Below are 102,007 nucleotides of genomic sequence, written 5' to 3'. Positions count from 1 at the left end.
GCTACATTCTATATACCATACATAATAGCATATGCTATTATACATATAGTAAATGTAGAAAATTAAGTGGATACCCTCAGTGAAAGATATACAAATACCACTCCTGCAACATTTCTACAGGTCTGAAATTTTCCAAACTAAGTTTTCTAAAATGTGACAACACATTTCTGAAAAGCATTTAATATAGGGTACTATATCCCATATGACTGAGCATCTATTCTGCCAGATACAACTACAAACATCCTCAACGATTCCTAGAGGAATTGAGGGCATGTTATTAAATATTATTTATGGGCTGCCTGGGTGGCTCAGTCGGTTATGTGTCCAACTTTGGCTCAGGTCATGATCTCGCGGTCCGTGAGTTTGAGCCCCACATCGGGCCCCGTGCTGACAGCTCAGAGCCTGGAGCCTGCTTTGGGATTCTGTGTCTCCCTCCCTCCCTCCCTCCCTCTCTCTCTCTCTCTCTCTCTCTCTCTCTCTCTGCCCCTCCCCTGCTCACTCTCACTCACTCTCTCAAAAATAAGCAAACATTAAAAAAATAAAATTAAAATAAAATAAAATAAAAAATAAGGAAATAGGGGCACCTGGGTGGCTCAGTCGGTTAAGAATCCAACTCTTGATTTCAGCTCTGGTCATGATCCCACGGTTCATGGGATTGAGCCCCACGTCAGGCTCTGCACTGATAGCAAGGAGCCTGCTTGGGATTCTCTCTCTGCCCCTCCCCCTGCCTGTACACTCACTCTCTCTCTCTCTCTCTCGCTCTCTCTCAAATAAGCATTTAAAAAAAGGGGGGGGGGGTGCGGAATGAAGGCTAACCAGGTAAATATGTTGCCCTAAAAGCTTATTATCTCACCTACAGAGAAAAACATCTTGGGGGAAAAGGAAAATACACAGAGGTGTCAAATAAGGGTCAGCTCTAAGTGACAATACACTGTTTTCTAGATTTTTCAGATTTATACCGTAAAAAATGAAATTTGTGCTCAAAAAATACCAGTTAAACAAATTTTTAATAAAGCAATTAATTTTACAGTAAGGCACAAATGAAATCTTCCTAGGATTTAATAAACAGCCATTTCAAGTTATTACTGATATTTAGATTTCCAGGTTTCATGATTGCAAAAGGCAGAGCTGGGTGCAAATAGCCAGGCGGTAACTGGCTCTTGGTTTATTTTCCTTTGATTGGTTTACAATGGAATATTTGCATGTTTCCTCCAAGGGCGCTGTACCTTCTTGCTGGCTAAGACATCCAGGTCAGAGCAGATTCGGGCTCGTGTGGAGGAAGGCTGGATGATATCATCCACAAATCCTGGTGAAGCATAGAAAAGGAAGTAGATCATCTGCATCCCCAAATAAGGCCACCCCCCAATCTGTGCTCAGCCTGGGCACCATCTCTGGGGTGTGAGCAGGACCCAACTTGATATGAGAGGGCACGGGCCCTGTGAACCCTCCCCCACATCCCAGGAGCATCCCCGTTCCTCTGGCAGGGCCTCAACTTCTGGCCTAGGACTACTTGGCAAAAAAAATGCAATCTGACCCCCTTGCTGCCAAGATGAAGTCAACAGGAAATAAAATTAAGAAAATATGTCTGTATTTTCAACAATCGGTACACCTTCCTCCTACCCCTGTAACACAAGTCCCTTTGTAATGTGATTTCATCACCCCTCATACCAAGAACTGGATTCAATTTTACTTGTCCTTGTGATTTGCTTTGGCCAACAGAATGCGGCAAAAATGACACTATGCAATTTCCAAATCTAGGTCTCAAGGTGCTCAGGACACCAGCAAGCATGGTGTGGCCAGGTTCAGAAAGAGAAACCATGGAGCACCTGGGTGGCTCAGTCAGTTAAGCATCTCACTTCGGCTCAGGTTTGAGAGTTTGAGCCCCACCTCAGTTGAGCACTGCTTCTCTGTCTCTGTCCCTTGCTCACTTGTACCCTCTGTCTCAAAATAAAAAAAATAAAAATAAAAATAAAAATAAAAATAAAAATAAAAATAAAAATAAAAATAAGCAACCTGTGCAGAAAATGCCTACTGCCATTACCAACCATGTAAGTGAAGCCATCTTGGACTATCCGGCCCCGAATTACCAACTGACTATCTGTGAATGACTGCCGACCCTCAGAAACATGAGCAAAAAACAAAAAAAGAAAAAAAAAAAGTTGGCTGTGTCAGCCACTTTGTTTAGGAGTGGACTTTTACACAATATTAGGTAACTGAACACCACTAGCCATTTCAGCAATATTGTTTCAGTCCTTGGTGACCAAAGCAGTGTATACAATGTCCAGAGACAACCCCCAACCCTCACCAGTCTCCAGATTCCACAGTGAGGGCAAAGGGCAGTGATGTGAGACTTTCTGGAGCAAAAGGATGAGCAAGTGACCCAACAAATGCCCAACACCGCCCTCCCCACCACAGTCCCTACCTCTCACTGCGGCAGGAAAGGGGTTGGCAAACTTCTCAATATACTCTGCCTGAGCTGCTTCCACATTCTCATGCCCTTTGAAGATGATCTCCACGGCCCCCTGTCATAGGAGAAGTTAATGAACTTAACTGGCAGTCCCAACCCAGGCGACCTCCCTCAAACCACTATCACAGTGTGTGGCTGTGAACTTCGAGGCCACAGTGCCCTGGCGAGAAATGCCGGCTCCAGGCACCAGGGCACAGAGGTGAGCACTGCTGGAGTCAACCAGCACGATCCCACGGGCTGTGATCCAATGTTCAGTGTTGCCCCAACAACAGGCAGCCCAGGCAAAGCCAGTCACTTGTCTCCCCAAATTCCATCCTATTCCATCCAATTGCATCTATCCTTCTTTCAGGCCAAGATGTTTTGCCCATTTTCCATAGTTAGATCCATGGTCCCCTGAATCAGGTGAAGTAAAATGCTATTTTCCTTCTTCCTTATCCTCAGTACACAATTCAGTGGCTCCGGGGCCCTCCCTGGGAGAGGAGATGGGAATGGGATCACAGGGAATGTCCAATCCTCCCAAAGGCTAGTTCAGTTGACTCAACCCTTTCTGCTTTACTGACAATCTCAAAACCCACTCAGCATCCCCCCCTCCCCACCCCCACCCCCACCCCCTGAGCATGAAGACACCAGCATGTGCCTAAAGTGACAGTGCAGGACAGGAGCCAGAGCTGACCCAGGGGTCAAGGTGGGGACTCGGCAAGGTCTAGGTCCCAACTCCCTGGAATCCTGGCCCATCCAAGGGGTCCGGGCCTCTCTCCACATTTCGTAACTACAAGCTCCTGCTGGGAAACGACCGGTACCTGGATCCAGGAAAAGGGAAAGCTAGAGGTCCTCACCTTTGCTCCCATGACTGCAATCTCCGCTGTAGGCCAGGCATAGTTGGTGTCACCACAAAGGTGCTTGGAGCTCATGACATCATAGGCACCACCATAGGCCTAGAACAAACCCAAATGCTGAATGTTAGAGCCTGAATCAGATCATATCCCTGAAAGACTCTAGGAAGCCAAGTGAAATGAGGACAAAAGGAAAAGCCCTCCTGAGCTACTGAAGGCCCAGTGTCTCTGAGGCTGGGAAGCCAGCGCAGAGAAAACACAGGCACAGTCCAGAGGCCTTTCACAACTAATGTTCACTGTCATTCCTGGCTCTTTCCCACTGATCCTCTCATTTCCCAGATGTGACCACCAACATATCTGCAGGGTGTGTCCACAGGGCTATAAATGTTGCCTGAGCTCCAAAGATCTTTTTAAGGGTCAGCAAGGTGTACTCCTCTTCCCAGCCCCCCTGAAACTCTTGGCCAGACCTCCAACCATGGCCATGCTGCTAGAAGTGTGTGGGCTCACAGCCTCTGATACCAGCTCTTCTTACCTTCCTGGTGATGACTGTGACTTTGGGCACAGTTGCTTCAGCAAATGCGTAGAGAAGCTTGGCTCCATGCCGGATGATGCCCCCGTATTCCTGTGCTGTGCCTATGTCATGAGGAAGAGTTGCGAGACACAGAAGTCCTTACAAGGTATGCCTGTCACTCTCAGCTATGAGGTCTTCCCCTGCTCCCCAGAGGGCCAGGAGAGAGCCGCTCACCCCCCACAGCCCCATCTTCCAGACACCTAGAATATGGAGAAGTCACAAATCCTTAGAGAATTTTACAAAACCTCCAAATTAAGTGGGTGCCTTACTGGGCAAAACTACCTCTCCTCGCCCCCCTCCTATCAATGACTTACCAGGCAGAAAGCCAGGAACATCAACAAAAGTGATGAGTGGAATATTGAATGAATCACAGAATCGGACAAAACGAGCCCCTTTCACAGATGAATTAATATCCAAACATCCTAGAATGAGAGAGATTATCCATGCTGAGCTTCTGGGCAATTCCCAGCTCTACCCCCAAAGGGAATGTGCCCTCAGCAACCATTCAGAGCTGATTTCTATGGAGGCACCAAAGTCTCCTCACCAGGGAATGTAAAGGGAAATCCTTACACTCCAGGAAAGACAGGAGAACCCACCGGGCAGTGGCCAAAGAGGGTCCAAGAGTGGACCCTCAGGCTCTCTTGCCGGGAGCACAGTCTATTGCAGGCAGCTAGACTCTGCCTCATTAACTGAGGTTTATGTACCCACCTGGGGTACAGCCTGACTTGTCCCCCATGGAACCAGTAGTGAGAGGTATCATTCAAGAGCTGCTGTTAGAGACTCCCGATAGCCTGGAATCAGATTCACCAGTTTAGCTATGTGCCCTTGGGAAATGACTTTACCTTTCTGAGCCTGAGGTTCATCACCTGCAAAGTTGGGGTGTTACTACCTCCTACCATGGTTTCAAGGATTTAAGGAGGTGGTATCTGTAATGTGTGCAGAGTAAGAGTTCAGTTACTAATATGTCTCCTCTCCTAGAATAGTTCCCAACATACTGTATGAGGCCAACATTCCCCTAATACCACAACAAGATTAGGACATCGTAAAAGAAGAATGAAGACCAAACAAAATCCCTCACGAACACAGATGCAAAAATCCCTAAGATATTATGAAATCAAACACTGATGCATTCTAAGTGGGGTTTATCCCAAGAAGTCAAGGCTGATCTAATATGTGAAAAAACCAACAAAATTACTAAATAGAGGAGAAAAACCCTATAGGCTTTTCTTTCTCAACAGACAAAACACATCTGACAATTCAATACTCAATCCTAATTCAAAACAAGCAGTAAACTAGGAATACAATGGAACTTTCATAATCTGACAGAGTATCTACAAAAAAGCTTATACACTCATTGATAAGAATAAATAAATTCCTAAATGATCTATACCAGTGCTGGCCAAAAGAATTTTCTATAATTATGGAAATGTTCTCTGGTTGTGCTATTTGACATGGTAGCCACTTAAAGCTATTAAGCACTTGAAAAACAGCTAGCACAAATGAGAAACTAAGTCTCTAATTGCATTCAATTTTAATTGTCTATACTATTTAATTATCTTGAAGTTTACTAAGCTATCATACTGAACAGATCTAGATTTTCAAGCAATTACTACCAAAATCGTAGGCATTCTCTTACAGAAACTGATAGGCAGATTCTAAAATTCATATGGTAATACAAAGGAAACAGAATAAACAGTTTTGTTTTTTTTTTTTAATTGGAAAACTTATACTAGTTGACTTCAAGACTTTCTTACAAAGCAGGATTTCTGAACCTCAGGGCCATCTGTATTTTGGGCTGGGTAATTCTTTGTTGTGGGGGGTTGTCTTGTGTGCAGAAGATGTTTAGCATCATCTCTGGCCTCCACCCACTAGATGCCAGTAGCACTCACTCCCCTACAACCCACACCTGTGACAAACAAAACGGTTTCCAACATTGTCAAGTGTCCCCAGGATCCTGAAACTGCCCCAAGCTGATAACTATAAAGCTACAGTAATCAAGACAGTATGGCACAGGCATCAAGGTAGACAAAATGGTAATGGATACATTGTGAAGAAATGGACCCACACAACTGATTTCAGACCAGGTATCAAACCAATTCGCTGTGGAAAGAAAGTCTTTTTAACAAATGGTGATGGAACACTTAACTGTCTATATGGGGGGGAGGGGGAACATGAAAGTAGACTATTTCACTCTATAAACTATATACAAAAATTAATTCAAAATAGATCATAGGTCTTTTTTTTGTATTTTTTTAATTTTTATTTTATATATATGAAATTTATTGAACAAATTGGTTTCCATACAACACCCAGTGCTCATCCCAAAAGGTGCCCTCCTCAATACCCATCACCCACCCTCCCTTCCCTCCCACCCCCCCATCAACCCTCAGTTTGTTCTCAGTTTTTAACAGTCTCTTATGCTTTGGCTCTCTCCCACTCTAACCTTTTTTTTTTTTTTCCTTCCCCTCCCCCATGGGTTTCTGTTAAGTTTCTCAGGATCCACATAAGAGTGAAACCATATGGTATCTGTCTTTCTCTGTATGGCTTATTTCACTTAGCATCACACTCTCCAGTTCCATCCACGTTGGCTACAAAAGGCCATATTTCATTCTTTCTCATTGCCACGTAGTATTCCATTGTGTATATAAACCACAATTTCTTTATCCATTCATCAGTTGATGGACATTTAGGCTCTTTCCATACTTTGGCTATTGTTGAGAGTGCTGCTGTAAACATTGGGGTACAAGTGCCCCTATGCATCAGTACTCCTGTATCCCTTGGGTAAATTCCTAGCAATGCTATTGCTGGGTCATAGGGTAGGTCTATTTTTAATTTTCTGAGGAACCTCCACACTGCTTTCCAGAGCGGCTGCACCAATTTGCATTCCCACCAACAGTGCAAGAGGGTTCCCGTTTCTCCACATCCTCTCCAGCATCTATAGTCTCCTGATTTGTTCATTTTGGCCACTCTGACTGGCGTGAGGTGATACCTGAGTGTGGTTTTGATTTGTATTTCCCTGATAAGGAGCGACGCTGAACATCTTTTCATGTGCCTGTTGGCCATCCGGATGTCTTCTTTAGAGAAGTGTCTATTCATGTTTTCTGCCCATTTCTTCACTGGGTTATTTGTTTTTCGGGTGTGGAGTTTGGTGAGCTCCTTATAGATTTTGGATACTAGCCCTTTGTCCGATATGTCATTTGCAAATATCTTTTCCCATTCCGTTGGTTGCCTTTTAGTTTTGTTGGTTGTTTCCTTTGCTGTGCAGAAGCTTTTTATCTTCATAAGGTCCCAGTAATTCACTTTTGCTTTTAATTCCCTTGCCTTTGGGGATGTGTCGAGTAAGAGATTGCTACGGCTGAGGTCAGAGAGGTCTTTTCCTGCTTTCTCCTCTAAGGTTCTGATGGTTTCCTGTCTCACATTTAGGTCCTTTATCCATTTTGAGTTTATTTTTGTAAATGGTGTGAGAAAGTGGTCTAGTTTCAACCTTCTGCATGTTGCTGTCCAGTTCTCCCAGCACCATTTGTTAAAGAGGCTGTCTTTTTTCCATTGGATGTTCTTTCCTGCTTTGTCAAAGATGAGTTGGCCATACGTTTGTGGGTCTAGTTCTGGAGTTTCTATTCTATTCCATTGGTCTGTGTGTCTGTTTTTGTGCCAGATCATAGGTCTTAACATAAAACCCAGAACTACAAAGCTAGCCAATGATATCGGACTATCTTTGTTTGCAACATTGTCATAGGCAAAGATTGTTTGGAAAGGACACAAAAAGTTCTAATCATAAATAAAAAACACTGATAAATGGGACTTCATCACATGTTTAAAAATATGTGAGTCAAAAGACACAATTTATTGAAGAAGTCACAAATCAGGAAAAAAATATATTTGCAATATGCGTATCTGACAGGACTCCCATCCAAAATATATAAAGAATGCTAGAAACAAAAAGAACTCAAAAAGAAAAATTGGCAAAACTTCCCTCTTACTAAATGCATTTTTTGAGAGGACAGAAATGTTCCGTATCTTGTTTTGGATGGTGATAACAAGGTTGTATACTACTGTCAAATTATCAAAACCTATTAAAATGAGCATTTGAAACCTGTGCATTTTATTGTGTGTAAATTGTAACTCAATAAAAATGTTTTAAATCTCCCCTCTTTCCTCTCTCCTCAAAATCTATGTTAATGACCTGAAATAAAAAATCTGAGTGATAAGTCCCAGAATAAAAACAATTCTAAATTAAGAAACTGCAAAAAGTATCCAGAAGCTATACTTAAACTGAAAAGCAAGATGGGCACCGACAACCAGAACATGATGGAATCATTGGGGAAATCAACACAGGAATGGAAAACCTGCAGCCCGAGTGGCCATGGGACGGGCTCCAGGACCAGAGGCCAGGTCTTAGCATCTGAGGCCTCGTCCCAGAACTAGACTGAGCGCCTGGTACCCAGAGAGAGCCCAGTGAGCACTGGCTAATTCCTGTAAGAAAAAATGAGACCTAGAACAGAAGCCCCCTATGTAAGCCTCTGAAGCTGTCTTTTACTAACAGGGAATGATTAAGTCCATAAAATGCATGAAGCTTTTTTTCAAAAAAGCAGTAATCTACTGAACTTCCACAACTTGCCACTCCATAAACATAACAAAGAATTTCTAAGAAAAGGGGAAGTCAAGGAACCACCATGGAATCAAGCGTTCAGGCTCCAGCCAGGTTGGGCAGTGGGACGAACATCCTAGATATCTATAGATACACTTTCCAGGACAAGCCAAGCAGTTTCTTAAAAAGTGGGCTTGTCAAAGTCAACCTGTGCTGCAGGCCATCAGGACCCACAGAGGTAGTCATGGGATGAGAAAGATCTTGAAGCAGACACAAGAAATCATGTGAAGTCCATGCCAGTGACTGACACAGCTCAAAGGAGAAACTAAAAGGATGTATCAACAGTTAAGAATTTACTGGAGGAACAAAATGCATTTTCAGTGTGTGTGAATTCCTGACTTTTAAACACTTTTTCTCAACAACAAAATGGGGGGGAAGTCACCTCCAAACTCCTACCCTCCAACAAAAACATCACAAAAGAATCAGAAACCCTGGAACAAGTGAAGGTTTACCAACCACCAAGAGAAAGTCAAATCAAGAAACAGGCAACTTAAAAATAGTAGGAAAGCTTTGTGACATTCTTTTTTTTTTAAATTTATTTTTTTTTTCAACGTTTATTTATTTTTGGGACAGAGAGAGACAGAGCATGAACAGGGGAGGGGCAGAGAGAGAGGGAGACACAGAACCGGAAACAGGCTCCAGGCTCTGAGCCATCAGCCCAGAGCCCGACGCGGGGCTCGAACTCACGGACCACGAGATCGCAACCTGGCTGAAGTCGGACGCTTAACCGACTGCGCCACCCAGGCGCCCCATGTGACATTCTTAATTACACCTGCCCCACTCTCTCCCTAGTTCCAGAGGGAATAAAGAGTCAGTCACAAATTATCAGGTGTGTTCTAATTTGTCTATCTTGTCAGATACGCATATTGCAGGGATTTTCATCCCTGCTTTACCTAACATGGAGCTCACCAGGCCAGAAAGTGGCAGACACTGCTCAAAAACAAAGACCAACCTGCAGATGCTTGAGACTGCCTAAGGCCTAGGAGGAAAGAACCAGGGAGAGAGATTCTTTAGAAAATTAGGGCATTCAAGAACACCTGTGTACACAGGGCATTTCAGAAAGACACAGATATGCCTAGGACCAGATGCATGCTCAGAAAAGACCCAGGAAAAGGGAATTAGAAAATATCTTGAGAGGAATGAAAATGAAAATACTTTACAAAACAAATAACCTAAGAAGACCTTAAGTTTTAACAGTGGGCTGACCCCTAAGTTCAGTTTAAGTCTGGCCAAGTGTTGAAGAGGAGCCCCAGCACAGGGCCAATTCTCAAAGACTAGATGAGGTACTTTCTTGTTTGCCTGTTTTAGTAGCTGGTATTCAAGGATATCTCTGTCAAAACACTAGCTGGACACAAGCTAAGGCAAAGAAACTTCCATGACCACCTACAGCAAGGAATATAGTCTGCAAAAATAATTGGAAAATGGCACTAGACAATGGCTATTACAGCATTCAGTGATCAACAACAAAACCTAGAAAAGGGAGAGAATATGATTTCCAGGATCAATACCTCATAATATTCAAATGTCCAGTTTTCAACAAAAAAATAACAAGGCTTACAAAGAAACAGGAAAAAAGCCACTCAAGTGAAGAAAATTAACTGACAGAATCTGTCCCTAAGGAAGCCCAGACACTGAACTTATTAGACAAAGACTTTAAAATAATGGTCTTGGGGGCAACTTGGTGCTTCAGTTGGTTAAGCGCCAACTTTGGCTCAGGTCATGATCTCATAGTCTGTGGGTTCGAGCCCTGAATCGGGCTGTGTGCTGACAGCTCAGAGCCTGGAGCCTGCTTTGGACTCTGTGTCTCCCTCTCTCTCTGCCTCCCCCCTCAAAAATAAACATTATAGAGATTTTTATAGGGGTGCCTGGATGAATCAGTTGATTAAACATCCAACTCTTGATCTCGGCTCAGGTCATGATCTTATGGTTTGTGAGTTCAAGCCCCACGTCAGGCTCTGTGCTGACAGCTCAGCGCCTGGAGCCTGCTTCGGATTCTGTGTCTCCGTCTCTGCCTCTACCCCATTTGTGCTCTCTCTCAAAAATGAACATTAAAAAAGTTTTTTTTTAAATTTATAAGTAAACAAATGAAAAAATACCCAAAGATTTGAAATGAACTTCTATGTACAGCCTGGTACACAGAAATACCATCAGAGTCAAAGTGCACATGAGCTGGTAATAATAACTTCAGATATAAGGCCAATGTCCATTTTTTTAGAATAGGAGAGTCACACTAGAGCTTCCCTGAACTATTCCTGACAGTGTAGTGTGCATTAAATCAAATAGCTTTGGGGCGCCTGGGTGGCTCAGTTGGTTGAGCACCTGACTTCGGCTCAGGTCATGATCTCACAGTCCATGAGTTCGAGCCCCGCGTCGGGCTCTGTGCTGACAGCTCAGAGCCTGGAGCCTGCTTCAGATCCCATGTCTCCCTCTCTCTCTGCTCCTCCCCTGCTCAAATGCTGTCTCTCTCTCAAAAAGAAATAAAGATTAAAAAAAAAATTTAAATCAAATAGCTTAACAGTTTTGTCTAAAAGCATCAATAATGTCAGTTATAAGCTAAGAAGTCACATCTCAAAGCCATCGTCATCCTCTGTCTTCAGAATTATTCTAATCGTTTATACATCAGGTCTGTTCCATCTTAAACCAACAGACAGATAAACAAAACCAATGAAAGGAACCAGTGATTGAGTCCAACAGCAAAACCATTTAACCTCAGTTTTCCCTCTAGGTTAGTCACCCACTGTCTCTTTGTTTAGAGTGAAATATCTGATAACAGTGCTCTCTAAAGTAAAATGTTAAGAATCAGAGAAAACTAGGTGTGGAGTGCATGGAAACTCTGTGCTATCTAGAAATTTTGTTATAAATCTAAAACAACTCTAAAATAAAAAGTTTATTTAAAAAAAATTTAAATAACTATCTTAACGATGGTCATAGAAAAAAGAAAAACATGAACAAAGAACTTTAAAAATCATGAAAACAATGTATGAACAAAATGAGAATACCAATAAAGAGAAAGAAATTATAAAAAGGAACCAAACAAATTCTGTGGCTGAAAACTACCATAAATGAAATAAAAAATTCACTACAGGGGTTCAAGAGTAGATTTGAGAAAATAGAAGACACGATTGGGAAACTTGAAGATAATTTATATTATTACCCAGTCTTAACAAAAAGAAAAGAAAAAATGAAGTGAACAGAAACTACAGATCTACGAAATACCATCACTTGAACCAATATTTGCAGCAAGGCAATACCACAGGGAGGAGAAAAAAGGGACAGAGATTATCTGAATACATCCAAAAACTTCCCAAATTTAAGACATGAAGCAACAAATCAAAGAAACTAAGTAGAATAAACACAAACAGACCCCACTGAAACAGATTATCATCGAATTATTAAAAGATAAAGACAGGGGCGCCTGGGTGGCGCAGTCGGTTAGGCGTCCGACTTCAGCCAGGTCACGATCTCGCGGTCCAGGAGTTCGAGCCCCGCGTCAGGCTCTGGGCTGATGGCTCAGAGCCTGGAGCCTGTTTCCGATTCTGTGTCTCCCTCTCTCTCTGCCCCTCCCCCGTTCATGCTCTGTCTCTCTCTGTCCCAAAAATAAATAAACGTTGAAAAAAAAAAATTAAAAAAAAAAAAAAAAAAAAAAGATAAAGACAGAATCTGGGGGCACCTGGGTGGCCCAGTCAAACTGTGTCCAACTCTTGATTTCAGCTCAGGTCATGATCTCACGGTTCAGGTTTGAGCTCCATGTGGGCCTCCATACTGTCAGTGGGAAGCCTGTTGGAGATTCTCTCCCTCTGCCCCTCTTGCACTCATGCTCTTTCTCGCTCAAAATAAATAAACTTAAAAAAAAAAAAAAGGTAAAGACAGAATCTTGAAAGCAGCAAGAGAGAAGTGACTCACCATATACAAGAGATCCTCAATAAGATTATCAGTTGATTTCTGAGTAGAAAAACCACGGAGGCAGAAGACAATGGAATGATGTAAACCACTGAAAGAATAAAACTGTCAACCAAGGACTCTGTTTGGCAACCTGTCCTTGAAAAGTGAGGGACAAATTAAGACATTCCCAGATAAACAAAAGCTGCAGAGTTCATTACCACTAGGCTTACCCTACGAGAAATATTAAAGAGAATCCTTCAGGTTGAAATGAAAAAAAAAAAAATACTAGACAGTACCACACAAATTATGAAGAAATAAAGATTTCTTGTAAAGGTAACTACACAAGGAAACGTAAAACACAGGATATTTTTGATTTGTAAAACCATTTTTTATTTCTTATGTGATTAAAAAAACAAATGCAGTCCAGAAAGTTTCACTGATGAATTCTACAAATTACAGCAATTCTCTACCATCTCTTTCAGAAAAACCAGAGGGAATACTTCCTAACTCATTCTATGAGGCCAGCATTATGCTATTACCAACACCAGACAAACACATTACTAGAAAACTACAGACCAATGACTCTCATGAACACAGATGCAAGAATCCCTAACAAAATAAAAGCAAATCAAACCCAGCAACATTACTGTATCAACAGGCTAAAGAAGAAAAGTTACATGAACACATCAGTAGATACAGAAAAGGGATTCACAAAATCCAACACTCAGTCATGATTAAAAACCCTCTGCAAACTAGGAATACAGGGCTGCTTTCTCAACTTGATAAAGAACATCTAACAAAAAATCTACAGCTAACATCACACATAATGATGAAAAACTAGAAGCTTTCCCACTAAGATCAGGCATAAGACAAAAATGTCCCCTCTCACCACTTTTCAAAACTGTACTGGGAGTCATACCTAATCCAATAAAGCAAGAAAATATACAAAAGGTACACAGACTGGGAAGGAAGAAATCAAACTGTCTTTGTTCACAGATGACATAATAATCTATGTAGAAAATCCTAAAGAATTGACAAAAACACTGCTGAAACTAATACGCAATTATAGCAAGGTTGCAGAATACAAAGTTAATATACAAAAGTTAATAACTTTCCTATATACCAGCAATGAATTTGAAACAAAGAACACAATACCATTTACATTAGCACCCGCCACTCAAAAAAAGAAATACACAGGCATAAAATAACAAAACACATTATAAAATCTATATGAGGAATGCTACACAACTCTGATGAACAAAATGGAAGAATTAAATAAATGGCGACATATTCCATGTTTATGGATAGGCAGACTCAATACTGTCAAGAGTGCAGGTATTTCCAACTTGATTTCTTAATTTAACACAATTCCAATCAAAATCCCAACAAGTTATTTTGTGGATGTTGACAAACTGATTCTAAAGTGTATATGGAGATGCAAAAAAAAACCCCAAAAAACAAAAAAACAAAAACAAACCTAGAACAGCCAACACAGTATTGAAGGACAAAATAAAGTTGAAGGACTGACAACACCTAGCCACGAGACTTGCTATAAAGCTACAGTAATCAAGACATGTGGTACTGATGAAAAAAAACAAATAGACCAATGGAACAGAACAGCGAACCCAGAAATAGACCCCAAGAAATACCAACTGATCTTTGACAAAAAAACAAAGGCAATACAATGGAAGAGAGATTGTCTTTTCAACAAGTAGTGCTGGAACAACTGGACATCCACAAGCAAAAAATTAGACACAGACCTTACACATTTCATAAAACTAACTCAAAATGGATCCAGAGACCTAAATGTAAACCACAAAAGTGATAAACTTCTAGAAGATAACACAGGAGAAAACAAATAACCTTGGATTTGGTGGTAACTTTTTAGATACACTACCAAAGGTATGATCTATGAAAAAGAAATAATTGATAAGCTGACCTCATAATTAAAAACTTCTGTTCTGCAAAAGGCACTGTCTAGAGAAAGAGAAGACAACCACAGACTGGGAGAAAACATTTGCAAAATACACATCTGATAAAGGAACTGCTATCTAACATACACAAAGAACTCTTAAAACTCAACAATAAGAAAACAAACAGGAGCACCTGGGTGGCTCAGCTGGCTGAGTGTCCAACTTCAGCTCAGGTCATGATCTCACAGTTTGTGAGCTCAAGCCCCATGTCAGGCTGTCTGCTGTCAGCACGGAGCCCATTTCGGATCCTCTGTCCCCCAGTCTCTCTGCACCTCCCCCACTCACATTCTCTCTCTCTCTCTCTCTCTCTCTCTCTCTAACAATAAACATTATAAGAAAAAAAATCTGATTAAAAAATAGACTAAAGGGGGGGCACTAAAGATCTGAGCAGACACCTCACCAAAGAAAACATACAGATGGCAAATAAACACATGGAAAGATACCCCATGTCATATGGCATCAGGGAAATGCAAATTAAAGAAGGTACCAGGTGTTTTGTCTGGACTGCTGACATGCCATCCAGACTGAGGAAGACCTGGAAACTTGGGGGTCATGTAAGCCACGGCCACAGCAGCATCAGCAAGCACCGGAAGCACCCAGGAGGCTGGGGTAATGCTGGTGGCATGCATCATCACAGGATCAACTTTGACAAATATCATCCAGGTTACTTTGGAAAAGCGGGTATGAGGCATTACTACTTAAAAAGGAACCAGATATTCTACCCAACTGTCAACCTTGATTAAACTGTGGACCCTGGTCAGTCAGCAGACACGGGTAATGCTGCCAAAAACAAGACTGGACTTGTTCCTATCATTGATGTGGTGCGTTCATGCTACTACAAAGTTTTGGGAAAGGGAAAGCTCCCCAAACAGCCTGTCATCGTGAGGGCCAAATTCTTCAGTAGAATTGCTGAGGAGAAGGTTAAGGGTGTGGGGGGGGGGGGGGGAGGGCACCTGTGTCCTGGTAGCTTGAAGCCACATGGAGGGAGATTCATTAAATACTTACAAGTGAAGTGAAAAACAAAAAAAAAAAAAAAAAGATCCCACTACACACCTAATCAGAATGGCCAAAATCCAGAACACTGACAACACCAAATCCAGACAAGGATGTGGAGCAGCAGGAACTGTAACTCCTTGCTGGCAGGAATGCAAAATGGTACAGCAACTCTGGAAGACAGTTTGGCAGTTTCTTACAAACTACACATACTCATACTATGCAAGCCAGCAAGCATACTCCATGGCATTTACCCAAATGAGCTGAAAACTTATGTCCACACAAAAACCTGCACACAGACATTTATAGCAGCTTTACTCATAATTGCCAAAACTTAGAAGCGACCACAATGTCCTTCAGGAGGTGAACAGATAAGTGAACTGTGTGGTATACCCAGGCAATGGAATATTACTCAACACTAAAAAGAAATGAGCTATCAGGCCATGAGAAAACATGTAGGAAGCTTAAATGCATATTACTAAGTGCAAGAAGCTGATCTGGAAGGGCTACATACTCTAACTCCAACTATATGATATTCTAGAAAAAGTAAAACTATGGGAGGGGTACAAGGATCAGTAGTTGCCAGGGGTTACTAGGTTATCAGGGTTGGGAGAAAGGAATGATGAACAAGTGGAACGCTTAGGACTTTTAAGGCAGTGAAACCATTTTTTTATGATGCTGCAATGGTGGTTTACATACTATACACTTATCATACCCAGAGAATATATAACACCAAGAGTGAACCCTAATGTGAATACAGACCTAAGGTAATTATGGTGTGTCCATGTACATTCATCAATTGTAACAAATATACTACTCTGCTTCAGGATATTGACAGTGAAGTAAGCTGTGTATGTGTGATAGAGTATTATGGGAACTCTGCAGTTTTCACTTAATTTTGCTCTGAAACTTAAAGAGCTCCAAAAAATAAAATTTATTTTACCAAAGGGATTATATACCATGACCAACTCAGATATACTCCAATAAAGCAAAAGTGGCTCAATGTAGAAAAAAATCAAACAATACATCACATTAATAGAATGAAGGACAAAAACTACATGATCATTTCAAATGTTGCAGAAAAGGTATACAAATCTATCAACCTTTCATAAAAATAAAAAAAAGTACTCAGAAAACTAGGAATGGAAGGAAATTTTCTCACCATGATGAAGGCATTTACGAAAAACCCACAGCTAACATCATATTCAGTGGTCAAAGACAAAGTTCTTCCCCTAAGATCAGGAACAAAATAAGGATGCCTGCTTTCACCAATGCTATTCAATAATGTGCTAGATGTTCTAGCCAAAGCAACTAGACAAGAAAAAAATAATAAAAAGTATCCAAATTGGAGATGAAGAAGTAAAAACTATTTGCAAAAAACATGATCCACAAGAAAGCTCATAAAGCTAATAAGCTCAGCAAAGTTGCAGGTTGCATGATCAACAAACAAAAATCAGTTGTGTTGTCATCTTTCCATATACTAATAATGAACATTCCAAAAAGAAAATTGAGAAAGCAATTCCATTTGCAATAATATCTAAAAGAATAAAATACATAAAAGTAAATTTAACCAAGAGGTGAAAGACTTACACACTAAAAACTATAAAACACTGCCAAAAGAATTAAAAGACCAAAATAAATGGAAAGATACCTAAAGTGATCTGCAGATTCTATGCAATCTCTATCAAAACCTCAACATCCTTTTTTGCAGAAATGGAAACACCAATCCTCAAATTCATTTGGAATTGCAAGGAGCCCCAAAAGTCAAAAGAATCTTTACAAGGAACATGAGAGGACACACATTTACCGATATTAAAACTTACTACACAAAGCTGCAGTAATCAAAACCAGCATGTGAATAAACATAAACAAACCACTTAAATAGTATTAAGAGTCCAGAAAAAAACCCATACATCTACAGCCCCTTGATTTTTGAGAAGGACGCCAAGTCTATTCAATAGGGAAAGAACAATCTATTCAACAAATGGTGTTGGGATAACTAGATTTCTACACGCAAAAGAATCAAAAGTTGAGCCCTTAATGCACACCATATATAAAAATTTACTCAAAATTGGTCAAACCTAAATGTAAAAACTAAAAGCATAAAATTCCTAAAAGAAAACACAGGGAGGGGCTTCATGATGTTGGATTTGTCAACAGGTACTCCGCCAAACACAAACAAATTGTATATTGGACTTCATCAAATTTTAAAACTTCTGTGCATCAAATGACATTATCAAGAAAGTGAAAAGACAACCTACAGAATGGGAAAAAATACATGCAAATCACATAGATGATAAAGGCCTAATAAATATCCAGAATATAAAGCACTCATACAACTCAACAAAAAACAATTAAAAATGCACAAAGGAATTGAATAGATATTTCTCCAAAGAAGATATACAAATGGCCAATAAGCACATGAAAAGATGCTCAACATCACTAATTATTAGGGAAATTTAAATGAAAACCATAATGAGAAAATATTCCACACCCCATTACGATAGCTATTATCAAAACATACCTGAAAATAACAAGTTCAAGCGACAGTGTAAAGTAAGTGGAACCCTCATGCATTGCTACTGAGAAAACAGTGCAGCCACTGTGAAAAACAGTATGATGTTTCTTAAAAAAAACAAACAAAAACAAAAACATAAAATTACCATATGACTCAACAATTCCACTGCTAGGTGTATACCCAAAAGAACTAAACGGGGATTCAAACAGATACTTGTATACCAATGTTTACTGCAGTATTATTCACAATAGCCAAAAGGTGGAAACAACCCAAGTGTCCATCAGAGATGAATGAGTAAACAAAATGTGGTATATACATACAATGGAATATTACTTAGCCATGAAAGTTAAAATAAAGTTCTTTTTTATTTTTTTTTTTATTTATTTTTTTCAACGTTTATTTATTTTTGGGACAGAGAGAGACAGAGCATGAACGGGGGAGGGACAGAGAGAGAGGGAGACACAGAATCAGAAACAGGCTCCAGGCTCTGAGCCATCAGCCCAGAGCCTGATGCGGGGCTCGAACCCACAGACCGCGAGATCGTGACCCGGCTGAAGTCGGACGCTTAACCAACTGCGCCACCCAGGCGCCCCTAAAATAAAGTTCTGATACATGCTACAACATAGATGAACCTTGAAAACATATGCTAAGTAAAAGGAACCAGACACTAAAGGACAATTACTGTATTATTCCACTTACATGGAATATCTATAATAGGTAAATTCATAGAGAGGAGACTTAGATTACCAAGGACTCAGGGGTAGGGTGGAAAGGGAGTCATTTCTACTTGAAAAATTTTTGGAAGATAGTGGTAATGGCAGCACACGGTATGAATGTAATTAAGGCCACTACATTATACACTTAAAAATAGTTAAAATGACAAACTTTGTTATACACGTTTTACCATGATAAAAAATTAAAAAAAAAAAAACAACTTTTTTTCTAAAGAAAAGGAAAAATTGCCATGACAGACATAAAAGATAAGTCTGGGTCAGTAAGGGAGTGCATATTTCTCCTATACAGTATTCAAAACAAACCTACACAGGAAATAGGAGGAAAGCAGTGTCTATAGTCCCCATCCCACACCTCCAGCCACACCCAGGGCACAACCACAGAAGAGTGCCCCTGACCTGGCTGTAGCTCAGCTCTGGCCATGTCACTGGAAGACACAGGAAGATGCTGTACCTGATACCACTGAAGACAATGGATTTAAAACTACGAATAAGACACCAACACCCCCACCCTCACTGAACTCATAGTTTAGGGGCAAGACATGAATCTAACTAGGGGAGACAGAAAGCAGACCTCTGAAAATGTAAAAACCATCTTAAGCTGAAGAAAGTTGTCTATAAACCCTTAAAAAATAAAATTATGAGAGAAGCATTGTGAGTTATGAACAATTAAAAAAGAGCTTTTTTTTTTTTTTTTTTTGAGAGAGAGAGAAGTGCTCACAAGAGTGCATGGGTAGGGGCAGAGAGAGAGGAAGAGAGAGGAGCTCAAAGCAGGGCTCAATCCCACAAACAGTTGAGATCATGACCTGAGCAGAAATTAAGAGTCAGATGCTTAATCAACTGAGCCATCCAGGCGCCCCAAGAAGAGAGCTTTTACAACAACATTTCCCTGAGTTTTTTCTCTGGCCATGGAGACTCATCTGAGGAAAAGGCAGAAGGCAGACACCACACCCCGCAGCCATGGCCCCCAACTGCCACCTGAGGTTTGTGAGAGCCTCTTGTACCTACCTGAAGCCACCTTAGGTTGGTTGCCAACAATTCCAACAGTCCTCCCGTTCATTCTTGCAAAACCAACAATGATGTTCTTGGCATAATTGGGCATGATCTCAAAAAATTCTCGCTCGTCAACAACCTGCAGGGATAAATTTACACCTGAGCTCAAAATGATAAAGAGCCAGATACAACATTACCGAATGACAGACAGTACAGAACGACCGAGCTGGATAGCCCTGACCCCACCACAGTTTCTCCAAGTACAAAGGACTGGGGGCAGTGGCAGCACCCATTCCCTGCTGGAGGGGAAACCCTCTTGCACACTGCTGGGGAAGATATACCAGCACAGCCTTTTTTAAGGGTTCTATTTGAATTTGGCATTATTTTACTCTTTCACCTTATTTAGAAATCATTTCAAACTTAACATAAAAATTTCCAGAATAGTAAAAAAATAAAATAAAAAGTATATATCCAGATTCTCCATTTCTTAACATTTTACCACATATGCTTTGTCATTCCCTATCCCTCCCACCTACCTCCCCTTTCTCTATGTATTTATATATACACACCTCTCTCTACATATGTACATATATATGAATTTTCTCAACTATTTGACAATAAGTTATAGACATGATGCCTCTTTACCTCTAGATACCTCAGTATGCATCTCCCAAGAACAAGAACATTCTCATAACTACAATCAGATTGCCAAAATCAGGAAACTAGTAACACCACTACTATCTATTACAAAACCTTATTCAAATTTTGCCAGTTATTGCAATAATACCCTTTACAGCAACAACAGTCTGGTTCTAGAGCCTAACCTGAGAGCACGATGTGCTTGCAATGGTCTGTCTCTGTCTTCGGCCAGCATCATGATCCCAGGGCCGTGGGATCAAGCCCCAAGTGGGGCTCCATGCTGAGCCAGAAGGCTGCTTGGGATTCTCTTTCTCCCTCTGTCCCTCTTCCCCACTCCCTTCCTCCCTCCCTTCCCCTTCCCTCTCTCTCTCAAAACAAAAACAAGAAGCTGTCCCAGAGGACAGAGCTAGGAAATCCACAAATACACACACACACACATACACACACACACATTTCTAAAAGTAGTAAGAAAATGCTCGGTTCATACTAATGACCACAATTCTAGATTCCCCCTTACAGTAGACATCAGACTCCCATTATCTTCCAAATGGACTTATTGATTCCTCAAATATTGAGAAACTGGTGTCAGAACTGCTACCCCATATGACTGCCAAAAAAAACACACTAAAATTCAGTACTTTACAACTATTTGTTACTGGACTAAAGATATATAGTCAAAATACCATGTTCAAAAGTTATTCATTTGAAATATGGGTTAATTTGTTTTTATCTTAAAGGTTTTCCCTCGGTCTTGATTTTAACATGTAAACATTAATATAATTTAATGTCACTCCCCATCCTTTCTACCCTAATTCCATCCATCCTGCCATTATTTTCTGATTTATCTCTCATGTGTGCAATATAGAAATGAGCAAATACATGTATTTGTTTCGTTTTGTGTTTGTTTTGGAAAACAAATCATTTTAATTTCCAATTCTATCATAAATGGAAAGTGACCTACTACACACAGATACTGTTTAGCACTTCAGGTTTCCTCACTTAACAATATATCCCGAGAATCACTCCCTATCAGTTCACAGAGATCATGCTCACTTTTTCCTGCCTACTACTCGACTGTGTGGATGTACCAAGTTTACTCAACCAATCTCCTTTGTGTTGTTCACAGCAACTTAAAAGTTAAATCCAGGATGCCTAGAATATTTTGCAATTGCAAATAACACAACAGTAGTAACCTTGTACATCTATAATTTTGGATGATGAGAATCAGTATATGTTTAGTGTAAACACCTGAAAGGGGAACTGCGGGGTTCACATGTAAATATGCCCATTTAGTCTTAGCAATTACATTCCCTTCCCAGTAATTTATGACAGGGTGCTTTGCCAGACTTACCAATGGAAAACGTTTTTAAGTTTTTTATTTTTTGCCAATCTGACAGATGAGAGAAATGATGACTCAATGTAATTTTAGCTTTCATTTCAAACATAATGAGTCAAGTTGAAAATCTTTCCATATGTTTAAGGTCTATTTTATATACATTTTTGTGAGCTATCCATGTTTCTTGCCTTTTTTTCTATCAATTTTGGTCTTTATTTCCTCAATTTTTAAGAGGTTTTTAAAAACATATTAGGGATATTATCTTTTATTTGTGATGTACACTGCAAATATTTCCTCCTACTTGGTTGTCTTTTAACTTTCTTTATAGATTTTTAAATTCTTTACACAGTCACACTTACCACTTTTTTTTAAACAAAACTGAAACTGGATTTTGAGTCATATTCAAAATCCTTTCGTTACCTTCCCCTGAAGTTAAGGAAATCCATCTACACATTCTTTTAATGCTTACATGAATTTCACTTATTATATTTAGTTCTCTGATCTATCTGTAGTTCATTTTTGTGTATGATATAAAGTACAAATCTAATTTTATATTTTTCTAACCAGCTAGCTACCTAGTTGTTCACCACCATTTATTAAAAAACTAATCTTTGGGGTTCCCGGGTGGCTCAGTTGGTTGAGTGTCCTACTCTTGATCTCTTCTCAGGTCATCATCTCCTGGTTTGTGACTTTGAGCCCCGCATTGGGCTCTGCTCTGATGGCATGGAGCCTGCCTGGGATTCTGTCTCTCCTCCTCTGCCCCTCCCTGGCTCTTTTTTTTTTTTTTTTCCCCTCTCTTCCTCTAACTTAAAAAAAAAAAAAGTTTAAAAAGCTAATCTTTGCTCCTAGAATTTGAGATAATCTTACCGTATTACCTATATTCTATATGTACTTGGATGTACTTCTAGATTTTCTATTCTGTCCCACTGGTTTATGGAACAGCACCACACTGTTTTAATTACAGTATGCTTTAATATGGGATATGGCCATAGTCTTTCTTTTGTAGTATATTCCTAGTTATTCTTATTCATATGAACATCTTTTTCTTAAACTAAGGGAAACTTTAGGGTTTTTTTTGTTAATTAAAAAAAAATTTAATGTTTATTTATTTTTGAGAGAGAGCATGCACGCAAGCACGAGCAGGTGAGGGAAGAAAGAGAGGGAAACAGAATCTGAAGCAGGATCCAGGCTCTGAGCTATCTGCACAGAGCCTGACAAGGGGCTCAAACCCATAAACTGCAAGATCATGACTTGAGCCTAAGTCAGATGCTCAACCAACTGAGCCACCCAGGCACCCTTTTAGTCTTCTTTTTAAATCAGTCTAATTTAAAAACAAGTTGAAGTGAATCCCTATGAACTTTTCTATGAACTTGTCTAGATGTATTTTAAAATTTTTGGTTCAGGGGCACCTGGGTGGCTCAGTCTGATTAAGCACCTGACTTCAGCTCGGGTCATGATTTCACGGTTCATGAGTTTCAAGGCCTGCATCGGGCTCTGTGCTGACAGCTGGGAGCCTGAAGCCCCTTCAGATTCTGGGTCTCTGTCTCTAGCCCTTCCAATTGCACTCACATGCGTGCTCACTCTCTCTCTCTCAAAAATAAACATTAAGAAAACTTTTTAAAGATTGCTTTAAATTTACAAACTACCTCAGGAAGAACTGTTTTTATGATGTTAACTCAACAACCAGAACAAGGAATGTCTCTTCATTTGTTCGTCTACTTTTATATCTTTCAGAATTTTAAAAATTTCTCCCATAGGGTTACTACTAAATACTTAAACTTCTTTCTTTGTATGCTACCATGATTGGTTATTGTGTTGATGACAATATGTATATGTCAATTTTATATCTTTTTCCCTGGTTATTGTTTCCGTTTCATCATACATTCCATAGCATTTTTTAGTATACCAGATCAACTACAAATGTAGCTTAGCTTCTTTTCCAAGGCTTTTGCCTTTAGGTGATCCACTTCTTGTCTCATTGCATTGGCTAATATCTCTAGTAAAACGTTAATAGTGGAAATAGTAGGATTCCAACTTTGTAGACAGAAGGGAGCAGTATGTGCACTTGAAAAAAATGTGTATTCTGTTTTTGGATGAAATGTTCTATATATGTCTATTTTTATATCATTTAAGGCAATATTCACATTTGCTTACTGATTTTCTGCCTAGATGATGTATTCCACTGGTGTAAGTGGGGTATTAAATTTCCTTGCTATTACCATAACTGTCAATTTCTTTATGTCTGTTAACATTTGCTTTTATGTATTTAGGTGCTCCAGGGTTGGGTGCATAGATATTTAAAATTGTTACATTTTCTTGTTGGATTGGTCTCTTTAACATTATGTAAGGGCCTTTTTGTCTCTTTTCTTTTTCTTTCATGACTCTGGCTAAGGTTTACCTATTTTGTCGATCTATTCAAAGAATCAGCTATTGTTTTCAGTGATCTTTTCTGTTTTAAGTCTCCAATTATTTCTATCTGATCTTTATCATTTTTTTCCTTCTACTAACTTTGGTCTTTGTTCATTTTTTTTTTTTTTTTTAGCTCCTTTATGCCTAGGGTTATAGTGTTTATTTGAGATTTTTCTGATTCCTGAGGTAGGACTATATCCCTATAAATTTCCCTCTTAGAACTGCTTTTGCTATGTCACAAAGACTTTGGACCATTGTATTTTCAGTTTTCTTAGGTATTTTTTTATTTTATCTTTGGTTTTCTTGTTGACTTACTGATTTTTTTAATAGCATGTTGTTTAGCCTCCATTTGTTTATAGTTTTTGTTCCTCCCACCTCACCCCAGTAATTGATTTCTGGTTTCATACTGTGGTGGTTGGAAAAGATGAATGACATTTCAGTCTTGTTAAATTTATTGAGATTTATTTGGTGACCTAACATATGATCTCTCCTTAAGAATGTTTCATGGGCACTTGAGGGGGCACCTGGGTGGCTCAGTCAGTTAAGCATCCGACTTTGGCTCAGGTCATGATTTCACAGTTTGTGAGATCGAACCCCACATCAGGCTCCATGCTGACAATGCAGAGCCTGCTTGGGACTCTCTCACCCCTCCCTCACTTGCGCTCTCTCTCAAAATAAACAAACGTAAAAAAAAAAAAAAAAAAGAATTTAAGGTAAGAATGTTTCATGTGCACGTGAAAAGCATGTGTATTCTGTATTTGGATGAAATATACTGTATATGTGTATTATTATGTATCATTTAAGGCTACTGTTTCCTTATTGATTTTCTGTCTGATCTATTCCAGTGGTGTAAGTGAAAGAAAAAAATTATAAAAGATCGGACAGAAAGAAATGGAGACTTAAAAAAAAAAATAGAAAAGATCACTGAAACCAAAAACTGGTTCTTTGAAAATATAAAAGAGGTTAATTGGGGCGTCTGGGTGGCGCAGTCGGTTGAGCGTCCGACTTCAGCCAGGTCACGATCTCACGGTCTGTGAGTTCGAGCCCCGCGTCAGGCTCTGGGCTGATGGCTCAGAGCCTGGAGCCTGTTTCCAATTCTGTGTCTCCCTCTCTCTCTGCCCCTCCCCCGTTCATGCTCTGTCTCTGTCTGTCCCAAAAATAAATAAAAACGTTGAAAAAAAAATTAAAAAAATAAATAAATAAAAAAATAAAAGAGGTTAACCTTAGCCAGAGTCATGAAGGAAAAAGAAAAAAAGAGGACCCAAAGAAATAAAATCAAAAATAAGTAACAACCCATGCCATGGAAATACAAAGTATTTTAAGAGACTACTAGGAAAAATTATACACCAACAAATTGGATAACGTAGAAAACATGGGTAAATTCCTAGAAACATACAACCTTTCAAAACTGGATCAGGAAGAAATTGAGAATCTGAACAGATCAATTACTAGTATCAAAACAATTCATAATAAAAAAACCCCTAACACAAGCCCAGTACCAAATGGATTGACAAGTGAATTCTACCAAACATTTAAAGAATTAATACTGGGGCACCTGGGTGGCTCAGTCAGTTAAGCATCTGACTTTAGCTCAGTTCATGATCTTGCAGTTCATGAGTTCAAGCCCTGCATCAGGCTCACTGCTATCAGCATGGAGCCTGCTTTGAATCTTCTGTCCCCCTTTTCTCTCTGCCCCTTCCCCATGTGCTCGCTCGCTCTCTCTCTCTCTCTCCAAAATAAAGATTAAAAAAAATTTGTTTTAATTAATACCTATTTTCCACAAAGTACAAAAAAAAAAAAAAAAGAGGAAAGCTTCCAAATGACATTTTATGCAGCCAGTATTACCATACTGATCCATACCATACCATACTGTCATACCAAAGCCAGACAAACACTTCACAAAAAAAGAAAACCACAGGCCAATACCCCTGATCAACATCAATGCAAAAATCCTCAACAAAATAATAGGAAACTTCATTAAACAATACATTATTTTAACTAGATCACTCACCACGATCAAGTGAGATTTATTCTGGGGAAACAAGAATGGTTCAATATTCACAAAATCAATAACATGATACATCATATTAACAAAATGAAGGACAAAATTATATGATCATCTCAATAGATGCAGAAAAACTATTTGACAAAATTAGACATCTGTTCATGATGAAAACTCAAAAACTAAAAGGCAGCCTATGGAATGGGAGAAGATATTTGCAAACAACATATCTGATAAAGCGTTAGTATCCAAAATCTATAAAGAACTTATCAAACTCAACACCCAAGAAAACAAATAACCCACTTAAGAAATGGGCAAAAGACATGAATAGACACTTCTCCAAAGAAGACATCCAGATGGCTAATGGACACATGAAAAGATACTCAACATCATTCATAATCCAGGAAATACAAATCAAAACCATAATGAGATCAATCTCACACCTGTCAGAATGGTTAAAATTAACACAAGAAACAGGTGTTGGCAACGATGTGGAGAAACAAGAACCCTCTTGCACTGTTAGTGGGAATGCAAACTGGTGCAGCCACTGTGGAAAACAGTATGGAAGTTCATCAGAAAGTTATAAATAGACCTACCCTAAGATCCAGCAGTTGTACTGCTAGGTATTTACCCAAAAGGTATAAAAATATGGATTCAAAGGAGTAATAACATGCACCCCAATGTTTATAGCTGCATTATCAACTGCCAAACTATGGAGAGAGCCCAAATGTCCACAGACTGATGAAGGATAAAGAAGGTAAGGTATACATACACAATAGAATATTACTCAGCCATCACAAAGGGTGAAATCTTGCCATCTGCAACAACATGGATGGAGCTAGAGTATATTATGCTAAGCAAAATAAGTCAGAGAAAGATAAATACCATATGATTTCACTCATATGTGGAATTTAAGAAACCAAAGAGATGAACACATGGGAGTGGGGAGAAAAGAGAGAGGGGAAACAAACCAAAAAAGACTCTTAACAATACAGACAAACCGAGGGTTGATGGAGGGAGGTGAATGGGGGATGGGCTAGATGGGTGATGGGTATTAAGGAGGGTACTTGTTATGATGAGCACTGGATGTTGTATATATTTGATGGATCACTGAATTCTACCCATGAAACCATATTGCACTGTATGTCAACTAACTAGAAATTAAACATTAGAAAAAAAATTTTTAACTCCAGAAAATTAGTTTAAAAAAATTTTAACGTTTATTTATTTTTGAGAGAGGGGGCAAAGGAGGGAGGGAGGGCAAGTGAGCATGAGCCAGGCAGGGGCAGAAAGAGGGGGGACAGAGAATCCAAAGCGGGCTTCACACTGTGAGCACAAAGCCCACTGAAGGGCTTGAACTCACGCCTGTGGTATCATGACCTGAGCCAAAATCAAGAGTCAGCCTCCCAACCAACTGAGCCACCCAGGCACCCAAGAAAATGAGTTTAGAGGGAACATACCTCAACATAATAAAACCCATACAAGAAAAACCCACAGCTAACATCATACTCAATGGTGAAAAACTGAGAGTTTTTTAAGATTAGGTACAAGTTGGAAATCTACACTCTCATTTTTATTCAACATAGTATTGAAAGTACTAGCCACAGCAATCAGACAAGAAATAAAAGGCATCAAAATTATAAGAAGTGAAATGTCATTATTTGCAGCTGAAATGATATTACACATAGAATATCCTAAAGACTCCATTGAAATACTATTAGAATAAATGAATTCAGCAGTCACAGGATGCAAAATACAAAGAAATCTCTTGTATCTCCATATACTAGTAACAAGGTAGCAGAGAAATTAAAAAAATTCCATTTATAACTGCACCAAAAAGAATAAAATACACAAGAATGAACTTAGCAAGGAGGTGAAAGACCAGTACCCTGCAAACTAAAACACTGATAAAAGATGATGGGGCACCTGGGTGGCTCAGTCAGTTAAGCATCCAACTAGGTTCTGGTAATGTTCTCATGGCTTGTAGGTTTGACCCCCGCGTCCAGCTCTGTGCTAACAACTCAGAGTCTGGAGCCTGCTTTGGATTCTGTGTCGCCTTCTCTCACTCTCTCTGTCCCTCCCCCACCTGTGCTCTGTTCCCCAAAAATAAACAAACATTAAAAATAAACAAATAAATAAACCACGGATGAAAGAAACTAAAGATGACACAAACAAATAGAAATGTATTCTATGCTCATGGACTGGAAAAATTACTATCGTTACAATACCCACATTACCCAAAGCAATCTACAGTTTCAATTCAATCCCTATCAAAGATACCAATTGTATGTTTCACAATACTAGAATAAATTATCCTGAAATTCATATTAAACATAGCCAAAACAATCTTGAGAAAAAAAGAACAAAGTTGGGAGTAACACAATCCCAGATTTCAAACTGTATCACATAACTGTAATAAGCAAAGCAGGATGGTACTGGCACAAAAACAGATCAATGGAAGAATAGAAAGTCCAGAAATAAACTCTCACTTATGCAATAAATGGGGAAAAGACAGTCTCTTCAATAAATGGCACTGGGAAAACTGAACGGTTACATCCAAAAGAATGAAACTCAACCACTTTTTTACATCATAGACAAAAATAAACTTAAATAAAGAACTAAATATGAGACCTGAAAATAAGGAACTACTAGAAGAAAACATAGCCAGTAATTTCTTTGACATCAGCCTTAGCAACATTTGTCTAGATGTGTCTCCTCAGGTAAGGAAAACAAAAATAAACTATTGGGACTATACCAAAATAAAAAAGCTTTTGCACAGCAAGAGAAACCATCAACAAAAATAAAAGGCAACCTACTGAATGGGAAAAGACATTTGCAAATGATATATCCAACAAGGGGTTAATATCCAAACTGTAGAAAGAACTTCTTTGACTCCACACCAAGAAACCTATCAATCCAATTAAAAAAGAGATCTGAATAGACATTTTTCCAGGAAGACATACAGACTTAACAGACACATGAAAAGATGCTCAACTTCACTCATCAGGGAAATGTAAATCATTTCCACAATGAGATATCACTTCACATCTGTTAGAATGGATAGTAGCAAGAAGACAAGAAATAACAAGTGTTGGCAAGGATACAGAGAAAAAGGAACACTTTTGCACTGTTGATGAAAAAGTAAACTGGTGCAGCCACTGTGGAAAACTGTATAGAGGTTCCTCAAAAAATTAAAAATAGAAATACCATATGTTCCAGGGACACCTGGGTGACTCAGTCAGTTAAGCATCTGACTCTTGATTTCAGCTCAGGTCATGATCTCATGGTTCATGAGACTGAGCCCCACATCAGACTCTTCACTGACAGCATAAAGCCTGCTAAAGATTCTCTCTCTCTCTCTCTCTCTCTCTCTCTCTCTCTCTCTCTCTCTCTCTCTCTGCCTCTCTTCTCCCCCACCCTCGTCTCTCTCTCTCTCTCAAAATATTAAAAAAAAGAATGAGAGATCTTGCTATTTGTGATAATATAGGTGGACCTAGAAAGTGACTTAAGTCAGACAAAGTCAAATACCATAGGATTTCATTTATATGTGGAATCTAAAAAGCAAAACAAACAAAAATCAGAAACAGACCTATAAATACAAAGAACTGGTAGTTGCCAGAGGGGAGGGGTGTAAGTAATGGGCCAAATGGGTGAAGGCAAATGGGAGGTATAGGTTTCCAGTTGTGGAATGAATAATTCATGAGGATGAAAGGTACAGCACAGGAAATACAGTCAAAGGTATTGGAACAGCATTCTATAGTGACAGATGGCAGCTACACATGTGGTTATTAGCACAACATAGTGTACAGAGTTGTCAACTCATTATGTTCTACACCTGAAATTAATGTAACTTTGTGTTAACCATACCCCACTTAAAAAAAAAAAGCTAAAACAAGAAATATCAGAGAAAACCACTGTAATAGATTTCATTAAACTTGTGAGACTACAGTGCAAAACCCTATGCAGATAAAATGGAATACCTAGAAGAAATAATTTTTTTTTTTTTTTTACAAATTTACCTCATCTGATCCCAAAGATAAAGTTTAAAGAGCCATCAACATTAAAGACTAGAGGAAGTTATCAAAAAGCCACTCCTCCCTTACACAAAAGACACTAGGTCCTGACAATTTCACAAGAGAACCTCTACCGTATCTTTTAAGAGCAGATAATCCCAATGCCATTTAAATTATTAGAACATAGAAAATCTGCAAATTCTTTTAGGACACTTAATGAACTTAATTGTGTTCTCACCATTCCAAATTCATAGGTTGAAGCCTAACCCCCAATGTGACTGTATTTGGTAAGAGAGCCTTTAAGGAGATAAAGTTATTTAAATGAGGTCATAAGGGTGGTGCCCTAATATGACAGAACTGGTGTCTTTATAAGAGAAAGAGACACCAGAGAGTTCTTTCCTCGCACACACAGAAGAAAGGCTACAACAGGAAACAGCAAGAAGAAAGCCATCTACACCCCCAGGAAGACAAGCCTCGCCAGAAATTAAGCCTGTTGTTAATTTGGTCTTGGATTTCTAGCCTCCAGAAATATGAGAAAATTAATTTCTGTTGTTTAAGCAATCCAGTCTCTGGTATTTTGTTATGGCAGCGCTAACAGACTAATACATGAAATAAGCACACCATGGATACCAAAAAACCTAAGTTTAATATACATCAAAAAATGGGGCGCCTGGGTGGCTCAGTCAGTTGAGCATCCGACTTTGGCTCAGGTCATGATCTCGCGGTTTGTGAGTTTGAGCCCCACGTCGGGCTCTGGTGCTGACAGCTCAGGGCCTGGAGCCTGCTTCAGATTCTGCATCCCCCTTTCTCTCCACCCCACCCCTGCTTGTGCTCTGTCTCTCTCTTTCAAAAATGAATAAACATAAAAAGAATTTTTAAATACCTCAAAAAAAAATCAGCAAATCAGCTCATATCACATGACATTGATGCAAATATCCAAAATAAGATATTAACAAAATATCAAATTCCTTTTACTCAGGAATGTAAGAAGAGTTTAATATTAGTAAATCTATTAAGATAAATTTATAAATAGATCTAGGGGGAAAAAAGATCATTTCCATAAATGCTGAAAGCATTTAAAAGATAATCAATACTTCCTTGATTTAAGAAAAAACAGGTAAACAAGAACAAAAATTAAAATAGAAACCAGTCATAGCTTTGTTAACATGAAAAAAAGATAAAATCAGAAAACACTAATGGCAGTCTCTCTGAAGTTAGGAACAAGACAAATATGCCCACTATCACAACCATTACTCGTCACTGTGATAAAATCTGGAGCTACAGGGGCACTAGGTGGCTCAGTCAGTTAAGCGCCTGACTCTTGATTTCAGTTCAGGTCATGATCTCATGATTCATGAGTTTGAAACCATTGATGGGCTCTGTACGGACAGCGTGGAGCCTGCTTGGGATTCTCTCCCCCGCTCTGCCCCTCCCCTGCTCATGCTCTATCTCTCTCTCAGAATAAATAAACATGAAAAAAATTTTGGAGCTATAGACAACTCAACTGGACAAGACAAAGAAAGGGCATGGGGGTGCACATCTGGCCTATTCACTAGAATGTGACTTGTGCTCTTGGTCTTGGGTTCGTGAGTTCAAGCCCTAAGATGGGCATGGAGCCTACATTAAAAAATAATCAAAAATTGGGGTGCCTGGGTGGCTCAGTCGGTTGAGCATCTGACATCAGCTCAGGTCATGATCTCACAGTTGGTGGGTTCAAGCCCTGTGTCAGGCTCTGGGCTGACAGCTCACAGCCTGGAGCCTGCTTCAGATTCTGTGTCTCCATCTCTCTCCCTGCCCCTCCCTCACTCATGCTCTGTCTCGGAAAAATAAATAAAAATGTTAAGAAAAAAATTTCTTAATAAAAAATAAAGGGCAAAAATAATTGCCAAGGAAAAGATAGAACTATTTTCATGTAATTACCATTTGGAGAAGATGGCAAAGTAGAAGGACCCTAAGCTCACCTCGTCCCATACATATACAACACAGTAACATTCATACTAGCATAAATAATCCAGAAAACAACCTGAAGACTGGCCAAAACTCCACAACTAAAGGTAGAAAAGAAGACACATCAAAGAAGGTAGGAAGGGTAAAGACACTGTCAGAAGGGAAACGGACTGTGGCCATCCATGGTGGTGAGAAAGCCAGTGGCTGGACAAGGGTGAAAAACACTTTCACACTGAGGAGCCCACACAGGGAAGATGAATCCCCATAATATTTGGCTTTGTAAGTGAGAAGGGCTGGAGTCCACAGGTGAACACCCAACTCTTGATTTTGGCTCAGGTCATCATCTCAGGGTCATGGGACTGAGCCCCATGTCAGGCTCTACACTGAATATAAAGCATGCTTAAGATTCTCTTTCTCTCTACTCCTCTTCCCCTCTCCCGTACTCCTGCTTTCTCTCTAAACTAAAACAAAATTTTTTAAATGAAAAGGGCTGAATTTTGTGAGTTCTTAAAACCAGTAAGACTTGAAGCATGGAATTCTTATTTTATTATTTTTTAATACTTATCTATTTTTGAGACACACAGAGAGAGAGAGGGCACACAAGCAAGCAGGGGAGGGGCAGAGAGAGAGGGAGAGACAGGATCTGAAGTAGGCTCCATGCTAACAGCAGAGAGCCCCATGCGGGGCTCCAACTCATGAACCATGAGATCATGACCTGAGCCTAAGTCAGACACTTAACTGACTGAGCCACCCAGGTGCTCCAAAGCCTGGAATTTTTAAAATTGGAGGGCTGGGCTCTGGGAGAGCCAGGAGGGCTTAGGAATTAGATTTCCCCACCCTTAACAATACAGCACAACAGCCCTCAGATATACAGCCTGGAAAAAGCAGTTTGAAAACTGCTGGGGCAGACAGGAGGGAGAGTGATTTACTCATCTCAGAGCAAGGCCCAGAGACAGAGGGATCAAAGGGAGACCCCTCCAAGAACAAAGGAGCTATTATGTGCCATTTCTCTCCCCCACACTCCCCAGCACAAACACAGGGCAACCTACAGGGATCACTGCAGTGAGGACACAAACTTACTTACACCAAGCCCCACCCTCTCTGTGCTTCAGTGGATCTGCCCATCCCAGTCAGTCTTGCTTCAGTCCCCCAGAAGACTGGCACAAACCACACCAACTCGTCTCCCAAATGGTACATTTTGCAGGACCTCAGTTCTGGCAGCAGTGGCAGGTCTCATTTTATAAGCAGACCAGCACACACCTGGTTAAAATACATCCCAGCCCTGCTGGGGATGAAACAGTGCCCACAATAGGCAAAGTCAGTCTCTGCAAACAACTAGACTGAAGGAAAAAGAGACCAAGACTCAATAGAAGAGCATACGCAACACAAACAGGAGACACCCCTAAAACACCAGGCTCTGGCGAACAGGGACACTACACTGCAGGGCACTACAGGATCTCTTCTTCATAGGGCTATTACCTTTAAGAACATGAGACGTAGCTGATTCTCCTAACACACAGAAAAAGACACAGAGTTAGATAAAATGAAGAGACAGAGGAATATGTCCCAAATGACAGAATAGGCCAAAACCATACCAAGAGACTTAAGTGAAATGGATATAACTAATATGCCTGATAGAGAATATAAAGTCATGATAAAGATACTCACTGAGCTTGAGAAAAGAGTAGAGGACATTAGTCAGACCCTTAACAAAGAGATAAGGACTAGGGGCATCTGGGTGGCTTAGTCAGTTAAGTGTCTGACTCTTGATTGTGGTCAGGTTATTAACTCATGGTTTGGGAGTCTGAGCCCCTCGTTGGGTTCTAAGCTGACAGTGCAGAGCCTGCTTGGGATTTTCTCTCTCTCCCCATTGCTCTCTGCCCCTCCCCCACTCATGCTTGTGCTCTCTCAACATAAATTTTTTAAAAACTTTAAAAACACAAAGATATAAAGACTGAATCAGAGATTATGAACACAATAAGTGAAATTAAAAATAAACTTGATGGAATAAATAGACTGGATGAAGGAACGAATTAATGATGTGGGAGACAGAGTAATGGAAAGTAACCATGCTGAATAAATGAAAGGAAAAAATTATGCAAATTGAAAACAGTCTGAGATCTCAGTGACTCAATCAAGCATAATCATATCTGCATTATAGATCCACAAGAAGAGACAAAGCAGGCAGAAAATTTATTTGAAGAAGTAATAGCTAAAAACATCACTAATCTTGGGAAAGAAACAGATATCCAGATGCAAAAGGTACAGAGAGCACCCCCTGCCCCCAAAAATCAACACAAGGCAGTCCACACCAAGACACACAGTAATTAAAATGGCAAAAGCAGTGCAAAGAAAAACTTTTAAAAGCACCAAGAGGAAAAAAAAAAATAGTTACATATAAGGGGAAACCCCGTAACATCAGTGGATTTTTAAGGAAAAACTGCAGACCAGAAGGAAGTGGCATGACATATTCAAAGTGCTGAAAGAGAAAAATCTGCAGCCAAGAATATGCTATCCAGCAAGGCCATCACTCAGAATAGAAGGAGAGATAAAGAGTTTCCCAGACAAACAAATACGAAAGGAGTTCATGACTACTAAAGCAGCCCTGCAAGAAATATAAGAGGACTCTTTGAGTGGGAAAGAGACCATAGGTCTCGAAAGTATAAAAAGTGAAATACTAGCAATCTGAATCCAACATTACATTAAAAAAAAAAAAAATCAAACACCATGATGAAGTGGGATTTATTCCTGGGTTACAACAGTGGTTTAACATTTGTAAAACAATCAATAAAAGAAAGGATAAAAACCATATGAGCATTTCCATAGATGCAGAAAAAACATTTGACAAAGTACATGCATGATAAAAGCCCTTGACAAAGTAGTTTCAGAGGGAACATACCTCAACATAATAAAGGCCTCATATAAAAACCCACAGCTAACATCATACCCAATGGGAAAACATGGAGAGCTTTTCCCTTAAGGTCAGGAACAAACAGGGATGTCCACTCTCACCACTTTTATTCAACATAGTACTGGAAGTGCTAGCCACAGCAATTAGACATCTAAATAAGTAAGTAAATAAATAAATAAATAAAATCCAAATTGGGAAGGAAGTAAACTTTCACTATTTGCAGATGACATGATACTATACATAGAAAACTCTGAAGACTCCACCAAAATCTACCACAATTGATAAACAATTTCAGTAAAGTCACAGGATTCAAAACCAACATACAGAAATCTGATGCATTTCTATACACTGATAATGACACAGCAGAAAGTGAAATTAAGAAATTAATCCCATTTACAATTGCACCAAAACCAATAAAATATCTAGGAATAAACTTAACCAAAGAGATAAAAGACCTGTACTCCGAAGGAATTTCAAGAGGACACAAAGAAATGGAAAGACATTCCATGCTCATAGATTATAAGAATATTGCTAAAATGTCTATACTACTCAAAGCAGTCTACACATTTAATGCAATCCCTATCAAAATACCAACAGCATTTTCACCAAACTAGAACAATACTAAAATTTGTATGGATATCCAAATAGCCAAAACAATCTTGAAAAAGAAAAAAACTGGAGATGATACCATTCCAGACTTGTCATTAAATTACAAAGTTGTAGTAACACCAGTTGTCATATGGTATATAGAAACAGACATATAGGTCAATGGAACAGAATAGAAAACCCCAAAATAAACCCACAATATAGTCAATTAATCTTCGATAAAGGAGGAATGAATATGCAATAGGAAAAAGACAGTCTCTTCAACAAATGGTATTGGGAAAACCAGACAGCTATATGCAAAAGAATGAAAGTGGACCACTTTCTTACACCATACGCAAAAATAAACTCAAAATGGATTAAAACCTAAATAGGAGACCAGAAACCTTAAAAATCCTAAGAGAGAACACAGGCAGTAGTGTCTCTGACATTGGCCATACCAACTAACATTTTTCTAGATAGGTCTCCTGAGGCAAGGGAAACAAAAGCAAAAATAAACTATTGGGACTATATCAAAATGAAAAGCTTCTTCACAGTGAAGGAAACAATCAACAAAACCAAAAGGCAACCTACTGAATAGAAGATATTTGCAAATGACATATCTGATAAAGCTAAAGTTTGCAGCCCAGCATACCAAACAGGCAAGAGCAACAGAGTTCCTGAGAGCTTCAGAGGATTCCTCTTGAATCTTTTCCCAGCTGTACTGAGATATAATTGACATATAATACTGTGTAAGTTTAAGGTTGTACCCCCTTGAATCTTAATCTGACTGCTGATCAGCATATGCATGTGAACAAAGTATCCAAACTATGTAAAGAATTTATACAACTCAACACACCAGAACAAATAATCCAATTAAAAAGTAGGCAGAACACATGAATAGACATTTCACAAAGAAGACATCCAGATAACCAACAGACAGAAGAAAAGATGCTCAACATCATACATCATCAGGGAAATGCAAATCAAAACTATAATGAGATATCACCTCACACCTGTCAGAATGAAACAAGTGTTGGTGAGGATGTAAAGAAAAAGGAACCCTCGGGCGCCTGGGTGGCTCAGTTGGTTAAGCATCCGACTTCGGCTCAGGTCATGATCTCACGGTCCGTGAGTTCGAGCCCCGCGTCGGGCTCTGGGCTGACAGCTCAGAGCCTGGAGCCTGTTTCAGATTCCGTGTCTCCCTCTCTCTGACCCTCCCCCGTTCATGCTCTGTCTCCCTCTGTCTCAAAAATAAATAAAGGTTAAAAAAAAATTTTTTTTTAAAAAGAAAAAGGAACCCTCGTGTGCACTCGGTGGGAATACAAAGTAGTGCAGCCACTATGGAAAACGGTATGGAGGTTCCTCAAAAAGTTAAAAATAGAACTACCCTACAATCCAGCAATCGCACTAGTGGGTATTTACCCAAAAAACATAAAACGCTAATTCAAAGGAATACATGTACCCTTATTGTTTATAACAGCAGTATTTACATTAGCCAAGATATGGAAGCAGCCCATCGATAGATGAATAAAGAAATGTGTGTGTGTACGCACACACACACACGCACACACACACACACACACACACACACACACACACACACAGGAATATTATTCAGTCATGAAAAAGAATGAAACCTTGCCATTTGCAATGATATGCATGTAGCTAGAGAGGGAGACAACCAAAGGCCAAATTCCAGTGAGGAGGAAAAAAGAGACAAAAGAGGTTTAAATCAAAAGGAAGAAAAAGACTTGGACAGCAATTAAACACAGATATGGGTTAAGAGGGGGTTTTGCTAGTGGGACAAGTTAAAGGGAGCAGAAGTTAAGAGATTTATACAAATCAATCAAGCAAGCAAGACCCCAGATGGGGAAGGATGGTGTCAGAAGTTCAGGTAGAGGAACCTCATTCTGTAAGTCTGGGGAGACATGGCAGGACAGTGGGATGCAGCAAAAGGAGAATCAGGGGACCTGATGACAGAGACCCTATTTTACCTTCTTTAAACTTAAAACTTTTCTTGGACTTAAAACTACCAATGCCATGTATACTTTTGCTCTCCATCTCTCTCAATCACACAGTGAAGTTCCTGAGGCAGGGATTTTACCCTTCATGGTGTCCTATAGTTACAGCACTGAGAACAGTGCCTGGTCATTAGTATCCAGCAGAATGGCAGAATCCAAGCTCGACCAAAAAGGCAGAGGCCAGGAGGACTAGGGGCTCCAGAGGAATGGGAAGAGTGGAACTGGAGAGTCAGGGAGCAGAGGCAGTGGGAGGGAGACAGGGGCAAGTATGCAGATATGGAGAGTCCTGAAGGCTGAGGTCAGAGAAGGGCATGCTCCTAGCGAGGTATATTTTTCACAGTTCAAATGGTGCTCAACAGGCTGAAGAACTGAGCAATGAGGAGGAGTTGAATCTGGCCACTGCTGCTGGCTCATGCTGGTTCCCCAAAATACAGGAGAAGGGTAACCCTAAGTCTGGGAAAGGTTGGAACACAGATGTCTCTTGGGCACATCAAGCAAGGACTGCTGAGAGCACAGCATGCACCTAAGAATGTGCAGGAGACAATGGCCATGTCCCAGCTTGCCCCAACACTGTTTCACTTAATGATCCGGGAATCTGCCACACCGAGAAAAAGGTGGTACAAATGACTCTTATCATCCTCAGAACCACACATTCCCCCTCTAACTTGTCAAAGGATACCTTGTGTATCTCTAGAGAAACAAATGCCCTCTAGGCATAAGATTCCAAAGATACCTAACAAAAAGACTCCCTGGTTTCGACTCCAGACTTTGGGGTCATCAACTCTTCTCCCTGCACCTCACAGTGCTGTCTAAAGACCCCTGAAACCTCCTGACCCAAGTGGCTCCTCCTACCCCCAGCCCTCAGGTCCAGGAGAAGCAGTAGAAAGGCTACCGCCACTATTTCTTCCTAGAACACACTAACGAGTGGCCCCTGTTCTGTGCCCAACCCATGCTCTGCCTCTGTTGCCCAATGTTAAAGCCTGTGGATTTGGCATTTCCTCCATATGCCAAAGCACAGGACCATGGATGTGGCTGAGCTAGCACAGACAAAACCAGCAGATGTGGCACTTACAGAGTGTATGATGTCCACCATGTTGTAGGCTTTGGTCGATTCCAAGGGGACAATTGTGTCAAGCTCAGGAACCATACGGTCACTTTGGACAGAAAAAGAAGCAGATACAATCAAGACAGGAAGAGCCATTTGCCTTCTGTGGCTGGGGGATGGGAGAAACGTGGGAGCAGAGCTGATTCTGTCCCTGCTGGGCTTGCAAAGTAGTCCCAAAAGATGCATTCCTTTCTTACCACCATATCAAACTGAAAGGAGTTTGATATTAACCCAAAAGATCTTTGTTTTCATTCAGAGGGAAGAAACGAGCTTATTCTCCTCAATGTGGTTCCTTCATTTATCCCCTCTGAATACCTCCTACATTCCAGGTACAGTATGGAATGTAGTACAGTACAGGACACTGTAGTGAACAAGACACTGTTCTAGCAAGTCCTACTCTCACTTTCTGAGACACTGAAAATAAAAGAACAAGGACTTGGAAATGCAAAGGCAGAGTTCTGTTACTCAACATTGTGGGTTCATATTCCCTGTTGGAAAATAAACCTGCTAAAGCTCCTTTTTAAAAAAGCAAAACTGGGGTGCCTGAGTGGCTCAGTTGTTTAAGCATCTGACTCTTAATTTCAGCTAAGGTCATGAACTCATGAGATCCAAGTCCCATGTCAGGCTCTGCTCTGAGCACAGAGCCTGCTTAAGGTTCTCTCCCTCCCTCTCTTTCTGCCCTTCTTCTCTTGTGCTCATACTTTCTTTCTCTCAATAAAAAAAATGAGATACAGTACATTTAATTTTTAAAAAATAAATATTAAAAAAGTAAAACTGTAGCCCCTCTGGTGGGGAGAATCACTGAGGACTAACTAGTCACCCAGGCTCATGGCGTTCTGCTTCCTCATGCACCTTTGTGGCTGAGCAGAGAGCCTGACAGGGCCCACACCCACACCACAGGAGGGCTCAGCAGCAATGTGTCACTCTCCCACATGCTCTCATCCCCTCCTGCTCATGCAGGCAGGCAGGGACTGTTCTGGCCCTGACATGTACAGCTGGGCTGAGGTTTGACTTTGGTAAAAGCCACATGCCTCAAAGCCCAACTTCCCAGAGAACTCCACATAGGGGGATACTGGGTACAGCCCTACCAGATAAAGTCCTCCCTTATTTTTCATTTGCTACTTATACATACAGCTACTCTTGGATCAATGGAGAGGAGATATGACTGGAGCTAAGCAGGCTATTCAGTCATTCCTAAGCCCCTGGGCCCTAATACCTTCAAATGATGTCGTAAATTTTTCAAGAATCCCAAATAGTACAGTTGCTCAGAAAAGGACGCTGTGTCCATCGTTCTGGGCCTATGACCACCTTCCTTTTCAAGCCTACACATAATATACCACTGGTTAGGTCCCCTGAAGAGTGGGGCTGAGGCATGTGGAAGCTCAGGTCCATTCCACAGAACAGTGTCTAAAAATGGCTTCTTACTAGGAGACAGAATTCTAAATTTTTTCTGCAAAACAAAGTCCAGGCCAAGTGAGTTTGAAGTAGCTGGAGTCTGAAGTTTGAATCTCAGAATGGAAACACAATGGAGAAGAAAACAGCCAGAGATCTGGAACAATAGTTCCCCAAATGAGCCTCTGGCTCACTTGATGATGTAACCCCATGAGGCAGTGGCCCCAATAATAAGGAGAAAGTGTTTACTAGGTGGCCAACAATACACCTTCCCCTGGACTGCCCGGGCCTCTGGCCACAAGCAGGTGGGCATAAGCACATTTTCAAAAGGGCATGCTGTCTACATCATTTCACATTTCATGGCAGAACAAAAAATATTTCCAATTCTGGACAAATCAAGACTTATAGAACTGGGGGTGGGGGCACTTTTTACTCCCAAGTTATTTTTCAGATATTACAGAGAGGAAAAAAAATGAGTACAAATAAAATTTTTCTTTTCTTTGCTCCTGTACCCAGACATGCCACCACCATGCCAACACCTAGGAGCCTCGCTGGCTCCACTCCACAATCCACTCCAAGCTGCCCAATAGGGCAGAGCCTGGAGGTGCTGCCAGGGCAGAGGAGCCAGAAAAGGGTAAGCCAACCTGCACAACGAGAGCTGGTGCCCTGGCCTGTAACTCACCTGGGATCATGGCATTCACGGATGGGAGCTGGGTCCTGGTTGCTGAGGGGCAGATAGTTGAAGAACTCCCGGAGATTACACAAGGCATCAACATCATTTTCAAAAGCTCTGTGGGCAACACCTGAAAAAAACAGAGGGGCTATAATAGGCCTAGACACCTGTCAGCCCACAGATGCTGTTTCGTGTCCACCTGCCACTCCTAGGGCATGTTGGCAGGAGACCGTAGTAACACCTCTGTGAGCATGGGATACCACACATCTTCAGGCTGACCTCCAATTTATGCAATCTGTTCCCTCTGCTCTGTACCCACACCTCTGCAGGGTCACTCCTTTCTTTATTCCCTGCAGCCCTCATGTGCCTCCCCATCCTTGTAGGAGCTCTCTTCATACCCTTCCCTGCAGCACTGGTCTGTCCATTTCCTTGTTTCCTGCATGACATCTCCTCTAGAATATCAGCTCTAACAGGGTAGAGAACAGGCCCATCTTAAACCACTATAGTCCCACATCAAGAATTACACCTCACTACAGGTCACTTAGCTTTCAATACAGCTGAAAAACAAAAAAATAAAAGAATAATGGCTGGCACATAATGTCATGGTACTCAGCAACGGTGGAGGGGAAGGTGGGGAACCATCTGCCCTAGTGAGGAATGAAGCCATCATTCCTCAAGAATACTCTGAAATCACAGAACGGCCAAATAACGTCACAGACGTGACAAAGTAGGGCCAGAAACTCTCTCCCAGAATCCCTGCTTCCACCATTTCCCCTACCATCTCTTCTCACAGCAGCCAAACTGGGCTTTTTAAGCCAGATTATGTCATGTCTCCAAACACCCTCTTGCTGTTCACTCAACATGCCAGCCACTTCCCTTCCTCAGGGCCTCTGCATTGCCTATCCCCTCTGCCTGCAGTTTTTCTCCCTTTGGTGTTCATGCAGTTAATTCCTTCAGATCTGCTCAACTGTTACCCTCACAGTGCGGCCTGCTCTTACCACCCTATTTCAAACTACAGCAACCCCAGGCCCTGTTCTACTTTTCCAGAGCACAGATTATCTTCTACCATACTATACAATGTCCTTATTTTAAGTTTATTTATGGTCTACATCCTGTACTAGAATATAACCCCATATGGGCAGGGATCTTTGTTTCTTTCACAAAGGTATTCCTAGCACATAGAATAATGCTTGACACACAGGCACTCAATGAATATATGCTGAATGAATGTTTCGTGTTCAACACAGAATTCTTTTATTCAAGAAATACTTATAAATTGGTGCAGCCACTTTGAAGGACAGCATGGTAGTTCCTCAAAAAGGGAAAGTTACCATTTGACCTAGAAACTCCACTCCAAGGGAAACAAAAACATGTCACACAAAACTTGTACATGAATGTTTACAGCAGCATGTTCACGACAGCCAAAATGTGGAAGCAATCCAAGTGTTTAAGTGATGAATGAATAAAATGTGGCATATTCCTACTCTGAAATATTATCCAGCAATAAAAATGAGGTACTGATCCATGCTGCAACATGGATTAACCTTAAAAATGTTATGCTAAATATAAGAAACAGCTCACAAAAGACCATTATCACATGACTCCTAGACAAAGGAATAGAAGGTAGATCAGTGACTGCCTAGAGGTAGACTATTTGGGGGAATATGGGGAGCATATGCTAATGGATGCAGGGCTTTGAGGGGCAATAAAAGGTTCTAAAGTTGTGGTGATAACTGAAAAACACTAAGCACATAAAATCATTGAATTATATATTTTAAATGAGTATGTCACAAATATAAAATGTAAACTGTACCTCAATCAAGCTGTTTTAAAAAGAAAAGAAATATGTATAGGTCTTGCTCTGGAGATATACAGGTGAATACCTCAGATGTCACCAATACTTAACATTATTTTAGATCCCAGTGAAAAAGAAAAACATCTGGGGTGCCTGGGTGGCTCAGTCAGTTCAGAGTCCGACTCTTGATTTCAGCTCAGATCATGATCTCACAGTCGTGAGATCAAGCCCTGCATCAGACTCTGCACTGAGCATGGAGCCTGCTTAAGATTTTCTCTCTCTCTGCCCCTCTCCCCCGCTCACACGCTCTAAAAAAAAAATAAAAAATACTGCTGCCATTTAAGCCCTGAGACAAGAGTGAGAGGACCAGCTGTGGGAGAATCAGCAATGAGAAGGTTCTGATTCTAGCTGTGTGCTGGAGACTGCTAAACAGAGCTGACGGCTGAGGGAAAGGAATGAGTCAAAGTTGATGCCAACCTGAGGTGGGAGAGGAAATGTATAAATTGGTCACACCGGCTTCTCACTGCTTTGAAATCTTTCCAAGAGGCAATTTCTCCTGCCTTCAGTTATACTGCTTCTGGTGTCATAGACAATCCTTACACAATTTGGTGTCTTCTTCCAAGAAAATATGAAATTCCAAATATCACTCTAACAACAAATGTCTTCATTAATGTCAGGTTCATTCCCTGCACCCAATTCTATGCCACTCTACATAAACAATACCCTTTGTTTCAATGCCCACGTACAGAATAATCTTTACACATTTTGAATTCAGCATGTGTAACACATAACCCCAAAGAGGTAAAAATGTGGGCCATGACCATCACATTATGACTCTACCTGACCAAAAGCAATTGGTAACACTGCCATCTCAGACATACCCAACTTTGGATTAAAAAAAGTCACACTAGGGGCGCCTGGGTGGCTCAGTTGGTTGATCGTCCGACTTCGGCTCAGGTCATGATCTCACGGTCTGAGTTCGAGCCTCGTGTCAGGCTCTGTGCTGACAGCTCAGAGCCTGGACCCTGCTTCGGATTCTGTGTCTCCCTCTCTCTCTGCCCCTCCCCTGCTCGTGCTCTCTCTCTCTCTCTCTCTCTCTCTCTTTCAAAAATAAATAAACATTAAAAAAATTTTTTTTTTTAAAGTCACACTATTTTTTTTAAAGGTCAAATGTTATAACCACCATTCCAGTTACTTTTAAAATTTTAAATAATATCAAAGCTTTAGTAATAACTGTTTTTGTTTTAACAAATTTGAGCTACTAAATCTATCTTTATTATTATATCTATAGTAAATATACCATACCACAGCCCTCTCAAATTCTCAATTAAGTGATATTTATAAAACATTATAACTATTCTCTTGGGCAGTGCCCGCTTCTCAGTGTTTAAAAACAGTAAGGTGAGCCTCAAGGCCTCTAACCTGACATGGTGGTATGGGTCCTGGCACCACCGAGCTCCTCCTGAGTAACATCCTCATTGGTGACAGACTTCACAACATCCGGGCCAGTGATGAATAGGTAGGAGGTGTCCTAAAATCAGAATTCCAAAAGAATCAGTCTCAGAACACCAGAGCTACATGGAGCCTTAGAATTTACACAGCCAAGACAAATGCAGAGAAGTTAGTGATGTGGGGACAGAACCAGATTAGGAGGTCACTCAAAGATACCTATCCAAACTAAAGACTCAAAGTTTCCTTGTCTCACTACCAACAAAATTGTTTTTTCCCCCAAATATTTTATTTTTCAGTAATTTCTACATCCAACATGGGGCTTGAACTCAGAACCTGGAGATCAAGAGTCGTATGCTCTACCAACTGAGCCAGCCAGGTACCACAACTAACAAAATCTTCACTGCGCGGTTTTGTCTCAGCAAAATTATCAGCCATGTGGCTAACATTTCAGGGTCATTCATCTGTAAACACCTTAATGGGTGGCCTTATTCAGAGATCACTGGGCACCACCATTTTTCTAAAGCACTTCATGGGATTCTGTCCTTAAAGTCTAGGTACTATTATCACCCCCATTTATAAATGAGGAAACTGAGTCACTGTGACAGTATACAGTTTACCTAAAATTAACCAACCATCATAAGTGAAGCCATTTGAAGACCATGATAATCAATGCTTTGGTGTTTCAAGAGGGTGACAGACTTTTTAGTTTCTAATTTAAAGATGAAGGGAGGGGCGCCTGAGTGGCTCAGTTGGTTAAGCATCTGACTCTTGATTTCAGCTCAGGTCATGATCTCATAGCTTCAGGAGTTCAAGCCCCACAACAACTCTGCACTGACAGCGCAGAGCCTGCTTGAGATTCTCCCTCTTTGTCTGCTCCTCCCCTACTCGCACTCAGTCTTTCTCAAAAATAATCAATAAAAAACTTTTAAGATAAAGGTATAGTGTAAAAAACTTAAAAAGAATAGAAGAACAGTAGAATGTAAGTCTATATCCAAGCCCTTATTTCCAGGCCTCTAATTTCCCTCCCCAAAGGCAACTACTATCAGTTTCTCTCCTTACAAAACATCCATACATATGTGAAGAATAATAGATAGATAGATAGATAGATAGATAATCTGTCCTTTTATTTTCTTTCCAGTGTTCTACACAGTTTTGAATCTTCTTGAAAACCATTCCCTATCAGTATAGTAGGATACATATAATAATTTGTCACCTACCAAAAGTCATTTAGAATATGTCCAGTATTTTGCTATAACAAGCATTTCTACAGTAAATATCTTACTAGAGTCATCTCTCTCAGCTCACTGTTCATTTTCTTTGCCCATTTTTCTATTGGAAATTTGTTTTTGTGTACTGAGGAATTAGTCCTTAGACTATTATGTGTGTTTTATCAGTCTATTTTATGGATCCTTGGTTTGGAATGCTACTAGAAAGGTCTTTCTTCCCTATTCCACACAGACTTATAAATAAATGTTCACAGAAGCATTATTTGTAACAGTCACAAACTGGAAAACAACCCAACGTCCATCAACAGGTGAATTTCAAAATAATTATCCCAAGTGAAAAGAGCCAGCATCCACCCATTCCACCCCCCCCAAAAAGGTATACAGTTTTTGTATGTTTTATACATGGAAAATGTCATTTTGTATGATTCTGTTTATGCAACATTCTAGAAAATGCAAATTGGTTTATTGTGATAGAAAGCAAACAAATGCTTACCTAAAGACAGGGCTGAGAGGTAGGAGAAATGGATTACAAAAATACAGGAGGAAACTTTAGGGGGTTGGTGGCTATGTTTATTATCTTGACCGTGGTCATGGCTTCACAACTGTATACATGTGTCAAAACTCAAACTGCACAACTTAAATATGTGCAGTTCATGATAAAATTATGCCTCCAAGTTGCAAAAAATGTGGGAATGCAAAGAGCCAAGAATATCCCATGCCACTTGAAGAAGAATAAGGAGGGACAACTTGCTGTGCCAGCATTTGTTATGCAGCCAGTGTAATGAAGACAGTGTGGTACTGGCACACGGACAAGCAAACAGAGCAAAAGAGCTCACTGAAACACTCTTGTATACAGACACTTGGTTCGTGATACACGTGGTGCTGCGGAGTAGGAAAGGACTTTTTTTTTTTTTCAATAAAAGGCTCTAGGTAACCATGCTGAATAAAATGAAACTAGCCTCTATTTCATACTATGCGTAATTTTAATTCCAACTAGAATTAAACATAAATGTAAAAGGCAAAATAAGCTTTTAGAAAACATAAACAATCTTCATGACTGAGGTTGAAAAAAGTTCTTCAAGAACTAAAACACATTACCCATAAAGTATAAATTTCACTTTGGTTCTCATATCAAAAGGACACAGAAGCAAACCTAAATGGACTCCCACTAAGAGAAAGGCAATTTGAGCATGAAAACAAATAATGCTAACAATGAATTAGAAACCACTGAGTAAAATAGGAAATCCATGAACCCACATTAATAATAAATCCATGAGAGGAACTTGGATGGCTCAGTTAAGAGTCCAACTCCTGATTTCCAGTCAGGTCATGATCTCATGATCATAAGATTTGAGCCCTGCATCAGGCTCTGCATTGGGTATGGAGCCTGCTTAAGATTCTCTCTCCCTCTGTCCCTTCCCTACTTATTCACACGCTAAGAAAAAAATAATAATAAATCCATGAAATAAACAAATGCCCAAGAATATAGGGCTCTTCCTTAGAGATGGATGACAAATGGTACAGTTGATAAATATCAATTTTGTGAAAATTGGTTTGGACAAGTATCTTCAATAGATGCTAAATCAAGGAGGAAAGTATAATGTGGAATAGCATGCTTGGATGATGTCAAAGTATCTCCCAATGACTATTAATTAGTTACCAAAAAAACCCCAAAAACAAACAGTAACTATACCACAAAGAAACCAAATAACACCTTCAATGAATAGTGATCAAATTAATATTGCCAGTGAGGGGAAGAAAGACATCATTTGTCTCTAGATGTGATCAACTGACCAAGATACATTGCTTATGTAGCAGACAGACTGGGTTACCCAACCTGAATCTAATCATAAGGAAACATCAGATAAACACAACCGAGGAACAACCTAATAATTTGTTTTTGTAGCCTTCAAAAATGTCAGCACCATGACAAAATCTGAAGAAATGTTCCAGATTAAGGGACATTAATAGGATAGGACAACTAAATGCAATATGTGATCTCCAAATGGATCCTGCACTGGAAAAAGAAAATGATATAAAGGACATCATTGGGACAACTGACCAAACCAGAATCTGAATGGTAGACAAAAAGTATTACAAATGTAGATTACATATTGGGCACACATAAAACAAGTCTTAATAAATTTAAAAAGATGGGGCGTCTGTGTGGCTCATTTGGTTAAGCTTCTAACTCTTGATTTCAGCTCAGGTCATGATCTTACAGTACATGACATCAGGCCCTCCATTGGGCTCAGCACAGACAGCGTAAAGCCTGCTTGGGATTCTAGCTCTTCCTCTCTCTCTCTCCCCCTACCCCCTCTCCAAATAAACAAACATTAAAAAAAAATGTTTTTAAGATGATAAAACAGTTTTTAGTATTGAAATCACAATGAATGAAATTAGAAAAAGAAGAAGAGCTGGAAAATTCAAGTATGTGAAAATTAAACATCACACTTTTTAAAAACCACTGTGTCTCCCTATCAAAATAACACCAGCATTCTTCACAGAGCTAGAACAAAGAATCCTAAAATTTGTATGGAACCAGAGAAGACCCCAAAGAGCCAAAGCAATCCTGAAAAAGAAAAAAGCTGGAGGCATCACAATTCCAAACTTAAAGATCTATTACTAAGTTGTAATCAAGACAGTAGGGTTGTGGCACAAAACCAGACACAGAGATCAATGGAAAAGAATAGAGAACCCAGAAATGTGCGCACAAACATATGGCCAACTAATCTTTCACAAAGCAGGAAAGAAGATCCAATGCAATAAAGACAGTCTCTTCAGCAAAATGGTGCTGGGAAAACTGGACAGCGACATGCAGAAAAATGAACCTGGATCACTTTCTTACACAATACACAAAAATAAACTCAAAATAGAGAAAGACCTAAATGAAAGACAGGAAGCCATCAAAATCCTAGCAAATACCTCTTTGACCTAAGAGGCTGCAACTTCCCACTCAACATGACTCCAGAGGCAAGGGAAACAAAAGCAATTAACTATTGGGACATCATCAAGATAAAAAGCTTCTGCATGGCAAAGGAAACAATCAGCAAAACTAAAAGGTGATGGAATGGGAGAAGATATTTGCAAATGACATATCAAATAAAGGGTGAGTATCCCAAATCTATAAAGAACTTACCAAATTCAACACCCCCCCCAAAAAAAAAAAAACCCAGTGAAAAAATGGGCAAAACACATGAATGGACACTTCTCCAAAGACACCAGATGGCTGACACATGAAAAGACGCTCAACATCACTCATCATTAGGGAAACAGAAATCAAAACCACAATGAGATACCACCTCACACCTGGCTAAATTGAACAAGTCAGGCAACAACAGATGTTGGCAAGGATGCAGAGAAAGAGGAACCCATTTGCACTGTTGGTAGGAACGCAAACTGGTGCAGCCACTCTGGAAAACAGTATGGAGGTTCCTCAAAAATGAGATAAAGAACTAACCTATGACCCAACAATTGCACTACTAGGTATTTATCCAAAGGATATAGGAGTGCTGTTTTCAAGGGGCACATGCACCTCAATGTTTATAGCAGCACTATTGACAATAGCCAAAGTATGTAAAGTGCCCAAATGTCCATCAACTGATGAATGGATGAAGAAGATGTGGGGTGTGTGTGTGTGTATACATACACACATATACATACATACAATGGAATATTACTCAGCAATCAAAAAGAACGAAATCTTGCCATTTGCAACAATGTGGATGGAACTACAGTGTACTTTGCTAAGTGAAATTAGTCAGAGAAAGACAAATATTATATTACTTCACTCATATGTGGAATTTAAGATACTAAACAGATGAAAATAAGGGAAGGGAAGCAAAAATAACATAAACACAGGGAGGCAGACAAAACATTAAGAGACTCCAATACACAGAACAAACTGAGGGTTGTTGGAAGGGTTTTTGTTGGGGGGATGTGGCTAAATGGACAGGGGGCATTGAGGAGGGCACTTGTTGGGATGAGCACTGGGTGTTATATGTAAGTGATAAATCACTGGATTCTACTCCTGAAATCATTATTGCACTTTATGCTAACTAACTTGTATGTAAATTAAAAAAATAATAAAAGAAAATAAACTTAAAAAAAAAAGAGTGTCAAAGAGAAAAATCAAGTGAAATGAAAATGGGGACGTTACTACCAATTTTACAAGAAATAAAAATAAACACATACATACACACATACATACATAAGAGCCCTATGAACAATTCTACACCACATTGGATAACCTAGATGAAATGGACAATTCCTGGAAACAACTTACCAAGACTAAATCAATAACAAATGGCTTCACTAGTGAATTCTACCAAACATTTCAAGAAGGATTAAAACCAATCCCTCTCAAATACTTCCAAAATAATTAAAGTAAATGGAACACTTCTTAAGGCCCAGCATTACCTTAATACCAAAGCCAAAGACACTACAAAAACAAACTACAAATCAACATCCCATAGAAATATTGATGCAAAACTACTCAAAATAATGACAAACCTAACTCGACATTTTAAAAGAATTTTACAAGACCAGAATTTTTTCCTGACATGCCACTGCATAAAACAGCATGATTTTTCCTAAAAATATTAAAGAGAAATAACGTTTGATCCAGTAATTCCACTCCTAGGTGTATGCCCCAAAAAACAAACACAGGGATTCAAAGAAATGTTTGTACACCAACACTTGTTGCAGTATTATGTGCAATAGTCAAAAGACGGAAACAGCTCAAGTGTTCACTGACCAATGAATGAATATACAAATGTGGTGTATCATACAAAAGAACACTAATAAGCCTTAAAAAGGAAGGCTGATAAAAACTAAAAGGCAACCGACAGAATGGGAGAGGATATTTCCAAGCGACATATCAGATAAAGGGTTAGTATCCAAAATCTATAAAGAACTTAGCAAACTCAACACCCAAAAAACAAATAATCCAGTGAAGAAATGGGCAAAAGACATGAATAGACACTTCTCTAAAGAAGACATACAGACGGCCAATAGACATATGAAAGAATGCTCAACATCACTCATCATCAGGGAAATACAAATCAAAACCACAATGAGATACCACCTTACACCTGTCAGATGGTAAACATTAACAACTCAGGCAACAACAGATGTTGGAGAGGATGTGGAGAAAGAGGATCTCTTTTGCACTGCTGGTGGAAATGCAAACTGGTGTAGCCACTCTGGAAAACAGTATGGAGGTTCCTCAAAAAATTAAAAACATAATTACCCTACAACACAGCAATTGCACTACTAGGTATTTATCCAAGGGATACAGGTGTGCTGTTTCAAAGAGACACATGCACTCCAATGTTTATAGCAGCACTATCAACAATAGCCAAAGTATGGAAAGAGCCCAAATGTCCATTGATGGATGAATGGATAAAGAAGATGTGGTATATATATACAATGAAGTATTACTTGGCAATCAAAAAGAATGAAATCTTGCCATGTGCAACTATGTGGATGGAACTAGAAGGTATTATGTTAAACAAAATTAATCAGAGAAAGACAAAAATCATATGACTTCACTCATATGAGGACTTTAAGAGACAAAACAGATGAACATAAGGGAAGGGAAACAAAAATAATATAAAAACAAGGAGGGGGACAAAACATAAGAGACTCTTAAATATGGAGAACAGAGGGTTACTGGAGGGATGGGGGGGGGATGGGCTAAATGGGTAAGGAACATTAAGGAATCTACTCCTGAAATCATTGTTGCACTATATGCTAACTAATTTGGATGTAAATTAAAAAAAAAATTTTTTTTAAAAGGAAGGCTGATAAATGTTACAACATGGATGAACTCTGAAGACATTATGCTAACTGAAATAAGCCAGTCACAAACAGACAAATGACATATGATTCCACAAATTCACAGAGACAGAATGGTACTAGGAGTAGCAGGTAATGGTAAGCTAGTGTTTAGTAAGTACAAAGTTCCAGTTGGGATAGATGAAAAAATTCTGGAGATAGATGGTGGTGATGGTTGCACAAAAATGTGATTGCACCTAATGCAACAGAAATGTAACTGAAATTTACCACTGTAAACTTTTTTGTGTATTTTACCACAATTCTTTTGAAGTACTGTGTCAGTGTTAAACTCCTTGAATAACTGGTTGTGTAAGAAAATATCCTAATTCTTAAGAATTATATACCAAAGCATTAAGCAGTAAAGAGACATGGTATGTACCACCCACTCACAAATGGTTAAGAATTCTAGGGTACCTGAGTGGCTCAGTCAGTTAAGCATCTGACTCTTGAATTTTGGCTCAGGTCATAATCTCACAGTCTTGAGATCAAGTCCCTCATCGGGTTTCGTGGTAGGCATGGAGCCTGCTTAATTAAGATTCTCTCTTACCCTCTTCCTCTGCCCTTCCCCCACTCACACTCTAAAACACACACACACACACACACACACACACACACACACACACACACACAAATGGTTAAGAATTCTGCAAGTATGAATTTTAAAATAAAGACTTTTCAAAAAATCTGTTCGAAAGCTAGCATTAAGAGGAGGAAAATTGCAAAATCACAGCATGGGAGAAGACAGGTACAACACAACAGATAAAGAACTTATATCCAGAACATACAAAGTACTCCTAAAAATAAGAAAAAAAAAACCCACAATTTTTAAAATGGGCAAGATAGGGGTGCCTGGGTGGTCAGTCAGTTAAGCATCCAACTTCGGCTCAGGTCATGATCTCACAGTTCGTGAGTTCGAGACCCGCATCAGACTCTCCACTGACGGCTCAGAGCCTGAAGCCTGCTTCAGATTCTTGTCTCCCTCTCTCTCTGCCCCTTACCTGCTTGTGTGCTCCCTCGTTCTCTCTCAAAAATAAACATTAAAAAAATTTAAATGGGCAAAATAGATGAACAGGCATGCCACAAAAGAAACATGAGAAGGTGCTAAACCTCATTAGTCACGGAAATGCAATGGGAAATCACACCACATGCAAACTGGCATAATTATATTAATAAAGGTGCTGGCAAGGATGTGGAACAAGTGAAATTCTCAAACATTACAAACAGAAGTGTAAACTGCTGCAACCTCTTTACAGAAGAGTCAGGCATTACCTAAAAAAGCTGAAAGTATGTACATCCTATGACATAACTGTGCCCTTGAGAACCTAAAATCGAGATACAACTATAAGAATGCTTATATCAGCATCAATGGCAACGGCAGAAGTCTTTAAACACAAATGGTAGTAGAATGAATAAGTTAATATACTACGGAGCTATTAAAATGTAATGAACTACATTTACGAAGAATATGGATAAATCTTAAAGCCAACGAGTCACAGCCATATACGAAAGAATGAACGAAAGAATGAATATCATTTCACCTTACATGAAGGTCAAAATAAGCAACACTAAACCATGATTTTTAACTGTAAATCAAAGCAAATAAAAAAATTACCATAAAAGTTGAGGTAATAACTCTGGACAGGATGAATGGAGGCAATAATGATTAGTAAAGCTAATGGGAGCAGGACTCTGGCGACCATTTCTTGATCTCAGTGTTATTTATGTGGATTTGTACTTTGAAATTGCTGAACTGTACATATTTCACATACCTCGCTAAGTATGAGACAATTAACAATGCTCAAAATTTTTTAAATTAAACAGGTGAGGAGGCAAAGAAGAATCAGGGAGACCAGTTAGAAGGATTCTGCAATAATCCAGATGGGATGCTTGAATCTAAACAGCAGCAGTGTAAATAGTAAGAAGTACACAACAATCTGATTTTAAATTACATCCTAAAGTAGAGAGACTATGATTTCGAACTGAACTTAGCTTGCGACAGAAAAGGCGGAGTTAAAATACTGCAATGTTTTTTGTTTTTTTTTTACCTGAGCCCGTGGAAGACCATTTACTGAGATGAGGAAGGCTGTCAGAGAACACTTTGGAGGAGGCTTGTTAGAGACCAAAACCCATCAAGTTTGAGACACCACTAACGTCCAAATAGAAACACTGCTAAGCAACTGAGTATGTAATTCTAGAGTTCAGGAGTGTTTCATTCCTGAAGACACAGATAGGAGAGTTGTCAGCATAGAGATGGATATTTAAAGTCTTAAGATGGGGGGCGCCTGGGTGGCGCAGTCGGTTAAGCGTCCAACTTCAGCCAGGTCACGATCTCGTGGTCCGTGAGTTCGAGCCCCGCATCAGGCTCTGGGCTGATGGCTCAGAGCCTGGAGCCTGTTTCCGATTCTGTGTCTCCCTCTCTCTCTGCCCCTCCCCCGTTCATGCTCTGTCTCTCTCTGTCCCAAAAAAAATAAATAAACGTTGAAAAAAATAAATAAAATAAAGTCTTAAGATGGGATAAGATCACCAAGAGAACGAGAGAAGAGACAGAGGAAGAAAACCAAAAGACAATGGTACTTTGATGTTTCAGAGGAAGGAGTGATTAGCTAGGTCAAACGCTAAAAAGTCAAGTAAGATGATGACTGAGAAATGTCAAATGGATTTAGTAATGCAGCAATCTCTGGGGTCTCTGATACAAAAAATTGACATCATGGGTGACCCTGAATAGAGTAATATCCATTTCATCATAAACTAGCTATCCAAGTATACTCAGATCTATTTCTCAAATCTGTTCCTCTGGTCTACTTACTTACAAGTTGATTAAACAGTTATTTTCACTCTATATTTTATTACCTGGCAGGGCTAGCCTTTCATTACACTTCTTTCATGGACTGTCTAGTCCTTAAAGAAAAAACAAAAAAAAAAAACCAATCTGTTAGCATTTTTACTGTATCGCATTAAATACATGACATACTTAACATATAGCATAGTTAAGACCAGATGATCAGTTATCGAGGACAAAAGAAGGCTGATGGCACCAATATGCAGACGTTAAAGAAAGTTCTGCAAGTAGAGGATGGGAGTGCTTATGATAACAACACATAACTGAGAAAGCATACAAAAAAAATCCAGAAATCAGTATCATTTCTATACACTAATAAAATATCTGAAAAAGAAAGCTAGCACATCCACAATAGCATCAAACATAAAAAAATATTGGAAATAAATTTAACCAGGATGCTTGGGTGGCTCAGCTGGTTAAGCATCCGACTCCGGCTCAGGTCATGATCTCGCAGTTCATGGGTTCAAGCCTGTCGTTGGACTCTGTCTCACAGCTCAGAGCCTGGAGCCTGCTTCAGGTTATGTGTCTCCCTCTGCCCCTCCCCCACTCACACTCCATCTCTCTCTCTCTCTCAAAAAATGAATAAATGTTTAAAAAAAAAAAGAAAGAAAATTTAACCACAGAAGTGAAAGATCTAAACACTGAAAACTCTAAGACTTTGGTGAAAGACACAGAAGAGAACACAAATAAATGGAAGAGATCTCAGGTTCATGGATAAGAATACTGTTAAAATGTCCATTCTACCCAAAGCCCTCTATAGATTCAATGCAATTCCTTTGAAAATTCCAGGGACATTTTTGACAAATAGAAATAAAACATCTAAAGTTTGCATGGAACCAAAGACCCAGAACAGCCAAAGCAATCCCGACAAAGAAGAATAAAGCTGGAGACACCACACTTTTTGTTTTTTAATCTTTATTTTTGAAAGAGCTCTAGAGAGAGAGAGAGACAGATGCAAGTAGGGGAGGAACAGACAGAGAAGGAGACACAGAATCTGAAGCAGGCTCTAGGCTCTGAGCTGTGAGCACAGAGCCCGACGTGAGGCTGGAACCCACAAACCACAAGATCCTGACTTGAGCTGAAGTTGGACACTTAACTGACTGAGCCACCCAGACGCCCCTGGAGGCACCATACTTTCTGACTCCAAACTATAATGCAAAGTTACAATAATAAAAACATTATGGTAATAGCATAAAAACAGACATACAGACCAACAGAACAGAATCAAGAGCCCAGAAGTAAATCCTCATATATAATGCCAACTAATATTGACAAGGGAGCCAAGAATACTCAATGAGGAAAAGACATTTCTTCAATAAATGATTTTGGGAATACTGGGTAAGTACAGGCAGAAGAATGCAATCAGACCCATATATTCGACTGCTCACAAAAAATAACTCAAAATGGATTAAAGACTTAAAGACCTGAAATCATAAAACTCTTAGAAGAAAACATAGGGAAAATGCTCCTGGATACTGATCTTGGAAACAATTTTATGGATAGTACACCAAAAGCAGAAACAACAAAAGCAAAAATTAACAAGCAGAACATCAGACTAAAAAGTTTCTGCACAGCAAAAGAAAATCAACAAAATGAAAAGGCCACCTACTGAATGGGAGAAAATATTTGCAAACCATGTATGTGAAAAGGGGTTAATATCAAAAACAGTTAAAGAATACCTATAACTCAATAAAAACAACAAAAATCAAAAATGAAAACTATGTGAGGTGAAGAATGTGTTAACTAACCTTACTGTGATAAACACTTCACAATATATGCATGTATCAAGCTATCACATTGTACACTTTAAACTTACAGTGTTATATAACAACTGTATCAATAAAGCTAGAAAAAAAATTTTAATGAACAGAAGATCTCAACATTTTTCCAAAGAAGACATACAAAAGGTCAACAAGCATATGAAAAGATACCCAACATCACTAATCATCAGGGAAATGTAAATCAAAACCAAAAAGAGGTACTGCCTCAACCTGTTAGCCATTCTAAAATGGCTATTATGGAAAAGACAAGAAATAACTGTTGGCAAAAATGTGGAGAATAGGGAACACTTGTGCACTGCTGGCGGGAATGTAAATGGATACAGCCACTATGGAAAAACAGCAGGGAGGTCCCTCAAAAAATTAAAAATACAATTATTATATGATCCAACATTTCCACTTTTGGGTATATATCCAAAGGAAACCATCAGCAAAACTACAAGACAACCTACTAAATGGAAAAAGATATTTGCAAACAACATATCTGAAAAAGGGTTACTAAAGAACTGATACAACTGAACACCCTAAGAACAATACAATCAAAAGATGGGCAGGAGACATGAACAGATAGTTTTCCAAAGACTACATCCAGAGGACCAACAGACACATGAAAAGATGCTCAACATCACTCATCATCAGGGGAATGCAAATCAAAATTACTACAATGAGACCTTACATTAAAGGATGTAGAGAAAAAGAAACCCTTGTGCATTGTTGGTGGGAATGCAAACTGGTGCAGCCACTGTGGAAAACAGTATAGAGGTTCCTCAAAAATTTTTTCAAAAAACTACCCCATGATCCAGTAATCATACTACCAAAGAATATGAAAACACTAATTCAAAGGGATACATAACCCCCGTGTTTATTGCAGTATAATTTACAATAGCCAAATTGTTGAAGCAACCCAAATGTCCACTGATTGATGAATGGATAAAGAAGATGCAGTGTGTGTGTGTGCATGCGTGCGTTCATGTGTGTGTATGTGTGTGTATATATATGTATGTGTATGTGTATATGTACATATATGTATATATATACTATGAAATATTATTCAGCCATCAAAAAGAATGAAATCTTACTATTTGCAAGAGCTAGAGAGTACAATGCTAAGAGAAATAAATCAGTCAGAGAAAGACAAACACCATATGATTTTACTCACAGGTGGAATTTAAGAAACAAAACGAACAAAGAAAAAAAAAGACAAACCAAAACACAGACTCTTAACTATAAAGAACAGATGGTTACCAGAGGAAGGTGGGGGGGGGGGGGGGGGGGATAGGTGAAATAGGTGAAGGGAATTAATAGTACACTCATCATGATGAACAATGAGTAATATAAGGAATTACTGAATCACTGTATTGTATACTCAAAACTAAGATAACACTGTATGTTGACTACAATGGAATTAAAATTTTATTTTATTATTTTGAAAGAGAGAGCGTGTGTGCCTGGGGTAGGGTCATGGGGTGGGGGGAAGGGGTGGGTAGGAGAATCCCAAGCAGGCTCCACACCCAGTGCAGAGCCCAACATGGAACTCAATCCCACGATGATGAGACAATGAGCTGAACAGAAATCAAGAGTTGGATGCTTAACCAACTGACCCACCCAGGTACCCCCGGAATTAAAATTTTTTTAAAAAAGGAAATGAAATAAACACCTCAAAGAGATATTATTTGCACTCCAATGTTCACTGTAGCATTACTACAATAGCTAAGATACAGAAACAACCTAAGTGTCTAAAAACAGATAAATGAAGAAAATAAGAAACGCACATTATTCAGCCATGAGAAAAAAGGAAATCCTGCCAATCTGTGACATGGATGGACCTTGAGAGCATTTCACTCATGGCTTATTATTATTAGCCATGTATAAATGCATATGCTACATGAAATAAAACCAGAAAGAGACAATGTATGATCTCACCTATGTGTGGAATCTAAAAAGCTGAACTCCTAGGGGTGCCTGGGTGACTCAGTTGGTTAAATGTCTGACTCTTGATTTTGGTTCAGGTCATGATCTCACGGTTTGTGAGATCCCACACTGGACTCGGCATTGACAGCAAAGAGCCTGCTTGGGAATCTCTCTCTTTTTCCTCTCTCTGCCCCTCCCCTGCTCGCTCACCTGAGTGCCCTATCTCTAAATAAATAAATAAACAAACAAATATTCTTTAAAAAGAAGCAAAAAATCTGGATTCTTAGAAACAGAGTAGAATGGTAGTTACCAGCAGCTAGTGACTGGGGGAATGGGGAGGGAGGTGCTGGTGAAAGGTATAAACTTGCAGTTATGAGTACGTTCTGGAGATGTCACATACACGCAGAGTGACTCTTACTGTTAATACTGTATTATACACTTGATAATTGCTAGGAGAGTAGATCTTAAATGTTCTCACCATAGAAAAGAAATGGTAATTATTTGAGGTGATGGAGGTGTTAGCTAAGTAACACTACAATGGTAATTATTTTTGCAAAATATAAGTTTATCAAATCAACACATCATACACCTTAAACTTATACAATGTTATATGTTAATCATCTCTCAATAAAGCTGGAAAATAACCACAAAGAAAGAGGGAGAAAGCCATGTAGAATGAAACCCAGCATATACAGTGAATGGAATAGCATGAGATGACAAGGGACACCAAGACAGCCAGAGAGGGGAGAGGAGAGGCCAGAGACAACAGAGTAGAAGCAAAGGGAAAGAATGTTGCTAACACATGGAGGGAAATGCATGCTAAAGATCACTTACAGTGACACAGAAATCACTGATGACCTTTAAAAAAACAGGTCTGGTGGAGTGAGGGGACAGAACCAAATTGGAATGTGTTAAGGAGAGTGGGAAGATAGGAATAGGGCAATAGCCACAGGGAGATACAGACTAGGGGAGGACTTTTGTGTTAGTTTTTGAGATAAGAAATACCTGAACATGGGTTAGTTCTGATGGGAGGATCCAGTACAAAGGGAGAGGCTGAAAACAGTAGATGAAAGAGAACAAACAGAAGTCTGGCTACTGAAAAAGTGTGAGGAGTCTTATTACACAATGTGCATGAATGTAGGGAGAGCGGGAGAGAATGTCCTTAGCCAAAAGAATTGACACCTCTGTTCCTGGCAGGGAGAAGAAGGCTGGGTTAGCTCAGATAGGTATTGTATGTATTGACTGAGTGGGCAAAGTATAGGGAATTCTGCTTTGTTCAGGAAGAGAAGTGGTCATCTTCATTGTTAAAACCACCTCTGTTGAACATACAGATAGCTTTCAATCCATCACGAAAAACAGAATATCTGGATCAAAGTTTCAAAACTTGTCAATTCCTACTGCCAAACTACCCTTGAGAAAAAAAGTGCTCCTTATTTACATTCCCTCATTTACATTGTTCTCCTCATACTAGAAGACTAGCTTTTCTCCCCATCCTACTCCCAATCAGTCTTGGAATTTCTTTGCTCATTACTGTTAAATGTATTTTATAAAGAAAAACTAATTTTTTTTAAATGTTATCAAGTTCAAGTATAATGCAAGTTCTTGTATAAATGCAAATAGGCCTGATTTAAAATTAGAAATATCTTGATAAACCACTAGCCAGTTTGGTCAAAAAGAAAAAGGAAAGGACCCAAATAAATAAAATCAAGAGTGAAAGAGGAGAGATCACAACCAACACAGCAGATACGCAAACAATACTATTGTGAATACTATGAGCAACTATATGCCAATAAAATGGGCAATCTGGAAGAAATGGACAAATTCCTAGAAACATATACACTACCAAAAGTGAAACAGGAAGAAATAGAAAACTTGAACAGACCCATAACCAGTAAAGAAATTGAATTAGAAATCAAAAATCTCCCAAAAAACAAGAGTCCAGGGCCCGATGGCTTTCCAGGGGAATTCTACGAAACATTTAAAGAAGAGTTAACATCTATTCTTTTGAAGCTGTTCCAAAAAATAGAAATGGAAGGAAAACTTCCAAATTCTTTCTATGAAGCCAGCATTACCTTGATTCCAAAACCAGACAGAGACCCCACTAAAAAGAACTATAGACCAATTTCCCTGATGAACACGGATGCAAAAATCCTCAACAAGATATTAGCCAAATGGCTCCAACAATACATTAAAAAAATTATTCACCAGGACCAAGTGGGATTTACACCTGGAATGAAGGGCTGGTTCAATATCTGCAAAACAATTAACATGATTCATCACATCAATTAAAAAAGGACAAGAACCATATGACCCTCTCAATAGATGCAGAGAAAGCATTTGACAAAATACAGCATCCTTTCTTGATCAAAACCCACAAGAAAGTAGGGACAGAAGGATCATACCTCGAGATCATAAAAGCTATATATGAACGACCCAACATTAAATCATCCTCAATGAGGAAAAACTGAGAGCTTTCCCCCTAAGGTCAGGAACAAGACAGGGATGTCTACTCTCGCCACTGTTATTCAACCTAGTATTGGAAGTCTTAGCCTCTGCAATCAGACAACACAAAGAAATAAAAGGCATCCAAATCAGCCAGGAGGAGGTCAAACTTTCACTCTTCCCATTTGACACAATACTGTATATGGAAAACCCTAAAGATTCCACCAAACAACTGCTAGAACTGATTCATGAATTCAGCAAAGTTGCAGGATATAAAATCAATGCACAGAAATCGGTTTCATTCCTATTCACCAACAATGAAACAACAGAAAGAGAAATCAAGGAATCAATCCCATTTACAATTGCACCAAAACCCACAAAATACCTAGGAATAAATCTAACCAAAGAGGTGAAAAATCTACACACTGAAAACTATAGGAAGCTTATGAAAAAATTGAAGATGACACCAAAAAATGGAAAAATATTCCATGCTCCTGGATAGGAAGAACAAATATTGTTAAAATGTCGATACTACCCAAAGCAATCTACACATTCAATGCAATCCCTATCAAAATTAAACCAGCATTCTCCACAGAACTAGAACAAATAATCCTAAAATTTGTATGGAACCAGAAAAGACCCCGAATAGCCAAAGCAATCTTGAAAAAGAAAACCAAAGCAGGAGGTATCACAATCCCGGACTTCAAGCTATACTACAAAGCTGTAACTATCAAGACAGTATGGTACTGACACAAGAACAGACACTCAGATCAATGGAACAGAATAGAGAACCCAGAAATGGACTCACAAACGTATGGCCAACTAATCTTTGACAAGGCAGGAAAGAATATCCAATGGAATAAAGACAGTCTCTTCAGCAAGTGGTGCTGGGAAAACTGGACAGCGACATGCAGAAGAATGAACCTGGACCACTTTCTTACACCATACACAAAACTAAACTCAAAATGGATGAAAGACCTAAATGTAAGACAGGAAGCCATCAAAATCCTAGAGGAGAAAGCAGGCAAAAACCTCTTTGACCTTGGCTGCAGCAACTTCTTACTCAACACGTCTCCGGAGGCAAGGGAAACAAAACAAAAATGAATGACTGGGACCTCATCAAAATAAAAAGCTTCTGCACAGCCAAGAAAGCAACCAGCAAAACTAAAAGGTAATCGACAGAATGGGAGAAGATATTTGCAAATGACATATCAGATAAAGGGTTAGTACCCAAAATCTATAAAGAACTTATCAAACTCAACACCCAAAAAACAGATAATCCAGTGAAGAAATGGGCAAAAGACATGAATAGACACTTCTCCAAGGAAGACATTCAGATGGCCGACATATGAAAAAATGTTCAACATCACTCATCATCAGGGAAATGCAAATCAAAATCACAATGAGATACCACCTCACACCTGACATAATGGCTAACATTAACAACTCAGGCAACAACAGATGTTGATGAGGATGTGGAGAAAGAGATCTCTTTTGCATTGTTGGTAGGAATGCAAGCTAGTGCAGCCACTCTGGAAAATGGTATGGAGGTTCCTCAAAAAACTAAAAACAGAACTACCCTATGACCCAGCAATTGCACTACTAGGTATTTTCCAAGGGATACATGTGTGCTGTTTCAAAGGGACACATGCATCCCCATGTTTATAGCAACAGTATCAACAATAGCCAAAGCATGGAAAGAGCTCAGATGTCCACTGATGGATGAATGGATAAAGAAGATGTGGTGCGTGTGTGTGTGTGTGTGTATATATATATATATATATATATGCGTGTGTGTATATATATATATACATACATACACACACACACACCACATATTTATATACGTGTATACACACACACACACACACACACAATGGATTATTACTCGGCAATCAAAAAGAATGAAATCTTGCCATTTGCAACTATGTGGATGGAACTCGAGGGCATTATGCTAAGCGAAATTAGTCCATCAGAGAAAGACAAATATCATATGACTTTACTCATATGAGGGCTTTAAGAGACAAAACAGATGAATATAATGGAACAAAAGTAATAAAAAAACAGGGAGGGGGACAAAACAGAAGAGACTCTTAAATATGGAGAACAAACAGAGGGTTACCGGAGGGGTTGTGGGAGGGGGGATGGGCTAAATGGGTAAGGGGCATTAAGGAATCTACTCCTAAATCATTGTTGCACTATATGCTAACTAATTTGGATGTAATTTTAAGAAAATAAAATTTAAAAATTTTTTTCAAAAAAATAAGTAAAATAAAATTAAAAATATCATTCCATAAAAATTATGTACTAAAGATATGCACCTCTCAAAATGAAGTTAGAAATCAGATTCACCATTATCATTATAAACAGTATGTAATGAAATGGCAAAAAGCTGAAAAAATAAAGGTAGGACATGAGAAACAACTTCCCAATAGATTACAGGAAAGCCTACCGTGAGAAACTTCTTAAAAGGATTCAGTAAACAATCATCTGTCTGGGCAGATAGGATCCTTTGATTCCTTGGAAATCATTTGCATTTCAAATCAACAAGTAAAATCACCCACCAATGAAGTACACAAACACATTCTGCCACAGAAGCCCCATAAGCTACAGATTTCATGCCAAAACCTTCTCTCCACTAACATCTTATCATTACTATGCTGAAAGCCAATGACAATGCAGATAACCCAGATCTAGGTCAGGGATTCTTTTTACTGCAGGTGAGTTACTGAACAACTCTCAAAGGGCAGGAGAAACAGGCCCTTCCTTCTTACCTTTACCATGAACGTAAAGTCTGTTAGAGCTGGGGAATACACGGCCCCACCAGCACATGGGCCCATGATGAGAGAAATCTGAGGGACGACTCCAGATGCCATGACGTTCCTCTGCCAAAAGAGAAAGACAAGGCATCTTGTTACAGAGGTGTTCATTGCACTAACTGCAGAAAAATAAAGGCAATAATAAAATTACATTTGGCCTTTAGTCACAGAAATTCTATCCTGGAGGCAAGAGACCTAATCAGTACAGTTTCTTCCAGAATTATATATGTGCAATTTCTCCACATAACAGGTGGGATTATTGGCATATTAATTTCTGGAGCAAATACCCTCTCTCCCCTCCCTGACAGTAGTTTCCCAACAGCTCCATCAGGACATGAGCTCGGAGTGACTCCCATCAATTTCACCCCAGCCCCAAACACACCTCAAGCCCAGCACCCCTACCTTCACAAAGCTGGCTGAAAAAATGAATGAAAGCCTTAGGCAGGATGTACAGAGCCAACACTTACCCTGGAGCCATGACCTCTAGTTGGAGTCCCTTCACACCAACCACAAAGGGTACCCAGCAGTTACAAGGCAAGGTTAAGAAGCAGGTGCAACTTTACTCTCTGTCTTCAATGTCTGCCCACCTCTAGACAGGGTATATGGGGAAAGGGAGGCAGCTGAAGCCAGAATGTTTCAATGGGGGAAAAAGTATGTAAAGGGCCAAGCCTCAGGCCACCTCTGGGAAAGAAAGGAATGGGACTGAAAGACCCAAGCAAGATGATACTCCAATGACTCCTTGCCCAACTCCCAACTGTTTTCCTTCCCCTCGGCTCCATCAGCATAAGAGAAGCATGTCCACTTTTAGCCATGTCTAGGCTCTGAACCCAATTTTTATAAATCATAGGACATAGCTGAGAATAGCACAAAAAGCCATCTAATAGAGAGGATTATGGGAAGATGGCAGAGCAGAAAGCACCAGGAATCTGTCTTCACCTAGACAACACCTGGACTGACATAATCTATGTGAAAAAACTTTTTGAAACTCTAGAGTCTATAGAAGGCTTCCAACTCCCAGAGGAAACTTTGGGGAATAAACTGCAGTTAATTTCGGTCAATTTTAGCTCTTAGCACAACAGCAGCTACTCATCCTCTGCCCCCTTAGCCACAAGGCCGGCAGCGGTAAACATATTCCTGGAGCAGCTTATACAGAGCTTTCAAAAAGAGCCCAGGTAGACAAAAAGCACTCTGTCCTCTAAATATCACAGATTGCCCACTGCTGAGATTCTGATTACACAAATGTAGTTAAAAAGGACGGTGGCCATTGTGGTTCTACCTCCCTACCTCATTGCTGCAAGCCCCTGTCATTCTAGCTCAACATCCCTAATCATTAGGGAAATACAAATCATAACTAGAATGAGGTATCACAGGGGCACCTGGGTGGTTCAGGCAGTTAAGTGTCCAACTTTGGCTCAGGTCATGATCTCACGGTTCGTGGGTTCGAGCCCCGCATCGAGCTCTGTGCTGTAGTTTGGAGCCTGGAGCCTGCTTCAGATTCTGTGTCTCTCCCTCTCTTTGCCCCTGCCCCACCCACTCACTCACACGCACTCTCTCAAAAATAAACATTAAAAAGAAAAAATTTTTTAGAAGGTTGTGTTGTAGGTACCACAACAGAAACACTGGGATAGCTACTATCAAACAGAAAAAAGTAATGTTGGCAAGGATTTGGAGAAATTGGAACATTTGCAAACTGCTGGTGGGAATGTAAAATGGTACAGCCACCGTGGAAAACAGCACAGAGGTTCCTCAAAAATTTAAAAATTACCATGTGATCCAGAAATTCCACTTATAGCAATATACCAAAAAGAATGGAAACGAGGGTCTCAAAGGCATATTTGTGTTGTGTTTTTTTTTGTTTTGTTTTTAGAATTTATTCCGTCACTTGAACCATTGTAAGAAGCAAATTTTATTTTGAGAGAGATACGTGCATGAGCAGGGGAGAGCGAGAGGGAGAGGGAGAGAGAGAATCTCAAACAAGCTCCACACCCAGCATGGAGATCGTCACCGGAAGGGAGAGAGATGCTTAACTGACTGAGTCACCCAGGCGTCCCTCAAAGAGATATTTGTACACCTATATTCATAGCAGTATTACAATAACTGAAACACAGAAGCAACCCACTGCCCATCAATGGATGAATGAATAAACAAAATGTGATATGTACATACAACGGAGTATTATTTAGCCTTAAAAAGAAAAAACTTGCTACAACATGGATAAACATTGAGGACATTATACTAAATGAAGTAAGCCATTCACAAAGACACAAATAAATACAATATTATTTCACTTATATAAGGTACTTAGTCAAAATCATACTGACAAAGTGGAAAACTGATTACCAGGGACCTGGGGGAGGGAATAATAGGGGAAACTGCTTAAAGGGTATAGAGTTCCAGTTTGGTTTTGTTTGTTTGTTTTTGTAATCTCTATACCCAATGTGGGGCTCGAACTCACAACCCCAAGGATCAAGAATCACACGTTCTTCCAACTGAGCCAGCCAGGCACTCCTAGAGTTCCAGTTTTGCAAGATGAAAAGAGTTACCCAGATGAATACTGGTGATAGTTGCACAACATTATGGATGTATTTACTACCACTGAATGTACACTTAATAATGGTTAAATTGGTAAATTTCAAGTGTATTTTACAACAATAAAAAAAGTTGAAAAAGTTGTCTATACTATGCAAAAAATATCAAGGTACACAGGTGAACTTCCAGCTATGGCAGAGTGAATAGTTTAGAAAACTCTCCTCCAAAACAACAACTATAAAACTGGTAAGAATTATCAAAAACAAACATTTGAAGGCTTAGGAACCCAACCAAATATTAACAACTTGAGAAGTGTTTATTGATTTAAAGTAAAAAAAAAACCTGCTAAACTTGAGCTAAGAGCAGTAGCATTCTTAACTCAGGCTGCTACCACTGCCCAAACCAGCTCAATGTCCTTCAGGGTAAAAGAAAATAATACCAGATGGTAATTAAAATCCACAAGAAGTAACATCATGTGATTAAATATATAATACTGTATAAATATAGTTCTGTCTTGATACTTTAAAAGATTATATAAAGCCATAATTTTAAATAACTTATAAACCTAGCAGCAAAGTGTTAATAAGAAAACAAAGGGGGGTAAAATGGAGCTATATCAGATCAAAGATCCTAGATTTTACCAGAATTAAGTCAGTTTTCATTTGAAGTAGACTGTGATCAATTAAGATACATATTGTAACCCTTAGAGCAAACACCCATTAACTCAACATAATTTTGTTTTGTTTTTTTTAAGTCAGAGGAATTAGGTATACTAAAAATATGTGCGTAACATGGAAGAACTGGAGTGACATCATAGAAGATGCTAGAACAAGAAGTTCTAAGAATCTATGCCTCTAACCCACTACTGAGCTAGCAGGAACTGTCTGAATCAACTATTTTGGAACCCTAGAGTGTAGTGGAACCATCCCTCCCCCATCCCTGCAACCCCTTGCCAGGGGATTGGCAGCCTATGTTCCTACTGCAGCTAGCTGGTGTCAGAGTAAGCAATAAGAACTCTGTCCTCCAAAACTCAGAGTTATGTGTACTGATTACTGATCATGGTTTTTGATCAATATGGGACCAACAGAGAGGCTGGCAACTGTTTGAACCCTGACAGATTCAAGTAGCTCTCTGGCTGAGATGGGATTTAAAGAGACAGTTTCTCTTCTGGGAGCCAGACTTTTCAGGAAATCTTTGTCAGCTCACTGACGGGCTGCCAGAATCTTCAGTGACCACACTAAACATGTAACATATTTTGCAAAAACAGCTCAGGAAGTCACAAATGGATAGATTCAGCCCCCAAGAAGCAAAACTCTGTAGTCTCTAATGAGTGAATTAGATTTCCAACATTACCAGAAATACACATAATTTCCAGTACTCAACAAAGAAATTACCAAACACATAAACAGGCTACTATGGGCCATTCACAGGGAAAACAAAAACAAAAACAAAAACAAAAAACATTGCTGAGGAAGCTAAAACATTGGAACTGTCAAAGATGTTACAGCAATGGTCTTAAATGGTCAACGCGCTAAAGGAAATCATGAGGGGGGGGAAGGGAAATCAGCAAAACAATGACAAAATGAGTATGCCAGTAAAGAGACAGAAATAAAAAGAAACCAAACAGTAATTCTGAAGCTGAAAAGGACAAGACCTGAAATTAAAAGCTTACTAGAAGGGTTCAAAAGCAGACTTCAACAAGCAAAAGAAAAATTCAGAGAACTTGAAGACACTGAAACTATTCAGTCTAAGGAGCAGCTAGGCAAACAATGAAGAATAATGAACAGCCTAAGGAATCTGTAAGGATGCATGACATGTACCAACATACACATTACAGTTATCTCAGAAGAAGAAGCAAAAGATTTCAAGAAATAATGGCTGAAAACTTCCCAGATTTGATGAAAGATGTGAATATACACATCCAAAAATCTCTGAATTTCCATGCAGATAGGATGAACTCAGATCCACACCAAACTCACATTACATTCAAACTGCTGAAACCTAAACACAAGGAGAGGAATTTGAGGGCAACTAGAGGAAGCAACTTGTCACATACAAGAAATCCTCAATAAAATTAACAGTTAACTTCTCACCAGAAATCATAGAGTCCAGGGGTGCCTCAGTGGCTCAGTCACTAAGCATACAACTTTGATTTAGGCTCAGGTCATGATCTCACAGTTCATGAGTTCAAGCCCCGCATTGGGCTCTATGCTGACAGTGCAGAGCCTGCTTGGGATTCTCTCTCTCCCTTCTCTCTCTCTGCCCCTTCCCTACTTGTGCTCACTCGCTCTCTCTCAAAAATAAATAAACTTAAAAAAAAAAAGAAATCATAGAGTCCAGTGGGATATTATAGTCTCAAAAGGAAAAAGAAAACTGTCAAATATATCCAGCAAAACTATCCTTTAAGAATAAAGGAAAAATTAAGACATTTCCAGACAAAAGCTGAAGGTTGTTTACAGTAGACATACAAGAAATGCTACAGGTCCTTCAGCCTGAAATGAAAGGACCACAGTAAATACCCTGACATCATGAGAAAAAATAAACACTAGTAAATGTAATTTCCTAAGTAAACATAAAAGGCAGTGTTATTTTGGTACTTTGGTTTGATTTGTAACATCTTCCTTCTTCCTAAGGTATTTAAAAAGCAAATGCACAAAACAAATATAAATCTGTTTGGGTACATAACATATAAAAATATAACTTATGGTAACAACATGGAGAAGGAATAGAGATGTATAAAAGCAGAACTTTCACACACTATTGAAGCTAAACTAGTATTATTCAAACAAAATTGCTGTAAATTTAAGGTGGTAATTGTAATTCCCTAGGTAATTACTAGGGGAAGAATGATGAAAATGAAAGAAGTGAATCCAAACGGCACACTTAAAAAAATGACACTAAAGATTAATAGAGGAACTGAGGAACAAAAGAACGTAACACAGAGAATAGGTAAATAGCAGAAATAAACCCTTTATTGGTAATCATATTAAATGTAAATGGATTAAGTTCCTCTATTAATATAGATTAGATTTAAATCTCGTTTTTAAAAAATAAATAAATGCAAGTAAAATAAAAATCTAGTTTTTGATGGTAATATAGGAAAATCCTCAACTCACCCCCTCCCAACACCACAGTGAGTCTACAGCTACATATGGAACAATTTCCTCTAAGGAAAAAAAAAAACACACATAAAGGCTAAATGAGTGACAACTACACAGAAGAAAACTACACATAGGCAGATATGAGAGACTGAGGCACACTATCACCATAAACTCCACCCCACCTCTGGCACAGTGTCCCACAACCTAGGAAGGAACTCAAAACCTGGACCTTCTCCCTCAGGAGCAAAGAGTTAGAACCTCAAATTGAGAATCCCAAACTTTTAGGATAAACACCTGAGAGATAAGCCCCCAAAACACCTAACTTTTAACTTACCAGGGCTCATGTCCTGAAACCCACAAGACTGAAGCTATCTGGAAAACCATTTTTAAAGGGCGGCTCACACCCTCAAACTCACCCCAAAGCACAACTCAAAGGCAGCAAATTGCACCCAGACTTACAGTGAAGGTGGCTCACATGCTTATATAAAAGCATCAGCCTGAGAGGCAAACGTACGTACACACACACACACACACACACACACACACACATATATATATATATATATATATATATATATATATATATATATATACACATCTAGGAGCCTGCCTGAACACTCAACAGGAATGGAGGCTGAGGGGACACCATCCTTGTGGTCTCTTTGCCATGCTCCAGAACACCGGCGTCTCCCAGAAGGCAGCTCTTGAATACACCTGGTGCCCCAATTTTTGCAGGGGCCATCTAGGGGACCGCTCTTGCTTACTTGGTTCTGGAGGCCAGAGGACCTTACATTCCTGGTCTCATGGGACTGTAATAATTGGTGTGACCCAGAAAGGAGCTCACACCATTGAGGACCCTAATTTCTGCGACTGTTTCTAGGGGACACCTCTACATCACCTGACTCTGATGGCAAGTAGGACTTAGACTCCTAGGATCTGCAGGACTGTAACCAAGGAGAAAAAGCTCTTAAGCAGCCATAACCTACAATGCACTACAAGGAGCAACAGGCCCAGGAACTGTCTGTGAATGACTGTTAGTTCATCATCATGATTGCAGTCTGAGGGCAGACTTTTTTTTAATTAGGGATGTATCTTGGGGCCAACTGTAATCCTTTCCAGAGACCTCAAAGGGCAGGCAGTATCTTTGCACTCAACCTCTAACAGGCTCCAGTTTACCACTGTCCCCTGGAGGAGAGCTTTTACACGTTTACTAATCCTTCTCAAACTCCTCCAAAAAAAACAGAAGAGAGGGGAATTCTTCCAGACTCATTTTACAAGATCAGAATTACCCTGATAGCAAAACCAAAGATGACAGAAAAAAAGAATTACAGACCAATACTCTTGATAAACACAGATGCAAAAACACTCAAAATATTAACAAACCTGATTCAACAATACATTAAAAATATATACCATGATCAAGTGGGATTTATTCAAGGGATGCAAGCTTGGTTTAACATCTACAGTCAGTCACCAGCATATACCACATTAACAAAATGAAGAATAAAAATCATGATCATCGGAACAGAGGCAGAAAAATGTTGACATTTGATAAAATTCAACATCCATTTAAGATAAAATCTCTCAACAAAACAGGTATACAGAGAACATACCTCAACATAATAAAGGCCACATATAACAAGCCAACAGCTAACATCATACTGAATGATGAAAAGCTAAAATCAATTCCTCTTAGATCAGCAACAAGAAAGATGCCCATTCTCACCATTTTTATGCAACATAGTACTAAAGTCCTAACCAGAGCAAGTAGTTACACACACACAAACACACACACCCCATCCTAATTGGAAATAAAACTATTTGCAGATGACATATTTTATATATAGATATAGATATAAACACTGAACCCTCTAGTGGGTCAAGGTATCAGTGGGAGCAGCCGAGTGGTAGAAGGAGCCATTACAGAAGCTGAAGTTGCCTATTAAGCTGATCAAGATGACAACCTCCCAAAAGCACGGAGACTTTGTGACAGAGCCCATGGGGGAAAAGCCAGTGGGGAGCCAGCAGAGACTGGTGAAGTCTTGGGCAAGAAGCTGGAGAAAAGGGGCTTTGACAAGGCCTATGTGGTCCTTGGCCAGTTTCTCGTGCTAAAGAAAGATGAAGATCTCTTCCAGGAATGGCTAAAGGACACATGCAGTGCCAAGGCCAGACAGTCCCAGGACTGCTTAGGTGCCTTCAAGAGTGGTGTGACGCCTTATTGTGAGGCTCTCTGGGGAGCCCCCAGCCCCAAGGCCCAGCATTGAGTCTCAGAGTTTGCAGCCATGTAGGGACTCCTCCCCTGTCCTCTACAAAGGAAGAGATTTCTGTTGTACTCAACCTCTGCTGTACTTCAAAATCTTTTGGAAGTTCTCTCCCCCTCCAGAAATTCTCCCTCTTGCATGAGTCTCCCTTTTCCTTCCCCTGCCAGTTTCATGTCAACAATTCTCAGCCTCTTCCAGTGGATTCCTGGCCCCTCCCAGACCTCCCACTCCCACCTCCACCTCTGGTCTGTTTTATGTTCTTTGGCTCCTTTCTTAGCAGAACAGTCACTGTCCTTATAAAGTTTTTTAAATCAATAAAATCAGTGGCCTTCAAAAAAAACAATAAATAAATCCTAAAACTGAAAGGTTCTACCAAAAAATACTATTAGAATACATTCAGTAAAGTTGCAGCACACAAAAATATGCTGCATCTCTACACATTAATAAGTATTAGAAAAAATAACAATAATCCCTTTTACAATTACATCAATAAAAAATAAAATACCTGGGCACCTGAGTGGCTCAGTCGGTTGAACACCTGACTTCAGTTCAGGTCATGATCTCGTGACTCCTGAGTTCAAGCCCCATGTTGGACTCTGTGCTAAAAGCTCAGAGCCTGAGCCTGCTTTGTATTCTGTGTCTCCCTTTCTCTCTGCCCCTCTCTTACTCATGTGTGCATGCTCTCTCTCTCTCTCTCTCAAAAGTAAACATTAAAAAAATAATACAATACCCAAGAATAAATTTAACCAAAGACCTATATACTGAAGCCCCAAACATTAATAGAAGAAACTGATGAAAACACAAATGGAAAGATATTCTATAGTTATAGATGGAAAGAACAAATTGTCCATACTACCCGAAAGCAATATGTACATTCAGTGCAATCCCTTATCAAAATTCCAATGGCACTTTCTTTAGAAACAAAAACAAAGAATCCTAAAATTTCTATGAAACTTTAAAAGATCCAAAATGGGGCACCAAAACCCATAAAATACCTAGGAATAAATCTAACCAAAGAGGTGAAAAATCTACACACTGAAAACTATAGGAAGCTTATGAAAAAATTGAAGATGACACCAAAAAATGGAAAAATATTCCATGCTCCTGGATAGGAAGAACAAATATTGTTAAAATGTCGATACTACCCAAAGCAATCTACACATTCAATGCAATCCCTATCAAAATTAAACCAGCATTCTCCACAGAACTAGAACAAATAATCCTAAAATTTGTATGGAACCAGAAAAGACCCCGAATAGCCAAAGCAATCTTGAAAAAGAAAACCAAAGCAGGAGGCATCACAATCCCGGACTTCAAGCTATACTACAAAGCTGTAACTATCAAGACAGTATGGTACTGACACAAGAACAGACACTCAGATCAATGGAACAGAATAGAGAACCCAGAAATGGACCCACAAACGTATGGCCAACTAATCTTTGACAAGGCAGGAAAGAATATCCAATGGAATAAAGACAGTCTCTTCAGCAAGTGGTGCTGGGAAAACTGGACAGCGACATGCAGAAGAATGAACCTGGACCACTTTCTTACACCATACACAAAACTAAACTCAAAATGGATGAAAGACCTAAATGTAAGACAGGAAGCCATCAAAATCCTAGAGGAGAAAGCAGGCAAAAACCTCTTTGACCTTGGCTGCAGCAACTTCTTACTCAACACGTCTCCGGAGGCAAGGGAAACAAAACAAAAATGAATGACTGGGACCTCATCAAAATAAAAAGCTTCTGCACAGCCAAGAAAGCAACCAGCAAAACTAAAAGGTAATCGACAGAATGGGAGAAGATATTTGCAAATGACATATCAGATAAAGGGTTAGTACCCAAAATCTATAAAGAACTTATCAAACTCAACACCCAAAAAATAGATAATCCAGTGAAGAAATGGGCAAAAGACATGAATAGACACTTCTCCAAGGAAGACATCCAGATGGCCAACCGACACATGAAAAAATGCTCAACATCACTCATCATCAGGGAAATACAAATCAAAACCACAATGAGATACCACCTCACACCTGTCAGAATGGCTAACATTAACAACTCAGGCAACAACAGTTGTTGGCTAGGATGTGGAGAAAGATGATCTCTTTTGCATTGTTGGTAGGAATGCAAGCTAGTGCAGCCACTCTGGAAAACACTATGGAGGTTCCTCAAAAAACTAAAAATAGAACTACCCTACAACCCAGCAATTGCACTGCTAGGTATTTACCCAAGGGATACATGTGTGCTGTTTCAAAGGGACACATGCACCCCAATGTTTATAGCAGCACTATCAACAGCCAAAGCATGGAAAGAGCCCAAATGTCCATCGATGGATGAATGGATAAAGAAGATGTAAGATATATAGATATATATATATGTGTGTGTGTATATATATACACACACACACACACACACACAATGAAGTATATATATGTGTGTGTGTGTGTGTGTATATGTATACACACACACACACACACACACACACACACACACAATGGAGTATTACTCGGCAATCAAAAAGAATGAAATCTTGCCATTTCCAACTACGTGGATGAACTCGAGGGTATTATGCTAAGTGAATTTAGTCAGTCAGAGAAAGATAAATATCATATGACTTCACTCATATGAGGGCTTTAGGAGACCAAACAGATGAACATAAGGGAAGGGAAACAAAAATAATATAAAAACAGGGAGGGGTAAAAAACAGAAAAGACTCATAAATATGGAGAACAAATAGAGGGTTACTGGAGGGGTTGTGGGAGGGGGGATGGGCTAAATGGTAAGGGGCACCAAGGAATCTACTCCTGAAATCATTGTTGCACTATTTGCTAATTTGGATGTAAATTTTAATAAATAAAACATTAAATTTAAAAAAATGAATAAAAGATCCAAAACAGGGGCACTTGGGTGGCTCAGTTGGTTAAGTGTCTGACTTTGGCTCAGGTCATGATCTCATGGTTCCTGAGTTTGAGCCCACATCAGACTCCATGCTGACAAAGTGGAGCCTGCTTGGGATTCTCTCTCTGCCTGTCCCCCACTAATGCTCGCTCTCTCTTTCTCTCAAAATAAATAAATAAAATCATAAAAAAAAAAAACTTAAAAAAAAAAAAAAAAAAGATCCAAAATAGGCAAAGCAATCTGGAGAAAGAAGTAACCTGGAGGTATTTCAAGCTATATTACAAAGCAATCATAATCTAAACAGTATAGGACTGAATTAAAGATAAGACACAAACCAACAGAAGAGAGCACCCAGAAATAAAACCACACATATATGGTCAATTAATTTATGAGAGAGGAGCCAAGAATATATAATGGGGAAAGGACAGCCTCTTAAGTAATTAGTGTTGCGAAAATTGGAAACCCACATGCAAAAGACTCAAACTAGACCACTGTCTTACACTATGCACAAAGATCAACTCAAAATGAATTGAAGACTTGAACATAAAACCGGAAACCAAAACTCACAGAAGAAACCATAGGTAATAAGCTCCTTGACATAGGTCTTAGCAATAGTTTTTTTACTCTGACACCAAAAGTAAAAATAACAAAAGCAAAAATAAACAAGTGGGACTAAATCAAACTAAACGGCTTCTGCATAGCAAAGGAAACCTTCAACAAAATGAAAAGGCAATCTACTGAATGGGAGAAGAGATCTGCAAATCATATCTGGTAAGGGGCTAATATCCAAAATATATAAAGAACTCACCCAACTCAACAGAACGTGGGAATTAAATTACACATGGGAAATCAATTAAAATATGGGAAGCTCTGGGGCAAGTAGGTGGCTCAGTCAGTTGAGTGTCCAACTTCAGCTCAGGTCATGATCTCATGGTGTATGAGTTTGAGCCCCGCATCAGGCTCGCTGTTGTCAGTATAGAGCCTGCTTTGGATCCTCTGTCTCCCTCTCTCTGCCCCTGCCCCACTTGCTCTCGCTCTCTCAAAAAAATAAATAAATAAATAAATAATAAATAAAATAAAAATAAAAAAAATATATATATGGGAAGATCTGATAAGACATTTTTCCAAAAAAGACATACAGATGGCCAACAGGTACAAAACAAGATGCTCAGCTTCACCAATCATCATAGAAACACGAAACAAAACCACAATGAGAGGTCACTTTACTCCTACTAGAATGGGTATTATCAAAAAGACAAGAATTAACAAGTGTTGGTGAGGGTGTGTAAGAAAGGAACTCTTGTGTACTGTTGGCGGAAATGTAAATTGGTGCAACCACAATGGAAAACACTATGGAGGTTCCTCAAAAATTAAGACTAGAGCTACCCTAAGATCCAGTAATTCAACTACTGGGTATCTATCTGAAGAAAACCAAAACACTAATTTGAAAAGATATCTGCACCCCTAAGTTCACTGCAGCATTGTTTACAATAGCCAAGATATGGAAACAACCTAAGTGTCCATCAATGGATAAATGGATAAATTGTGGTACATAGGTACAATGGAATATTATTCTGCCATAAAATAGGAAATCTTGCCATTTGCAACAACATGGATGAACCTCGAGGGCATTATGCTAAGTGAAATGTCAGACAAAGACAGACAAATACTGAATAAGATATATGTGGAAACTAAATAAATGTATATATATATTTAAGAAGCTTACAGATACAGAGAACAGATGGGGGTGGGGAAGACAGGGAAACAGATTGGGAAGATGCTTTTCAAGTTTAAATAAATTGAATAAAAAATTAAAAATTAAATTAAATTAAAATATCTCCATATTTTTCCACAGGAACCTCACTTTAGAGATGAGGACACAGAATTAAAAAAAACATTCAGTGAGTGGAGAGGAGTTAAAAATGCCAGAACATCACGGGGACCCTAAGCTTGTCTCATCCCTGAAACACAGCTTTATTTGCATCAAACCATTTTGAACACCTGAGAAATTGATCTGAGGATTAATGGAACAATATGCATAATTGGAACCAGAGAACTTGGCAGGTACATGGTGTGGAGAGGTGAGAGAAAAGACACAGAGCGACAGAGGGTAGGGAGCCATTTTTTTGCAGAGAGAGGTCAGAGAGAAAAAGAGAAGGTCGGGGGGAGTGCAGTGCATCAAAATCATGCATGAAAAGCACTCCCTCTGACAGAGAAAGAGAAACATATCAACTACCAAAACTGAAATAGGAAGAAGTAAATTTGAACAGACCCATAATCAGTAAAGAAATTCAACTAGTAAATAAAATTCTCCCAACAAAAAAGTCCAGGGCCAGATGGCTTCCCTGGGAATTCTACCAAACATTTGAGGAAGAGTTAATACCTATTATTTAGAATTTGTTCCAAAAAATATAAAAGGAAAACTTCCAAAGTCATTCTATGAGGCCAGCACTACTTGTTTCCAAAACCAGACAAAGACCCCACTAAAAAGGAGAATTACACACCAATCTCACTGATGAAAATGGATGCAAAAATTCCCAAGAAAGCAAACCGAATCAAACAATACATTAAAAGAATTATTTGCCACGATCAAGTTAGATTTATTCCTGGGCTGCAGGGGTGATTCAATATCCACAAATCAATCAACATGGTATATCACATTAATAAAATAAAATATAAGAACCACATGACCCTCTCAATAGATGCAGAAAAAACATTCAACAAAATACAACAGCTTTTCTTGATAAAAAAATCTCAAGAAAGTAGGGATAGAAGGAACATACCTCAAGATCATAAAGGCCATATATGTAAGGTCCACAGCTACTATCCTACTCAATGGGAAAAAATGGAGAGCTTTCCCTCTAAGGTCAGGAACACAAAAGGGTTGTCCATTCTCACCACTACTGTTGAGCACAGTGTTGTAAGTCCTAGCCTCAGCAATCAGACAACAAAATGAAATAAAAGGCATCCTAATTGTCAAAGAAGTCAAACTCCCACCCTTCACAGACAACACGATACTCTACATGGAAAGCCTGAAAGACTTCAAGAAAAAACTGCTAAAACAGATACATAAATTCAGCAAAGTCACAGGCTATAAAATCACCATACAGAAACCAGATGCACTTCTATACACCAATAATGAAGCAGAAAGAGAAATCAAGGAATCAATCCCATTTACAATTGCACCTAGGAATAAACCTAACCAAAAAGGTAAAAGATCTGTATGGTGAAAACTATAGAAAGCTTATGAAAGAAATTAAAGACACAAAGAAATGGAAAAACATCCCACGCTCACAGATTGGAAAAACAAACACTGTTAAAATGTCAATACTACCCAAAGCAATGTACACATTCAATGCGATCCCTATCAAAACACCAGCATTCTTCACAGAGCTATAACGAACAATTCTAAAATTTGTGTGGAACCACAAAAGACCCTGAAAGCCAAAGTAACATTAAAAAAGAAAACCATGGCACAAAAACAGACACATAGACCAATGGAATAGAATAGAAACCCCAGAACTAGACCCACAAACGTATGGCCAACTCATCTTTGACAAAGCAGGAAAGAACATCCAATGGAAAAAAGACAGTCTCTTTAACAAATGGTGCTGGGAGAACTGGACAGCAACATGCAGAAGGTTGAAACTAGACCACTTTCTCACACCATTCACAAAAATAAACTCAAAATGGATAAAAGACCTGAATATGAGACAGGAAACCATCAAAACCCTAGAGGAGAAAGCAGGAAAAGACCTCTCTGACCTCAGACACAGCAATCTCTTACTCGACACATCCCCAAAGGCAAGGGAATTAAAAGCAAAAGTGAATTACTGGGACCTTATGAAGATAAAAAGCTTCTGCACAACAAAGGAAACAACCAACAAAACTAAAAGGCAACCAACAGAATGGGAAAAGATATTTGCAAATGACATATCGGACAAAGGGTTAGTATCCAAAATCTATAAAGAGCTCACCAAACTCCACACCCGAAAAACAAATAACCCAGTGAAGAAATGGGCAGAAAACATGAATAGACACTTCTCTAAAGAAGACACATGAAAAGATGTTCAACGTCACTCCTTATAAGGGAAATACAAATCAAAACCACACTCAGATATCACCTCACGCCAGTCAGAGTGGCCAAAATGAACAAATCAGGAGACTACAGATGCTGGAGAGGATGTGGAGAAACGGGAACCCTCTTGCACTGTTGGTGGGAATGCAAATTGGTGCAGCCGCTCTGGAAAGCAGTGTGGAGGTGCCTCAGAAAATTAAAAATAGACCTACCCTATGACCCAGCAATAGCACTGCTAGGAATTTATCCAAGGGATACAGGAGTACTGATGCATAGGGGCACTTATACCCCAATGTTTATAGCAGCACTCTCAACAATAGCCAAATTATGGAAAGAGCCTAAATGTCCATCAACTGATGAATGGATAAAGAAATTGTGGTTTATATACACAATGGAATACTACGTGGCAATGAGAAAAAATGAAATATGGCCTTTTGTAGCAACGTGGATGGAACTGGAGAGTGTGATGCTAAGTGAAATAAGCCATACAGAGAAAGACAGATACCATATGGTTTCACTCTTATGTGGATCCTGAGAGACTTAACAGAAACCCATGGGGGAGGGGAAGGAAAAAAAAAAAAAAAAAGAGGTTAGAGTGGGAGAGAGCCAAAGCATAAGAGACTGTTCAAAACTGAGAACTGAGGGTTGATGGGGGGTGGGAGGGAAGGGAGGGTGGGTGATGGGTATTGAGGAGGGCACCTTTTGGGATGAGCACTGGGTGTTGTATGGAAACCAATTTGTCAATAAATTTCATATATTAAAAAAAATAAAAATAAATAAAAAGAAAAAGAAAAAAAAAAACCAAAGCTGTAGGCATCATAATTCTGGACTTCAAGCTGTATTGCAAAGCTATAATCATCAAGACAGTATGATACCAGCACAAAAACAGACACTTAAGGGGCGCCTGGGTGGCGCAGTCAGTTAAGCGTCCGACTTCAGCCAGGTCACGATCTCGCGGTCCGTGAGTTCGAGCCCCGCGTCGGGCTCTGGGCCGATGGCTCAGAGCCTGGAGCCTGTTTCCGACTCTGTGTCTCCCTCTCTCTCTGCCCCTCCCCCGATCATGCTCTGTCTCTCTCTGTCCCAAAAATAAATAAACGTTGAAAAAAAATAATTAAAAAAAAATAAAAAAAAATAAAAAAACAGACACTTAAATCAACAGAGAATCCAGAAATGGACCTACAAATGTATGGTCAACTAATCTTCGACAAAGCAGAAAAGAATATCCAATGGAAAAAACACAGTCTCTTCAGCAAATAGCACTGGAAAAACTGGACAGCGACACGAAGAATGAAACTGGACCCCTTTCTTACACCACACACAAAAATAAACTCAAAATAGATTAAAGACATAAATGTAAGAATACCCAAAGTATAAAATTCTTGAAGAAAAACAAAGGCAGCAAACTCTTGGACATCATTATCTTTTTCATCTTTCTCCCCAGGCAAGAGAAACAAATGCAAAAACAAACAACTAGGGCTAAATCAAACTAAAAAGCTTTTGCACAGCAAAGGAAACCATCAACAAAACAAAAAGACTACTGAATGGGTCAAGTTACCTGTAAATCACATATCCATTAAATGGTTAATATCCAAAATATATCAAGAATTCCTTTAATTTAAAACCAAACCAAACCAAGCTCCAATTAAAAAATGGGCAGAGGGCCTCAATGGACTTTTCAAAAGAAGATACATAGATGACCAATAGACACAAAAGATACTCAACATTTTTGATGCAAATCAAAACCACAATGAGATATCACTTCGTACGTATCAAAATGGCTCGGATTGAAAAGACAAGAAATAACAAGTGCTGGTGAGGACATAGAGAAAAGAGAACGCTTGTGCCCTATTGATGGAATGTACATCAGGTCAGCCACTATAAAAAACAGTATGTAGGGTTCTCAAAAATTTAAACACGGAATTACCATATGATCCAGCAATTTCATTTGAGTATTTATGGGAAGAAAATGAAAACACTAATTCAAAATGATATACGCACCCCTATGTTCACTGCTTTATTTACAATAGCCAAAATGTGGAAGCAACTTAAGTACCCTAAGCAACCTAAGGTAAAGGAATGCCTAAAGAGGTAATGTGTGTGTGTGTGTGTGTGTGTGTGTGTGTGTGTGTGCGCGCGCGTGTATAAAAAAAAAAAGAAATCATGCCATTTGCAACAACACAGATGAACCCAGAGGGTGTTATGCTAAGGGAATTAAGTCAGAGAAAGACAAATACTATATAATTTCACTTACATATGGAATCTAAATTAACAAAACAGAAACAGATGCTAATATGCAAAACTAATGGTTGCTAGAGGGGGTGGGGGAACCAGATAGGTGAAAGGGATTCAGAAATACAAACCTCCAATTATAAAATAAACTCCTAAGAATGAAAAAATACAGCAAAACAAATACAGTCAATATTGTAACAATTTTGTATGCTGACAGACATTAATTATACTTACCATGGCAAGCATTTCATAATTTATGTAAATGTTAAATCAATATGCTATACACCTGAAACTATTATACATCAACTATACTTCAATTAAAAAAAAAAGAGGGGGGGAGGGGTTGTTTTATAAAGATAAGCATATAGATCAATGGAAAAGAACGGATCCAGAAATTTTTACCTTTATGGCCAATTCATTTTGCACCAAAGTGCCAGGACAATTCAATGGAGACAGAATAGTCATGTCAATAAATGTGAGATAAGGATGAATTTTGACCCTGACCTCACACTATAGACAAAAATTTTATATGTATCACAGACCTAACATAAAAGAGACTGGACAAAATATTCATAACTTTGTATTATTACACAGAGTTCTTACATAGGACAATAAAAGTATAATCTGCAAAGGAAACAAACAGTTTTTGGAATTCAACACTTAAAACATTTCTTTCTTAATGGTGACATTTGAAGTGAAAAAAGAAGAGCCGTAAGACTAGAAGAAAATACCTGCAAACTATGTATTTAATAAAGGACTCATATTCAAAGTATATAAAGAACTCTTACAACTCAAAACCCAATTATAAAAGGAGCAAAAGATCTAAATAGACATTTCAGCAAAGAAGATACACATAGGAAGATGCTTGGGTGCTTCAGTTGGTAAAGCATCCGACCTTGACTCAGGTCATGATCTCATAGTTTGTGAGTCTGAGCCCCGTGTCAGGCTCTGTGCTGACAGCTCAGAGCCTGGAGTCTGCTTCTGATTCTGTGTCTCCCTCTCTCTCTGCTCCTCCCCCACTCATCCTCGTCTCTCAAAAATAAATATTAGAAAAAATGTTTTGTAAAAGACATACATATGAATAACATGTACATGAAAAGATGCTCAACATGATTTAGTCAGCATTGAAATACAAATAAAACCACAATGAGTTACTACAACATACCATAAAAATGACCATAATGAAAAAAACTGAAATACTCAAGGGTTGACAAGGATGTGAAGAACATGAAACCCTGAATATATTGCTTGTGGTAATGTAAACTGGTAGTCATTTTGGAAAAAAATTTGGCAATTTCTTAAAAACTCATAAGCTTATCAGACCCAATAATTCCACTCTTATGAAAAACTTTGTTCACACAGAGAGTGATACACAAATGTTCACAGCATTATTTATGACAGCCAAAAATTTGAAACAACATAAACATCCATCAACTGATAGATGGATAAAATGTGGTATATCCATGTAACATTATTCAGCAATAAAAAAATGACAACTGACACAAAGTACAATATGAATCAACCTCAAAAATAATTATGTTAAGTGAAAAATGATACAAAAACCGTACAGACAGAAACTCAGCAACACCATCAAGCAAAATAACATTCACATTATAGGGATCCCAGAAAGAGAAAGGGGGACAAAAATTTACTTGAATAACTGAAAACTTATCAAATCTGGGGAAGAAAACAGAAATCCCGATCAAGGAGGCACAGAGAGTCCCCAACAAAATCAAGCAAAGGAGGTCCACACCAAAGCCTTGTAACTAAAATGGCAAAAAGCAGCAATAAACAGAGCATTTTAAAAGCATTTACAAAGAACAGTTAGATACAAAGGAAACCCCTTAAGGCTATCAGCTGATTTTTCACCAGGAACTTCACAGGACAGACAGTAATGGCATGATACATTCAAAGTGCTAAAAGAGGGGCATCTGGTGGCTCAGTCTGTTGGGCGTCTGACTTCGGCTGAGGTCAAGATCTCACAGTTCGTGAGTCTTAGCCCCATGTCAGCTCTGTGCTGACAGCTCAGAGCCTGGAGCCTACTTCAGATTGTGTCTCCCTCTCTCTCTCTCTGACCCTTCCTTGCTCTCTCTTTTTCTCCCTCTCAAAATTAAACAAACATGAAAAAAAAATTTTTTTTAATAAAAAAGTGCTAAAAGAAGAACATCTGTGGGACGCCTGGGTGGCTCAGTCAGTTGAGCATCCGGCTTGGGCTCAGGTCATCATCTCATGGTTTCTGAGTTCGAGCCCCGCATCAGCCTCTGTGCTGACAGCTCAGAGTCTGCAGCCTGCTTCGGATTCTGTGTCTCCCTCTCTCTCTCCCCCTCCCCGGCTCACACTCTGTCCCTCTCTCTCTCTCAAAAATAAACAAACATTTAAAAAAAAAATTAAAAAAAAAAAGAACATCTGCAACCAAGATACTCTATCCAGCAAGCTATCATTCAAAATAGGAGATATACAGTTTCTCAAACAAAAACCAAAGGAGTTCATCACCACTAAATTAGCCCTACAAGGAACATTAAAGGGGACTCTTTGAATAGAAAGGACAGATCATAAGAGTCAGTAGGGGGCACAAAAGCAGTAAAATTAAGTGTATTTATAAAAAAAATCAGTCAAGATATACACAAAGTAAAAGGATGTAAAGTGTGACACCATATACCTAAAACGTGGGGGGCAGAGGAGTAAAGAATGGGTTCAAATTTAAGGTATCATCAACTTAATATAAACTGTTATATGCAGATGTTATATACCCAGTGGTAACCACAAACCAAAAACCAGTAATAGATATGCAAAGAATAAAGAGAAAGGAATCCAAGTATATCACTAAAGAAAGCCAGCAAACTATGAAAGAGCAAGAGAAGAAACAAAGAACTACAAAAACAACCATAAAACAAGTAACAAAATAGCAATATATACCTATCAATAATTATTTTAAATGTAAATGGACTAAACACTCCAATCAAAAGACATAGTATGACAGATGGTTAAAAAATCAAGACCAATCAATATGCTACCTTCATATCAGACAAAGACACATGCAGACCAGGGTGCCTGGTTGGCTCAATCAGTTAAGCATCCAACTTCAGCTCAGGTCATGATCTCATGGTTCATAAGTTTGAACACTATATAATCATCACTATATAATCATCAATAGAACAATCCAACAAGACGATGTAACAATAGTAAATATTTATGCATCTAACATGAAAGCACCTAAATACATAAAGCAGCTAATAACAAATATACTCTATAGTAAAACCGTAATAGCAGGGGACTTTAACCCCCAACTCACATCAATGGATACATCATCCAAACAGAAAATCAACAAGGAAACCATAGTTTTGAATGAAACACTGAACCAGATGGATCTAATACATAGCCAGAACATTCCATCCTAAGACAGTGCAATACACATTCTTTTTAAGCACACATTTAACATTCTATGAATAGATCACATATTGGGCCATAAAATAAGTCTCAACAAATTCAGAACAACTGAAGTCATATACATCTTTTCCAACCACAACACTATGAAATCAACCACAAGAAAAAAATCTGTCAATAACACAAAGCATGGAGGTTAAATAATATGCTACTAAACAATGAATGAGTCAACAAAGAAATCAAAAAAAAAAAAAAAAAACAAAACAAAACATGGAGGCAAATGAAAACAGTCCAAAATCTTGGGGATGCAGCAAAAGCTGTTCTAATAGTGAAATTTGTAGCAATAGAGGCCTACCGCAAAAATAAAAATCTCCAATATGCAACCTAAGCTTACACCTAAAGGAGCTATAAAAAGAACCAAACCCAAAACCAGCAGAAGGAATTAAAGAGTAGCGCAGAAATAAGTGAAATAGAAACTAAAAAAACCAATAGAACAGATCGATGAAACCAGGAACTAGTTCTTTGAAAAGATCAACAAAATTAATAAACCTTTAGCCAGACTCATCAAAAAAAAGAGAGGACTCAAAAATCAGAGATGAAAAAGGAGAGGGGTGGTTGGGTGGCTCAGTCAGTTAAGTGACTTGCTTGGGCTCAGGTCATGATCTTGCAGTTTGTGAGTTCGAGCCCCGTGTCAGGCTCTGTGCTGACAGCTAGAGCCTAGAGACTGCTCCAGATTCTGTCTCCCTCTCTCTCTGCCCCTCTCCTTCTCATGCTATCTCTGTCTCTCAAAAATAAATATTAAAAAAAATTTTTTAATAAAAAAAATGAAAAAGCAGAAATAACACCACAGATATACAAATAATTGTAACAGAATATTATGAAAAATTATATGCCAACCAACTGGACAACCTAGAAGTGGAAAATTCCTAGAAATTTAACCTCTCAAACTGAACAAGGAAAAAATAGAAGATTTGCACAGACCAATCACCAGCAATGCAATTAAATCAGTAATAAAAAAACTCCCAAGAAACAAAAGTCCAGCACCAGGCTGCTTCATGGGTGAATTCTGCCAAACATTCAAAGAAGAGTTAAAAACCATTCTTCTCAAACTATTGCAAAAAATAGAAGAAGAAAAGCTTCCAAAAATCAGTCTATGAGGCGTTAACCTGATACCAAAACCAAGATGATACAACAAAAAGAACTACAGACTAATATTTCTGATGAATATAGATACAAAAATCCTCAACAAAATAGTGGCAAACCAAGTCTAACAATACATTTAAAAAAAATCATTCACCACCATCGATGGGATTTACTCCTGGATTGCAAGGGTGATTCAGTATTTGCAAAATCAACATGATACACATAAGGTCAGTAAGAGAAAGAATAAAAACCACATGATTTCAAAAGATGCAGAAGTAAACATTTGACAAAGTACAACATCCATCCATGATTAAAAACAACAAGGGGCACCTTGTTGGCTGGGTGGCTCAGTCAGTAAGTGTCCAACTTCAGCTCAGGTCATGATCTCGCAGTTTGAGTTCAAGCCCCACATCAGGCTCTGTGCTGACAGCTCAGAGCCTGGAGCCTGCTTCGGATTCTGTGCCTCCCTCTCTCTCTGCTCCTCTCCTCCCCCATTCACACTCTGTCTCTCTCTCAAAAATAAACATTAAAAAAAAAATTAAAAAAAAAAACACCTCTACAAATAGGGTCGGAGAGAACATACCTCAACATAATAAAGGACATATATGAAAACCCAGGACTAACATTATACTAAATGATGAAAAATCGAGAGCTTTTTCCCTAAGGTCAGGAACAAGACAAGGATGTCCACTCTCACCCCTCTTATTCAATACAGCACACAAAACAGCCACAGCAATCAGACAACAAAAATGAGGCATCCAAATTGGTAAGGAAGAAGAAAAAATCACTACTTGCATATGACAGGATACTATATACAGAAAACCCTATAAAGACTCCACCAAAAAACTACTAGAACTGATAAATGATCTCAATAAGGTCACAGGATACAAAATCAGCATAAGAAACCCACTGCATTTTTCTATACACTTATAATGGAAGTAACAGAAAAAGAAATTAAGAAAATAATCACATTTACAATTGCACCAAAAAGAATAAAATAGCAATGAGGTGGAACACTTGTACTGTGAAAACTATAAAATGCTGGTAAAAGAAAAAAAAACTGAAAACAATACAAATGGAAATATATACTATGTTCATGGACTGAGAAAAATTGTTAAAATGTCCATACTACCCAAAGCAGTCTATAGATTTAATGTAATCCCTATCAAAATACCAACAGTAATTCAGAATTAGAATAATCCTAAATTGTATGGAACCACTCAAATCCTGAGTAACCAAAGCAATAAAAAAGAAAAACAAAACTGGAGGTATAACAATCCCAGATTTCAAGTTTTATTACAAAGCTGTAGTACACAAAACAATAGGATACTGGCACAAAAATACTTAGATCAATGAACACATTAGAAACTCCAGAAATCAACCCACAATTATATAGTCAATTAATCTTCAACAAAGGGGGCAAGAATATGCAATGGGAAAAAGTCTCTTCAACAAATGGTATTGGGAAACTGGACAGCTATATGCCAAAAAATGAAACTGGACCACTTCCACCACACACAAAAAATGAACTCAAAATGGATTAAAGACCTAAATGTAAGACCTGATACCATTAGGGGTGCCTGGGTGGCTCAGTCAGTTAAGTGTCTGAGTCTTGATTTTGACTCAGATCATGATCTCACAGGTTCATGGGATCAAGCCCCACATCTGGCTCTACCCTCACAGGGCAGAGTCTGCTTAGGATTCTCTCTCACTCTCTCTCTGGCCCACCCTGATTATGCTCTCTCAAAATAAATAAAACATTAAAAAAAAAAAAAAGACCTAAAACCATTTAAGTCCTAGAAGAGGGGGCACCTGGGTGGCTCAGTCAGTTAAGTGTCCAACTTTGGCTCAGGTCATGATTTCACAGTTTGTGATTTCGAGCCCCATGTCAGGCCCTGTGCTTACAGCCAGAGTCTGGAGGGTTCTGTGTCTCCCTCTCTCTCTGCCCCTCCCCGCTCACCAATAAATAATGAATAAACATTAAGAAATATATAAAAAATAATAATAAAGTCCTAGAAGAGAGCACAGGCAGTAATTTCTCTGATAATGACCATAGCAACATTCTTCTAGATAGGTCTCCTAAGGGAAACAAAAGCAAAAATAAACTATTGGGACTTCATCAAAATAAAAAAGTTTCTGCAGAGTGAAAGAAACAAATCAATCAAACTATAAACAACCTACTGAATGAGAGAAAATATTTGCAAATAACGTATCTGATAAAGGGTTAGTGCCCAAAATATATAAAGAACTGATATAGCTCAACATTCCAAAAACAAATAATCCAATCAAAAACTGGGCAGAAGACATGAACAGATATTTCTCTAAAGAAGACATCCTTAGCCAACAGGCACATGAAAAGATGCTCAACATCACTTATCATCATGGAACTGCAAATCAAAACCATAATAATATACCACCTCACACCTGTGAGGTGGCAAAAATCAAAAACACAACAATAAGTGTTGGCAAGGACACGAAGAGAAAAGAACCTTCATGCACCACTGGTGGAAATGCAAACTTGTGCAGCCGCTGTGGAAGACAGTATGGAGGTTCCTCAAAAAAAATTAAAAACAAAATTACCCTATGATCCAGTAATCGCTCTGCTGGGTATTTACCCAAAGAATACAAAACACTAATTCTAATTCCAAGGGATATATGCACCCCTATGTTTACTGGAGCATTATTTACAATAGCCATATTAGAGAAGCAACCCAAGTGTCCATCAATAGATGAACAGATAAAAGTGATACACACACACACACACACACACACACACACACACACACAGGAATATTACTCAGCCATAAAAAAAGAATAAAATCTTGCCATTTGCAACAACATGGATGGAACTAGAGTATAATGCTAAGTGAAAGAAGTCAGAGAAAGACAACTACCATGTGATTTCACTCATATGTGGAGCTTAAGAAACAAAACAAACGCAGGGTGCCTGGGTGACTCAGTCAGTTAAGTGTCTGACTTCAGCTCAGGTCATGATCTTGCGGTTCATGAGTTCAAGCCCCGTGTTGGGTTCTGTGCTGAGAGCTCAGAGCCTGTAGCCTGCTTCAGATCCTGTGTCTCCCTGTCTCTCTGTCCCTCCTCCACTCAGCTCTGTCTCTCTCTCTCTCTCTCAAAAATAAACTTAAAAAAAAAAAAAAAATGGGGGCGCATGGGTGGCTCAGTCGGTTAAGTGTCCGACTTCGACTCAGGTCATGATTTCACGCTCTGTGAGTTCCAGCCCCGCATCAGGCTCTGTGCTGACAGCTCAGAGCCTGGAGCCTGCTTCAGATTCTGTGTCTCCCTCTCTCTCTGGCCCTCCCCCATTCATGCTCTGTCTCTCTCGGTCTCAAAAATAAATACACGTTAAAAAAAAAATTTTTTTTTAATAAATAAATAAATAAATAAATAAATAAATAAATAAATAAATAAATAAAAATGAACAAAAGAAAAAGACTCTTAAGTATGCAGAACTGATGGTTACCAGAAAGGAGCTGGGGGAGGCAGATGGGTGAAATAGGTGAAAGGGATTAAGAGTTCACTTGTTGTGGGGTAGCTGGGTGGTTCAACTCAGTTAAGTGTCTGACTTTGGCTCAGGTGATGATCTCATGGTTCATGAGTTCGAGCCCCACATCGGGCTTTCTGCTGTCAAGGCAGAGCCAGCTTCAGATCCTCTGCCCCCCTGTCTCCACCCCCCCCACTTGCACTTTTACTCTCTCTCAGAATAAACTTAAAAAAAAAGTTCACTTATCAATAAGGAGCACTGAGTAATGTATGGCACTGTTAAATCACTACATTATACACCTGAAACTAATACTGTTGTTAATTTTACTGGAATTCAAAAAGTCACTGAATTACATGCTTACATTCTTCTCAGCCTTTTGGCTAAGATCAAGTGTAGTATCTGTTCTTTTCAGAGTTACATTCTTACAATGGATGGATTTTAGGGTTTGTAAATTATACCTCTTATAAAACTTCCAAAAAAATGTTAAGGTCATAGAGGAAAAAGAAAAACTGTCCCAAATTAAAAAAAATTTTTTTTAACGTTTATTTTTGAGACAGAGACAGAGCATGAACGGGGGAGGGTCAGAGAGAAAGAGGGAGACACAGAATCCGAAACAGGCTCCAGGCTCTGAGCAGTCAGCACAGAGCCCAACGCAGGGCTCAAACTCATGACCATGAGATCATGACCTGAGCTGAAGTCGGACGCTTAAACGACTGAGCCACCCAGGCGCCCCTAAAACTGTCCCAAATTAAAGGAAATTAAATAGGTAAGACAACTAAAGACAGTACTTAATCCTGGACTGGATGGGGCATAGGGGTACAGGAGAACAGCTACCAAAGGCTTTATTAGGATCACTTGATGAAATCTGAATTGCCATAGATAAAAATATTGATGAATTCATATTAAATTTCCTGATTTCTATTACTGTACTCGTTTTATCACAGAATGTCCTTGTTCTCAGGAAACACACAATGAAGGATTTAAGGGCTAAAGGAGGTACAATCTCCAGTTTATTCTCAAATGTTTCAGAGAAATATAACCTGCAAATATATACTTATGGAGACAAATGATAGAGCAAATGGGCAAAATGTAAACAAGTGGTGAATCTGGGTAAAGGGCATACAGGGAGTTCCTTGAACTGTTTTTGCAATTTTTATGTAAAATTTGAAATTTTATCAAAATTACAAAAAAAAATTTAAACAGTACAGTAGCAGGAAGTGGCTGGAGGTGTAGAAATGACAAGCAGCATTAGTAAATAATTTATTAAAGTCACTGAAGCCTATCTCCTGAAAAGAAAACACAACACAACCTGAAGCCTATACTCACAAAGATGGGTTAGACTAGGAGATATTCTAAAACGCTGATAACCTCTAAAATGTGGGGATTTACTGCCACTTCTCTTATGGCCATGCTTTCTTTCCTTCATTTCCAACACAGGCATGACTACCAGGTTAGGGGGCAAAGGAGATTTTCCAAGCCTAAACTGTTCTGACTATGCCACCCAAAGTGCTAATTCTCCCCAGTAGGTTATTCCTAGAGCTCAAGATTAAAGATTAAAAAGTAGGTTCACAAAGTGGCTTCTCAACGAACATGTGTATTCCCACAACTAGCAGAGCAGCTTACACAAATACACATTTTTCTGATGGATCACAAAGGGCAGTAGCCAGGGATAAAACATTCATAAGCCTGCAGGCCAGGGAGATGACAAGAACAGCTGGCCTGATTAGAAACAATGTCTGCCTGTCTCTTTCCTGCCTTCTCCCTATTTCCTCCCCTCCCCAGAAATACAGACCTCTCCCTTTCCTCAAGTTTCCATCTGGCAGTATCTCTCTCCCTTACCCCAACCTCCTTTACCTTCTTATAACATACTTCCTACTTCAAGTAATACATCTAATCTACTTTTGTGTTTTTCATTTCTTTCTTTGTAATTTTAGTTTGTAAGTAAGCAGAAAGATCTGATATACTGTTCATCAAATGTTTCCGAATAGTGGGATTTGGCTGATTTTTCTTCTTTGTACTACAACTTGAACTTCATATGGTGATATTATGTTTTAAACAAAATAAAATACTACATATTTTTTTAATTCCTAATTCTAGCAAATCAATTCATTTTAAACTTTCATAATATTCCATGTCCCTTGCTTTTGAGAAAAATAATTAGGTGATTTCCCCTATAAGTGGTCTTTAATTTTGTTTTCCCCTAAGAGTTGCCCTCTGTGATAAAAAAAAAAAAAAAAGTAAACCCTCTCCACCTACTCTCTTGCTTTTTGTACACCTTCCATGCCTTCCCCAGTGACACAGGAAGAAGCCACAGAACAGACACAAGGTAGATAACAAGGAATAGGGATGGGAAAGCTCTAACCAGGGCACAGCTTAGAAATTAAGCCTTGTATTATTTTATTCTGTAAATGCTATTAACAGGTTTCTTACCAGAAAAATGTCTGCATAGCCAGCCAAAGACTCTACTCCCTCTTGGATCCGTGCTCCCCCAGAGTCATTCAGTCCAATCACTGGAGCCCCCACTGTCATGGCCTGGTCCATGATCTGAGACAGCAAAGCAATCTTTTATGAGACAACTGATCCTTTTATCAAAAACAATTTATAAAGTACCATGGTGTTTTCTGGAAAATGTTCCAAGTGCACTTTTCTTTTTAAATGCTCATTCTGAGAGAGAGAGAGAGAGAGAGAGAGAGAGGGAGAGAGGGAGAGAGGGAGAGAGGGAGAGAGAGAGGAGAGCACACGCATGTGAATAGGGAGAGGGGCAGAGAGAGAGAAGAGAGAGAATCCCAAGTAGGCTCCACACTGTCAGCACAGAGCACGATGCAGGACTCAATCTCATGAGCCATGAGATCATGACCTGAGCTGCAATCAAGAGTTGGATGTTTAACCAAGTGAGCCATTTGGGCGCCCCTAATTACACTTCTCAAAACAGGAATCATTAACACTGGCTTCATTCCCCATGATGATTAGGTACCTCCATGGAAAACAGAACCAAAATTTTAAGGGCTGATTAAAGCCATTCAGGCATCCAAGAGCCAAAGCACTCCACGCCAGCAGGGGATAAGACTGCTCATAGCAACCATTTCTGAGCCACAGGCCCAGGCTATAATATTTTCCAGTATCCAGTTTTGTTCCCAACTTTTTTTTTTTCAAGCAGGTTGCATGCCCAACGTAGGGATTGGGCATGGCCTTGAGAACTCATGACCTTGAGATCTCATGACCTTGAGATCAAGAGTCACATGTTCTACTGGCTGAGCCAGTCAGGCGTCACCACCTACCCCCGCACCCCTTACTCTTTTGAAAGAACTGACACTAAACACAATAACAAAATAGTATTTTTATGAAAGTACATGTAGATCCATCTGTTAACCAGAGCCAGGCCCAAGCCTGATTTCACTTGTAATAAGGCATATTTTCCTCATGGGTCAGTAGTTGAGGGCTTAATAAGCAACATTCCTAAGAACCCTTTTCAGTTCACAAAGTACTTCCACTTCCATTATCTCATTCAACCTGATAACAGAGGCAGTGAAAAGAAAAATTAGAGAGGATTAAAAGTTAAGTGATTGGCCCAAGGTTTCAGAAATAATACATGACAAGATCACATCTAGAATCCAGGTTTTCCATTACACAGGGAAGCACTGCTTGACTATTAACAGTCAACCGTACCTTTAATTCCACATTTCTCCAAGTATGATCTATACTTTTATTCATCTCCAGAGCATCTCATCACTAGCAGTGGAGGTTTTTTAGGTTTTTTTTTTTTTTTTTTTTACATTTATTTATTTTTGAGAAAGAGTGAGACAAAGCATGAGCAGGGGAGGGGCAGAGAGAGAAGGAGACACAGAATCTGAAGCAGGCTCCAGGCTCTGAGCAAGTGGTCAGCACAGAGCCTGATGCAGGGCCCGAACCCACAAACTGTGAGATCATGACCTGAGCCGAAGTTGGACACTCAACAGACTGAGCCACCCAGGTGCCCCAGCAGTGTTTTTTAAAATACCATCATGTAATCCTTGCACTGTTCTTTATCCTTTAGTACCTGGACTCTCCACCTAGATCATGGGCTCTTTACCTGGAGTCTTCAGAATCCCAAGGGGTCTGTAATAGATTTCATCCATGCATTGCTTGGATGGGAAAAAATTTAATCTTTACCTTTATTAACTCTAGCTGATCTTTACCATACCTTTTAATTATGAACACAGGAAACAAAATCTTTATTTTATGAGAAATACCTGTGACTTTATATTAAAAGAAGCCATGGATATTTTTATGTCACACTAAAGTTGCAGGTATCTTGAAGTAGCATTTTCTTTTTTTTTTTTTTAATTTTAACGTTTATTTTTGAGACAGAGAGAGAGAGAGCATGAACGGGGGAGGGTCAGAGAGAGAGGGAGACACAGAATCTGAAACAGGCCCCAGGCTCTGAGCTGTCAGCACAGAGCCCGATGCAGGGCTCGAACCCACAGACTGCGAGATCATGACCCAAGCCGAAGTCGGACGCTCAACCGACTGAGCCACCCAGGCACCCCTTGAAGTAGCATTTTCACTCATGCCTACTTTGAAACTATAGAGGTTTAAATGCACAGCTAAATCTTGTTATTTGATAAATTTGATTTATCAAATTAAACAGATTACAAATAGGAGTGCCTGGGTGGCTCAGTTGATTAAGCATCCAAGCCTTGATTTCAGCTCAGGTCATGATCTCACAGTTGGGGAGATCAAGCCCCATGTCAGGCTCTGTGCAGATAGTGCAGAGCCTGCTTGGGATTTTTTTTCTTTCTTTCTCTCTCTCTCTCTCTCTCTCTCCCTCCCTCCCTCTCAAAATAAACAAACATAAAAAGCATGAATATTACAATTGTAATTTTTTTTAATATTTTTTAATTCTTTGTAATCCTACATATCTTATGCATGTAAATCATTACCAGATTGCCAAAGGGATCCATGATACAAAAAATGTGAAGAATTCCTGCCTTGGACTAAAGGGATGTTTGGGTCTGCACCCACCCCACATACACAGCTCATTGTCTTGCACCCCAATATTTAATATGAACTATGTGACTGATGAAAGTACTGGGTTTTCAAGATTTACTTACTTTGCAGATCTTTTGGGCATGTGCCCCAGACAGACTACCTCCAAAAACTGTAAAATCCTAAAAAGAAAACAAATCAACAAATAAAATATAGTCACTAGCCAGGAATGAAAAGCCAGGAGGAAGACGAAATGAAAAACTCTTAGTCAAAAGTTTTTGAAGGATTTTCAGGAGTTCAAAAAATTAGGAATGGTCTTTTATTCACTATTCTATGGAGTAATTTGTACCTTAGAGGGAATTCATGTATTGTCAACAGCAAAAGACTTAGTCTTTGCTCTACAAAAATGAATCCTAGCTCTCTAAGGAAAACTTTTCATGCAGAATTAACCTGAAAAATCAGATTCTATAGATGTCAGGCAGGCACTTCTATTACTAGAAATATTTGCCATCCTGGGGCGCCTGGGTAGCTCAGTCAGTTGGGCGTCCGACTTCAGCTCAGGTCATGATCTCATGGTCCGTGAGTTCGAGCCCCACGTTGGGCTCTGTGCTGACAGCTCAGAGCCTGAAGCCTGTTTCAGATTCTGTGTCTCCCTCTCTCTGCCCCTCCCCCGTTCATGCTCTGTCTCCCTCTGTCTCAAAAATAAATAAACGTTAAAAAAAAAAAAAAGAAAAAGAAATATTTGTCATTTTGACGAGAGGTTAAAAAAAAAAAAAGACAATCAGAGCCCTCACGGCTTCCTCTTGCTTATGGAATTTCATCACCTTCTGATATAAAGGGCTTCTTGTGGGAAGGACCTCCTTTCTAAAACCACCTCAAAAAGCGAGTAATTAAAAACAGTCAGCCCAGGAGGACAAAAAAGGAAGAGGAAACAATGGCAGAGGAGAGAGTGAACAACAAACTCAGGGGAACTGAAAGCACAAAAAGAATATCTGACTTGGAGCAAATGGAAGCCTATATACTGCAGGGGGAGTAACCACAAGGATGGAACAACCCAGGAACTATAGGAAGTGGGGGGGGGGGGGGCAGGGGAACAGACTGATAAAAACTCTGGGTTAGGAGCAGTTGGACCCCACAGGGCCTCTCCTTCACCTTGAGAAGAGGAAACATTTATTCTCTAAAGCAATTTCACCAGAAGGACTCTGGATTCACAATCACCAGTGGCAAAAGAAAGCAAAGGTGAGGCTAAAAACATCTGAGATTAGGAACCTATACAAGAATAGATTGTCCTCCCCCAGAATATACCTATGAACAATTATCAGTCAACAGACTAAGGCTGCTTCTACAGAAAAGCAGAAGATCCCCAGAAAAAACAACTGCAGATATTAACATTTTGGGGATCAGTACAAAAAACTGGCTCATCACTCCCTACCCTAAGTATCCTTCAGGGTTTATTTCAAATGCCCCATTTTCCCTAAAGCATTCCTCAAGGCTGAATGTGATCATCCACTGTCCCGGGCCCACAGCACTTACCCAGAATCACTCTTGCCCTCATCTGTACAGAACTCCTGTTCTGCCCCAATTTATCTACAAAATGAGATTAGGTTCTTCGGGGCAGGAACTGTGGCTCAGTCATCTCCCTCTCCTCGCCCCCAATCCTCATCCTACCCTACCCCATGGGCATAAGAAGTAATCAAAAGTATCAATTCAATGAATTTTGTATTTGCTCAAAAGTTAGAAGGTTGAGTCCAGAAAGTACAATAACTTACTTTGTTCTAGCTATCTTATTAATAATTCCTTCTGTACACGTTTTTGCATCTTTCTTTCTGTACAAGTTTTTGCCTAGCTCTCATAATTTCTTCTAGTTAAGTAGTTGGTAGACCCATTTATAACAGTTTTAAAACATGTCAAAGGTAATTCATTAAGTGAATGAGTACTGTCTAAGTACATTTAAAGTTAACCAGTTATTTAATACTGAACCCATAATTTTAATATTTAACAAGCTTTATAATTTTAGATCTGTAAAAGGAACTAAGTATTTAGAATTATACAAATTCTTCCACGTCTTGAGGTGGAGAGGGGTGGTAATCAAACCCAAAATAATATAGTGTTAGTTTACTATTAGCTGCTGTAACAATTACCACAAATTCAGTGGTTTAAAACAACACAAATTTATTCTCTTCACAGTTCTGTAATTTAGAAGTCTTACATGGGCCTCACTGAGCTACTCTCAAGGTTAGCATGATTAGATGTCTTTCTGGAGGCTCCAAGGGAGAATCTGTTTTCTTGCCTTTTCCCTGTTCTGGCGACCAAATGCATTCCTTTGCTCATGACCTCCTTCCTCCATCTTCTTAAACACCAATGGCAGGTGAAGCCCTTCTCAGTACATTCTTCCGACCTCCTCTTCTGCCTCTCCTCTTTTAAAGACCCTTGTGATTATATGTGTCCACCTGGGTAACCCAGCCTACTTTATTTTAAGGCCAGCTAATCAGTGACACTAATTCCATCTGCAACTTAATTCCCCTTTGCCATGTAAGGTAATATAGTCACAGGTTTTGAGAATTAGGAGTTGGACATCTTTGGGAGCTATTCTGCCTACTATATTTTCCTATGGTTTCAGTGTGAAGAAACTGTATCCGTCCTTATGAAGCCTAACAAAACTTGTTTGAATAGTTTCATGAAGCCCAAAACTGAGGGGCCTATGTTCCTGAGACTCAAGTCCCTTCCACCCAGGCTGCATTCACAGCACTCTCTTAGGCCCACACATTGCCCAGGACATGGATGCCCTCCAGGCACACACCCAACCCACCAAGAAACATCTCATTCACTTAGAATAAACTCCTGGTTCTTGGGACTTTTTACATGATTACTGCCCTGTGATTATCCCTAAAACAGACTCAGGATTCTGAGAAAAACACATACTATGGTAGAATATTCTGGACACATGCACTGAAAAACAAAGTATATCCCTCTTCTGCCCCCACTACAGGCAAGTTTTCATTCCTCAAGACTTTCTTCTCACATATTTGGTCCTGGCTCTGCCCTCCAGGAAAGCTCAGCCTATTCGAGTTATTAAATACCTGACTGAAGACATAAACCAATCTTCCATTGATTCGGCCCCGTCCAGTGACCACACTGTCTCCAGGAAACTACCAGAAAAACAGAAAAATAAAAGTTAAAAAAACCAAATACATCTTTTAATGAATTTGACAATTATGCCCGAATGAAAGACCAAAAAAATAAAATAACCCACCCTAAATTTCTTAAAATTCAATATGAATCAAGAACATGAAGGAATCTCCCCTTCCCCTTCTCAGCTCTGCAATAGCAAGCACTAGGCTACTGGTTCATCAACAGAAGTAACAGGCACTATAGTTAGGCTTCATCTTCCTTCTTAACAGTAAAATAATCAAGACTCCCCCTAGGGCCACTGCTACCAAATGCCACAGGAAGGAGAAGGGCATATAATGACACATCGCAACTCTAGAAAGCCACACACCCCACCTCCAAGCCTTAGGGAAAACGCATCATTTTGCTTGGAATCCTGGAATACTGTGTAGCCCATAATGACTCAAACGGAGCCAGCTGATGCGATGCCAAGTTCACAAATCTTTGGTGAATAACAGCATATATACAGACCTGAGGAAAACTGATCAAAAGTGAATACAGAGAACTCTGCATACCCATGGAGAACATCCAATTAAAAAATGTGTCGGTGACTCTGACTTCAAAAACTCCATAAAGTCAAAGTGTCAAAAGAGGCAAGTGGTCCTGCTTTAGGGGTCTCTGGTGCCTAGATGGACCAGAACACAACCAAGACATTTTCGCCTTTCCTTCTAAGTTTGTCACTCCATACCTGCAAGAACTCTGAACCCACAACCAGAGACCTGGAAACTGGGCAATAGTCACATTGCACAAGGTATGAACAGTCCCATTCCATTCCTTCATCTGCAAAGGTAACTGGGGGAATCTGGAGGCCCAATAGTACTTCTTCAGAGGCACTCTTACAGTTTCAGGCCTCTAACTTGAAAACTATTAAATGTACCTTGAGTTCCAGATGGCCTTCATTATTAGGCTAATGAGTAGGTCAGCAGGGCCACGGCTAGACAGTGCAACTTAGAGGCTCACACCACCATTGTAAAAAGATACCTTATTCTTATCAGCAGCCATTCCAAAATCTGCACATCTGTGTTCCACAAACATGTCGCTCTCAACAAAACTGCCAGGGTCCAGCAAGAGGCTGATCCGCTCTCTGGCAGTCAGCTTTCCCTAAAATACAACAAAAACCATTCAGTCATGTCATCATAGAGGTCAGTAAGCAAGGAGTGCTTGTGAGTGGGCCACGAAGACAGGTTTTGCCCCTTCACCTCACATGAAAGCCTCTATTCCATCAACCCACCCAAAACACTGGTGTTATCAGTAGATATCAGCCAGTAAGTAAATCAGGGCAGACAGGCTACTCCAGGAGCTACCAACTGTGGAGGGTAAATAAGGAAGTAGGAAGAGGAAAAGATGGAGAGAAGTGGGGGTAAGGAGAGCCTGACCCTGGAACAAGATAACTAGTTCCACAAACATTTACTGGAGACCTAAGGAGTAATAAAAAGAAGAATGGAAAAGTAGGAGGTGGAAAACTAAATCAGGCTTACTGAAGGGCCTAAGGCTACACCCCCACATTCACAAGTTTCTTCTAGGGAACCCCACACAAACTCACCTCACTAGTGTCCAACCCCAAAGACACTTTCAGGACTACTTCCTGGTTCTTCTGCCTCTTCCATGGCTTCTCCTACTATCCTACATTGGGGCTCGGCTTAGAAACCCCACACCTGACAGTGATACTATAATATGGCAACAACCCCACAGCAGGTAGTGCCTGAGATGAAAAGGAGTTAAACAGGGTGGTAAAGAGCTCATGTGAGAGGAGTGAAAAAATGCTTCTTGGAGATGAGGTTGGAACCTTCAACTTATCAAGAGCCTCTGTTGCTTGGACTCTCAAGCCCTTAGACTAAGCCAAACACCCAGGCCTACTGTCCTCTGCCCTCTCTCCACCCCAGGGAAAAACCTCAAGTTTGGCTCTTTTTTTCCCCCATAATAAAGCAGCCAAAGCCAGTGAGGTCGTTTTAAAACAGACAAACATATACACTGTTGTGTGGAGTAAGTTTTCCAGAAAGCAATTTAGCAACATATATTAGAGTGTTCAAAATATTCCTATCTTTTGACCCAGTGATTCCATTTCTGGAAATCTATCCTATGGAAGTCATCCAAAAATTGTTGAAAAGGGGGTGGAGTGGGGGATTTAAATCAAGTCAGCCTCCTAAGTCAGCTCTGGCAAAAGAAAAATAGCTTCTGGAGCCTGCATCAAAACCCAGTAGGGTCCACCTAGCAAAGAGGTGGGGTGATGTTCCAGGGAGAATTCAGCAACGGGCCCCAATACAAAGCGTGCACAGGAGCACTGCCAGGCCTTTCCAAAGTATGATGTAAAAATTCCTTCAACCCAGACAGAGCCACCCCAGGGGAGGAAGGGAAAGCACTCCTGGCACCACACACAACCAAATTTACATCTTGCTCCCAAGAGTTAAGAATTATTACTATCTTCTGTTTAGAATAAACTGACTCCTCAGGATTAAGTAACTTGTCAAAAAGGAATGGTCACCTTCATGCTCTTGTCAAATGGGGATTTCCATCTAAATCAACACCTAGAATTCAATCAAGAACTAGTTCGAATTTCCTCACTGAAGACCCCCAGCCTTCCACCCCAGTCACCACCCCCAGGCTTGACATGTGCCTCGGTGCCCTTCACCGTTAAGAATTTCACTTCTGCATCTTCCCGGTTATTTAACTCACCCAGCACAAAGGTCCAGTTTCACACACATGTCAGTGACGCACCGCGTGAGCCTACTTCCAAGTCCCTGGTCACCCATCTGGGCCTCAGTTTCTCCTGCTGATAAATGGCCACCCAGCTTATCTCTGAAGGCCAGCTGTAATTCTCACCTCAAAAATCTCCCTGCCTCCGTCGCGCATCGTGCCTTTCCTACCCAGCATGTCTATGCATGCTGAGATCCTAAAGGCGTTCAGCCAGCATTGAGGAGGCAGAAGTTCCCACAAGATCCGGGAGCTCAACCCACCCCAGATTAATGTGAGAGTTTGCCCAAGTTACTTCCCCCACCATACGCTTCGATTTTCCTGCTACCATGATGGAGCAAGAACCGTATACTACCTACCACTCTTCCTCCGGGCATGAGAAAAACACGCAGAATTTTTGTTTTGTTTCGTTTTTTTATTAAGTGCCCGTCATCGCTTCTGTAGCTCTACCAATAAGATTGTGAGGGGGAAAATACTATTTTCTCCTTTCAATAAACTGACTCCTAGTGATTAACTGGTCCAAAAGTTTATAGAAGTTAAATGGTGAGTTGTCTGGGGCCGAGCAGCTGCGACTAAAAATCCAGAAGTAAAGCACAGGGCAATGAGGCACAAAGGTACTTATTCTCGTTTTACCTGCTATTTGGTGAAAGGCTACAGGTTCTCAGGGTGAACCTTCTCGTCCCCGCCCCTCCTCGGCATCGCGCGGATTGGCTGAAAGGACTGGGGCGCCGCGAGCCGGAAACTCTGTAATAGGTTGCGAACGCCAGGGGGGATGGTCGGGTCTCCCTAGGACTCACTCGTTTATGCTGCGCGTCGATGCGACGCTGGCCTCCTCCCAGCAACGCGGCGCTGCGCTTGTTTTCGATGCGCTCGTTAACCGAGACGGGCTGGCTACACAGGCTGCGGACCGCACCGCGGAGACCGCCCACCACAACGCTGAGTCTTGCTCCAGCCGCCACCACGCGCATTGCCGCCGCCATCTTTGCTCCGCGGCGAGCTCCCAGCCGGTGCGCCTGAGTACGCTTCTGCGTCAAGCATGGGTATCGGGTTCTGCGCCTGCGCAGCATGGGTGGGACGTAGAGAGCCTATGGGCTGGACGTCGCAGCGCGCTTAGAAGAAAAGCCTGAGAGTTGGAGACTCCATACCGCTCTGGGACATCATCCTGAGGAGGATAGTACTGTCCTCAGATCTGGTGCCTTCCTTGCTGCACAGAAGATGGACTTAATCCTTGCTCTTCTCTGGCTACCTTGACCTCGAATTTGGTCGTCCCACCACCTCCAGAAAATGAGTAGGTAATAGGAGCTAACCAACATGTATTAAACACTGCCAGGTGTGGCTTAAAGCACTCACGTGCATTAGCTTATTATCCTTATTTCACAGATGAGGCAAGTGAAGCACAGAGAGGTAGAGTGATTTGATCAAGAGCCAACACTAAAGATGTGGTGGAACCAGGATTCAGACACACAGACCAACTATGTGCCGCATATTGAGCACAGGTCACTTAACCTCTAGTGGGTAGTTTTCAAAATGTGAGCCCAGCAGTGGGAAAAAGTGGGAAATGCAGACTTTCAAATTCTCATACTCCGCCCCAGACCAACTGAATTAAATTCTGAGGGAGCAGCCAGCAATCTGTTTCACCAGACGACCTCTAGGTGATTTTGACGCTTGCTAGATTTTGAGAACTACTCCTCTAGGAATTTAGAACTGAACTCTTAGGAGCTTGTCCATCTGTTTCCCCAGCTAACAAGCAGCTCTTTAAGGCAAAGTGCAAGGTGTCTATTTTGCATTCTTAGCTACAGAAAACTACTAAAATTGATCATTAAACCCTCCAAGCTCCAGCTCACAGCTAGAGCCTTCATAAAGTCCAAATTCTGGGTTGGGACTTTGATGTTAATTCAATTCAGCAAATCTTTTTGAGCACCTACTATGTGCCAAGAACCACCAGTGTTTTTCATATTTCCTGGAGTAGGAATTGTTCACCTAGCATGCAAGGAAGCTGAGGGTCCAAAGTCTGAGGTTGTGTGACTGGACAAAGCCTACCTGCATGTGCCTGACCCCATAGTAGATGTTGTTGGCCCGGCATCTGGGTCCCTGCTTTAAGAACCTCATCAACCTGGAGAGAGAGACAAAGGATCTGCCTGGTAGCACAGGGGAGAATTTGGGCAAGGTTGGATGTGTCAAGAAGAGTAGCTCTGAAATGTAACTGCATGTAGCATATTCAGATTCCCATATGGTTCTACCATCCACTTTTTGGGAATGGTGGTAAATGAGACTGCAAAGCAATAACAGAGTTAAAGTATGAAGAATTTTGCCATGTTCAGAAATTGGGAGTTCATTTGGGCTGGGGGCCATGAGACTCTTGTTCTAACGTGCTTTGCAGATCCCTCTCCAGTGGCACATCTCACACTGTGGTAAGATTGGTTAGCTCATTTCTCAGCTAGATTCCCAAGTCAGAGGGCATAAACTGTGGCTGGCTTGCTCACCACTGTAGCCCCTGCACCTAGAACAAGGCCCTGTACATAGCAAGCCTTCAGAATGTATTTGCAGAATTGAATTGAGCTAGCAGATAGGCAATTGCATGTGGCTCAAGAGGTTTTCTCCTACACCTATGCATCCTTCCAAGCTCTGCTCAGGTATCATCTCCTCAAGGCAGTACTCTGATCCCCCTTCTGCCTAGGTTAGGGAAAGTATCAGTCCCTCAGGAAAGCAAGGAAGTTTTTCTTATTTAACTTTCAATAACCAGTGCTTAACAGAAAGCCCAGGAGGGATCCATAAATAACTGTTAGACTGAATCCAATTTTTCCCTCTCTCTCCACTTTCCCTTTCCCCTCCTCTCATTCTTCCTCCTCACTGTTTTAGTACCCTACCATGGGTATTATATATACAGTCCTATAGATCTATACTGTTATTCTTTACCTCAGATGGAATTCCCAGCCTAGGATGGGTGGAGGTGGGGTAGAAGGAGGATTGAACTACCTGGTAATTACCCTCTGGAATCCTAGCATACTCCAGGCTGTTTTCCTGCCCCTAGTCCTCCTTGCTTGCATTATTTCTCCATTTTGAAACAGAAGTCACCCTGACCTAGCTGTTCTATCCTAGTCAGTGATCACTGTCAGTGAAGATGGGTGAAATGGAAGGAAGGAGTAAATTTGGAAAAGGTCACACATATTTGGGTGAGCGTGTTATCCAGATCTTCTGAGAAGCAGCTGCCAAGAAAGGAATTAAATGTGCAAGAAATCAATTAGGGGAACGACCTGTGAGAGAAAATGGGGCAGCAGCTGGGAGAGGCTGGGAGAACTATCAGATTGCAGTACAAG

General features: G+C 39.7%; 1 protein-coding gene and 3 pseudogenes across 3 annotated transcripts; 3 read left to right on the top strand and 1 right to left on the bottom strand.

The window, feature by feature from the left end:
• Positions 1-988: 988 nt before the first annotated feature.
• PCCB (propionyl-CoA carboxylase subunit beta) lies at positions 989-99,814 on the bottom strand. Of its 3 annotated transcripts, none has more exons than XM_047099716.1 (15): positions 99,488-99,812; positions 96,981-97,100; positions 95,912-95,980; positions 92,957-93,013; positions 90,297-90,410; positions 62,698-62,808; positions 43,860-43,968; positions 40,652-40,772; positions 38,545-38,626; positions 19,625-19,748; positions 4,186-4,293; positions 3,833-3,933; positions 3,304-3,402; positions 2,423-2,522; positions 989-1,306 (listed from the first exon to the last, which is right to left on the bottom strand). In XM_047099716.1, the coding sequence occupies exons 1-15, from the start codon at positions 99,755-99,757 to the stop codon at positions 1,185-1,187; spliced, it is 1,707 nt and encodes a 568-aa protein (XP_046955672.1). In that variant the 5' UTR covers positions 99,758-99,812; the 3' UTR covers positions 989-1,184. The 3 variants fall into 3 exon arrangements, with proteins under 3 accessions (XP_046955672.1, XP_046955674.1, XP_046955673.1); XM_047099718.1 differs by lacking the exon at positions 99,488-99,812 and adding an exon at positions 98,673-98,731; XM_047099717.1 differs by lacking the exon at positions 92,957-93,013 and having other exon boundaries at positions 99,488-99,814.
• LOC124526634 (60S ribosomal protein L27a-like) lies at positions 14,887-15,346 on the top strand (annotated as a pseudogene).
• Positions 70,329-70,596, top strand: LOC124526635 (barrier-to-autointegration factor-like; annotated as a pseudogene).
• On the top strand, positions 88,227-88,329 carry LOC124527461 (uncharacterized; annotated as a pseudogene).
• Positions 99,815-102,007: the final 2,193 nt, after the last annotated feature.

The sequence above is a fragment of the Lynx rufus genome, unplaced genomic scaffold (genome assembly GCF_022079265.1).
Source record: "Lynx rufus isolate CCGP_SWC_20201006 ecotype Redwood Valley unplaced genomic scaffold, mLynRuf1.p SCAF_5, whole genome shotgun sequence".
NCBI lineage: Eukaryota > Metazoa > Chordata > Mammalia > Carnivora > Felidae > Lynx > Lynx rufus.
Note: the sequence above shows the minus strand (reverse complement) of the source record. Positions and strands in the feature narration are given on the sequence as shown.

Excerpts from the sequence above, each read along its gene's own strand:
- PCCB (XM_047099716.1), bottom strand. The coding sequence starts at position 99,757 with ATGCTGCGCAGGCGCAGAACCCGATACCCATGCTTGACGCAGAAGCGT. Across the intron at positions 2,523-3,303 it reads TTGCAGTCATGGGAGCAAAG|GGGGCCGTGGAGATCATCTT; the intron begins GTGAGGACCTCT and ends CTCCTATGACAG. Across the intron at positions 1,307-2,422 it reads CTTTCCTGCCGCAGTGAGAG|GATTTGTGGATGATATCATC; the intron begins GTAGGGACTGTG and ends ATGCTTCACCAG.